At 45.5% G+C, this 105576-nt stretch overlaps 7 protein-coding genes and 1 long non-coding RNA gene across 17 annotated transcripts; 3 read left to right on the top strand and 5 right to left on the bottom strand.

Annotated features, from left to right (window-relative positions):
- Window positions 1-15000: 15000 nt before the first annotated feature.
- On the bottom strand, window positions 15001-19993 carry LOC147268802 (uncharacterized). Its single transcript, XM_086222970.1, has 2 exons — window positions 19874-19993; window positions 15001-19104 (listed from the first exon to the last, which is right to left on the bottom strand). Exons 1-2 carry the CDS (start codon window positions 19880-19882, stop codon window positions 15634-15636), a joined length of 3480 nt encoding a protein of 1159 aa, XP_086079096.1. The 5' UTR covers window positions 19883-19993; the 3' UTR covers window positions 15001-15633.
- Window positions 19994-24820: 4827 nt separating this feature from the next.
- LOC147268801 (cilia- and flagella-associated protein 70-like) lies at window positions 24821-36731 on the bottom strand. The gene is made up of 18 exons (XM_086222981.1): window positions 36581-36731; window positions 36189-36326; window positions 35734-35823; window positions 35494-35585; window positions 34717-34768; window positions 34433-34609; window positions 34226-34357; window positions 33553-33681; window positions 33048-33181; window positions 32114-32229; window positions 31592-31789; window positions 29973-30082; window positions 29491-29643; window positions 28915-29076; window positions 26453-26533; window positions 26225-26326; window positions 25353-25400; window positions 24821-24970 (listed from the first exon to the last, which is right to left on the bottom strand). Exons 1-18 carry the CDS (start codon window positions 36665-36667, stop codon window positions 24845-24847), a joined length of 2127 nt encoding a protein of 708 aa, XP_086079107.1. The 5' UTR covers window positions 36668-36731; the 3' UTR covers window positions 24821-24844.
- Window positions 36732-40103: 3372 nt separating this feature from the next.
- Window positions 40104-47718, bottom strand: LOC147268800 (cilia- and flagella-associated protein 99-like). 3 transcript variants are annotated; one of them, XM_086222945.1, is made up of 10 exons: window positions 47183-47718; window positions 46949-47090; window positions 46778-46872; window positions 46483-46589; window positions 46265-46391; window positions 46070-46150; window positions 45774-45903; window positions 45558-45641; window positions 45384-45472; window positions 40104-45246 (listed from the first exon to the last, which is right to left on the bottom strand). In XM_086222945.1, exons 1-8 carry the CDS (start codon window positions 47294-47296, stop codon window positions 45607-45609), a joined length of 831 nt encoding a protein of 276 aa, XP_086079071.1. In that variant the 5' UTR covers window positions 47297-47718; the 3' UTR covers window positions 40104-45246; window positions 45384-45472; window positions 45558-45606. The 3 variants fall into 3 exon arrangements, with proteins under 3 accessions (XP_086079071.1, XP_086079057.1, XP_086079065.1); XM_086222931.1 differs by having other exon boundaries at window positions 45774-45842; XM_086222939.1 differs by having other exon boundaries at window positions 45774-45842; window positions 46949-47307; window positions 47665-47693.
- A 13212-nt stretch (window positions 47719-60930) lies between these two features.
- On the bottom strand, window positions 60931-67802 carry LOC147268799 (cilia- and flagella-associated protein 99-like). Of its 5 annotated transcripts, none has more exons than XM_086222925.1 (16): window positions 67696-67802; window positions 67016-67140; window positions 66782-66923; window positions 66611-66705; window positions 66316-66422; window positions 66059-66224; window positions 65232-65320; window positions 64875-64977; window positions 64582-64714; window positions 64338-64489; window positions 64050-64252; window positions 63743-63868; window positions 63422-63562; window positions 63174-63246; window positions 62050-62118; window positions 60931-61918 (listed from the first exon to the last, which is right to left on the bottom strand). In XM_086222925.1, the coding sequence occupies exons 2-16, from the start codon at window positions 67127-67129 to the stop codon at window positions 61727-61729; spliced, it is 1905 nt and encodes a 634-aa protein (XP_086079051.1). In that variant the 5' UTR covers window positions 67130-67140; window positions 67696-67802; the 3' UTR covers window positions 60931-61726. The 5 variants fall into 5 exon arrangements, 2 of the variants coding, with proteins under 2 accessions (XP_086079051.1, XP_086079052.1); XR_015119107.1 differs by having other exon boundaries at window positions 61842-61918; window positions 62369-63246; XM_086222926.1 differs by lacking the exon at window positions 63174-63246 and having other exon boundaries at window positions 61728-61918.
- Window positions 67803-68912: 1110 nt separating this feature from the next.
- LOC147268798 (uncharacterized) lies at window positions 68913-70461 on the bottom strand. The gene is made up of 3 exons (XR_015111181.1): window positions 70316-70461; window positions 70065-70157; window positions 68913-69925 (listed from the first exon to the last, which is right to left on the bottom strand). It is a non-coding gene; the product is annotated as an uncharacterized LOC147268798 (long non-coding RNA).
- Window positions 70462-79817: 9356 nt separating this feature from the next.
- LOC147268797 (uncharacterized) lies at window positions 79818-87068 on the top strand. 2 transcript variants are annotated; one of them, XM_086193021.1, is made up of 5 exons: window positions 79818-81180; window positions 84998-85109; window positions 85262-85400; window positions 85536-85652; window positions 85814-87068. In XM_086193021.1, the coding sequence occupies exon 1, from the start codon at window positions 80349-80351 to the stop codon at window positions 81099-81101; it is 753 nt and encodes a 250-aa protein (XP_086049147.1). In that variant the 5' UTR covers window positions 79818-80348; the 3' UTR covers window positions 81102-81180; window positions 84998-85109; window positions 85262-85400; window positions 85536-85652; window positions 85814-87068. The 2 variants fall into 2 exon arrangements, with proteins under 2 accessions (XP_086049147.1, XP_086049157.1); XM_086193031.1 differs by lacking the exons at window positions 84998-85109; window positions 85262-85400; window positions 85536-85652; window positions 85814-87068 and adding an exon at window positions 81913-81977.
- A 700-nt stretch (window positions 87069-87768) lies between these two features.
- On the top strand, window positions 87769-102411 carry LOC147268796 (E3 SUMO-protein ligase ZBED1-like). Of its 3 annotated transcripts, none has more exons than XM_086222893.1 (3): window positions 87769-88947; window positions 93844-94087; window positions 94403-96272. In XM_086222893.1, exons 2-3 carry the CDS (start codon window positions 93863-93865, stop codon window positions 95819-95821), a joined length of 1644 nt encoding a protein of 547 aa, XP_086079019.1. In that variant the 5' UTR covers window positions 87769-88947; window positions 93844-93862; the 3' UTR covers window positions 95822-96272. The 3 variants fall into 3 exon arrangements, with proteins under 3 accessions (XP_086079019.1, XP_086079027.1, XP_086079008.1); XM_086222901.1 differs by lacking the exon at window positions 87769-88947 and adding an exon at window positions 102108-102411 and having other exon boundaries at window positions 91286-94087; window positions 94403-94600; XM_086222882.1 differs by lacking the exon at window positions 87769-88947 and having other exon boundaries at window positions 91286-94087.
- On the top strand, window positions 102246-104092 carry LOC147268795 (uncharacterized). The gene is made up of 6 exons (XM_086222912.1): window positions 102246-102350; window positions 102469-102606; window positions 102868-102937; window positions 103030-103085; window positions 103332-103435; window positions 103658-104092. Exons 2-6 carry the CDS (start codon window positions 102523-102525, stop codon window positions 103956-103958), a joined length of 615 nt encoding a protein of 204 aa, XP_086079038.1. The 5' UTR covers window positions 102246-102350; window positions 102469-102522; the 3' UTR covers window positions 103959-104092.
- The last annotated feature ends 1484 nt before the right edge of the window (window positions 104093-105576 follow it).

Genomic DNA, 105576 nt, shown 5'->3' with positions numbered 1-105576 from the left:
GGAATATCCTTTCCCAGAGTGATGCTGAAAAACTGGTGCATGCATTTATCACTTCTCGGCTGGACCACTGCAACTCTCTCCTGTCAGGATGTCCTAAATACTCCCTAAAGAGTCTCCAGCTGGTCCAGAACGCTGCAGCGAGGGTTTTGACGGGAGTTAAGAAGAGAGAACACATCTCTCCCACTTTAGCTTCTCTCCACTGGCTTCCTGTAGGATCTAGAATCGACTTCAAAGTCCTTCTGCTGACTTATAAGGCTCTCAATGATAAAGCTCCATCCTATTTGAAAGAGCTCATTAGTCCCTACTGTCCGACCAGAGCACTCCGCTCCCAGAATGCAGGTCTTTTAGTGATTCCCAGTATCAATAAAAACAGACTGGGAGGTAGAGCCTTTAGTTACCGGGCTCCTCTACTGTGGAACCAGCATCTCTCCATGGGTCAGAGAGGCAGACACTTTAACTACGTTTAAGTCCAGGCTTAAGATTTTCCTTTATGACAGAGCCTTCAGTTAGGACTGGTTCAGGTAGCTCTGAACCATTGATAGCTATGCTGCTACAGGCTTAGACTGCTGGGGGACACATCAGGTTACATGGAGCCCTTCCCTCCTCCCCTCTCCTCTCCTCTCCTCTCCTCTCCCCCTCTCTCCTCCTCTCCTCCCTGCACATTTTTGGAACTGTCATTACCATTACTTGTTGCACTTTGTAGTTTGGCCTTGGTGTCTCGCATTCTCTCTGTGTTTCCACAGATCCACCAGAGCCCCAACCGCCGCCTGCATCGCCCCCCCCCCCCCTTTATTCCCTACTGTTACACCGGCCTGCGCTCCCCTTCCATGAACCAGTCTGCCATCCAGTCCCCCATCAAGCTGGCTTGCTCTCCCTGCCTCCCCTTCCAGAAGCTTCCTTCTTCAACTGTTAACATTTCCATGTTTCATTTTGTATTGTAAACTGTTTTCTTGTCTGTAACAACATCTACTGCACGTCTGTCCGTCCTGGGTGAGGGATCCCTCCTCTGTTGCTCACCCTGAGGTTTCTCAGATTTTTCCCTGTTAAAAGGGTTTTCTATGGAGTTTTTCCTCAGTCGATGTGAGGGTCTCAGGGCAGAGGATGTTGTTATGATGCCATGTGAAGCCTTTGAGACAAACTGTTTGGGAAAACGGGCTCTACAAATAAAATTGCCTTGCCTTGCCTTGCCTCCTCCTCTCAGCAAATCTGGCATGGACCGTTCATGCATACATGACTAATACAACTCTTAGTATTAACAGCAAAAACACTTTTCAATAGAGATGTGAAAAGACTCTGACCTGACTGGAGCCGCCTTTGCACACTCTTAAACTTCACGGAAGAACGTCATGCATTGCATATTCATGACATGCAATTTGCTGTTCAACTTGATAGTTAGTTGAAGCACACATTGTTGTGATATTACTTTGCACAACGTTCTGCTCATTTCATTTCAGTGTACACTGAAGCGTGCCTTGTCAACTAGCACTGAACTTCTCTGGGAACGGTGGAATGTTACTGCAGTTGTATCGCGGTCAGTGTAAATCCCTCCGTTCCAAAATATTTGGTTCCTATCATCAATCTTTGGTTCAGGTGTTGGTGCAACCGGCCCTGAAGATGTAACCAAGGTCTGAGTGTGCCTACGTAGGAATTAGGAAAGTGTGTGAAACGGGAGATCAAAATGACCTTGTTTGCTCCTTTCCGCCATTTCATCTGAGTGAGCGCGAGAAAAAAATCCATGGCTTCAAATCCATCGCGTATGGAAGACGTGCACTTTTAATTGGTTGTCAGTTCCCTGTGAGTCCTGTGTATCGTAGCAACGAGCACAAGACTGCTGTGGTGAATCCAGTGGGGAAGTAGATCTCCTGTATCCTTATTGGTTATTATTTCCTGTGAGTCTGTGTGTCTCCATGTGATCCAGTTATTATTTGATGCAAATTCTAACCGGCTCAGCCAAAGTTGAAAGGCGGCTCAATTTGGCTTACAAAATTATTGGCTGGCTGCGGCTGAAATTCTTAATGGTGCAAATGGCGGCGCCTGGCGGGGTCTAACTGAAGCTGTCAGGTGAGGCTTGCTATGAGCACCAGCTGCCCGATAATGTTTTGCAGCTTTTTGGCACATCAGCTGCTTTCTCACTTCAGTCAGCTCCCTCAGTTGCTGAACCTGCCATTGACAGCCTTGACCAAAAGGATGATGACCCACTCTTTCTGTGAGCCAGCGCAGCCTGTGTGTGTGTGGATGGAGGTCTGGGAAAACAACAAAACACTGAACCTGCGTGAGGGCAAGACGAACACCACTGTCTCACATTGCCGCTGACAGCTTTTTCTTTTGTCTCTTTTTGGTCCATTTAGATTTCGATTGTACAAAATGTTTAAAATGTTAGAGTTAAAATGGTTTTACTGGGATTTGCTGTTGTTTAAAACCTCACAAAACTTTAAAAAAACAAACAAACAAACAAAACCAACCCCCATGGTTGGTAGGTGGTCAAGTTGAAGAGGTTCTCACTGGCAGTTTGTTTGTGTAAACATTGACAGTGACAAAAATGCAGCACAGGAACAGAATCTTTGGCATGGCACAGAGGTAGAGAGGCCATCTAGCAACTGAAGGGGATCAGACTTCTCATGGAGTATCAGAAAGATCACTCGTTTTACTTTGTGCTTCTTCCAAAGTTGGAAAACTGCAGTTGGAGATGTGACATGGTGGAACTTCTGAGACTCCATACAACAATTTCAGATTTTCTACAACTGACACATTCACGTTGCAGGAATATTTTGCTGGAACATCCTGCAGTTTTGTTGTGTAGCATTGATCTGAACCAGCTTTTAGCTTGGTTACATTTGTCTTTGCATCGGTGCTGGAAAGTCCGTGTCTTTCATCTGCTATGAAAAGTCTTTCTCTTCATTGATCATTCTCTCACTGCAGGTAAAAATAGAATGGCAACTATGTATGGAGCACTTGTCAAAGAGGCCATTAAGGTCTTTGATAAGTTCACCCCAGGCAAACATCAAGTGGAGAACTTCCTGAAAGATGCTTCAGAGGACCTGAAGGTACACCAGAGGGATTAAATAGCTGCTAGCAAGCTCAGATGCTGATCGTCCACCATATCAACTCAGCAATATCACGTTGGTTTTTGTTGTAGAAAAGGGGAACCCAGCAGCAGAAGTTTGTGCTTGATGTCATTTCTGGATGTATTGAGCACAAAACCCTGGTGGACCTGGTGATCGATGACTTCTATGGCCAAAATGGAAAGATACCCAAAAGTCATCGCAGCCAGCTCGCCAGTAAGTAAACGGCACTTTTTCATTTCAGTCAGAAAGAAACAAAATGGCGACTGACGTACTTCTATTGTTTTGTCAGTTATCTGTTACCTGGCCACATTTGCCTTGGATGAGATTGGACTTCGACGCTTTGACATCATTGTCAAGGCATTGGACTGCAAAAACATGCATGCTGTAAGAACATCAATTTGATCAAGAATACATTTTTCCATCAATAAGACTGTACTACTTTAATGTACAAAAACTTGGTCCTTCATCCGATAGTACCAGTGATGGTGCATTTCATGGATGAGGCACTGGAAAGAAGGAACTGTCTCGTGCTCTTTCATGGAGAATGGTTTTGTTCATGTGTTCTGTTCTAGTTCCTGAGTTTCTTTTCCTCATACCTCACCACATGCATCCAAGAGAAGTGGAGCAGTGTGAGTGATGCTGCCCATGTGGAGGAGAAGTTAATTGGTCCCCTGTTGAGGTGAACAAAACTGTCTGTGACCATTTTGAAGAAATCAGTTGTTTTAAAGGCAAGATACAGTATGAGGCAACACGTTTATTTTCTCCTTCAGATGGCGACCTGAGATTAATAAAATTGTAGTCCAGCTTGCAAAGCAGTTTCCCAAAGGGCATCAGGTCAAGAAGGTGCCAAAAAACCCCACTGAGCCCCAGGGGGTCCCTCTCACCCATCCCAAACCAGTAAGACCCATTTATTTCCTTTGAATATTTACAATTAGATGTGTACATGCATTAGATTGCATATTAATAGAGGGTGTATTGGATGTATCACTAAAATGATTGTTGTTTGCTAGATAGCGGATCAAGCAGCAGAACCGTAAAAAGACGGAGGTACGATGTCAGCTAATTATCATCCCCTGACAAAACTGTGATATCTGAAAGGCCTAAATGATCGTCAAGAGATTCTGTGTCACGAAGCAGCTGACACATGTACACATGGACGTGTGCTTTCATTTGGTAGTCATTGTATCAGTCCCTGTGCTTCTACCTCCAGTAGATATTCAATGATTCCTTCTTCCATGGCGCTGTATTGATATCCAATCTGTTCCTCACTAAAGGAGCTGCTGCATCAGGCAAATGTGAAACAAGTCAGATGTGCAAATCCAATCCTGTGGATCGCAAAAAGGTAGAGACGTCTAAAAACATTCCTTTACTGGCAGTTACATCCAACATATTTTCTTATACATCAAATCACCTCCAAACAGGTCACTTTACAGCTTTTATTTACATATCTGCTTCATTGTCTTTCATCCCTCAGAAAGTGGAGTCCCAGATCAAGGAAGAACTGAGTGAAGAGCAGAAATTCAAGAGATTTTATAAAGAACCTCCTCCCAGTGATAAGGTGACGTCTACGATCAGTTCTTTTTCTGTCTCCAGGATGATTTCTTTCCACGTGCATCAGTTAACAGAACTGTTGATTCTTTCAGAGAGACAGCAACACCTTTAAGCCCACCAAAGCAGGCACGCTGAGAAAAGAGGCCATGGAGGTCCGTCAGGATGAAGGGGAACTGCAGAGGTACGGCATGGTGCTTATTTTCAGCCTGTTAGAGGAGGGTTCTCAGTACGACCAGTGTCTGGAACAGGACACTGCTGGATACGACAGAACTGAAAACTGTGATTTCTCAGTGGGAATTCTTCCCGCTGGCTGGTCCAATAATACCTGGAATGGATGTGATGCTCAACACTACTGTGTGTTACTGAATGGTCTGGTTTGGTGAATTCTTTGAACCACATGAAGTGAAGAGTAATTTCTCTGTGTGTTGACCCAGAATTCAGTGCCTGTTGGAGGGGGCAGGTGATCGTAATCGAGGGCACATCACCACCAAGGAGCCAGTTAGGGACCAGAAGGCTCCTCAACTCCAGGAAAAAGAGGTGGGTAAAGACCAGTAGACAGTTGGTGAAAATGAAGGTTACACAACACAAATACAAGGAGGATTAGCCAGAACATTTCTGCTCTCTGAACACCTTTTTCAGGCAATTGAGTTTTGTGTAAAAATGTGCTCCTTGTGTTGAGAAAAGAGGGGGAAGAGGAAGAGGAGAAAAAAGAGCATCTCAGGCAGAAGCTGCTGAAAGAGAAGCAGCAGGAGGAGGAGAGGTTGGAGAGGGAGACCCTAAAGAGGAACATGGCAAAGGCTGCTACGTATGGTGCCACAAGTGGGAGGACTGGCCATGGGGTCGCTGAGCTGTGTGGTGGAACTGGAGAGGGACAGTGTAGGATGGAGGAGGGGCATCTGTTGCGCCTGGGCGTGGTTCTCAAAGGGCAGGGTGGTGGGACTGATGGTTGTCAGCACAGTTTCTTGTGCGTCTAACCAATGTAACTCAAATGCTGATGACTTCTTAAGTGTTGTGGATTCATTTAACTTGGTTCATTTCGTCGATGGCCCAACTCATTGCCGTGTCCACACTTTGGACTTTATTGCCACAACTGGTTTGACTGTCACTTCTCTGGTCAGAGAGAGATGGGAATCTCACTTCACCTCTGTGTCCAAGTTCTTCCACCGACCTACAAACTGCTCCCAAACCTCAGTTATCTGATGAGCCCCCGGACTGATTCATTTTAGAGATGAAAAAAAATGAAGTAGATCAAAATGGCTTTGAACAAGGTAGGCATGGCTTCCATGATGTAAGCATAATTCTAAATATATTGATGGAGGAAAGGGGGGCAGCAGATGACGCATTACTGATGTTAGACACTGAAAAAGCTTGAGCTCTCGATTGTGCACTCCACGAATTCATCAATTGACCGTCAACACCACTTTGTCTGTCCAGGCTCAAGAGGAGTGAGGGTGACATCTGAAACCAGCAGCCTGCACCAGGGGCAGCTGAGGGTGCCCAGCAGCCCCTCATCAGCTGGGAACCAAGGCACCGTGTCACGGTCTACCACAAGGTTTACCGAGCACTGACCTCTCTCTCTCTATGTATATATTGTTTGTATTTATCTTTTGATAATTAAAAAAATGGCCTCCAGTCCTGTTTCATGGTTATTAGGGCCAAAGCTCAAAGTTACTTAGGTTTGCTGGACACACTCAAACACTAAGAACACAAAATTGACAAACAAAACAGTATCCCACACTAAAAATAAAACACATGGGGGGGAGGGGGGTCCAACCATTAAATACAAGGGGAAAAGTGACAAACTGTTTTTGCTTTGTTTTTTTTTACTAGGGCCTGAGCCTGGAGGTACTCTGGGGTGAAGACCCTATTATTGGGGCCTGAGCCTGGAGGTCCTCCAGGGCGAAAACCCTCTTATTGGGGCCTGAGCCTGGAGGTACTCTGGGGCGAAGACCCTATTATTGGGGCCTGAGCCTGGAGGTACTCCGGGGTGAAGACCCTATTATTGGGGCCTGAGCCTGGAGGTACTCTGGGGCGAAGACCCTCTAATTGGGGCCTGAGCCTGGAGGTACTCTGGGGTGAAGACCCTCTTATTGGGGCCTGAGCCTGGAGGTACTCCGGGGTGAAGACCCTATTATTGGGGCCTGAGCCTGGAGGTACTCTGGGGCGAAGACCCTCTTATTGGGGCCTGAGCCTGGAGGTACTCCGAGAACTCTGGCAAATCAGTAAGTGATTCAGATCATTGGAACACATGCATTTTTTTAGAGACGTGCATTTTTATTTTCTAAAGCTTGAAAGTTGAATCATGCTGAGTGTTTTTACAAATCTCTGTATTTTTAAATACACACATTTTGACACGTGAAGCTTGGAACATTGAAAAAAGCTGAATAGAACTCAGACATTTCTGATCTCTGATGAACCTTTTATACTTTTGTCTTGTGCTTCAGGATTCAACCGAATATCCAGAGGTCCCAGTCGAGGGAAACGACTGTCCAGACCCTGATAACCAAAGACAGAGTACAGAAAGGAGGACAGCAGACGCCTCACCAGAGACAGGTCATGAGAGCCAGACGTCCCTCTCATCATCTGGGTCTAGGGAACCACCCAGACCTGTTGAGGAACACCGGCGGCCCAGATTTAGCTGCAAGTACATCTTCAGAGATGTTGATGTTAACCTGCACTGTGGGAGACCTGCCTACTGGAACCTGGACAAGGAGACAGAGTAAAATAATCTTCATTCACATTGTAAGTTGGCAGTTTGGTATCATGACACGGTTCATGATCGCCTGGTACAGTATCAAAGAGATCATCAAGCATTGACCTCTGTCTTTGTCTCTGTCTATTTTTGTATTTTACATTTTGTTTGTATTTATTTTTGATCATTAAAGATGGATCCTGTAAAATGATGGCCTCCAGTCCTGTTTCATGGTTCTGTATCAGAAGTGATTTGGGTCTTGATTGTGTTTTATTTACATTTCTAGGGGAATTATCTAAATGACTTTGGTTTTTATTGTCTTAAATACATTTCCAGGTTAATGATCTTGTTCATATTTTTACTCCATGGAACCCCCAGTCCATGGGGACTTGTTCTTCCCCTCACTAGAAGAGGTCCAGATGTATGAACATGATGATCAACAACACTGGTGATGAAGGGAACTTCAGCCAATCTCAGGTCCCACCACTGTTTTTTCATCTCCGCGGGGGTGCGACATTCTTGCACAGCAAGACATTCTTCTTCGTTGGTCTTCTGCTGAGTCCAGCCCTTCAAGGTCTTCTGGATGGCCTGTTGTTTTTCTTGTTCCCTGATTCCCATGTGATTGTCAGCCTCAGCTGGACGAGGCGAATGCAGCATTCAAAGAAATTGGAACTTTATTGAATCCAGATGTTGGACTTAAAACTGCCACTCTTGACAGTTGAGCTGAGAAAATTGTTGAGTGCTGTAAGGCAGCAGTTGCTTCTTCTAAACTGTGCAGGTACCGGTGCCAATGTACGTATCCGATACCATAATTACATAGGAGACATGTGCTCCTTTTAGTGAATTGATATGTGACTGAACTTTAAGTGGACATTTCATTGTTTTCCTCCGAGATGTGTTTAACCATGCACTCATTGTTCTGATGGTTTTGTTAGTAGTTGTGTGGATCGGACTGAGCAGAAAAAGTGGTTTGAAAACATCTCAAGAATTCTAAATGCACTGAAGCTGGAAATGTAAAGAAGTTCTGTCATATTAAGACCTCAGTGAAGAAGGGTTGAGTAGAAAGTTGTTGAAGTAAACAAAGGCTGTCCCTCCATGACAGTTCTGTTCTGTATGTTTCATGTTTTGGGGAGAAATCAAAGTTGTTCTGAACCCAACTCATGCAAGTGGTGTTGATGAACAAGACAAACATTTCCAGTGTTTTCAGTTGGGAGTCCAAAGTTGTAAGAAAATTCCATCTGGACTTGATCCTAGAAACGGTGGAACAGGAACACAAATACAGGGTGTTGATCCAACATGTTTGTCCCAAGTTGGAAGGACATTCTGCTAATATGCTACATGGAGCCTTCAAAATGGAGCTGGACGTCATCCTGGGAACTGAGGAGCAGCGACACTCATTCATCATGTTAATTCAACAGATTTACATTCAGGTCACTCCACAGAGTTGTTTCTTGTGAAATGAGATCATTTTATTGAGCTGGAAATCATTTCCAGAAGTTTATTCGTTCTGAGAACAAGTTCTTTGTTGAGTGAACAGATACAAAGTACGGTGTGTTGTTGAAGCTTCTGAGATCTCAAGAAAGGATGCCTCTTCTGAAGTCTGGCCTTCAGACGATGTGTCTTGTAGGTTGATGTGGGGAGTCCCTCCCTTTGTCTTCCAGCCTCTTTAAAAAGCAGATTCAGCCTATGAAGTCGTAGCACCTGTGCTCTTCTCAAAAGCCAGGCACCACAACGAGGTGGAGGGGGAGCTGGAGTCTATCCCCGCTACCCTCAGCAAGAGGCGGGGTTCACCCTGGATGGGTCGCCATCAATCAATTTAATTGGCTCGGCTGTTGATGACGCTGCTGTGGTTTTAACTACATCAGCTGTGCACCAATGATTTATCTTTTTTTTTTTAATTAGAATTTTAATTGAGGGCGGCACGGCAACACTGGGGGCCTGAGCCCTCCCTGCCCTCGCACAGCGCGGTGGTGGGCCCTCAGCCCGGATCTCCGGACAGTGCCCCTTGGTGCTCCAATCTGACACCTGGATCAGAGAGGCTAGACTCCCTTTCAGCTGGTTGCAGTGGTGACGGGGTGGTCAGCGGGGCCAGTCTGGAAGTTGGCCCCCTGCATGTCTGGCCCATTCCTCAGCCCCTCTCATTGCCTCTCTGTCCCATCACATCACATCTTATGTGTCACTAGGCCTTGAGGGGCTGGACCCCCTCATTTTAATCACATCGTAGACATTTAGGCTTTGGGGGAGTGCATGAGGATGTACTGGGAGACTCTGCCGTCTGCAACCGGCGGGGCTCCCATGCCCTGGGTGCCTCCGCCAATTTGAACTACATTCTAGTCATCCACATCATCACATCTACATTCCCATGCACGACACGCACCCTGCACACATGTTGGGATGGGGGGTGCAGCTGGGGCAGGGAGTGGGTCCAGTGCTGCCTCCTTTGCTAACTGCACCATTGCAGGCCTGGGGGCCTGGCTGGGGCTCTTTTGGAGGGGGGGGGGGGGGTTGGTCCTCTTCCCGGCGTGGTGGTTGGGCTGGGGTTGGTCACGGGCCCTGCTGTTGTGCAGTGGATCGCTCGCTGGCGGTTTCACTAAGTCTGAGGTGCCCTGGACCGTATCAGTATCTATGGACTACTCAGCCCCTGTATGGAGGAAGATGAGAGTATGATTGTTTTGTCCGGGAATGGCGGTCCTGGGCGTACGTGCCTTCGACTCACCCCGGCGGGTGGGCTGGGCCTCTCAGGGGAGTGGAGGGTCCCAGCTGGGTGGCTGGTGGTGCCCTATAGCCTGAAGCCCGCCTGCTCTGGGGGGAGGGGGAGAGCAGGGGATGAGTAGAGGGGATGGGGATCGTGGGTTGGGGGGGGGGGGTAGCTCTGTTCGGGGGCGGTGGGCCGGGTCGTTGTGGTGGGCTGTGGCTGCCCCGCCTGGGTGTGGGGTGTGGGTGGGTGTAAGACTCGCCGCTGGCGGACCTCTTGGGGGGCTCTGGTCGGATCTCAGGCCAGAGGGGCCCTGTGCCCCTGGGCTCTGCTCATGCTGTGAGCATGCTGCTTTGTCTCCCCCCTCCCCCTTGTCTTCCCTATCCTGTCCTTGTTCTCTCTTCCTATCCACTCCTGAGCCTCAGTCCGGTCGCTTCATCAATGAACCAGTACCATTCCTAATAAAGTTAAACACAAATGGCAATAGGAGGAGTTTATCAGATTCCTCCTATGCAGAATAAAACTGCTTCAGTACAACAAGGCACCAGGAACATTGATGCTGCTTGCCCCAGCTGCTGAACAGGACAGGTTTAAAAAAATAAATAAATCAATAAATAATTCTGCACTAAGGAGGGGTAGATTGTTCATGTTTGTTTCAATCCAATTAAAGACCGTCTGCCAATCACTGAAATGTCTTTTGTTGTTTACCTGGATTGCTCTGACACCTGCAACCTTGACTCTTCCCTCTGCTGCCTGTGCGTTGAAGAATCCTGACTCTATGCTGCATCACATTGTCCCACATTCACCATTGAATGCTTTTATTCTTTTTGCCACAGGATTCAGGCATTTTGTGATTAGAAAACTCTTTAATGCTTGTTTTTAATATCTGCTTCCTGCTTTTTCTCTGTACTATATAGCAAGAATGTCCTCATTTCTTTTTCCTAGATACAGCAAGGTTAACACCATCTTTTTCTGGTGTTTGTTTTTGAAGGGAGGCACCACTACGTTATTTGCCAATGCCGTTCGTATGGTTTCTTTCTTCTTCTCTTATTTTGAAAGTGTTTCTCCTGCTGTCAGAAGCAGATTCGTCTCTAAGGCGCTAACTCCTCTCCAGCTAAGATGTGTTTCTGCTGGGTGTTTGGTGATCTGATGCCTCACCTTGACATTATTCACATGGTTTACACCTTAAAGCAATGATTAACAACGGTTTCATTATTAAACGCACGGCTACAAAAACAACCTTCTCACTTCCATCCATTGTCTTCCGCTCATTCTTGTTAAGGGTCGCGGGGGGTGGAGCCTATCCCAGCGGCAACGGGTGAGAGGAAGGGTTCACCCTGGACAGGTCACCAGTCCATGGCAGGGCCAACACATAGAGACAGACAACCATTCACACCTACGGTCAATTTAGAGAATCAATCAGCCTCGTCCCCTCTTGATGTCTTTGGACTGTGGGAGGAAGCTGGAGTACCAGAGAGAACCCACACAGGAACAGGGAGAACATGGAGACTCACACAGAAAGATCCTGTGCCCAATCGGGGACTCGAACTCAGAACCTTCTTGCTGTGAGGCCACAGTGCTGACCACTGCACCACCGTGCAGCCGATCTTCTAACTTGAGAGGGAAAAATAGCTTCTCACCTTTGTCCAGGTAGTTCAAGTCAACTCTGTAAGCTAATAGTGATTCCCGCCGAGCGCAGCGATGTGCAAGAAGATGAGGCAGAACGTCTCACCAGGCACCCTGGAACCTCCTGTACTGATGGAGAAAAAAACGGGACCTTTGTAGTCGTTCAGAAGATGAGGAGATCCTGGTTCATGGAGTTGCATTGAGGTTTTAAACCTTTGGCTGCAAGAGGATGAATCAAGGATGAAGCCACCCTCATGGGTGGTGGTTTAAAATGACATTAAACTGCTCAGATAATGTTGGACATCAGTTCTGTGGTCCACATGGAAAATCCTGTGAGCCTCAAGTGTTTCTGTGTTCAGAACAAAATACCAGCCTAACACAGCAGTGGAGAGTTCAGAGAACAAATGGACTGCATTCACACTGCAGAGCTGAAAACGTATTCACTGCCAAGCATCAATGCGGTGGCAGCATTCACCCATGCAGTCACTGAATCACAAAGGTTTCTCTCTGTTTTGATCATTTAGAAATCGTCATTGTTGACGCTCCAGTTTTTGCTTCTCTAAAAGAAAAACCAGCGTCACAAATGGGATTCATGTTGTAGCCTGACTGTTGCTGTTTGCCTGAAGGTTTTCTTCTCTGCTTCCTCTTCATCAACTGTTCCTGTTTGCACATCCGTTCATTTTTCTACAAAAGGGAAACTCACCATGAAGTTCCATCCTCCTACAGGCTGCTAGCATGGATGCTGTCCACAGGAACGTCACATTTTTGCCAACAATCAGTGTTTAGTTCGTTTTGTTGTCATTAGTACATTTCTTTTCAACTGAATATACAAAACTGTGTCATTGCAGCTCCAGAAACTCCATGCTGTTGGCTACAAACCAATACGTCTTCTTGGAAAGAAGAAGAAGGAGCAAACCAAGTGTGAGATCCTGACCCCTCGCTGCAGACGTGCTGCCTTTGCCAAGACTGCCTGCAAAAAATAGGCTCATTTTATGAGTACCTTAGTGTGTATAGATGTGGTTGTGTGTGTGTGTGTGTGTGTGTATCCACAATATCCACCCATGTATGTCAGTCCCAGTTTAATAATCTCATGTCTGTGGCACCATTCACATGTAAATGATGTCTAGAATCCATTGGAGTGTCCAGTTAAAGGACTCAGCTCAGGCTTTCAGGGCAAATGTCCATTCACTCACATCAGAGACACCAGGACATGAAAGCGTCCATCACAAACCTGGGGGTAAAGATGGACCCTGACCTCAACTTGGCAGCCAGATCGCTTCTGTCATTAAATCCAGTTTCTACCACTGGAGGCAGCTAAAATAAAACCGGTTCTCTCTAGGCAGCATTTGGAGAGAACGGAAGCTCAGAGGGGATCGTGCCTTTGCTGTTGCAGCCCCAAACTCTGGAATAAGCTGACTCAGCATATCAGACAGGCCTGTTCTCTGTCTGTTCTTCAATCCCATCTAAAGACCCACCTCTTCTCCTTGGCTTTTAACACTCAGGAGGAGGTTGACTTCCTTTTAGTTTATGGATTCTATTTGCTTTTATTTGATTGTACAGTGTTTTCTCTCTCTTTATTTTTATCTCATCGATTTGACTTTTTGTTTGATCTTATTTCATTCTGTTTCATCCTACTGACTTCATTGTTTTATTGTGCTTCCGTTGTGTTACTTCATGTATTTTTATCTGGCTGTACTGCACTTTGGAACCCTTGTGTTTGTTTCAGTCGTGCTGCTTCAATCAAATGGATTGGATTTGAACAGGGAAGACAACTGATTAGATGAGGAATTTCCAGCTGCTCATCATAATATGAGCCCAGCTGATGTCACATCCCATCAGCTTCCCATCTTTGCTGTCACAGCTGCTGATGTTGTCCTACATGACAACAACATTTATTACCTGGTGCTTGTTGTGAGCCCCAATTATTCCATCATTTCCTTGAACTTTGAGACGATGGAGTCCAACCCTCCTGATAAAGTCTGCTGAATATTTCATCAGGTCTTTCTCACCATCACACGTAGCATCAGAGAATGGGATTCACCAGGATGGCTGCTTGTGGATGTGGCACCTTGAGAGTTTCATCACTGGAACGACTGGTTAAGATGTAGAAATTGTTAGTTCTCACTGATCAAGTTGGAACCTGATCAAATGTGTAGATTTTGCTAAGAGTAGAAACATTAGTCAGTAACACAGGCGCGTAGCTTTCACTTGAGTATGAGGGGGAACTCAAAATGAGGCGGGGAAAATTTTGAGTTTCATACATTTAATTTCCTGCATTCTGGTGGATTCTTAGACACCCGTTTTCCCTTTTATCAGGCGCGCCGCCAGGATTCAATCCTGCCACTCCCGGTATGCGCACACAAATCTACCGTATCGTACGTGCACACTCACTGTTACCATTTGGAGGTCAATTGAAAAAAAGACAAATTGCCAGTAGGAACAGTAGCTAGACGTTAGAAGATAGCCGTCGGTGGTAAACTCAGGCAGTTACCACCAACGGCTTGTGACAAGGTAGCCCAGGCAATGCACTGACAGGGCTACCCAAAACCGGGCTAAGCTAGTTAATGTTAGTCTAGCTAGCTAACTTAGCTATGTTACTCCAACACAGAGGGGACCCAAGTCTGATCACTTTGAAGCAAAAATCCTTCCGATTTATTACATCGGATTTTGTAAACACTCAAATAAGTACCGGTGACTTTACTGTAGCAGGCTAACGTTCGGTCCATCTGTTTCAGTGAGTCAGTGAGTGTTTACAGAATTGCCATTATTAAAATTGGGTTATAACAAAAAAATGGAAGGTCTAATCCTTCCATGGATGGTTGCAAATGATTCCTGGTGCAATTTTATACAAAGGAGAGTTGGATTTATGGACTTTTTGAAGGATTTCTGAGGGAATTCAGAACTTACATCATCAGATGGGGAGCTCTGGCTCCTACTCCATAGTAGCCAGACGTGACTGCTAGCGAAAGCGAAGTGCAGGGGGAGATTGGAAAAGGCGGGCCAAGCGACAAAAATGGTTTGTTCCAAAAGAGGGGTGTATGAATTTTCTGAAAACCACTTAAGCTATATCTAACGCATAATATGACTGTTCAGAGCCTTTGTGCTATTATAAAAGCCTATTTTGGTGAAGTAGTTATCATTCATGGTATTTTGGGGGAGGGGGGGGCAAATTCACCTTTTGTAAATATTGTGGGGGACTTGTACCCTGTAACCCCCCCTGAATCTACGCCCTTGCAGTAACAGTTGGTACAATGATGAAGGAGAACTGTGCTCTTTCATGTCAATGCCAAACAGCCAGCAGGACACTGTAGGGAATCGAACCCCATCCCAGTAAACCAGGAGCACCATGACCAGTGTCTGTTTTTGCTTTTTGACACCACATGGAAGGGAAAGCAAAACCTGCAGTCGCAACAGCATCTGAGTGGTAGTGTGTTCTATTATGATGGAGGTGGAAGAAATGTTGGTCAGTGAGGATCATCTTAGAATCAGAGTTGGAGGTTGGAGTTTGGGGAGAGCAACATGTTTGATTGAAATGCTGTTGGACTGCAGGAAACGAAACCTAGAGAACAGAAATAGAGAGAGGAAAGGGAGAAGCTGCAGGAGGAGAGAGAAGGAGAAGCTGGAAGAGGGGGAGTGGGAAGAGGTGGATGAGAAGGAAGAATGGGAGGAGGAGGAGAAAGGAGATGATGAACAGGAGGAGGAGGAAGAATGGGAGGATTCGGAGCTGCAGGAGGAAGAAGGGGAAAAGGAAGATGGGGCGTAGTGAGGAGATGAGAGAAGGAGAGGAGCTGAAAGTGATGAAGAGGGAGGGGAAAAGGGGGGCTGAGTTGAGCAGGAGGAGGAAGAGTCAGAGGAAAGGGAGAAGGAGGAGGAAGGGGAGGAAAGAGGATGAGTTGAGCAGTGGGGAGGACAGAGGAGAATATTAGTGGAGCAGAAGAGGTAGAGAAGGAGGTCAGAGGAGGAGGAGGAAATAGGAAGCAGGGGAAGTGGGATGGGGAGGAAGATTAGGAGGAGAAAAAAGTGGAGGACAATTGGAGGAGGTGGAAGAATGGGAGGAGGATAAAATAGATGAAGAGTGTAAGGAGTTGGAGGGACATAATGAGGAAGAATGGGTGGAGGAGAAAGAAGGATGATAAACTGGAAGAGGGGGTGGAAGAAGGGAAGGAGGGAGAGGATGAGGAGACAGAAGAATGGGGAGGAGGAGAAATAGAATGAAAAGTGGGAGGAGGGGGAAGTGGAAGGAGAGCAGTGGACAGGTATTGAGCAGGAGGGTGGGAAGAAGAGAGAGAGGGAAGAGGAGGAGATGAGAGGAGCAGAAGAGTCGGGAAAGGGAAAGATGGGAGGAGGTGGAAGAAAGGAAGCAGGGGGAATGGGATGAGGAGGAAGATTGGGAGGAGAACAAGGAGGATAAGTGGGTAGGTGGTGGAAGAATGGGAGGAGGAAAAAAATAGATGAAGAGTAGGAGGAGGTGGAGGGGTAGGACGAGGGAGAACAGGTGATGGAGAAAGGATAATGAATGGGAGGTGGGGATGGAAGAATGGTAGGACGGAGATGAAGTGGATGAGTGGGAGGAGTGGAAAATAGACAAGGAGTGGGAGGAAGAATGAGTGGAGGAAAAAGAGGATGATGAATGAGAGGAGGGGGAGGAAGAAGAGGAGGATGCATGAGGGGAGAAGAAATAGTAGGATGAAGAGTGGGAGGAAGGGGAGGAGAAAGAGTGTTGAACAGGTGTTGAACAGGACGGAGATAAGAAATGAGGGGGAAGGAGGGAGGGGAGAGAAGTAGATGAGTGGAGCAGCAGAGACGGGAAAGGGAAAGGTTGGAGGAGGAGGAGGAAAGGAAGCAGGGGGATGAAGGGATGAAGAAGACTGGGAGGAGAAGGAGAAAGATAAGTAGGAGCAAGAGGATGATGAATGGGGGGAGGAGAAAAAAGATGAAGAGTGGGAGGAGGTGGAGGGGTAGAAGGAGGAAGAATGGGTGGAGGAGAAAGAGGACAATGAATGGGAGGAGGTGGAAGAATCATAGGGGGGTGAGGAAGAGGAGGAGTAAGAATGGGAGGAGGAGAAAATAGGTGAAGAGTGGGAGGACGTGGAAGAATGGGAGGAGGAGAAAATAGATGAGGAGTGGGAGGACGTGGAGGGGTAGAACGAGGAAGAATGGATGGAGGAGAAAGAGGACGATGAGGAGGTGGAAGAATTAAACAGTTGTGAGAAAGAGGAGGAGGAAGAATGGGAGGAGGAGACAATAGGTGAGAAGTGGGAGGACGTGGAAGAATGAGAGGAGGAGAAAACAAAAGATGAGTTGGAGGGGTAGAACGAGGAAGAATGGATGGAGAAGACAGAGGATGATAAATTGGACAAGGGGGTGGAAGAATGGAAGCAGGGGGAGGAGGAAGAAAAATTAGAGGAGAAGGACAAATAGGAGTGAACGGGAGGAGTGGAGCAGGAGTGATGGGAGTAACAGTGAGGGGAGGAGGGAGGGGAGAGGACGAGAGGAGTGGAGCAGAACTGAGGGGAGAAATGGCGAGGGGAGGAGGGAGGGGAGAGGACGAGAGGTGTGGAGCAGAAAGGAGGGGAGAAACGGCGAGGGGAGGAGGGAGGGGAGAGGACCAGAGGAGTGGAGCAGAACTGAGGGGAGAAATGGCGAGGGGAGGAGGGAGGGGAGAGGACGAGAGGTGTGGAGCAGAAAGGAGGGGAGAAACGGCGAGGGGAGGAGGGAGGGGAGAGGACGAGAGGTGTGGAGCAGAAAGGAGGGGAGAAACGGCGAGGGGAGGAGGGAGGGGAGAAGACGAGAGGTGTGGAGTGGCAGAGACGGGAAAGGGAAAGGTCGGAGGAGGAGGAGGAGGAGGAGGAGGAAGAAAGGAAGCAGGGGGAATGGGATGAAGAAGACTGGGAGGAGAAGGAGGAGGAGAAGTAGGAGCAGGAGGATGATGAATGGGAGGTGGAGAAAAAAGATGAAGAGTGGGAGGAGGTGGAGGGGTAGAAGGAGGAAGAATGGGTGGAGGTGGAAGAATTGAACAGTTGTGAGAAAGAGGAGGAGGAAGAATGGGAGGAGGAGACAATAGGTGAGGAGTGGGAGGACGTGGAAGAATGAGAGGAGGAGAAAACAAAAGATGAGTTGGAGGGGTAGAAGGAGCAAGAATGGATGGAGAAGACAGAGGATGATAAATTGGACAAGGGGGTGGAAGAATGGAAGCAGGGGGAGGAGGAAGAAAAATTAGAGAAGGACAAATAGGAGTGAATGGGAGGAGTGGAGCAGGAGTGATGGGAGTAACAGTGAGGGGAGGAGGGAGGGGAGAGGACGAGAGGTGTGGAGCAGACTGGAGGGGAGAAATGGCGAGGGGAGGAGGGAGGGGAGAGGACGAGAGGAGTGGAGCAGAACTGAGGGGAGAAATGGCGAGGGGAGGAGGGAGGGGAGAGGACGAGAGGTGTGGAACAGAACTGGGGGGAGAAATGGCAAGGGGAGGAGGGAGGGGAGAGGACGAGAGGTGTGGAGCAGAAAGGAGGGGAGAAACGGCGAGGGGAGGAGGGAGGGGAGAGGACGAGAGGTGTGGAGCAGAACGGAGGGGAGAAACGGCGAGGGGAGGAGGGAGGGGAGAAGACGAGAGGTGTGGAGTGGCAGAGACGGGAAAGGGAAAGGTCGGAGGAGGAGGAAGAAAGGAAGCAGGGGGAATGGGATGAAGAAGACTGGGAGGAGAAGGAGGAGGAGAAGTAGGAGCAGGAGGATGATGAATGGGAGGTGGAGAAAAAAGATGAAGAGTGGGAGGAGGTGGAAGAATAATAGGGGGGTGAGGAAGAGGAGGAGGAAGAATGGGAGGAGGAGAAAATAGGTGAAGAGTGGGAGGACGTGGAAGAATGGGAGGAGGAGAAAATAGATGAGGAGTGGGAGGACGTGGAGGGGTAGAACGAGGAAGAATGGATGGAGGAGAAAGAGGATGATGAATTGGACAAGGGGGTGAAAGAATGGAAGCAGGGGGAGGAGGGGGAAGAATGAGAGGAGGAGGAGAAATGAGAGTGAATGGTAGGAGTGGAGCAGGAGTGATGGGTGTAACAGAGAGGGGAGGAGGGAGGGGAGAGAACGAGAGGTGTGGAGCAGAATGGAGGGGAGAAACGGCGAGGGGAGGACGGAGGGGAGAGGACGAGAGGTGTGGAGCAGAAAGGAGGGGAGAAACGGCGAGGGGAGGAGGGAGGGGAGAGGACGAGAGGAGTGGAGCAGAACGGAGGGGAGAAACGGCGAGGGGAGGAGGGAGGGGAGAGGACGAGAGGTGTGGAGCAGAACGGAGGGGAGAAACGGCGAGGGGAGGAGGGAGGGGAGAGGACGAGAGGAGTGGAGCAGAACTGAGGGGAGAAACGGCGAGGGGAGGAGGGAGGGGAGAGGACGAGAGGTGTGGAGCAGGCTGGAGGGTCAAAGGAAGGACAGGAAGGGGGCGATCTCACCTGGGATCCTTCAGGTGCCGCCCTCCTGAGCCTCCGACGCTGTGAAGATGGAAACAAAGTGAACATCAGACTACAGCTGAACATCCAGGACACATGAAGACTATGGAGACATTTAGAGCAACAAGAGGAAGTCTGATGATGACATGAAGAACAATAATAATAAAAATAACAATCATAATCCTAATCATCATAATAATGATAAGCCGTTTCAATAAAAGTTTTAAGTTGCTGGAGTTCCTTCATTGGAGGCATTCAAAGTGGAGGTTTTGAAGATTCCAGGTTTTGTTTCTGTCCTGCGTCTGCTTGGTTTATAGATGGAGTTGAAATGACAACAGACTGAGAGCTTCTGCTCCTGTAGGTAGCAGCTGCTGAGGTTCATTGGTTTAATTTAGGCCTTTTAATGATTAGGAAGGGTTTTCAATGCAGCATCAAATATTATCAGACAAACAAATCCTAAACCTTCTCAAACTGAAGCTGATTTTCTGACCAATATCAAGCCTGAGCGGATTCACTTGGACTGGTCTACCAACAAGTGAGCTGCTAGCTTGAATGAAGCACTTCAACGGTAGGTTCCACTCATTCAGCAGAAACTGAACTCCTTATTTCGACAATAACTTTCACATTCAAGAATTTCATGTTTTATCAGAAAACTTGAGTTTCAAACAAAAAAAGCCTTCATATTCCAAGGAAAGCGCATCGGCGAATATGAACAATTTCGAAGCCTCGACAGTGGAACAGAGAAACAAACCACAGAAACAACGAATCAACATAAAAACACAGAATTTCATCAAAACATGATCAAGCTCACCGGTGCCATGTTGGAAGCCACGAAATTCCTCTCAAAGTCGTTCTGTTCGCTTGAAAAAGTGAGGTTTGTGTAAAGATGTCTGTCAGCAGCTGAGAGCGAACTGACGCACCTGCGACTTTGCTCACGTGACGACGTTTGTTAACGGTCGTGTCGTATCGCGAATGACGCGCTTGGAGACCGAACATAGCAACCAGAGTTCGTCATCCTCTTCTTCTTCTTCTACGCATGTAAAAGTTGTAGTCTCGCGTTGACTGCGTCTGATAGGCAAATAAAGCTCAACAAATACCTGAGAATCACGGAAGAATATCTGACGTTCCTCAAGTGTTACATTTAGGATTCACTCGCTTTTCCAGTCACCAGATGCTTTAAATAGCTATTTTATTGAATCACATGGAAAGTAGGAAGCTTTTTTGAGAAAGAAGCAAACACAACTTAACCTATCGTAAAGGCTCACTTTAAAATGAGATGTTGTGAATTTGTGGTGCAAGTGGCAGCACCTGAAACAAAGTGGCTGTGCAGGGGGAGTTGTTAGGAGGAGTCAGACTGTAAGGCTCTATTTGTTTGGTGAGTGATGATGGAAATAAGAAGACAAGATTTTCAGGCTTGTTTTTAGACCCAAACTCCTTGATAACACAAAATAAATTGCTTTTATCTTCCATATTAGGAGCTGTGTTTTTACAGTGACCTTGTGACCTTTAGTGTGTCTGTTACTGGGCTCCATGTGCAGAGAGTCACTGCACTGAACTTGTGCTGGAGGTCTGAGTCCCTTTAAGTCAGGATCATAATTTCTATCTGGCCTCACAAAGTCCCTGTTACTAATGAAAACCCTTGGGTGGGAATCTTTCATCAGTTGAGGTCAATAATCTCAGCTGAACCACATCTTCCACCATCTCTCACTGTCTGTCTGATTGTGAGAGTCTGAGTGTCACGTACCACGGTTGGTGAAGCCTCCAGATATCAACCTACTGGAGTTCATTCTCTGTGTCTGGATTCCTCCACATGTATGACTTGATATTCAAAGCTAGCATGATCCCATGTCAATGAGCTCTGACTCAATGGAAAGGTGAAGTCTGACCTTTCCAGAGACACCAAGCTTGGTAATGTTGGACTTTCTGGGCCCAAACAGCCCTGGGAGAGTTGCCTCAGCTTTCAGCTGAATTCAGGGAGCAAAACGCAGCAAAAACCTTCCTAAATCTGAACCTGGAGCAAACACAAGTCTCTGGTGCTTTCTCCCTGGACCAAGAGCAGAGAGGAAGTTCACAACTGAGAGATAAAACTGGAATAAATAGTAGGAGAAACTGAATGAACAATTAAGAGGGATAAAAAGGGGAGAATACGTCGTTAAATGAAGAACATTTATTTAAAGAAACATTTTGTATAAAAAACATTGATATTAAAAACATACATTAAACCATTACACTACAAATTCAACATTTTATTACCAATTAGCACTGAAAATGTTTTTATTATTTAAAACCAACAACAAAAAGCACTTTGGAATGAAAGGATAAAAAGTCAACTAATAAAACAAACAAACAACTGAAGGAACTTTCAAAATAAAAAAAGGAAAAAAAAACTAAATCTCAGTGAGATTCAATAAAAAAAAAACAACCAAAGAAAGTGTGTCAACTTTTCCCTTCCAGTTTGTTTTGAAATAAAGTTCATCTTAATTCTGTCTCCTCTCTTCTAATGGGGAACAAAAGGAGAACTTCAGAAAATAGACCTCTGGTTGTGGACCCTCCAGGGGCAGACCACATAGGGACAGCAGGCCAACAGAGCCACACATCAACAGTTCAAATAAGCAACTGGACTGAAAATGACATCAGACACATTAAACCACTGAATATAGAAAGCTCAGCCTAGACAGTCAGCGTGTGGTGGTCTTTAACCTCCCGGTTCAAAACCCTTGATCCTGCGTGACCATCATACACAGCTAAGAAGGACCAGTCGGTCCCACCAGGACCAGGTAGTCCCAGCACAGCTGTGTGTGCATCTTCATCTCTACCCACCATCCCTGCACAGAGCTCAGTCCATGGGGGGGTCAGGTTTAGGGTGAGGGTCCATCCTGGGGTCCCGGTCCACCACCTGAAGGTCAACTTAACCCTCCATGATCCTCTGGACCTCCCCTCCTGGGGTTGAACTGGCCCAGCTGGCTCATGTCACTGTGTATCCTGGAGAGCCGATCACACTGGCCATTCACGCCACCTTGGCCACTGGAGCAAGAGACAGGCAGCTGGGTGAGATGGGGAGGAAGTGGCTCAAACTGCCTTCTGGCCAGTTCCTGCTTGTCAGGCGTCACCATGTGGTCGCCAGCCAAGTCCACATCAAGACCTCCCCTGCAGATGATTGAGAGATCCAGATGTCATCATGGGGTAGGGTTAGGATGTTAGGAGTCCAGGGTTACAACATGGGACCCCTGCCATCTCCTCCAGTGTCCACAGCAATGTCCCTGCTCTCAGGAGAGAAAAGGCTGCATGGTCCTTCCAGCCCTGGAGCCCCAAATCCTCCCAGTCCCAAAGAGGCTGGTGAGTGTGACAGCACCTTTGTGGCTCCACAGTCCAACCATGATTCTCCACTGAAGCTTCATATTTGCTGGTCTTTTCATTTCTTTTTTAATATTTGAAGCAAACAAAACAAACTAAGGGCTCTTTCAAATGAAAGGATCAAAATGTGCAACAAAAATAACATCAGAACAAGATTCAACAAGTCAACAAAAGATGGTGCGCCAACTGAACATAAAAAGGAAAAGCAACCTTTCAACCTGAGAGGGCCAAGAAAACCTAGGAGCTGAAGGAACAGTTTATGGAGCAAATGACAACAGATAACAAGACACTGTGTTCTTGACCCAAGGGTCAACAAAGGCGGACCTATTCAAACACAGACCAGGCCTACAGTTCTCAGTGAGAGCCTTCATGCTGGTTTTAATATCCTACCTGCATGTTCCTGTCAAACCAAAAGGCTGAGCCCCATTGACAAAGGCCTGAACAGGGGGGTCTTCTTTTGCATGGAAACTATTTGGAGTTCCAGATTTCAACTTTCTTCCAATTCAAACTTTCTGCTTTCACAAAAGAGTAAAGTTTCCATTCTTCTGTTCTACCAGAGTGCACCGGCCAGCCTGTGGGGCTGTGACAGAGGAATAACCCAGGTTCAAGACTGGAAGCTGAGCTGTGGCTGAATGCATCAGTCGGTCCTGAACACTGCAGTCTGATGAAGACCATTCAGTCAGGAGCACTTCTGAGCTTCTTGGCCCTGCTGGTCCTCACTGGAAGAAAACTCCTATTAAATGTATTGGCTGATGGGTTTTGCCATTTTGACAAACGCTCAAAGGAATGTTTCCTAGCAACAATATGACAATACTATTGGTTGGCAATGCATCCTGGGAAATAGAAGTCTTTCAAACCAAAAGTGCTGAATCCCAACTTCAACCCTGTTTGTACAGGATTCCTATCACCTGGGACCTCTAGGATTGTAGTCATTGCAGGGGAGGCCTGCGATCTTCATCTGGTGCCAATGCGCCGTGTCTGGAATTTGGAAAGTAAAAATTCCAAATTCCTGCCATATTTTGCCAAACACAGACGTCCTGTGCTGATCTGCATCTCAGTGTTTGTTGTTGGAATTGCACGCCTTCTCTCTCTCTTTCCAGATGGAAACTTTGATTTGCAGTTTTGACAGCTTTTTAGGAGCAATTTGTAAATTACCAGATGTCCCCAGGTAGAGAGAGAGAGAGAGAGAGAGAGAGAGAGAGCAGTACTTTACTGAGGCCTGGTTCAGGTTTCAAACACAGTGTTGAAGGAGGAGTTTTGGCCTCTCCTTCTGCCCAGGATGGTTCCACCTCAGTGGACAGGTTAACAAAACACTCATCAACTTAGTGTCCAGGTCGTGATGGCGACTGTCCAAAAATACTTTCAAAGGCTCAGAGCTCAGCACCGATTAATACCATCAACATCGTTCCTGCAGCTTTAAATGAGCCACATCGCTGACGTTCCTGCACTTTGATGTTTTTGAAATCTGCAAACCTCCTGAAATATTTGTTGACAGCTTCTGTGTTGTACTTCTACCTCTACAAGAGGACCTCGGAGTATCTGGGGGACCCTGGCCTCTACGAGGACTCACCGTGGCTGCGGGACATCTTCGCCCAGAGCACACAGTGATGTCACTACCACACAGAAGCACGAGTCCAATATATGCGTAGTACCACAGGCACAACAAGTACATTTGGTGAGTACATCCTAGTTTTATGGTACTGGAGATGTAGAGGGAAGTATCAATTACTACAAATTCATTCATACATTGATGTATTTGATGTTAGAAACACTGTTCGACAGAAGATACTTTCCATGTCTCAGCACGTTACAAATCCTATCAAATCAAACATGAACACAGGAAATAAGGACCCATCAAATCCACAGTAAAATCCTCCTCCCTTCTGGAGAGGATGGTGACAAATTCTGGAGAGACCTTGTCACGTACGGGGTGTTTGGTGGGAAGATGAGACCCAAGTGCAGACAGTAGGGATGGTGCAAAAAGAGGTTTATTAGGAGCCGGAGGCTTGAGGCCGGAGGCTTGACGTGAGGCAGGAGGCTTGACGTGAGGCAGGAGGCTTTGACGTGAGGCAGGAGGCTTTGACGAGACGAGATGAGACGAGACAAAACTGTGACTGTGACGACGACAAATGATGACAAATGAAAACAGCAAACACCGACAAATGCAGACAATGACCCAACCAGGAACTAAGGAGACACACAGGTTAAATACAAGAGGGGAAACGAGACACAGGTGGTGCAATCACCCAGGTGAGACACATGAGGTAATCACAGGAGGGAGGTCAGGAAGACAGGACATGACTACAAAATAAAGCAGGAAGCACGAGACAGGGATCGTGACAGACCTTTTATCACCTCAAAGTTGGAACTTCATGATTGAAGGTTTTAGTTTGGACCCCAGAGGAAACACACCATTGATCTTTTTCAGTTATTTTTTATTCAAGCCCCTGCTGTTCTGAGCCCTGGTTCTGAGCCGAGCCCTGAGGTGACGGCGGTGGACCTGATCCTGCAGCTCTCTCACCTCCTCCACAAGTGAACTGTTCTGCAGGTTGAACTGTAAACCAAGAAAACACATCAAATGTTCCCTTCACACAGGAGCGGATGAAGAACGATGACACCTCAACAATGGGGCTCATCAGAACTCATGTTGTCCAGATGTCAGTTGTGTTTGTGTGGCTGACGAGTTTGTGGTCAGGGACGTTGGAGATGAAGAGCCAGGTAAGGCCAGCAATCTGGATCAGAACAGCTCCAAGTCAGACTGCACCTTCAACATTTCTTGAATGCAGAGCCAATGTGGTTGTTCCTGAACCAAACCTTTTGCTTCTCAAAATAATCTGATGCCTCAAGAACAGAGACACACTCCAATTATCAATGAAGGATAAAATGGTCCCTGAGCATGCAGAGTCTGATGCAGTCATGACGTCAGGCCAACTCACCCTTTTGGCGCGTTTGAAGAACAGGTCTGCTTCTTCCTGTCTGTCAGACTGAAACATAAAAGAGCAAACAGTGTCATCATGAGCTTCTCTCTGCTCTGGGACCACTGCCACTGGACCGCTGCTGCTGGCCTCTGATCTGAGAGTTCCACTGAAGCTGGATTTCATCCAAAAACACAAAAGTCCCTGAAATCAAACGACTGGTGACTGTGGACAGATTCTGTCTCAGGTCAGGGTCCACTGAAGACCACTGACCATGCAGGACCCAGACTGCCACCGTTTAGTCACGCTTGACCTCCACCACTGGGGCCAGAGAACTACATTCAATAACTAGAAGACAACCAGACAGCACAGATTGTCCCTCCAACAAGACCAGCCAGACCCAAAGTAAATCAGGCAGTGTTGAGCAGAGCCTCACGACTCCCGTGTGGTTCCTCTGAGTGACGAGGGGCACGAGTGGGCTTGGTTTTTTCAGTCATTCCATATATTTTTAATATCTCATGCTATATCAGCTGTGACATGCAAAACAACAGGTGGGAGTGACGACTGCAGGACTAATCCTTATTTTCTGGATCACTTCTGTCCATCATTTGACATCAATGTCCTTCTAGAATTGTGGACATGTTTGATGTTGTGTTTGTGTTCAGGAACGCTGGTCATTCTGAGAACTGGAGAGGACGTAGTGGGTGTCAGACATGTGAGTGCCTGCCATGTTTGTGTGACTCTGGCAGCCACAGAGGAGTGAAGACCTGAAGCTCTGTCCCCAGATTTGCTGCAAAACTGACTTTATTTGGAACATTTTGTTCTATTTTTCATTTTTTGCAGTGGAATGTTGAGGAGCTGCTCTACTGGTCTGGAAGCTCATCATCACTCACCCTGAGGCAGAGGAGAGACAAGTGAGCACAGACTTCTGCATTCTGGTTGTTCAAACGGTTGGCCTCCATCAAAGCTTCCTCAGCTACACACAGCTCCCCCAGCTACGCACACACAAACACACACACACACACACACACACACACACCAGGTTTACCAACAAAAATCCTTCATCTCCCTGGGCACTATGGTAATCATTTCCATCGTCATGGTGCAGGAGGGGTGGTTACCCGGTAACAGGTGATGCCCAGGCCCAGCCAGGTCAGAGACTGTTGACAAGCCTGCAGGTAGGTGGCTGTGGCTTGATCAGACTGAAAGTTATCAGAACAGAAAGATCCAAATGATCATATGGTTTCACTTGAAGCCTGCTGTTACACTCATCCACACAGTTACAGTGCTTCATACACACGCACAAACACACAGACACACACAGGCACGCGCACACACACAAACACACACACATATACATACATCCACATATATACATTTTTACATCCATCCATCCATCCATCGTCATCTTCCGCTTATTCCTACACATTAAGGGTCGCGGGGGGGCTGGAGCCTATCCCAGCGTCAATGGGCGAGAGGCGGGGTTCACCCTGGACAGGTCGCCAGTCCATCGCAGGGCCAACATAGAGAGACGAACATACCTACGGTCAATTTAGAGTATCAATCAGCCTAGTCCCCAATTGCATGTTTTTGTACAGTGGGAGGAAGCCGGAGTACCGGAGAGAACCCACACAGACATGGGGAGAACATGGAGACTCCACACAGAAAGATCCCGTGCCTGAGCCGGGACTCGAACCCGGAACCTTCTTCCTGTGAGGCCACAGTGCTAACCACTGCACCACCGTGCAACTACATTTTTACAATTTGTTTTTATTTTTGTATGCTACTGCAAAGTTTCAGATGCTTTTTGGCATGAAAAAGCCAAAAATAACCATCACTGTGACCTGGGAGGCCAGGAAATCCGGCCCCAAGAGGCTTCAAGTTTTCTTAGGCATGAGCAGCCAAAAGCGTCATGGAATGGCATGTTTAACACATGTATATACCAGATTTCTTTCATAAAACCTCACTTTATTGCCTCAAAATGGTGTAACAAAGACAAGGAATGTCATTTACTGTCTATTCTTTCACAAAATTCTAAAATATTCATGAAATTGTTTTTTTTCCCACAAAAACCTCATATTTTCAAGTATTTCAAACCTAATTTGAGAGACCTGAACAAGTTTGTGATCTCTGCTTTGACAACAAGAAGGAACAGGATGCTGGCCAGGTACCATATCAGCAAGGAGTACATGGCAGCCTTTTGTGAGGACCCTCCACAGCATGCTGCTCTTCACTGGGATGGCAAGATGTTACCAGACATCCTGGGCAGTGAGCCTGGGACTACATCAGAGACTTTTGCTGTGCTGGTTTCCGGGCCACCAGATCATATTGAAGGAAAACTACTGGGAGTGCCAATAATAGACAGCTCAAGGGGAACAGCGCAGGCAGAGGACTCCATGGACTTGCTGGAGACGTGGGGACTTACTGGAGTGACTGCTGCCCTCCTATTTGACACCACGTCCAGGAACAGTGGAGGACACCGTCGTGCTGCCAAGCTTCTGGAGCAACAACTGGACAGACAGGTGTTCTACCTGGCATGTAGGCACCACATCCTGGAAGTGCTGGTTGGTGCTGTCTGGGAGAAGCTGTTTGGTCAGGTCAAGAGCCCAGAAAACCCCTGGTTTAAGCTATTCAGGGAGGCATGGACTGGCCTGAGCACCGATTCCCCTAAAATCCTGACCATCAGAGGGAAATGGCTCAGTGACAAGAGAGTGTACTGTTTGGAGCTACAGGAGATGCTGAGATGGGAGAGGCCACCCAGAGCTGATTACCGGGAGATGGCTGAGCTGACAGTGGTAGTTCTTGGGGACACACCTCCTCCTGGGATCCATGGGAGTCGGCCAGGAGCCATCCACCAGGCCAGGTGGATGGCCAGAAACATCTACTCTATGAAAATGGTGATGTTTTCTGGGCAGCTAGCATGTGATAAAGAGACTGGGACAAAGTTAGAACAGCTCATCAAATTTCTGTCATTGTTCTACACACCAATGTGGATGAACTCAACATTCACCCCTGATGCTCCGGTAGAGGATCTGCAGTTCTTCAAGGACATGCTGCACTTCAAGAAAACTGATCCTGACATTGCTCAAGCAGTCCTGGTGAAACTAGACAACCACAGGTGGTGCCTTCCTCAGGAAGAAGGTCAGCATGTTTTATTTGACCTACAACTGGATGTTTGTAAATTATTTGTATTCCTGGTTTGTGGCTCAAGAGTGATTAAAATGCTTCATATTGCTACCAAATATGTTCCTCTGTCTTGTATATCAGCAGTTATCATGAAAAATGGTCTTGAAAAAAGCTGTTTTCATGACGCTTTTGGCTGCTCATGCCTAAGAAAACTTGAAGCCTCTTGGGGCCGGACTGCCTGGCCTCCCGGGTCAAAGTGATGCTTATTTTTGACTTTTTCATGACAAAAGGAATCTGAAACTTTGCAGTCGCATACAAAAATAGAAAAATGTCATTTTTTTGAAGAACCCTAATATACATACATATATACATACACACATATATATATATACATCCAAACACACACACACACACACACACACACACACACACACATATTTATGTACATCTGTCTGACCTTCCCCGCCTGGAGGCAGATGGAGCCAAGACGGAGGAGAACAAGGTGAGAGTCTGACGGCTGCTGCTGGAAGCTCAGGCTCCTCTCGTAACTCTCCCTGGCCTCAGTGAACAGCCCGGCCAGGTAGTGGCAGTGGCCGTTCAGAGCCCACACGTCTGCATCCTGCTCACAGGTCCACACCACATGAGTTTCAGCAGGTTTGGTAGAGCCTGGTTTACCATACGGTTGCATGGCTGCTCACATTCTCAGTACCAGGACCAAAGAAACTAACAGGGTTGTGTCTCATTCATTAACGTCCACCAGGACTCACTGAGAGAACGTTTGCCTTCAAAGACACCACGTCTAAGATACAAGCAAGTTAGCATCAATAGAAACGCTCCTGCTGTCACTCAGGGACCTGGACTAACGACCTTCTTATTTTTTGGAGGGTTGGGTAATTACGTCATCTAATTACAGTAAATGAGCAGGAATTATAAAAGTATGTGTTTGGTGAGCATCATTATCAATAGTCTAACAGTTCAGAGTACAAATACAGGAACAAGGAATCCTGCAGCTTGCAGTCACCACTGGGAGTACCTGGTCTTTGGAAAGCAGCGCCTCTCTGAGGCTGGCAATGGCACTGCAATAGTCAGCTTTCAGCATCTTCAGATGGGCCCGATGAAGCAGGTAGCAAACACTTGGACCACCATCTGAACTCTGCAGCTCATGGGACAAGGCCTTCTCCACCATCTGACAACACAATGGAGCAAGTTCATTACCAACCAAGACACATTGGAACTGTTTTGTTTTTGTTGGAACATGTAGATATTTATCTAAGAATGAAGAAGTTGCTGTGTTTTAAACGGTCTTGCATCTGAGAATCGTCTGTCTGCTCAGTTGGACACCAGACTTCATTGATAGGATTTTTCATTTCCATGATGAATCATTGACTGAAATGGATGTGTTTTCCTCAGTAGAAGCAACTCTTAGTCACTGAGGACTTCTGCCCTCTGGCTCACTTCATATGGGACCAGTGTGAGTCCAGCAGGTTGGTGAGCAGCTGACATGGGTTTGGTTACCTGCAGGGCGTTGTTCTGCAGCAGGAACTGGAGGGTCTCTGCATGAATAGAGGAAGTGTAGCTCTTCTGTGCTTGAGGCTCTGGGGCGTCCAGGTCTCCACCCTCTGGGTCTGGGACACACAGACTGTAACACCAACGGCTCCAGGGACAAATTCACAGGCCTTCAGGTCGACCCTCGCAAATAACAACTTGAACAAGTCAGTTCATGTTCAGTTTGAGGAGAGTTCCCAAGTGAACTTGATGATGACAGCACACTCATTTACACTCATTTATGAGCCTCTAACTTAAACCCATCTTGTGGATGACCTCGTCCCACTTGAAAGAGATGCTTCACTCAAAATCTGTCTTTTGCATTTCATGTATATTTAGATTGAAGCCAATGGTGACTAAAGGCTAACGGCAGCAAGACGGTCCAGAAACATCAGATTACAAACTCTCCAGTGCATCATCCAGTAGAATCCACGTCTTTATCCACCCGTCTGCTCAGTAATCCACTAACAATGAGTTGAGTGACAGTTTTACTGCTGTAGGTGTTGGTAGCAGCCAGCCGCTATCAGTTTGAAGCTAACTATACATGGCTGGCTCTTTCTGGATCCACAATGTAGAAATGCAGCTGGGGAAAAACATCTACGATGACCTCGTAACACCTACAGTATTTGTGTGTGCTTGACCAGCATGGGTCAGCTTTGGGGTGAAGTATTGTTGAAAAAAAAGAATATTTAATACTCCAAATTCCTATAAGGAGTGAATCAGGTCAAAGTTTTAATTTTGTAAATCAAAAGCACTGCGAGCCACTCTGGGTCCCTAAACAGAGCTCTAAACTAGGACCAAAGGGTTCGTTGGTTTGTTTGGTGAGTGAAATTTCCACAGGTTCACATGTAGTACAAGTACACAGTTGTTTGTTCTGGTGTGCCTCTTTGGTTGGTTAGCCATGAAGCTTTCGAGTACTTTTACTTGTCTGACTCAGAAACTGGGCAGCAGCCTTGAGAGAAGTCAGGGGCGACTTACTGACTGATTGAGTGACTGACTGACTGATTGAGTGACTGATTGAGTGACTGATTGAGTGACTGATTGACTGAGTGACTGACTGACTAATTGAGTGACTGAGTGACTGACTGACTGACTGACTGACTGAGTGACTGACTGACTGATTGACTGATTGACTGACTGACTGACTGACTCCGTCACAGGTCAGGGTCCACTGAAGACCACTGACTCCCTGTTGCTGCTAATGCTAACAACACAGCTGGTCCTGTAACACAGCAGCGTGGGAGCAGGAAAGATAAAATGGGAGGGAGGCCAGGACGTCCCATGTAACAGTGGAGACATTTCAACAATGCCTCTTGAATTGAAATGTTACCGAGGTAATTAGCTGATTCTCTACTTATTCCAGCTAATTTCCTCCTAATGAGCGTATGCAGTCATTAGTAGAAGAGGAGCCCTCTCTCTTTCACTGCTGCATGTCCATTGGGACAAAGGAAAACTGGAACCAGAAAGAAAAAGATGTCTGTTTGTTTGAGGTTTTTCTGTTCCCTTGTGACCAGACTAGTAGGAGGAGCCAGAACATGTTTCTACTCTTCTTCCTCCCTTGTTCACTTTGCCTCCAGGTAAATCATCACCTTCTTCATTGGTGGGAGACCGACGTGCTGACGGGGCCAACTCCTCCCGCTCCTCCTGGTCTCTGGTCTTTTTTGTCATCCTCTTCTCCTCCTTTCTTTCCTCCTCCTTCTGTGTTTCTTCTGCCCTTCTTAGGCGTCGGGCCTCGAGGAAAGCCCTCTCAGCCAGGATGGATTCATCCTGGCTCTCATGGAACAAACCTGGAGAGCAGATGCATAAATGTACAATGAGGTATTTCCAGATTGTACTGCACTCATTTGAATGCTCACATGAATTTTTATTCATTTTAGCTTGAAAAACAAATAGAAGTTGAAGTAATTTAGACTCACGAGTTGTAAATTGACAAAAACTCTGCGATTATTACTGTTTTTGAAAGGACATTAAAAGAAAATACATCCTTAACAGTGCATCAATGAAGAAACCCCAGGAAGATGTTCACAACATGGACTGTCTGAAATCAAATTTGGATTGAAATTAAACAAAAAAAGGTGTGTTGGGGTCTGAATGGCAGACTTTCATCTCACCTAGCAATGTCCAGGCCACCACACTGGGCGGCTCTATGCTGGTGGCTCGCTCCAAGAAGGTGGCCGCCTGCTCAGAATGCTGGGACATCGCTGCCACTACCCCACACATCATCAGGCTGAAGAGACACAATCATTCAGGGGCTGAGTCTCACTTCACATTTTGCAAACTAAACATAACAAATTCCAAAGTCTCCATGATGGGTATTTAATATAAATATCCCAGTATTTAGTGGAGACAGGAAGCTGCAGCGACACTTGAGGCGGACGTGCAGCAGCACCAGCATGAAGAAGATGACACTGAAAACTTTCCAGCGTGAAAGAGCATGACTATGAACAACCCATCTGCTTCACTTGAGGGAGCTTTGGAGGAATCCTGCTGCTCCTCTAGATGGTCTGCAGCGACCCCCCACAGCAGGTCTGATCAGCAGCAGCATGACTTTGACGATGACTTCAGTCTCCAAAAGGATCAAAGGGTCAGGAACTTTCCAGTGATTTCTTTATGGTGTCTTTAACAAGGACTTTGAAAGAGTAGATCAGCTGCAGTCAGTAGCTTTCACCAGCTCATGTGCACAGCAGCATCAGCAGATCCAGTAAATACAGAAGGACATTTAACCAGCAACTCTCAAACCTGTTGACATGTGAGAGGACACATGAGGAAGAAGACAGAGAGCTCAACACTGAGCTTGTGACATATTTGAAACCAGACACAAACGTGGAAAGTGGTTCCTCATCAGAGAACTACCTGTCACTCCAAAATGCTGGACACGTCCCTTATATAAGGATACGCCTCCTGGAGGATGGCGCCATGTCTGATCTTCAAATGTCCTTGAAGTGATAACTGTTTGTTCTCAGATCAATAATCCTGATTCACAGCCATAATAATCATCACTTTAGACAAACTCTATTTCTAGTAAATAAACTTGTTGTGACTGACCCGGGCCGGTGCGTCTGCTGGATGGACACGGCCTCATGGAAACACTCTTTAGCCTTCATGTGGTCTCTAGTCAGCATGTAGAGGTTTCCCCTCTCAAACCTGTGGGACGCCTCATTGGGATGCCTCTCTACCAGCTGACGGACAAACATTTGACTTTTTGTTCATTTCACCATTTCTTGCATAGAGAGGATCATCATTTCTGACTTCAGAAGTGAAAAATGGGAATTACTGGTTACTACGGGTTGGTTTTAATTCCACAGACACAACAAAATCAATTTAAAGAGTGCGATTTTAGACCCAGTCTATTGGTGAAGTGTCATGAGTTCACTTGTGTTGCCATTTGACGCTGTATCAATAGCTCAGTTTGCAGAAACTGACAAAACAGAAGGATTCAGAAAACACAGTCTACTTAGGGCTTCGTAAAATAAATGTCAATCTTGTCAGAACATATTCTCTCCTTTCATTTGGAGCACGGAGCAGGAATTGTACCAAGTGAGCGTTGTACCTCCTGGTAGTAGCGAGCGGCCAGCTGATAATCCCCTGTAAACTGAGCCTCTCTTGCAAAATGTCTGAGCTGTTCAGAACTCAGCTGGATCTCCTCAGGGGAATCATCCTCAACCTCATCTGAATAAACCTGAAGAGGTGGAAAAGCTCACAGTGAAAACCTCATTCTGCAGGTGTATTTCATCCATTCAAGTTTTCTTTTATCAGGATGATGTCATTAAATACAGCACCGATACAAGCATGAAACAGCAGGCTTCAAGTTCACACCTCAGATTTTCATGAGGACAAATGTGTGACTGCTGGCAATGTGCAAGCAGGTCTGACACTGGCCGGGTCACATGGGTGGAGCTAGACACTGTACTGTTACCATAACAACAACACTCAGCTGCTTCCACTGCATGAGTGACAACAGCCACAGTGAGTAACTTCCTACAGCAACAGTTGTGGGACTGATAAAACAGAGTACACAGTAAAAACACAGTAAAAAAAGAGGGGAGGAAAACATGCACTATAACACAAGTGTTGTGTAACCAGCCTCTGGAGATTTGACAGGCTGAGTCTCAGGCGGAGCCACCAGTCGGCCTGAGTTGAGCTGCCACTTCCCCTGCGAGGCGTTTAGTCTGGTCTTGAATCTTTGGTGTAAACGGCTCTTTCCATGGACAGTGTGTGCTTACCTTGTTGAGAGCAAGGTGCATCTCATCTACCAGGTAGACATAGAGCTTGCTGACAAAAGCCTGCAGGTCCCGCTGGTCAGTGAACGGCTCTGTCCGCTGCATCTTGTCCCGCACAACCCTCACCACTGCGTGCTATACATCAGAAGCAACCGTCACTGGAGGAGGCATCTAATTTCAGGGTTCTTGAGTGTCAAGAGTCTACCAGACCTTCATCTGTTCCTTGAAGGTAAAATATCTCCCAGAGATGTTGAGCGCTCCCATCAGCTGAGCCAGCATTTGCTCTCCAGTGTCAGGCAGCTGGCCTCCAGAGCCAAACAATTCCTGGTACTGCTCGGAAACATGGCTCACCACGTTACCCACCTGATTGTGGAAGTCCTGCACCGCCTACGAGAAAACACACGGGGGGAGAGAGTTCAATAGCGCGCAGTCCATCGTGATTGTGTGTTTATGTGTGTGTCACTGTTCTCAGATGCCGTTTCAGTGTGTTTTACTCTTTCTGCTCTGCTGGGACCGGCCGGTCTGATGGGGATCAATTCTTTGACCCTGCAGGAAGTAAAGACATTTTCACTCATCCTACCGCCAGGCAAAAGGACTCCCATCATGTTCCACAGTCCCAGTCAGAAACAGAACATAGAACAACAGGGGGTGAAGTACTCTGATCTACAACAGACCAGACAGCTGCGGGGTGTTAGACCTGCACCTCCAGTTGACTCATAAATCCCATCAACAGAGTCCACAAAACATTTTACTTCAGAGGGATTTCTGTTGTCATTCTCATACAGAGCACCCACAGGAATGACTTTGTGCCACAGGAATGACATCGTTTTTGTGGCCCAACCTGGAAGTCAGCGTCACATGGGTTTCTTCCATCAAGAGCCAGTGGGATGTTAGGATTGGATCATTGCTGGAAAGAAAGGCTGTGGTGAGCAAACCTTTCTGAGATGTAAGGTTTGATTTGCAAGGCAGTCTCTGCAAATGAACACCATGTTTAGGATTTTTAAAGCCTCCTGCAAATGCAGTCTTTCATGAAAAATGTACAGCACAGACCCATGACTTCTTTACCCCGTATGACTTCATGATGACTCCGTGTGGGACAGCCTCTGTAGTCTCACAGCCCTCTCTTAGCAACTGGTTTTAAGACACCAAGAAGGCTTTGAAATTCAAATGTGTGTTATTTACCACCAAACCTTGAATATCTTGAGCTCCTGTTAGCCACAGGCCTTATTTCAGCGATTTACCCAGACTCAGAAGACCTGGAAACATTTTACCTCCGCGCCAGCTCCTCTGGAGAGGGTCTGGGCACCAGCGGCTTCTCCAAGGTGATTTCAATCACAATATAAGTTCTGGCGTCTGCGTACATCTGGAATTGAGGGGATACGATTAGAGCCTGCTGGGATCCATAGTGCACTATTCAGTACTGAGCTGCACTGGAGGTTGACACCCATTGTACAGTTCCTAAAGTCTGTGTTTCTTATCAACTTCAACAGGAGCAGATTTACAACACTTACATGTCCATCATTACTGTTGTGAGGCTTAGATTTGTTCACAGTGACGGCCTCACTGCCGGCTGCAGCTGTCCTGTTCTGAACGGCAGGTTGCTGACACAGCAAAGATACATCAACATTTTGAATTCATTATTGTGATTTAATATACAAGATTTTGTGTAAAAGTAGCAGCAGTAGAAAAAAGCAACCACTTCTTTCTGCTATGGCTGGTAAGGAGGTTGAAGCTCTGCTGGAAGGCCCGTCTGAGGATGCCACACAAATGCCTGGATATTTAGCAGTGGCTATCGAGTGGCTCTGAACTCACCTCCCTCTAAAGCTGCCAGACTGAGCACGGGCAACACTAATCCATCACAGAATTTATCACAGTGTTGTCATAGAAACAAAACCCTTATGTAGAGCTTCATCTAAAACTTGCCCAGCACCGTGCAGACGCTTTAAGGACAAGCAGCCTTCCAAACCTTCTTGGCCGGCTTCTTGGCTCCCTTTTTGTCTCCTTTCCAGTTCCCCCCTGCACCTCTGCCACAGCTTGCAGCCGAGACTCCACGAGCTACGATCTGGCTGGCAACAGCCTTTAACACACTGGTGCTTCGCTTGGTCTTTGAGGAGAAGATCAGTGACAAAGACAATTGAAGGAGCACCATGACAGCAACACTCCTCCACTGAGACTCTTCATCAGGTTATCACAACAGAGTTACTGAGACACGTCCAGAGACTTTGCTCCAAAGACAATATTGCTCATCCTAGGCTCTTGGTAAGACAGCTAATAAACACATTTTCAAAACTGTTCCAACATAAATCAACAAGGAAGCATTCGTGCGAGTCCGTCTTTTCAAATGTGTGTTTCTCTTACCTTATTTAATAATTCCATTTCAGAGAAGGGCTGAATGCTGTACGCTCCTCGGATGCGGGTAACTTCAGGAAGCAGCAACCGCCCCATATCCACAAATGCCACACCATGGAAGGGGATATGTGGGTCTTCCTCATCCAGCTGGACACACACACACACACACACACACACACACACACACACACACACACACACACACACACACACAGCTATGTGTGTTTGGTCACCTGAGTGCAGGTCTCCTCAGACCTGCTGGCATCCAGGGGTCTGTGGAAACAGACTGAAACACCTTTCCAAAGAGAATCTTTTATTGCTGTTCCTTCTTGCTGCTCTGCTGCTGCTGGCTGCTGTCATATGGATTGTTGCACTTGGTTGGGCTGCTGGGTCCTCGTCCTCATCGTGTCCTTCCACGTCTCAGAGTTGAAAAGTGACAGTGGTTTGGTGGACGGAATTCTGGAAGTCCCACATATGGAGACCGTTAGTTCTTCTAATGCTGAGGAGCATGAAGCTCTACTCCTGACTCAACCTTGCCTGAAACAAGTGAGTGACAGGCCTGTGGTTTGGATCCTCATGGTTCTGGACACCAAAAACATCTCTGCTCCACCAAGCCTCAGTCATGAGACGCAGCCTGAAGGCTCCACCAGTCAAACCAGTAAACCAGTAAAAGAAGAGTCCCAGCCAAAGTCATCTGCTCCTCCCTCACTGGCTCTTCAGCCAACTGCTGAACTTTTCTCTGCACTTCCAAGATCATATATTCAGGAGCCTGAATAATCAGTAGGGATGAGCGAGTCCAACACTGTCTGTATCTGTACAACCACCAGAATGATCTGTATCCATACCTGCACCTGGAGGGGGCGGGGCTTCACCTGGAAATGGGTGGGAGTTAAACCAGATGTGGGTGCAGCTTAACATGGAGGAATGTGTTATTTGTTGAATTGCTTTCAAGAAATGAAGTCACTGATCAGAAGTTGCTGCATTTATTGTTTCTTTGAAAATTGTTTCAAAACCCTTGGGTTCAGCTTCAGATGTTTTGATCAGAAGACTAAATGAACTTTTTCCATAACAGTGTCAGATTGAGCTTCTAGTGCCACTGACTTGATGCTGGCTGACTGGAACGTAGAGCAGCTGACTGCTGGTTGGAGTCACTGTCACACAAGTTACACTCTGAATCACTCGTTGTCCTGAGTAGAGAAGAGTTCCAGATCAAATGAAACGACAAGAAGAGAGAGAGAGAGAGAGAGAGAGAGAGTGTGTGTGTGTGTGTGTGTGTGTGTGTGTGTGTGTGTGTGTGTGTCTGTGTGCAGGTGACGTCAACAGACAGACGTCTGCATAGGACAGACATTAAGGGGGAGTGTTTGTCACAAGAATTTCTTCTTAAAGACCTTTTAATGATAGAGACTGGATCTGAAGAATTGAAGTTGAATGTATTTTCTTGTAAAGAGGGAGTGTTTTACAATGCAACACACACATGAAGTTCTCAAAGAAAAGGCTGACTTTGAAGCGCTAACAGTTGAGTTTATGTCCCTCACACCTGGGCGTTTCTGCTTCCTCCTGTTTCCTCACACACTCCACAGACATCATCACACATCTTTCCAGTCCTCCCAGTAACGGCCAGCTTCAGGTCTTTGAATCAAGGTGACATCTTCCAGACCGTCTCTAGACCCTTTATTCCCTTATGACCTCCACTAACTGATGCAATGCTGGCCTCCCACCATCACTCTTCACTGCAGCTTGCACATCAGATTAGAATGGACCACACTCACTAACTCAGGGCCGGGGCCATGTGGAGTCACACGGAGGAGCAATTCTGGTCAAATAAATCCAACGTGACACAAAACCTGACCAGTCTGGGGGGTTCATCTCTGACCTGACACAGTTGGTCGGAGGGCTTTGTTTTCTTCAAGAGAGAGAAAAGGCCTTTTTTTCCATTGACCCTGATGCTCTCCTGGGGGAACTGCTCCAATTGCGCTGTGTCCATGATGTCATGTCCACCAGGATGGGTGCAGTCCAGCATCAACTTCAGGACCAGCTTCTTCTTTTTACCACCTTTGCTGGTGTTCTGCTTCTTCTGAGTCGCTTCCATGGGTTTGCCATAAAGGAGGCCATTCGCTGTCTCCAATCGTCGATGTATGACTTGATATTCAAAGCTAGCATGATCCCATGTCAATGAGCTCTGACTCAATGGAAAGGTGAAGTCTGACCTTTCCAGAGACACCAAGCTTGTTAATTTTTGACTTTCTGGGCCCAAACAGCCCTGGGAGAGTTTCTTCAGCTTTCAGCTGAATTCTGGGGAGCAAGAAGCAGCAAAAACCTTCCTCCTGCTGCCTTGTGACTTTCCCTGTCCTTCCTTCAAATTAAACTCATCCCACATCAAATGAAAGCTTCCCCACCCTTTTTTCCATGCATGTTTCCTGGTTGCTGGATGTCTTGGTCACAACCTTCCCAAGCTCCAGACCCAGGTGGTCAGCTATCTTCTGAGTCAGGTCCGGTAGTTCCAGGTCCAGGTCTTCACGCCCATATCAGAACGCACGGATGAGTGTGACAAAGTCTCACTGCACCTGTCCTTTGGATATTCAGGGTCGACAAGGTTCACTCCATTTCCTGGGTCAACCTGGTCCACGAAGTCTGGCTTTCCCAGGTAAAGGTCTCCTTACAGTTAGGACTCGACTTCTTGGAAACTCTGGTGCCCGCCAGGTCCATGAAGACCAGTCCTGGCCTTGCATTTGGGGTCAGAGGTCAAATGTTTGCTGACAGGAGCAACACCTTCACCCGTAGCTTCTTTCCCCCTAAAATAGGTATTTCTATTGCCTCCTCCCAGGCAAGGTGGAAGATGAAGGGAGTTGAATCACAAAGTACAAATCAAAACCACTCTGATGAAGGAAAAAGCCGAAACTACAAAAACTCAAAATCACTTTGCAGAGGAAAACCTGGTTTGACAAAGTAACAAAGAAACTCAAAGTTAAATTAGTTAAGGAGCATGGCATGGACTAAAAACCTGACTAGACAAAGAATCGACAAAAATTCAAACTTGGATGAGGCATGGAATGAGGCCTGGAATGAGGCCTGGAATGAGGCCTGGAATGAGGCTTGGAATGAGGCCTGGAATGAGACCTGGAATGAGGCTTGGAATGAGGCCTGGAATGAGGCTTGGAATGAGGCCTGGAATGAGGCCTGGAATGAGGCTTGGAATGAGGCATGGAATGATGCCTGGAATGAGGCCTGGAATGGCGTAAGTTTTTTGACATGAAGGACAAGACGAACTGATATGACACGAACTGTGACAGAGGAGCAGTGGTCCTCACTGTGGCCCCCCAGCAAGAAGGTTGTGGGTGGAGCCCCGGCTGGAGCACGGGGTCTTTCTGGGTGGAGTCCATATTCATTAGTTTTTCTACGGTAGACATTTCAGGGATGCACAATGTTTGGTTTTGTTGTGTTCCAATGAAATTTTTTTACTGCAGGTATTTAAAAAAGCGATTACCAGGTATGTTACATTTATCAACTTTTTCTTCAAATGTCATCAGCACCTTTTGTGAGTTGTTATGATCTCCAATTTTTTTCCAGGCCCCTCGTAGCCCAGATTTAAAATCCAACGTCTGCTTTTCCTGGAGGGAAGGAGACATTTCTCCATATTGAGCTGAGATACTGTTTGACTTGACGCCACACGACAATCTTTTTTTTTTTTGTCCTTCTTTTAAGGATTGCGCTGCATGCTGAATACAGGTGTGTAGGGAGGGGCAGACTCAGCTGGAGCTCCTCCATTTCCTTCCAGAGAGGTCCATCCCTTCCAGTGCAGCAGAACAGCAATGTTCTTAGCTGTGCTGCCCAGTGATGCCAGAGTGGACTGGGACAGTTCAGCCCCCTCCGTCAAAGGGTCAGTACAGTCTTGAGAGCCGTGTCCAGGAACTTCTAATATCCCAGAGACATCCAACAAACAATGTTTTAAGTTGCATGAACAGGTTATTTGGAGGAGGAAGTGGAAGATTTTGAAACAGGTGCAGTAATTTAGGCAGTATATTCATTTTACGACATTTATTTTGCCTATTAGTGACGCTGGTATCCAGAGATATTTGAATGTGTTCCATTGATGGTGCATAGTCACTGGTTGAAGTATGTTTAAGTTTGAGGACAATTTGGATACCCAGATATGGGAAGCGGTCCACAATTTTCAGAGGAAAGACAAGAAAAGAAATGAAAAGATGAACCTTTATTCGTCCCTCAGAGGGGAAACAGGCACTGTTACAGCAGCAGAAACAGAGAAGTAGCAGCAGAAAAAATACAAAAGCAATAAATAGCAGAAACTCTAATAAACTACAAGAAACAATAATAAACTACAAGAAAGGCTTTTGTAGGAGGTTTGTACTTCCTAATTGGTTTAGGAACATTATTGATGGTTTGTTTAAGTTGTATCCTGAGATTTTTCAAATCTACCAATGAGTTTTCATAATTCAGGAATTGATTTTTCCATCTTTTCCAGAAAGATGATTACATCATCCACAAACAGAGCCAGACGGTGTTCCTGTTGTGCAACTCTTAATATGCCTGTTTGTTTATGTGCTCTTACAGCTGTTGCCAGTGGTTTGATAGCCATTATAAACAGAAAAGGGGATAGGGGATCTGCCTGTTGACATCCTCTTTGTATTTTCATGGTTTTGGATATGTTACGATTAGTCGTGATTTCAGCATGTAGTTCTGCATGAAGTAGTTTTATCCATTTATTAAAGTTTTCTCCAAAAGCAAAACATGTAAGGATTTCAGATAAATATGTCCATTCCACTCTGCTTTTTCAAGCTTTTTCAGCATCTAACATCAGTAATGCTGCATCTGCTGCCCCCCTTTCCTCCATCAATATATTCAGAATTATGCTTACATCATGGAAGCCATGCCTACCTTGTTCAAAGCCATTTTGATCTTTATCTATAATATTTGGGGGGAAAAATCTCACTTTACTTGACTTCAAACCAGTTGTGGCAATAAAGTCCAAAGTGTGGACACGGCAATGAGTAGGCCTTCGACGAAATGAACCAAGTTAAATGAATCCACAACACTTAAGAAGTCATCAGCATTTGAGTTACATTGGTTAGATGCACAAGAAACTGTGCTGACAACCATCAGTCCCACCAACCTGCCCTTTGAGAACCACGCCCAGGCGCTACAGATGCCCCTCCTCCATCCTACACTGTCCATCTCCAGTTCCACCACACAGCTCAGTGACCCCATGGCCAGTCCTCCCACTTGTGGAACCATACGTAGCAGACTCAGGTGGTAGTCACCCCACCCCGGATTCAAAATTTGGTCTGCAGGGAACCAAATATTCTCACTGACCGCAAGGTCAAGGAGCCTTGCTCGTTGGTGTGGCAGTCAGAAAGCATATTTCACAATGCTGATGGTGATCCGTTGCAGCACGTATCAGGTGCAGTGGTATTTCCCATTTTTTTCTTGGGGGTGTAAAAGCTTTATGATCCGTTGCAGCACGTATCAGGTGCAGTGGTTTTTCCCATTTTTTTCTTGGGAGTGTAAAAGCTTTCTGATCCGTTGCAGCATGTATCAGGTGCAGAGGTTTTTCCCATTTGTTTCTTGGGGGTGTAAAAGCTTTCTGGTCCGTTGCAGCACGTATCAGGTGCAGTGGTATTTCCCATTTTTTTCTTGGGGGTGTAAAAGCTTTATAATCCGTTGCAGCACGTATCAGGCGCAGTGGTTTTTCACATTTTTTTCTTGGGAGTGTAAAAGCTTTCTGATCCGTTGCAGCATGTATCAGGTGCAGTGGTTTTTCCCATTTTTTTCTTGGGAGTGGAAAAGCTTTCTGAGCTGTTGCAGCACGTATCAGGTGCAGTGGTTTTTCCCATTTTTTTCTTGGGGGTGTCAAAGCTTTCCGATCCGTTGCAGCACGTATCAGGTGCAGTGGTTTTTCCCATTTTTTTCTTGAGGGTGGAAAAGCTTTCTGATCCGTTGCAGCACGTATCAGGTGCAGTGGTTTTTCCCATTTTTTTCTTGGGGGTGGAAAAGCTTTCTGATCCGTTGCAGCACGTATCAGGTGCAGTGTTTTTTCCCATTTTTTTCTTGGGGGTGGAAAAGCTTTATGATCCGTTGCAGCATGTATCAGATGCAGTGGTTTTTCCCATTTTTTTCTTGGGGGTGGAAAAGCTTTCTGATCTGTTGCAGCACGTATGAGGTGCAATGGTTTTTCCCATTTTTTTCTTGGGGGTGGAAAAGCTTTCTGATCCGTTGCAGCACGTATCAGGTGCAGTGGTTTTTCCCATTTTTTTCTTGGGGGTGGAAAAGCTTTCTGATCCGTTGCAGCACGTACCAGGTGCAGTGGTTTTTCCCATTTTTTTCTTGGGGGTGGAAAAGCTTTCTGATCCATTGCAGCACGTATCAGGTGCAGTGGTTTTTCCCATTTTTTTCTTGGGAGTGGAAAAGCTTTCTGATCCGTTGCAGCACGTATCAGGTGCAGTGGTTTTTCCCATTTGTTTCTTGGGGGTGGAAAAGCTTTCTGATCCGTTGCAGCACGTATCAGGTGCAGTGGTTTTTCCCCTTTTTTTCTCGGGAGTGGAAAAGCTTTCTGATCCGTTGTAGCACGTATCAGGTGCAGTGGTTTTTCCCATTTTTTTCTCGGGAGTGGAAAAGCTTTCTGATCCGTTGCAGCACGTATCAGGTGCAGTGGTTTTTCCCATTTTTTTCTTGGGAGTGGAAAAGCTTTCTGATCCGTTGTAGCACGTATCAGGTGCAGTGGTTTTTCCCATTTTTTTCTTGGGGGTGTAAAAGCTTTATGATCCGTTGCAGCACGTAACAGGTGCAGTGGTTTTTCCCATTTTTTTCTTTGGAGTGTAAAAGCTTTCTGATCCGTTGCAGCACGTATCAGGTGCAGTGGTTTTTCCCATTTTTTTCTTGGGGGTGTAAAAGCTTTCTGATCCGTTGCAGCACGTAACAGGTGCAGTGGTTTTTCCCATTTTTTTCTTGGGAGTGTAAAAGCTTTCTGATCCGTTGCAGCACGTATCAGGTGCAGTGGTTTTTCCCATTTTTTTCTTGGGGATGGAAAAGCTTTCTGATCCGTTGCAGCATGTATCAGGTGCAGTGGTTTTTCCCATTTCTTTCTTGGGAGTGGAAAAGCTTCCTGAGCTGTTGCAGCACGTATCAGGTGTAGTGGTTTTTCCCATTTTTTTCTTGGGAGTGTAAAAGCTTTCTGATCCGTTGCAGCATGTATCAGGTGCAGTGGTTTTTCCCATTTTTTTCTTGGGAGTGGAAAAGCTTTCTGAGCTGTTGCAGCACGTATCAGGTGCAGTGGTTTTTCCCATTTTTTTCTTGGGGGTGTCAAAGCTTTATGATCCGTTGCAGCACGTATCAGGTGCAGTGGTTTTTCCCATTTTTTTCTTGAGGGTGGAAAAGCTTTCTGATCCGTTGCAGCACGTATCAGGTGCAGTGGTTTTTCCCATTTTTTTCTTGAGGATGGAAAAGCTTTCTGATCCGTTGCAGCACGTATCAGGTGCAGTGGTTTTTCCCATTTTTTTCTTGGGGGTGGAAAAGCTTTATGATCCGTTGCAGCATGTATCAGATGCAGTGGTTTTTCCCATTTTTTTCTTGGGGGTGGAAAAGCTTTCTGATCTGTTGCAGCACGTATGAGGTGCAATGGTTTTTCCCATTTTTTTCTTGGGGGTGGAAAAGCTTTCTGATCCGTTGCAGCACGTATCAGGTGCAGTGGTTTTTCCCATTTTTTTCTTGGGGGTGGAAAAGCTTTCTGATCCGTTGCAGCACGTACCAGGTGCAGTGGTTTTTCCCATTTTTTTCTTGGGGGTGGAAAAGCTTTCTGATCCGTTGCAGCATGTATCAGGTGCAGTGGTTTTTCCCATTTTTTTCTTGGGAGTGGAAAAGCTTTCTGATCCGTTGCAGCACGTATCAGGTGCAGTGGTTTTTCCCATTTGTTTCTTGGGGGTGGAAAAGCTTTCTGATCCGTTGCAGCACGTATCAGGTGCAGTGGTTTTTCCCATTTTTTTCTCGGGAGTGGAAAAGCTTTCTGATCCGTTGCAGCACGTATCAGGTGCAGTGGTTTTTCCCATTTTTTTCTTGGGAGTGGAAAAGCTTTCTGATCCGTTGCAGCACGTATCAGGTGCAGTGGTTTTTCCCATTTTTTTCTTGGGAGTGGAAAAGCTTTCTGATCCGTTGTTGCACTTATCAGGTGCAGTGGTTTTTCCCATTTTTTTCTTGGGGGTGTAAAAGCTTTATGATCCGTTGCAGCACGTATCAGGTGCAGTGGTTTTTCCCATTTTTTTCTTGGGAGTGGAAAAGCTTTCTGATCCGTTGTAGCACTTATCAGGTGCAGTGGTTTTTCCCATTTTTTTCTTGGGGGTGTAAAAGCTTTATGATCCGTTGCAGCACGTATCAGGTGCAGTGGTTTTTCCCATTTTTTTCTTGGGAGTGTCAAAGCTTTCTGATCCGTTGCAGCACGTATCAGGTGCAGTGGTTTTTCCCATTTTTTTCTTGGGGATGGAAAAGCTTTCTGATCCGTTGCAGCATGTATCAGGTGCAGTGGTTTTTCCCATTTCTTTCTTGGGAGTGGAAAAGCTTTCTTCACCATCCCTTCTTCCTGCTGCTGCTCTTGCTTTTCTCTTTCTAACTCTTCCATCTCTCTCTGCTGCTGTTGTCTCTTCTCCACTCGGGCCTTGTCTTTCACTTTCCTGCAACATCAAAAACGACCATGACTTTGTGTTGTGGGTCTATCAGAACTCAACCTTTTCATGTAAAACTGCTGATTCATTGCAAAAGTAAATATGCAGCTTCACATGGGTCACTGAAAATAAGCACCATGCCGTACCTCTGCAGTTCCCCTTCATCCTGACGGACCTCCATGGCCTCTTTTCTCAGCGTGCCTGCTTTGGTGGGCTTAAAGGTGTTGCTGTCTCTCTGAAAGAATCAACAGTTCTGTTAACTGATGCACGTGGAAAGAAATCATCCTGGAGACAGAAAAAGAACTGATCGTAGACGTCACCTTATCACTGGGAGGAGGTTCTTTATAAAATCTCTTGAATTTCTGCTCTTCACTCAGTTCTTCCTTGATCTGGGACTCCACTTTCTGAGGGATGAAAGACAATGAAGCAGATATGTAAATAAAAGCTGTAAAGTGACCTGTTTGGAGGTGATTTGATGTATAAGAAAATATGTTGGATGTAACTGCCAGTAAAGGAATGTTTTTAGACGTCTCTACCTTTTTGCGATCCCACAGGATTGGATTTGCACATCTGACTTGTTTCACATTTGCCTGATGCAGCAGCTCCTTTAGTGAGGAACAGATTGGATATCAATACAGCGCCATGGAAGAAGGAATCATTGAATATCTACTGGAGGTAGAAGCACAGGGACTGATACAATGACTACCAAATGAAAGCACACGTCCATGTGTACATGTGTCAGCTGCTTCGTGACACAGAATCTCTTGACGATCATTCAGGCCTTTCAGATATCACATTTTTGTCAGGGGATGATAATTAGCTGACATCGTACCTCCGTCTTTTTACGGTTCTGCTGCTTCATCTGCTGGAGTATCTCAAACTCTTTTGGAGCCTTGTTCGTGCTTTTTGGTATCTAGGAAACCACAATCATTTTAGTGATACATGCAATAAAACCTCTATTAATATGCAATCTAATGCATGTACACATCTAATTGTAAATATTCAAAGGAAAATAAATGGGTCTTACTGGTTTGGGATGGGTGAGAGGGACCCCCTGGGGCTCAGTGGGGTTTTTTGGCACCTTCTTGACCTGATGGCCTTTGGGAAACTGCTTTGCAAGCTGGACTACAATTTTATTAATCTCAGGTCGCCATCTGAAGGGGAAAATAAACGTGTTGCCTCCTACTGTATCTTGCCTTTAAAACAACTGATTTCTTCAAAATGGTCACAGACAGTTTAGTTCACCTCAACAGGGGACCAATTAACTTCTCCTCCACATGGGCAGCATCACTCACACTGTTCCACTTCTCTTGGATGCATGTGGTGAGGTTTGAGGAAAAGAAACTCAGGAACTAGAACAGAACACATGAACAAAACCATTCTCCATGAAAGAGCACGAGACAGTTCCTTCTTTCCAGTGCCTCATCCATGAAATGCACCATCACTGGTACTATCGGATGAAGGACCAAGTTTTTGTACATTAAAGTAGTACAGTCTTATTGATGGAAAAATGTATTCTTGATCAAATTGATGTTCTTACAGCATGCATGTTTTTGCAGTCCAGTGCCTTGACAATGATGTCAAAGCGTCGAAGTCCAATCTCATCCAAGGCAAATGTGGCCAGGTAACAGATAACTGACAAAACAATAGAAGTACATCAGTCGCCATTTTTTTTCTTTCTGACTGAAATGAAAAAGTGCCGTTTACTTACTGGCGAGCTGGCTGCGATGACTTTTGGGTATCTTTCCATTTTGGCCATAGAAGTCATCGATCACCAGGTCCACCAGGGTTTTGTGCTCAATACATCCAGAAATGACATCAAGCACAAACTTCTGCTGCTGGGTTCCCCTTTTCTACAACAAAAACCAACGTGATATTGCTGAGTTGATATGGTGGACGATCAGCATCTGAGCTTGCTAGCAGCTATTTAATCCCTCTGGTGTACCTTCAGGTCCTTTGAAGCATCTTTCAGGAAGTTCTCCACTTGATGTTTGCCTGGGGTGAACTTATCAAAGACCTTAATGGCCTCTTTGACAAGTGCTCCATACATAGTTGCCATTCTATTTTTACCTGCAGTGAGAGAATGATCAATGAAGAGAAAGACTTTTCATAGCAGATGAAAGACACGGACTTTCCAGCACCGATGCAAAGACAAATGTAACCAAGCTAAAAGCTGGTTCAGATCAATGCTACACAACAAAACTGCAGGATGTTCCAGCAAAATATTCCTGCAACGTGAATGTGTCAGTTGTAGAAAATCTGAAATTGTTGTATGGAGTCTCAGAAGTTCCACCAAGTGCAGTTTTAGAAATGTACTGCTTTGCTTGTTGGATGTGTGGCAACATGAGCGCTACATGTCACTTGACTGATTCTTTAGAACAGTGGCAGCTACCGAGAACCTCTGCCAAAAAGTTTTTGTCAACTTACCAAAAAAGACTTGTCTGGTATTCAACGTTCGCTGTTCAGTGTGTGTTTGTCTTTGGGATGAGACGCCTTATAAGTCATTTTCTATTGTGAGTGGCAAAATTACCCAGTGTTGTCCTTGATAAGTTCAGTGATGTCACTGAGATCAACCAATCAAAGCCACTGATGTGTGTGTGTCAGTTAACATGGCTGACTGAGTGAAGGTGACTGATCAGCTGACATCACAGGTTTGATTCTGCCTGGACAGCTTTGATCCTCTGTGACATCATCTGGCTGGTCAGGTCACAGCAGAGGAGCAGATGTTCAGAGCCCCAAGACCAAAGTGATGTCAAGCAGCTGATGGTCTTCCTCCTCAAGCCTTCCTCACCACCATTCCACTCAGACTCTTGCAACACTGACCTGATACGACAACACTTTACTAACACTTTGTAACTTTTCAAGTAATTATTGGCTACCAGGTTTAGTGCTGGAGAATCAGATACCCTCCTCTTCCTCTTGGCCATGATTGATAGCAGCAGGTTCTCTCCCATGGGTGGAAAGTAACTTGGTAATTTCACTCAAGCGCTTCATCTAAGTACAATGTAGAGGTACTCCAATATTTGCATTTTAAGAGACATACTTTTAGGTCATTACCTTTCCCAGGAATACTGTGCTTCTTCCTTCACTACATTTTGCTGATCCCATCCATTACTAGTTACTTAAAGGAAAAATATTTTTGCATCCATCCATTTTCTTCCGCTTCATCTGAATAAGGTTTTTGTGGGGGGTGGAGCCTATGCCAGCGGCTTTTGGGCGAGAGGCGGGGTTCACCCTGGACAGGTCGCCAGTCCATCGCAGCGCCAACACATAGAGACAGACAACCATTAGCACCTATGGTCAATTTAGAGTATTCAATTAACCTCGTCCTCATTTGCATGTCTGTGGACTGTGGGAGGAAGCCGGAGGACCGGAGAGAACCCACACAGGTACAGGGAGAACATGCAGACTCCACACAGAAAGACCCCATGCCCGAGCCGGGACTTGAACCCGGAACCTTCTTGCTGTGAGGCGACAGTGCTGACCACTGCACCACAGTGCCACCTTTTTTCTTTTTTTGCATACAAAACACTGCAAAACCTGATGATGATTGTGTATTCCAATTTTAAAGACTGGCAACTCCAAGAGGACAAAATCAGAGCAGCATAACTGGAACACACAACTTTAACACAACCTTTTAAGGGTAGATGTTTGACAGTGGAACACACAAAAACACTGGAATACACAAATGCCGCTATGTAGAATTTATACCTTTGATTGGCAACCATTGTGTCACAGGATGAGATGTGGTCTTGATGTAAATCATGTCACTGTAACCTATGTGATGCTACGCTCCAGCACAATATTAGTGCTGGGATGAAGACACAAAATTCTGGCTAGTATCAGAAGAGGGATTCGACTCTAGGAGCGGAGGGAAAAAACTGAAACGGACCCCAGGGTGAATGGCACCAAGTTATTTTATGGCAAAATAGTTTAAATAATACAACCTTTAATTATATATATATTTTAAAACAAATCCCTGAATACAAGACAGGGTAAAATTCAGCACATGTATGAGACCCAGTGGCACACAGTTCAGACCCAGAATTTGACTGTCAAAGGGATTCGGGAGTGTTGGGGCGTGAGAGGATGTGCTTAGTTGATACTGGGCAGTGGGTGAATATGATTGAATGAATGTAGAGTTGCGAGGGGAGGGGAAGAGTCAGTTGGCTGCCAAAGGAGCCTCCTACCAGCCCGACCGAGTGGAGGAGGTTCAGTTCCAAACACGAGCTCGGTGAAGTTTAGTTCAGTTCCAGACACAAGCTCGTTGTGATTCAGTTCAGTTCCAGACACACGTTCATCACCTCATTGGGACTAGCTCGCCATCAAACCTGGCCAATTCAGTCTTTGTCTCGCATAACGCTCCGTCCGGCGCACGGCAGCTCGACAGTCGGCTCCTTTGCAGCAGCGTCTCCCCAGCGTGCCCGCTCGCAAACGCTGGCAGCGCGTCACTACCGGATCTTAAATAGCGTGATAGGTTGACCTTAATCACGAGACCATGACGTAACGACGTGACGACGTCAGATGTAGCGAGAGGACCGATTTCCGATTGAATCCCTCAACTGGGTTTCCCCGAGGATGGTAAGGGGTTGTTCGTGTTTTAATAATTCCTGCAAGACGACAAAGCTCTTTGATCAGTTTCGACTCAAAGTCAGGTCCTTGATCTGTGTGAAGGCGTGCCGGTATCCCATAGCAGACGATGAAGTTATCCCACAAGCATTTTGCCACAGTCCTCGCCTTCTGGTTTGCTGTAGGTATAGCTACTGCAAACTTTGTGAAATGATCCGTGAAAACCAGAATGTCTTTGGTATTACTTTGATCAGGTTCGAGCGACAAATAGTCCATGCAGAGCAAATCCAGGGGACGAGTGGTCTTGATGTTAACAAGCGGTGCAGATTTTTCTGGGAGTGCCTTGCGTCTTACACACCGGTTGCAGGTTTTGATCTTTGTCTCGACATCAGCGGCCATACGAGGCCAGAAGAACCGGGAGCGAACAAGGTCCAACGTCCTCTCAATGCCCATGTGTCCCATGTCATCGTGCAAACTCGTGAGAACCGTTGACTTTAACTCCTCCGGTAACACCAGCTGGAATGAGACTTTATCTCCATCATGCCTTCTTCGATACAAAACATCCTCTTTTAACTCGAGGCGATTCAGCTCCCTCAAAAGCAGGACAAGATCCGGGAGCTCCTGCCTTGCCGTCGGGGGAACCTTTTCTCCAGTTTCAATCTGATGAATGACCTCTCTGATCACAGGATCAGCCCGTTGCTTATCTTTGAGGTCTAGGAGTGACAGGGAGGGCACAACATGGAGTCCATGGCAAGCCTCACTGGCGTAACAGTCAGGGATTGCCTTAGCTGACAGACTCAGGGACTCAACTGAGGCAATGGAACTCTCCAATGAACAGCGAAACTGGCTGGTTACAAGACAACGGTGGCAGATGGCAGAAACAACGTCGAGATCAAGTTCCTCCATGTCACCAGGTTCAATCACTCGTTCCTCTGTAAACTTGTTGAGCAGATCCCAGTCTCCCTGTACTGGTTCGTCAGTAGGCTGGCTGTGAGGGCGGCGAGATAGGGCGTCTGCATCGAGATTCTGCTTCCCTGCTCGATACTGTAACTTGAAAGTGTAGGTGGACAGGGCGGCAAGCCACCTGTGACTGGCAGCATCCAACTTTGCCGTTGTTAAGAGGTAAGTGAGTGGGTTGTTGTCCGTCACCACCACAAAGTTGGCCCCATACAGGTAGTCATGAAACTTTTCGCACACACTCCACTTCAGTGCCAGAAATTCAAGCTTATGTGCAGGATATCTCGACTCGCTTGCAGACAGGCCACGGCTGGCTGGCGTAAGCGATCACCCTCAGCTGGCCCTCCTGCTCTTGGTATATTGCTGCTCCAAGCCCAGTAGTACTGGCATCGGTATGCAGAATATAGGGCAGCTTCGGGTCAGCAAAGCCAAGGACTGGGGAAGTTGTCAACTTCTCTATGAGCTTTTCAAATGCTAGCTGACAGGCTGGTGACCATCGCTCTCCGAAGGGCTGCTTTGCATCCCAGATCTTGGCTGGACTGGATTTCTTTTGGGTTTTGGAGGTGGGTGTATAGCCACGCGTCAGATCATTGAGGGGCTTTGCGATGGCAGAGTAACTTTTTATAAACCTCCGGTAGTATCCAGCAAAGCCTAAGAATGACTTGAGCTCCTTCAGGGTTCTCGGAATTGGCCAGGATTTTAAAACAAGGATCTTATCAGGATCTGTCTCAACTCCCTTTTCCGAAACAATGTGTCCCAAATACTTCACAGATGTCTGGAAAAATTTACATTTCTCGAGAGAGAGCTTGAGACCAAATTCCTTCAACCGATGTAAAACCCGCAGCAGCCTCTGCTCATGCTCCTCCAGTGAATCTGAGAAGACAATAAGGTCGTCCAGGAAAACCAGGACTTCTTTTAAATGGAGGTCTCCCATGCTTTTCTCCATTAACCGCTGGAATGTCGCTGGAGCGTTCGTCACGCCTTGGGGCATCCGATTGAATTCCCAAAATCCAATGGGTGTCACAAAAGCCGTCTTAGCCTTACTGGCTTCATCCATTTCGATCTGATAGTATCCGGACTTTAAATCGAGGACGCTAAACCACTTGGACCCCGACAAAGCAGAAAGTGACTCCTCCAGATTGGGTAAAGGATAGGCGTCCTTAACCGTTTGAAGGTTTAACTTCCTGTAGTCAATGCACAGGCGTATATCTCCATTCTTTTTCCGGACCACAACGATGGGAGACGAGAATGGGGACTCTGATTGCCTGATCACACCAGCTTCCAGCAAGTCCCTCAGATGTTGTCGGACTGCTTAAATATCACGAGGGTGAACAGGTCTGGCTCTGTGTTTAAAAGGGGTTTCATCATGCAGCTTTATGTGATGTTTCACCTTACTCGTGCACCCAAAATCCATATCACTGAGTGAGAAGACTTCCGGAATCTGGTTGAGTTTCTCAGTAATTCTTGCCTTCCACTCAGGCGGGATAGGCGACTCTCCAAAATCCAATCTTGGGGCAACAGAGGGTTGGTCTGATGCTGACTGATTGGTTGACACACCGTGTGAAAGGATCTGGGGTGATACTGCAAGTTCTGCAACAATGGAGAGAGATGGGATGGTCACGTCTTGGTCCGTCTCATTACTGAGGATGACTGGAATCCTTTCGTGGGGTTGGCTGGGAAGCATAACCAGTGTATTTCTGACACACAACCCTCCAGGCAGTGGAGAGGCTGGATGCTCCACCAGCGCCCAATGACCAAAAGACTGTAAACTGTTGTGGATGGAGCCATTGATAACAGTGGTGCAACCAGCAGGGATATGAACCGGAGACCGGCTGGCTAGCCTTACAACCCCATCGCCGCCCACCTGTTGTTGCTGGTGATGTATCTGTAATAGATGGAGCACTGCTTTGTAGCCCCGGGCTGATGGCTGGAAATTGAAACAATCACTTTCCACATACTGGCTGTACAGTGGCTCCAAAGTATTCATGCCGATCAGCACTGGTGACTGATTGCCTCATCAGGAACGACAAGTGCTAAGGTAACAACATCAAAGTCGGCTCCCAAGAACTCACTCGGAAATGTGACCAGCATCTCCACATATCCCAGGTAAGGAACGGCTTGTCCTGCAGCTCCTTCAACTTGCAATAGGTCACAGAGGGATTTCACATGTTGGTCTGAAAAATGCTGGTTGTAGACCGAGACTGGAATCGTTGTAACTTGCGACCCAGTGTCTAACAGACAACTAAAACTCTCACCAGAAATCTTAACATTGGCGGTGCAACGAGATCCAACCAAGCCTTCTGGTAACTGAGTGGGGAAAGTAGAAGTAGTCTGGGTAATTTCTTGGCACTTAGTCTTCTTTTTGTTGGGACGGTGTGAGTCCACAAAAGTTCCGGTTTGCCCCACAACTGGAACTGGCATCAGTTTAAAGACTGTCTGATGGAAGTGTTGGGTCTTTGCCATCTCTGTTGCTTATCTGCAAACTGCTTTTTCTTGACTGCGACCAGTGCAGAGTTTGGGGGGTTATCACAGTGAGGCTTAATATGGCCATCTTCACCACACCGATAGCAGTAGCCAGGCTTTGGAACAGAAGACAGGTTCTTTGGTGACTTGCCCGCCCTCTGCCCCTCACCCGACTTACTACTTGGTGTGGCCCTGGAAGCAGTGGACCGGCTGAAGCTTGACTGGGCAGCAGTGAGGGATGCAAGTTGCCTCTGGATATCAGCCAACTGTTGAGCGAGTTGCTGTGTAACGTTAGCAAGAGCAGCAATCTCTCCTTTCTCTGCACTGTCAGTGTAGGCATACTGCATATGAGTTGCAGCTTTGGGTCGCGAGGAGCCAACATGTTGTTTCATGCGAATGGCTTTGGCAGTTTCACGATCTTCCTCTGTTCGCAGTAAAAGCAAAAGTTCAGCAAATGATGGGGGATTCCTTTTCCGCTGTTTCAGTTGTAATTCAATGAGAAGGGAATTATCCCAACAGCCACGGCAAAATTGGGTCAATAACAGGTCATCAAAGTCCTTATTTAGAACACCTCCTCGTTTCATAGCTTGACTGAGCGCCAACTGCAAACGTTGCAAATAATTGGACGGCTTCTCATCCGCATTCTGGAGCATGTCCATGAATTTGGCATATAACTCATCACCATCCTGGACTGTCCCATTTGCTGAATCGAGTGTCTGTAAGTACACTGTTGGAGGACTGTCAGGGTTCAGATGCTTAACCAAATCTGCAGCCGGGGGTAGCAGGCTGTCAAAAATCCTACGTGAACGCCGTAGATCTGACACTGTGGGATCTTTCAGGAGCAACTCTACTCCAGAACGCCAAGTGTCGTAATCAGACACTACTTGGGGTCTGGGCAATCTCCCAGAGAAGGCTCGGAGACGCTGGCTGACTGAGTTCATAGCGTTGTCATCACTCTTAACGACATGCTCCACCACATATCGTTGAATTTCAGGTGGGTTCAGGTTGGCAGGTGAGATAGCTGGTGAGGATGATCTTGCGCGGTGTTGCGCAGAGAAATCTACCGGATGACCAGAGGGAACAGCAGAGGCCAGCGGAGGAGGTGGCGATCTGGCAGATGCAGCAGCAGTTGTTGACTCACTCTCAACGTCCTCTGCCGGAGCATTATCTTCGGTGGTATTAGAGTGGAGCCCGGCAACAGTCTGACCAAGCAGGGACATCACCCCGTTCAGAACGACCACAAAATCCTGACCAGTGAGCTTCGCGACTCTTTCAAGCTCGGACAGATAACTTTTGGTCTGCAACTTTCCTACCTGGTCCGCGCAGACTGAAGAAAGGTCACAAATGTCATATTTACTCGTCCGGTCATCGCACACAAAAACATACGGCAAAAGCGGACGCAATATGTTGAAAGCGGCACCAGATCTGTATTCCACAATCAACGAATGATTAAATGTGGAATCAGGCTCATCACTTATGTCAAATGTGGAAAAAGATCCGTATTGCTTCAGAAAATCGATTACTTCGTCATCCGTTTCTGTTTTAGTTACACCCCGTATGAGTACTGCATTTGGTATCTTAATGCCATACTTCTCAAATATCTCCATTGTGAACAACAAATAAGTGAACAGAAAACAACCAAGGGGGGAAAAAAAAAAAATTCAGTTCTTCACTCCGCTCCTGGCAAGCTTGCCACTTATGTAACCTATGTGATGCTACGCTCCAGCACAATATTAGTGCTGGGATGAAGACACAAAATTCTGGCTGGTATCAGAAGAGGGATTCGACTCTAGGAGCGGAGGGAAAAAACTGAAACGGACCCCAGGGTGAATGGCACCAAGTTATTTTATGGCAAAATAGTTTTGCGCTGGCAGCGCGTCACTACCGGATCTTAAATAGCGCGATAGGTTGACCTTAATCACGAGACCATGACGTAACGACGTGACGACGTCAGATGTAGCGAGAGGACGTTAAGTGACGGAAATTAACAGGGGTTGTTTCACCCGGGTTACATCACTCTTCATGAAATAACAAACCAGCGAGGTGTACAGGCCTGTGGGCAACATCTTTAAAGCAGTTACTGTCTAGCTGTAGATTCAGGCCCACATGACACTGCTCACACTGCCAGGCAGTGCCTCTTTTGTCCAGGATGAATCTGCTTCGTTGTCTACTCTGGATGTTCTCAGAAAATCTAGAAAACAACAACTCCAACACTCAAATCATGGAAGAAAACAACACAAATCCTGTCTACTCCTCTCCTCTACAAAAAAAAAGGTCACTTCATCTGTGTCTCTGATATTAGATCAAAAACATTGGATTTGCAATTCTCCACTCTTGGTTCTAAAATGTGCCCTCCAATAAAATGTCGTGCTATGATGATTGTGGAAACCATCTCCCCATCAGAAGTTTCTTCCAGAGCACCAGGCGTTTCTCAAAGTGGATTTCAGTGGAGTCGCTACTGTCCAAGGTGGTGATGATGGGATGTGCCTCAGTTCACGCCATAGCATTGGGTTAGCCCACCCAGAAGTCCACCACACTTGATTTAACCCCACTACAACATGTACACGGTCCTAAAATCTTGGCATGTATTGTGTGTTGGCCAATATTGTAATGTCGAATCATGTTGTGAAGCTCCCGATACTCAGACACCAACAATATGAGCTCCATTTTTGTTTCCGCCTACAAGGTCTCCTTTGCCCCGCCCCTTGCATTTCATTTGCTGCCTCCACAAACTTTGACACTGAATCTCTGTGTGGCAGAGCTAAATCTGAAGAATCATATGAGCTGCAACTCATCAACAAGCCTCCCTTCTCCATCCTTCTCCAATCCCAGCACGAACCACGGTCCATGAGGCGGAGGCTTTGGAGGCCGTCCTCCCACCTGTTCGTTGGAGAGGTATCGTACATCGATTGGAACAATCCAGCTGAGAACGTAAGCCGGTTACGTTGGTTTCTGTGCTGTTGCAGTAACAAAGATCAGTGCTGCCTCTATTCAGGCCTCAGCCTCTCTAACTGCCAAACTCTGCCTCACTCTGCCTCACAAACTCAGATCACCTGACCGTCCACCTTATTCCTACATATAAAACTGTACTTAAGTCCAGCGAGCCACAACGAAAAACTGTGTTGCAGTGGACGGATGGCAGCCTTGAGACCTTACGTGGATGTTTTGACTGTACTAACTGGAGGATTTTTCATGATTTGGAGCTTTATGAGGCCACAGAGACTATTACTGACGATATCAAATTTTGCGTTGAGACTGTTCCTAAAAAAGAGGTGATTCACTTTCCCAACAACAAACCTTACATCACCAAGGAGGTCAAAGCCTGCATTTACAAAAAGAAACTGGCTTTTAAACAGAAGGACCGTGCAGGTGCAGCTGCGGCACAGAAAGACTTAAATTTGGTCCTACGGAAGGCCAGAGAGAATCATAGAAATGCTATCGAACAGAGCTGTAGCTCTATGGACAATAAAAAACTTTGGGACTCCTTGAAGAAGGTAACAAATATGACATCTTTTAAAAAAGTCATTGCTACCTCAAACGAAGCTGATAAGGCAAATGCACTGAATGACTTCTCTTTAAGATTTGATTCTAAACCTTTTTTATCATTTGAATTGCCTGATCTGAACTATCTTTGCTCCTCCTCTAACTGTGTGATAATCCACCCTTCTGCGATTCAGTCAATATTTAGTAAAGTGTGCAATAAGAAATCTGTAGGACCCTTTTATATAAACACTGCTCTTCTGAATTAACTAAAGCTCGGTGCCCTGTTTTTCAAATGTCCTTAAATAATCACACAGTTCCCTCTCTTTGGAAAAAGTCCACAGTCATTCTTGTGCCAAAAATATCATGTCCCTTAGAAAATAAGGATTATCGACCGATAACTCTAATGTGTGGTAATGAAATGTTTTGAAAAATTCATAGTGAATCTAATTAAACCTGGGCTATCTCCATTCCTCGATCCTCTTCAGTTCGCTTACAGACAGGGCCGTAGCACTGAGGATGCGATTGTAAGTGTTACCCATCTAGTCAGTAAGCTTCTTCAAAAGCCCAAGGCTTATGCACGTATTTTATTTGCTGAATTTATTTCTGCTTTTGACGCTGTCTGTCCAAATCTTCTAATCCAGAAATTTCAACCTACAAGTTAATCCCTTGACTGTTAAATGGTTTTATTTTCTGTTCATTGACAGAACGCAACAAGTTGATGTAAATGGAACACTCTGAAGCAAAAAGTTGCAGTACAGGGATTCCCCAAGGAGCTGTTAGTTCTCCTCTTTTATTTACCCTGTACACAAACGAATGCCGCAGCAGTCAGCCCAACAACTTTACCATCAAATTTTCTGATGACACAATGATTTTAAGTCTCTTGAATGTCGGTGACTGTGCTTCTGTTTATTTTAATGAGATCGCTTCCTTTAAGGTCTGGTGTGAGAGGCACCATCTTATCTTATACACGAATAAAACCAAAGAGATGATCCTGGATCCGAGGGAATGTGAACGTCACAGCTGTGCTGTTATCGGTGACTGTGATATTGAGCAGGTTGATTCATACAAATATCTGGGTGTAATGATGGATAACGCACTGAAATGGAGCGCACATGTTGATCTCTTATGTTCTAAAGTGTCTCAGAGACTGCACTTTCTACGCAGGCTTAGCTTGTTTGGCATCAGCCCCAAAATTATGTTGACTTTTTATAACTTTCTTCTGTTGATGCTTGTTTTTTTTAATGTCACAATACCAACCCTCCTCCTTTATCCAGGGTTGGCACCGGGAAATGTGACCCAATTGAGACAATTTGACAGAGTTACTGAGGTTTTCTTTGTTTTGTTTTAAAGTTTTGTGAGGTTTTAAACAACAACAAATCCCAGTAAAACCATTTTAACTCTAACATTTTAAACATTTTGTACAGTCGAAATCTAAATTGACCAAAAAGAGACAAAAGAAAAAGCTGTCAGCAGCAATGTGAGACAGTGGTGTTTGTCTGGCCCTCACGCAGGTTCAGTGTTTTGTTGTTTTCCCAGACCTCCATCCACACACACACAGGCTGCGCTGGCTCACAGAAAGAGTGGGTCATCACCCCTTTGGTCAAGGCTGTCAATGGCAGGTTCAGCAACTGAGGGAGCTGACTGAAGTGAGAAAGCAGCTGATGTGCCAAAAAGCTGCAAAACATTATCGGGCAGCTGGTGCTCATAGCAAGCCTCACCTGACAGCTTCAGTCCATATCGGATGTACAGGATGGAGTGAAGGGTCTGCAAGGACATCAAAGTCTGAGTTTACTTTTTACCACACTTATCTGGCTAAATACTCTCTCGACTTCAGCATTCGAGTGTGGCAACGACAACACGGACGCAGCAGCCATGGCAAGTTCTTGGAACAGGTTGGTATCAGCTGCATCCCTGAACTTCCAAATCTCACTCCAGAAGCCCAGTGTGTGTTTGTCTCATTCCATTTACAAAGATGGATGACACGCCATTGCTGGACAATCTTGTCTGTCTCTGCAGGGCTCTTATTGTGCTTCAGTGTTTCCTCCACATTGAAAATTGACGTGTACTGCAATGCTTCCATGTTGTCTAGCAGACTCCCCCTCAACTCATTAGTGAGCGAGATGGTGAAAGCAACACACCACTTTCTGACATTGTTCTCATCCTCTGGCGCAAGGTGGAGCTCAGCTGCCTTGGACTCAAAGAGGTAACCAAGGAATGGTTTGGGGCTGATGTGTCCATCCATTGGCCCTTTGAGCACATCAACATTTGCCAGTGGATACAGCACCCTGCTGCTCACACACTTTATCAGGCTCACCAAGCTGTCAAGTAGCTGAAGAGGATCAACCTGCTTTCCCTCAAAAGCCTTGATGGCCAGCTGTACCTCACCCAGCACTGACTTTAAAAATGTTAGAGACAAGATGTTCTGAGGATGCTTGTTCATGTAGCGATGTTCACTGGACTTTGTGACTGAGAAATGCAGCCTTAGCTCCTCCCACTGGTCCAAAATGCCTGAAACCACAGGTTCAGTGGAGAGCCAACATGTGGCACACGCCTTAGTTGTCTGGAAGGGTTTCTCACCACAGTTGATAGTCTCATATATGGCCTTGTAGGCCTCCCTTATCAGCCCTTTGGAGACACTGGAAACCAATTGTAAGTCTCTCATACCAAGTATTCCACACTACGAGGGATGGTGTCATTTGAAGCATGACTAACAGCGAGCTGCTGAGAGTGACACACTCAACCAATAAGCACAAGATCTTTGAGGCCATATTCCACCTTCAGCACTTCATGGACCCCAATGTTAACCCCCATCATAGCAGAGGCATTGTCAGTCCCTATTCCCAGGAGTTTTTCTTTTTTAAGGCTACACTTCTCGAGGAAAGCAACAACAGCACCGGCTATAGATCTGGCATCTCCTCCCTCCAACTCAACAAGCCCCAGAAATGTAGACACAGTTGTGTGCTTGCTGTCGCTAAAGTACCTTATTACAACCCCCAGGTACTTCGAAAAACTGACGTCCATAGATTCATCAAGGAGGAGGCTGACCCACATCTGCAACCAACTTTTTCAGAAAGTGAGGTGCTAGAACACCATTGATCATTCTGTGCACTTTGTCCTGTGCATTTTGAAGTGGGTAGCAGCAGTTGAGTCTGAGAAAGCCACTCTACATGCTTCTCCAAGGTGGTCACATCCCAGCATTGAACAGTGTTTAGCGATAGCTAATGCCATGGTGGCCTCAGCCTTCAGAATCTGTTTTTTTAACCATAAATTTGTGTGGAAGTGGAACGCTTTGCCTTTTGAATGTGTTTTTGTGTTGTCATGTTTTGTTGTTTTTTTTACATCGCACAGTTTGGCATAGAAATCAGCCTTACAGTACATACAGAACGCCCGTGGATCATCACCAATGAATGGCTTCAACCAGGCTTTGAACTCTGGGTTTGATTCCCACTCCTTCCTGTATTTTTGACTGTACAGTTTAGACTGAGACATGTTCAGTTTCACAGAGAGGCACACACACAGTGGACAAGGTGAATAAGTGACTGAGGCTGTGTGAGTGAAATGCAGTGATTTATTTTACTGCAGTGCTTTTTTTTTGACAAAGAAAGTTTTACATTTACTTCCCACCCTGATTCAACCTACGGGTTCAACCAGCCGCGGCGTAGCGCATGCGCGAGTCATTTGTAGTCTTGATGCGGAGGAGTGCACACGTCTCCTCTGACTGCAGCTGGGAGGGACTGCTGTGACACGCCAGGACTGGGCCGCTTGTGAGTGCTGTGGGATGGGGGTGAGGCTCATGGCAGCACACGCTGCTCGTTGAGAAGAGTCACTGATACGTGCTTCAACATCAGAGTCTCCAAAAGTCTCCAATGACACCACAAAAAGTCGCTAGATTTGTCGCTAGTCGCTTTTTTGGAAAATTGGTTGCTAGAGGGGTCTGAAACTCGCGAAATATAGCAACAAAGTAACTTAGTTGGCAACACCTTTTGAATGGAAATTTGTGCGGACATGTTTGTAACATTTAAATTCCAGTGAGCTTGCTGACAAACCATGAAGGATCTCTGAGCCAATAGCATGAATACATTGATATCACATGTTGTTTATGTGTCTTTACTGACCACAGTGTAGCATCCTCAAGTTCACATGGTGTGTGTATTCAGGGACACTGTAGTTGATGACATAGTCCAGTCATGTGTGTTGTTATGGGAAAAATCCAAGATGCCAGAATAAACTACGAGTGAGACCGCAAAAGTTAGTGTCCATTATTTTATTGCTAGAAGGCAAACATAACACACAAGACCTCAGGAGTTCCCAGGTGTTGGATTAACTAGAGAAATCTCTGAGACACATGAGGCTTCATTCTGTTTTCCATGTCAAAGACTGTCGGACCAACAACGGAGCAAGAAAAGGGTTCAGCATTTCTCGGCTGGTCCAAATTCATGCTGAGGGGGCCACTTTTCTGCTTTAGATGTTTGCTAACAATAGCAACTGTGCATGTTAGCAACTTTAGCCTCTGAAGAAGGTTAATGTTGTTATTGTTAGTGTGTGACATCATCATGAAATGTACCACAATAAGACAGGCCACATGTAGTGTCCTCCTTTTTCCTGCTATCGTGAGCGTACCCGGTAGAATCGATAACTCCAGCAGGAATGAGTGAGACACCGACGGACTGGGAGATATAAATGTTGTTGATTGCACCTTGAAAGAAATAAAAATCATAAGACTTAATAAACAAACATCCATTCAAAGGTGTCAAGAAACGAGAGACATCATTAGAAAGTTTCAAAAAGATGCTAAGATGTTAAAACACAAAATAAAATTTGTTAGAAAGAGAAGTGAATGTTTCATAATATGTTGGACACCATGAGGCAGGGGTTGGGGGTCCTGCTGTCTGGGGGGAGGCAAGAGCCTTTGAAACCCAAGTTATTATTTTGAAGGTTTATGTTGGGAAGATATTTCATTCATTTTCACATCTTTATTTAAAAGTGTTTTTGCTGTCAATACTAAGAGTTGTATTAGTCATGTATGCAGGAACGGTCCATGCCAGATTTGCTGAGAGGAGGAGCTTGAGGCCTGTGTGCTGTGTGGAGGAGACTGCATGTTACAGAACCTTATTGTGTTTTTGTTTGTTGTTGTTGATTTGTGGAGACAAATCCACTGTCCTGCCTTCAATAGAGAGCAACCAGTAGCTGGACGTGGTCCGGGTCCTTCCTTCAGTCAGCACAGCATAGACAACAGAGCAGAACATACAAGGGTTAACAGATGTGCATCCATCATGATATGAGACCGTTAAAGACAATGCACGCCTGTCCCACAGAGATGAAGGTCATTTATATCTATACCAGTGGGGGGGCGTGCAGTGGAGCAGGGTTGCTGTCTGGAGTCCTGAACAGGCTGTGGGAAGTCCAATCCTGTCAAGACATGACGGTCATAGTTTGGTGACTAAATGAATTATTCTTACAGGTTTAACGTAACTGTCTGCATCAATACAGAAATGAGCATCCACAAATAATATGAAGACACCAACATAATAGGAGCCCATGAACAGAAATCAACCTGCTGCTTTTTGAGTCAATGTCTCAGAAACGCCAAATTGTCCCCACTAATATAGACTTTGCTGATAAATGTCAGACATTGATTTGTGTCATCACATCATCCTACCTGTGGCTGTTTAGCGTCCTGGTCAGTTGCAGCTGCACCTGCGGCCCCATGGTCCTGTCAGCCTCCCAGGTCCTGACCCTCCTTCTCCTCTCTGTCCTCTGATGTCCTGTCCTCCATATCTTCTTGCTCCATGCTACCACTTATTGGTCTTGTGGACACAAAGGGACTCTACTGTGGACCCTCTCCCCATCTACATGCTCTTGTCCCTGTAAGAGTCCCTGAGCCCCTTCCATTTCTCCTTCATGTGTCCTCTTAGTTGGTAGCCCAGCCCTCACTCCCTGGTAAATTACACACACTTCATAAACCATCCAGGTGGTCCAAGCTCAGCACTGACATCTTGCCAGGCATTCCTTTTGGGTACGGACCTGTGTGACACAAGTTGTGTGATACAATTCTGTGTGCACAGATGGCCATTGATAACCATTCTATGGTAGCAGCCAGTAATAAGGAGGCCACAGGCATTTACACCCAGGGCCTCCAACCTGGAGCCCACAGTGTTTATCTGCTCACAGCAGAGGGAGGGCAATCACAAGCAGCCGTATCAAGGAGGAACACGTCCGGGTAAAAGCACGAGTCCATCAAATGAATGTCTTCTGGAGAATATGGGTCCTGGGTTTGAGTCGGTGATGGAGATTCTGAACTGTAATCCTGGTGACAGACGGTCACCATTTTCCCACGGTGTCAGTTGGAATGAGTCGGCAGCAACGTTGGCCCCTTGGCGCTGTTTTCTAGAATCAGACTGTTGATGCTGCCTGGGGGCTGGCTTGATTTTGTCTCTACCCATTTCCCTTTTCCTTTGACTCACCAGCGATTTCTCCACACATTTCTTCTTCAGATCCTGCTTCATTTTTTCATCTCTGGCTTTCTCCTTCACTTGCCTGCAACATGCAAAACTACCATGACTTTGTGGTGCTGGGTCTCTCAGAGCTTAACCTTTCCCAATCAAAATATCTGTCTGAATGCAACAGGAACAACTCGGCCTCACATGGGTCACTCCCAGGCCACTCGGCCTCTGGCCATGGGTACATTCATATTTGACTGTATCATCCTGACCTGATTGCAGCAGCCTTTGCCTCTTCTCTCTTGCAGGCATCGAGGGCCCTCTTTTTGATGCTCTTCTGCTGCTGCTGCTGCTGCTTCTCTTTCTGCAGCTTCTGCTTCATCGCTTCCTCTCTGGCTTTCTCCTCCACTTTCCTGGAACATGTGAAACAACCATGACTTTGTGGTGCTGGATCTCTCAGAGCTCACCCTCTTCAAATGAAAGCATCTGACACATTGCAATCAGAACAACTCTGCCTCACATGAGTCACTCCCAGCCTAGGAGTTCGGACCTCTAGTAAGGGATACATTCATGTTTGATCGCATTATCCTGACCTGAGTGCAGCAGCCTTTGCCTCCTCTCTCTTGCGGGCTTTGAAGACCATCTTCTTCATCCTCTCCTGCTTCTTCTCTCTCTGCAGCTGCTGCACTTTTTGTTCTTTGGCTTTCTCCTCAGCTTTCCTGAAACATGCAAAACAAATGTGACTTTGTGTTGATGGGTCTCTCAAAGCTCAACCTTTTCACATCAAAACATCTGACTCGTTGCAGTGGGAACAGCTCTTCCTCATATGGGTCCCTCCTAGCCCCCATGGGCTCTGACCCTAGGAATGGCAATATTCATGTTCCATGTTATTATCCTGACCTGGCTGGAGCAGCCTTTGCCACTTCTCTCTTGCGCGTCATATTCTTCAACCTCTCCTGCTCCTGCTGCTTTTCTTTCTTCAGCTTCTGCCTGAGACGCTCGTTTTTCTCTATCTCATCTTTTTTCTGTTGTTCCTTCAGGTGGAACAGCCGCTTCCGCAGCTCCAACAGGGACATCTCTTCCATGAGATCCTGGCCTGCAGGCTGGCATGGGACACAAAGGAAAAACATGACACATGGAAGGAAGTGTGTGAACTGTGAGAAGACACCAATCCTTTCTTTCACTTACCTCAGTGCCATCAAGAGCCTTCAGTCTCTTCTGGGGAAGTGAACTAATAGTGAGGATTTCACCAATTACTCTAAATTTCAGGATGAGCTCTGCTTGTGCCTCCTCCAGTGCTTGACGAAGTAGCTCTTGATTTTTCTTGGTGACTTCTTTCACTGTGGTATTTGCATAGAAATTCTTTGAATGAAAAGGATCTCTTCAACAAATGATCATACTTGTTCATACTACGTGAAGTCTAGCAGCTTACCAATACTTTGCTTTGATTTTGTCAACTTCTCCTCTGCCACTCTGTAGTTCTTTTGGCGCTCTGCCACCTGTCGCACCAAGTCTCTCATTCCTCTTTCCTCCTGCAGCCTCTTCTTTGCGTATTTCTGCATCAACTGAGCAGCCAAAAAGATACAAACACAAGGAGCACATTTTTACATGAAAATCCCTTGTTTTAAAAAGGTGTTCAGAGAGCAGAAATGTTCTGGCTAATCCTCCTTGTATTTGTGTTGTGTAACCTTCATTTTCACCAACTGTCTACTGGTCTTTACCCACCTCTTTTTCCTGGAGTTGAGGAGCCTTCTGGTCCCTAAATGGCTCCTTGGTGGTGATGTGCCCTCGATTATGATCACCTGCCCCCTCCAACAGGCACTGAATTCTGGGTCAACACACAGAGAAATTACTCTTAACACAGAGTGGTTTACAGAAATCTCAAAACCAGACAATTCAGTTCCACATAGCAGCATCCACACTGGCCATCCCATCCATTACTGGTATTATTGGACCAGCCAGCATGTAGAATTCCCTCAGACAAATCACAGGCTTCAGCTCAGTCCAGCAGTGTCCTGTAGAGAACTCTGATCATATTGAGGAGCCTCCTCAAACAGGTTGAAGGTAAACTACATGCCATACCTCTGGAATTCCTCTTCTGCCTGACGGTTCTCGATCACCTCTTTTCTCAGGGTGTCTGCTTTGGTGGTCTTTAAGGTGTTGCTGCCTCTCTAAAGGAATCAGACCTTTTTGGTTAACTGATGCATGGGAACAGTTATCATACTGAGGAAAGAAATTACGTAGTGGGAGCAGGTATGAGGAGAGTCCAAGCCCTGCACAATACAAACCCAGCAACCAGTGGACCTGCAGGCCCACAGGTAGAAATATAACCAATGCCAATATGGTTGCTTGAGGCTCAACCTGTCACCTTTACCTGTCAGACTACAATTTTCTTTTTTTTTTTACTTCTTCCTTCATCTCTTTGAACATTAAATCCATTTTTCACTTTTTCAGAATTACTGGTTTTTGATTTGCTTGAGCTTTGGCAAGGATGTAGTTTTTTTTGCCTGTTCATATATGTACATGTTCTCATTTTGGTGTTTTCAAATATTTTCAAAATAAACTAATTAACCAAAATTAACTAAAAACCCAACTGATATTGACATATTAATAAGGTCTTCATCAGAAAATGCTAAATTACCAAAGAGGTCAAACTCATTCCAACCACAATTTGTCAATTGCATGACTCTGATCTGACCTGTCCAGGGTGAAACCCGCCTCAGCCCTGAAAGATGCTGGGATAGGCTCCAGCCCCCTCCCCCCGTGACCCTTAACAGGATAAGTGGAAGAAAATGGATGGATGGATGGATGAATGACCCTGATGCAGTTCAGAATCTAAGCAAAGAGAGAGACGTACATGTACACATCTAATTGTACGGAAATATTCAAAGGCAATAAATGGGTCTTACTGGTCTGGGATTTTGCCGCAGTGGGATGAGATTTGGCACTGGTTTGGGATGGGTGAGAGGGACCTCCTGGGGCTCAGTGGGGTTTTTTGGCACCTTCTTGACCTGATGGCCTTTGGGAAACTGCTTTGCAAGCTGGACTACAATTTTATTAATCTCAGGTCGCCATCTGAAGGAGAAAATAAACGTGTTGCCTCCTACTGTATCTTGCCTTTAAAACAACTGATTTCTTCAAAATGGTCACAGACAGTTTTGTTCACCTCAACAGGGGACCAATTAACTTCTCCTCTACATGGGCAGCATCACTCACACTGTTCCACTTCTCTTGGATGCATGTGGTGAGGTTTGAGGAAAAGAAACTCAGGAACTAGAACAGAACACATGAACAAAACCATTCTCCATGAAAGAGCACGAGACAGTTCCTTCTTTCCAGTGCCTCATCCATTAAATGCGCCATCACTGGTACTATCGGATGAAGGACCAAGTTTTTGTACATTAAAGTAGTACAGTCTTATTGATGGAAAAATGTATTCTTGATCAAATTGATGTTCTTACAGCATGCATGTTTTTGCAGTCCAGTGCCTTGACAATGATGTCAAAGCGTCGAAGTCCAATCTCATCCAAGGCAAATGTGGCCAGGTAACAGATAACTGACAAAACAATAGAAGTACGTCAGTCGCCATTTTGTTTCTTTCTGACTGAAATGAAAAAGTGCTGTTTACTTACTGGCGAGCTGGCTGCGATGACTTTTGGGTATCTTTCCATTTTGGCCATAGAAGTCATCGATCACCAGGTCCACCAGGGTTTTGTGCTCAATACATCCAGAAATGACATCAAGCACAAACTTCTGCTGCTGGGTTCCCCTTTTCTACAACAAAAACCAACGTGATATTGCTGAGTTGATATGGTGGACGATCAGCATCTGAGCTTGCTAGCAGCTATTTAATCCCTCTGGTGTACCTTCAGGTCCTCTGAAGCATCTTTCAGGAAGTTCTCCACTTGATGTTTGCCTGGGGTGAACTTATCAAAGACCTTAATGGCCTCTTTGACAAGTGCTCCATACATAGTTGCCATTCTATTTTTACCTGCAGTGAGAGAATGATCAATGAAGAGAAAGACTTTTCATAGCAGATGAAAGACACGGACTTTCCAGCACCGATGCAAAGACAAATGTAACCAAGCTAAAAGCTGGTTCAGATCAATGCTACACAACAAAACTGCAGGATGTTCCAGCAAAATATTCCTGCAACGTGAATGCGTCAGTTGTAGAAAATCTGAAATTGTTGTATGGAGTCTCAGAAGTTCCACCATGTCACATCTCCAACTGCAGTTTTCCAACTTTGGAAGACGCACAAAGTAAAACGAGTGATCTTTCTGATTGTTACTCCATGAGAAGTCTGATCCCCTTCAGTTGCTAGATGGCCTCTCTACCTCTGTGCCATGCCAAAGATTCTGTTCCTGTGCTGCATTTTTGTCACTGTCAATGTTTACACAAACAAACTGCCAGTGAGAACCTCTTCAACTTGACCACCTACCAACCATGATCACTCCTCAACTATGATGTCTCTGAATCTACCAACACTCAGACATTTGCATTGGTTTGTACCTGAGGTCTTCCTGAAAAGAATGAGTCAGCTTACCAAATAAAAACTTCAGGTCAGAGATGATTCAAATGTAATGCTCTTCAGCGTACATTTGTCTTCAGGATCGGATGTCTTATATGAGGCCCATTCACCCGTTACTACACAGTCAACAGGTGTTATCATGCAGCTCTTCTGTGATGTTGCTGTGATCAACCGGTGACAAACAGGTGCTGTGTGTGTGTGTCAGTCATCATGACAGGAGCCAGTGTTCAGAGCCCCAAGACCAAAGTGATGTCACAAACTCACGGTCTTCCTCCTGAAGCCTTCCTCACCACCATTCCACTCAGACTCTTACTGTAACTGATATAACAATACTTAATCAACACTTTGGAAAAAAATAAAACACAAGGTGACTATGAAGGTTATTATTGTCCACTGTTTAGTGCTGGAGAATCAGATACCCTCTTCTTCCTCTTGGCCATGATGGGTAGTTTCTCTGCCATAGGTGGAAAGTATTTTTACTCAAGCGCTTTACTTTTGTTCCGTGTTGAGGAATGGGTGTTTCAGTTTTTGCATAGTCAGAAATGTCATTTTATTTTACTACCTTTTGATGGACCCAACATTCATTCATTGTCTTCCGCTTATTCCTTACTAGTAAGGGTCGCGGGGGGGCTGGAGCCGATCCCAGCGTCTACGGGTGAGAGGCGGGGTTCACCCTGGACAGGTCGCCAGTCCATCACAGGGCCAACATACAGAGACGAACAACCATTCACACTCACATTCATACCTACGGTCAATTTAGAGTATCAATCAGCCTAGTCCCCAATTGCATGTCTTTGGACGGTGAGAGGAAGCCGGAGTACCTGGAGAGAACCCACGCAGGTACGGGGAGAACATGCAAACTCCACACAGAAAGATCCCATGCCCAACCCGGGACTCGAACCCGGAACCTTCTTGCCGTGAGGCCACAGTGCTGACCACTGCACCACCGTGCAGTCCCTGGACCCAACAGTTACTTTTAAATTTGAAGAAAAATATTTTTGAAAACAAAATATTGCAGTAATGATGAAAATACTACTACACTCTTAACCTGAATTAGTTGCATTTACTCGCGAATTGCGTGGAAACCTGTTGCCCTATACCACTTTAGTTTTTGCACAAGCTGAAACTAAATATGCTGACTTTTACTAACATGGAACGTTAACTTTTTACGCAAGCTGAAACTGGATATGTTGAGTTGTATTAATTCACTACAACTACTGTTTTTTCCTCTAATTTAATTACCTTTTCTTTTGTTTTTTAATATTGTAGAAAACATTGTTTCAATTAAATTAGATGGAAAAAATAAACACCTTTAAATGCTCCAACGCATTTTATTTTGAAGTAAATGGCAAAACACAGCCAGTGTTGTAATTACAAACTCATCATCAGGTCAACATCAACACATCCAATCTAAAATGATTCGTCTGAAAAAGGTCATTTCAAATCATTGAAACAATTATGTGTGTGGGTGTTGAATGCATCACAAATTTACAAGAAAAAACATGGATGTGCCCTGAGATTATAATGGTAAATCCATAAAAAAAACAAAATTCACAAGAAACCTCTGCTCAAATGTACAAATAACAAATATTCATCTGCCTAAATGGAGGGAGGCCAGCACATGGACCAACAGAGGCTATCAAATCAGAACAACATCCAACTCCATCTCCAGAGATGATGATCTTATGTCTCTCTGCTACAATTCGTCTCAATTCTAATTTCACATAAGTCACATCCTTCAGCCCGCTTCCTACAGCATTTAAGTGTGTGTAGGAGTGTATGTGTCAGTGTCTTTTGTGTGTGGGTGTTGAATGTGTCTGTTGTTTGTGTGCGTCTCTGCGTTTTACGTGTGCCTGTTTGTCGGCCTGTTTTACAGAAAATAAAGAAGGTTTACCCCACGGTTCAGAAAGTGTTTTTACTGGTGTAGCAAAAAGAAGCAGTCAACAGCTTATTACAGTAGAGCCGACATCTCTTTACATTGCGAGCTGATTTTTCAAAGTCTGTAGCTTCGGTTTTAGGTTAGTCTGGCCTGACGAGAGCAATACCTGTTTAGTTAAGATGGAGTGCATATGTGAGTCCAAACAGAATGCACATTGCTTTTGGCAGATCTTGAATGTTTCCCATCACTTCTCCCTAAATGACGCTTTTCAACGAGGCTGGACTGAGATGCTGGGAAGATGTGAGCACGCTCAGTGAGAAGTATCCCGATGTCAAGGTCACGGAAAGAATCGTCATCATCAGATTCCTTAATAAAAAATAACAGAGGAGCACAAGCATTACATTAGACTTCTCATTTGGAAACAACTTCAATCAGTATACTGTAAGAGTGTCCCAGTGAAAAATGAATAATGGTGAAAATGATAAGAAAGCAAGAGCTTACTTACAAAGCCTGCTTTGAAGAAGTTTGTGGGGTTGTCCCCCAGGATGATTGGAAGCCCTCTGAGCACCTGTGTCCAGATCGCAGTTGGCTCGGTAGTCTTTTGGGAATTAAACAGATAACAAGTTAGATAGCTAAAATGAAAAACAAATAAGGATCTATAAGAAATTGAATGACACAACCAATAGAGTGGCACTATGATGTTTTTTACAAAACCTGTAAAGAACAATGCCAAGAACATAATGTGTATGGACCTACGTTGGTCTGTTGGGAAATCTGTGTCAACAACTGTCCAACATTCCCTCTCTTGGAACGAAATATCTCAAGGATTCGAGGACTGTGACGATCGATGCTCTCAAAGAATTCCTGCTTGAGGGTTCTTGCCCACAATCCTGCTGAACTCCATGAACACCTGAAAAATACAGAGAACAAAAAAACCAAACAACCTAAGAACCTAGAACTGAGCTACACAAGGCAAGCCATCTGCAAAGTAGAGCTGAAAAACATCCATGAATGTCCTTTTTGTATGATTTGAAATGTTGATGTAAACAACATGCCCGAAATTAAAAATATCAATGTTTTCCTTTAAGAGGACAAGAGAAATATACATCAGACACATTATATGATAGAAAGACATGAGCTATCTTCTCTTTCATGAACATACCTGATCTTCAGAGAAAAGGGCAGGCCAGCGTTTCACCATTGTGCTTATGGCGGGTTCCGACTCCACGACCTCTTCTCAGAGTAAACGTCTGATCCATCTTCTGTTTCACAAGGGGTCCATTTGGTGTTCTCCTCTGCATTTCATCAACCAAGTCTTTGCAGGCCCCCTCCAGGGCTGCCTGATCAAATCCATCCGGGAAGCTGGGCAAGTAGTTGATTTCTCCTTTCTTTGCCTTTTTGATGCGCTTGTTAGCTGGTTGTCCTTCTGCTGAATGCCTTCCCCGCTTACCGGCATTTATTGCAACATCAAGGCATCCTGATTGCTTACGCTTTGTTCTATAATTAGCCATTTTATGCTTTAGACTATTTTTCCAACCACAACAGCGAGTGGTTGAGCCTCGCTCCTGGAGACAAGGGTGTTTGCTCATCAGTGCTGCTGCAACACTTTCGAACTGGGCAGCAGTTGGGGAAGCTGTGTAGCTATACATGCTCTCTGCCAATCTCTCAAGTATGTCATGTTTTAGTTCTTTTGATACTTTAAGGTATGTTCCCTCACTCACAAACTGCAGATCTGCTTGCCTAAGTCTACACTGTACATCAACAGAAAATGTTGGGATGTCAAAAAATTCTGGCCACTGTTCCTGTTGCTCCTGAGATGAGTGTGAGAGTATCTCTGTATCTGCTGTACTCAGTGTGTCACTGAGGACTTCATCAGGTGGAACAGGTACCAGCTCAAGGACAGGCAAGACTTTAACTGTTGGTTTTTCTGGAAGTTCTTCAGTATCTGTCAGATTACAAAGTTCACTATTGAATTCAGGGTCTTGGTCTTGGAGACTGAAGTTGTATTGAAGTCCCAGTGCCTCTTTAAGCTTGCTTATCAAAGCTTCAACTGTAGAGGGCCTTGTACTTAGGATGACTTTTCTTATATCTGCCTCTGTTAGAATGACCCTCAAAGTCATCTTCTGGTTTGCAGTCTTATTGGGAATAGAAACAATAATTTGATTAGAAATGTTACACATCGATAAGGTCATTCAGTTGCTGAGCCATTGCTATGTGCATCACAAAAATAGCTGATTAATAAGTTGGTTGCTTAAGTTCAGTGCACTTTGTTTTTCCTCCAGAAGAAACATGACTGTAAAGACAGGTGAAATGATGTAAGTGTTTATGTAGACATGCAGTGGACCATTAGAAATAGTTTTACACATCTATGGAATAACAGAGCTGCACCAATGAATAGATTACATGTATGTTGATAATCTCCAACTGTTTTCAGATTTGAGTGATAATTTCAAGTGAGAATATTTGAAACTGTCACACTGGGCTTTGGAAAACACTGATCAAGCTGAACCAACACCAGCACCAACACTGAACCAAGCTCTGAGTACTGTTCTGAGACAAAGAAAGAAAAAGTGGAAATTCTCAAAAATCAAACTTAGCACAATCAACAAGAAAAAAAGAAATTATGGAAGTCTGCGAGATTAAAGTGGTACATCCATTAAAAGCTGAGTGTTGCACGCGTCTGTTGTTTGTGTGGGTGTTGCATGCGTCTGTTGTTTGTGTGGGTGTTGCATGTGTCTGTTGTTTGTGGGACCGTTCTATGTGAGATTTACAAGAGAAAAATGTGATGTCCCCTGAGATTAAAGTGGTAAATCCATTAAAAAAGTCTAATTCAAAAGAAGCCCCCTTCTCAAATGTACAAGAAAAACATTTTCAAAAAGTCACACATTTAGGAAAAAAGAAAAAGAAACTTCTCAGTGTGTAATTATAAATTCCAACATGAGCTCTAAAATAAGCTCCAGAATCTTCCATTACCATCTGGACTGATTGCAGAAATCACACTGTGCCTTCTTAACACAGAATATGACGTCTGAGGGTCACGACTAAATTTGACCACATGTGTATGCTGAAAGAGGGAAAACATCATTCAGCTCTTTCAGCTGCACCACACACAGAGAGGGGTCACTGCTGTCACTGATGAGTTCGAAAGATCTCAGATGCTCGTGGTACCAAGCAGTCATCTCATTGCAAACAAACAGGATCTCGGTGTTGAGTGCCACTATCTGTTTGATCTGCCTAAATGAAGGGAGGCCAGAGCATGAACCAACAGACACTGTCCTGTCAGAACAATATCTAACTCCATCTACATACACTGATGATGCAACAAGAACTGATGTAAGCTGAGGAACTCTCTGGCAGAAAACCTGTAGGACATTCTCAGGATAAGATGTGACTGATGCTGTAGTGACCTTGTCCATTTACACTGAAGGCTTGAAAAATGAACTTGTGTCCAAATAGTAAGCCATCATTTTCTGATGCTTAACAGCCAATGTACTTGCTAGATTTTTGAAGTTGTGTGCATTACGAATCACCCGTTTGAAGAATTTGTGTTTCCCCTCAAATCGCATTGTCCAAACATCTGAAAGGGGACCAAATGCTTTGATCATCTCGGGGTAATGCTCGAGGAAGTGATGTTTCGGCCGTAATCTAAAATCTGGGAATGTTGTTTGCAACAAGTCTCTGTGCTCTGACACTTTGCAGTCAAGGAAATGTACCGACTCTTCAGTGTGCTTTGTTGCGACAGCCAACTCAACAATGTCTTTTAGGAGCAGCAGAATGTTCCATGCATTGTCTCCCTCTGGGACTTTATGGCCAATGAGAAGTGGGAGCAGCCTGAGTAGGGTCAAGTTCTCATGGCCATTGCCACCTATGGTCCCTTTGGTGGAGAAGCCGTGGGCAATTGGCTGAGGCTGGTCAGTTCTGTCATGAAAAGCATATTCAAAAGTTTCATGGCATGGTTCAGTGCTTCTATGGTGAAATATTTCTTAGAAATCCTGTCTGAAATGCAGAGCGATAGCTCAACAGGAACAATCCCTTGCAAAAGGTCATGGAGGATGTCAGGGGGGTACCCACGGACAACATGAAAGTGCTCCAGACCGTCAGTCAAAACACACTCTCCTTTAACACCACACCGTTTTGCCATAGTGGGATCCTGCTTTACCTCCTGCACATGCTGGTTGTGAGAGTCTATAGTGCGGGGTTCAAAAGCGCCTGAATAACTTCCTTGGCTTGCATCTCGCTTCTTGTCGCCATGCAGAACCTGCAGAATCTGTCCACTGTAAAGCTTTGGAAGAATCCTGCCAGAGAATGAGCAGCCAGGTTATCTGTGGCCACATACAAAACTGCACCTTTGACACATTCTCCCAACTTCTCAACATACACACCTGTTGCTCCAAAGAAGCGAGATCCTGTATGAGAGGGTGGAGAATTTTGGCGTAGCCAAATTCTTTTACATCAGAGACTTTATACAAAACGGCAAGCTGAATGGAGTGGAGTGTAGATCTGTATTTGATGGCACATTAGCTATCACCCAATACACTGCACTTATTTTATGTTTCTTTTTAGATGTTCCTAAAGGATTGGACACTTCAAAATCATCTGTGTAAAGTCCCACCGCGATTTTGAATTCCTCCCCTTTAAGGAGGTCGTTGTCATTACAGTACGAACCATCTCTGTATGAACTGTACTCATGTTGCACATGCTTTTGGATGGGAAGAGCTTTATCCAAAATGTCTGCCCTATTTAACATCTTCTGTAGCATTGGATGCAAAGGTACATATACAGCACTACATTTTTTTTCCTCTTTCAATAAAGGGACTCCACTGGTTTAAGTTTTTATTCACTTACGCTGCTCTCCGCTTTGTTGCCATCCCATCCAAGGGGCCATCCTTGCCGCAAAACGTCATGATCACATTGCTCTTTGCAGCAGCCCTGACTAACTCTTCCACAACTGAATCGTCTACATCTGTATGCTGTTTCAGAATATCCTTGACTGTATTATGCAGCAGTGGTTGGGCTAGTTCACACATCTGTAACAGCTGTTGTATAACTTCTTGTACTGTATTTTCTGAAATGTGTAGCACTGTTGGCATCTTTAAAAAGAGAGCTGCTGGGTTGTGCTCCAGCTGTTTCTCTAGATCACGAGGATCTTCACTGGTCCAATCCTCACTGTCATCTGATTCGGAGGTGTCATTTAGAGGCTCATGTTCTTCTTGGGCCACTTCATTAGTTACACTACCAGAGACTATTTCTGGCCTGAACATCCTCCAGTTGTGTGTTCAGTGCTCCTTACTTCTGTGTGCATTAAATGTAGAATACACAATGGCTCAACAATGGTAAATGGACTCAATTTTATATAGCGCTTTTCTACCTTAGCGGTACTCAAAGCGCTTTACAGTGTCATCTCATTCACCCATTCACACACACATTCACACACTGATGGTGGAGCTACCATGCAAGGCGCCAACCTACTCATCAGGAGCAATTATGGGTTCAGTATCTTGCTCAAGGACACTTTGACATGGTCACCAGAGTCGGGGATCGAACCAGCGACCCTTTGGTTGCTAGACGGCCACTCCACCCCTGAGCCAAGCCGCCCACAATGTAACTGTTAAAAAATAAAATGGTAATAGAACCGAAACGACGTCTGTCTGACACATAAAACCGGCATGTAAACAAGCGTGTATGTGCGAGAGGGAGTGAGAAGGGGAAAGAGAGTGGGCACGGAGCGTGTCGAGTGGATCAATGCGTGGCGCGCAGCTCTCAGCGTCCACAACATACACCTCCACAGCAGCAGCTCCTAGACCAGGGGTGGGCAACCATGTGCCATGGAGGGCCGTGTGTACGCAGGTTTTCCTTCCAACCAAACACTTTAACAGGTGATTCCACTGATTGACACTCTTCTGTGGCTGAAGGTTGTAGATAAATTTATTCATATATTTGCTTAAACTGTAGATTAATCCATACAAAATATTTGCTTAAACTGTAGATTAATCCATACATATATATTTGCTTTAACTGTAGATTAATCCATACATAATATTTGCTTAAACTAGATTAATCCATCCATATATATTTGCTTTAACTGTAGATTAATCCATACATAATATTTGCTTAAACTGTAGATTAATCCATCCATATATATTTGCTTTAACTGTAGATTAATCCACACATATATATTTGCTTAAACTGTAGATTAATCCATAAATATATATTTGCTTAAAATAGAGTGCAGGAAACACAAGGCAGTGAAGCACAGACCAGATTGTTTAAGAGTGGACAGGTGAAAAGGTACAACAGGGAATAGCAGGAGTGTAGCTCAGGGCTAGCATCACTTCCTCAAGCTAATCAGAGTCCACAGAATTTCTACGGTAGCATGAAATAGTGGGAGTCAGAAGTAGATAAGAGCAAGGTCATGAATCAGGGGAAAGAGAGAGAGAGATGAGCAAGCATATAGAGACAAAGAAGAAGAATATGGTGGTGGACTACTACAGAGTAATGGTGACAAACCACAGAAGGACAAGACTGACCATGACGCAGCTGACAAACCCGCCCTACGAAAAAGAAAATCAGATCTACAGTAGAACCCAGACTTTTTGTCTCTACTGAGACCTGAGCCCCCTAAAAAGTGGGCAAAGCCCAGGACTGACGAAAGATGGATGTCAGTCAGAAAACTACAGACAAGAAGAGGAGTAGAAGATCACTCGCCTCACTGCAGAGGATGGGATCCCAGAGAGATGCTACCTGACAGACCTCCACTGACGTGATAAAGATCACAAACCTATGCTAGGAAAACGAAAATGTGACATTGTGTTTGAGCGCGAAGACTCTGATGATGACGTGCCAACACGAAAAAGCCGTCCACCCAGTAAAGAACTCAGTAGACCAGGCAGCCGTTCTGCTAGCCCTGTTTCTGATCACACACGCAGTCAATCTACAGGCGGGAGTAGCAAAACAATGACGTTCGCTATGCCGCTGATACAACAACCGGGGGGGGGGGGGGGTGATATACAAACCGTGGCCACTCGCCGACAGAGACACGGTGGTTAGACGCCTCCCCCGCTTATGGGATGAGGGTGCAGGACCCTGGCTGACAAAGTTACACTCCCTGACAGTGGGGACCACACTCTCCCTAGGGGACATGAGAGCCCTGGTAGGAGCGTGTACTTCAGTATCACGTGTACTAGACATCGACACAGAGGCTGACACTAACGGTGCACCTGATAACATGCATTACACACAAATAGCGAGAGTGAGGGGAAATGCGCTGAGAAGGGCGTTTCCGCCCTCACGCACAGCCCCTCACACAGGGTTTTCCAGACAGCCTGGTGAGTCTCCCTCCTCCTTCATAAACCGATGCGAGGATGAGTGGGAGAACAGAACAGGTGAAAGACCAAATCATTCCCGCTAGCAGCCACTCAATTTAAAATGGCTCTGTTAAGAGGAGTGTCACAGGAGGTAAGTAGTGAGATGGAAAATGATCCTCATTGCAGTGGAGATAAGTTGGCACAGTGGTGCAGAGTGTTTCCTCACAGACTCAGACAAGAAGACGGTGACTCAGCTAAATCTAATGAAGAATTAGAGGACTTGAAGATGCAACTGACTAAACTCCAAATAGCACAAGCTAGAGAACAAGCAGCCGGTGCTAAGAAGTCTGCCAAAGCAGAGAAACAGATGGTGCAACAGCACCCGCACCTGCACCACCAGCACCAGTAATGCCTGCACCTGTGGTACCAGCCTTACCGTACTATCTACCGCAGTGCCAGTGGGCTCCACCTGGACCTCAGCCTCATTCTACTATAAATCACAGCCTCCCAGAAGCTCTTATCTCTGACAGAAAAGTGGAACTTGCAGGTTTTAAAGGACAGCCAACTGCCATCCCATTTACCCACCCCCTCCTAATGGCAGTCAGTGAACAAACTTTGCAGCATCAGTTTGTGCACTCTCCATCCTGTCCTATTCCCCTGATGGGAAGAGACTTGTTGACTAAATGCAATGCTTCTATTTTGTGTGGTGAAACAGGACTGGAAATATCTTTCCCTAATGGAATAAAGATGACACCTACCAACTCGGTGCTGGCCTCCTCAGTGACTGGACAATGGTTGATGCATGAACCTGAAGTTACAGAGAATGTTAACGCTACCATCTACTGGGCAGAACTGTGTCTAGATGAACCTGGTCCCCAAAGTCTGATGACTCTTTTCCATCAATGGCGCCCATGGAGTAACTCCATGCACCCCTATGATCCTCCTACTGATCCGTATCATTGTACTCTCCTCTATGATCGATATCAGACTAATGAGGTATATGAAGAGGCGTTTAGTCAAGTGAATGGTTCACACTGGATGCTGCAGTCAGATTGTATATATGTAAATAAAACAGGAGTGGCAGCCCGTGTGGTGTTGACCCCCGAACAAGATGAATGGTTCCAGATGTCAGATACCTCAGTCCCACATATCTCACTGTTGGTGGGAGTTAGAGTGGATGCTCAGGATCTCGGACCAATGACCAAAGCGGCCCATTTAGCGACCGACTGGAAACAGACACAGGTGGCAGGCTTAACATATTCAGCCTCCCTAGAGACTTATCGCATCGCTCATCACACTGTGACCCCATCGGTGTTGCAACAGTGTGAGTTGACGAGACAACATGGACGTGAAATTTCAGATAGTGACATGACTACAGAACTCCTCAGTACCATATCGCCTTCGGTGTGGTCAGAAGGAAAAACAGACGTAGGACACTGTGACCCTGAAACACCAGTAACATTTGAAGCGTCACCTGGACCGCCCGTTTGGATATCGCAATATCCACCTAAGCCCCGTGCTGTCGGGCCCATCACTCAGATTATCAAGGACCTTGAACAAAAAGGTGTTCTGGAGGCTTCCACCTCTACTTGGAACACTCCTATTCTACCTGTAGGGAAACCCAACGGAGATTGGAGAATGGCTCATGACTTGAGAGCTGATAATGCACGTGTAATCACGCCTCCTATCTCGGTTCCAAATCTGCACACTGCCCTGTCTCAACTATCTCCAACACAACACTTTTTCACAGTGATTGATCAAGCAAACACATTCTTTTCAATACCTCAGCCAGTTGACCTGCGCAAGTACTTTGCATTCACGTGGAACGGACACAGATATCAGAACACTGTTCTACCTCCGGGATTCTCTCTCTCACCTGGCCTGTTCAATCGTGCGCTACATGAACATTTATCTAAAACCCTCCACCTCCCACCAGGTTGCATGTTACTACAGTATGTAGACGATCTTCTCATTGCCGCACCCACTGAATCTGAGTGTCTACAAGCCACCCAGGCATGCAGAGGGACCTTCGAGAGCCTGCTGATCAGCTGCATCTCCGTCTGGTCTGGGAGCTGCAGGGCCTCAGACTGGACGTCTCTGCAGAAAGTGGTGAGGACGGCGGAAAAGATCATTGGGACCCCGCTCCCCCTCATCCGGGACATAGCAGACAACCGCTGCCTGTCCAGAGCCCACGGGATCCTCTCCGACCCCACCCACCCGCAGCATGGACTGTTCTCCCGCCTGGCGTCTGGCAGAAGGTTCCGCAGCATCTGCTGCAGAACAGCCAGACTCAGAAACAGTTACTTCCCCCTTGCCATCAGACTGCTAAATGCCAAATAACCCCACCCCCCACCCACCCATGGACAACATCAGAATGGCTTTAGGGACCACTTCTTTCTCAAAGCACATTTCGCATATGGACAACACATTTCTGTGCAATATTTCTTATTTATTAATTACCTCCTATTTGTGCAATACAGATACTGTTTATTCTGTTGTCTCCATTCTGTTTCATCTATTTATCTATTTATTCTCTGTTTGCACTCATTATTATTAGCTCTTGTTGTTTTTAGTTTTAGTTTCTGAGTCTATATTTCATTTTTTAAACTGCCCTATAATTCCATCCCTGTTGCAAATGCGGAAGCCAAGCAACGGCATTTCGTTGCCAAAATTTCGCTGTGGTGTTTTTTTGTGCAATGACAATAAAGGAAGTCTAAGTCTAAGATCCCGAGCCTTAGGAGGCTTTAAAGCGTCAAAATCCAAATTACAATGTGCGCGCTCCCAAGTCACATTTTTGGGAAGGTTAGTCGCCGGTAACGCCACTTCCAATTCTGCAGAGCATCGTAACACCATTCTGAGATATCCCAAGCCTCAAACAGTTCGTGACATGATGTCATTTCCGGGCCTCGCGGGCTACAGCCGTCATCATATTAGCGACTACACCCACAAGACGACCCCGCTTCGCCGGCTAGTTAACGAACAAGGACTGAAGAATAGGTTCAGTCCCTTGGTGTGGACACCAGAAGCAGAGGACCCATTTGTTCGAGTGAAACAAGAACTAGCAACGGCAGCCGCTCTTACAGCACCAAATTACTCTCCGACTTTTTACCTTGATGTTTCTGGAAAAGAACACCATGAATGGTGTTCTTTCCAGAAAACAGGGGAAGGGAGGCGAGCAGTGTTAAAGTATCTGACTGTAGCATTAGACACAGTCGAAACCGGAGACTGAGACAGAGGAGAGAGGAGGAGCATGTCAGAGTGAACGTCACACTTGTGCGTGATTCAACATGGCGGCACACATCTGAAGATTCGAAAACAAGCTAACTCCTTAACGCCAAGTTACACAGTTGGATTAATCGAAAACTCAAACTACGGTAAGAGATTTTCAACTCTCTCATCCACAAACAATCCTCAAAATAAATCTGGAAGAAGAGACAGTGGAAAGTTTGCAGGAGTACGTTGATGAGTGCTACCACCGACTCGTCATGGGTGAGACCGACAACGTGGCGACCCCGCTTCCTGAAAGAAGCAGACCATCCAGCGCACCCTCATCGTCCGATAAGGATTTCGGAGACATCCTGGAGTCAATAGACAAGAAACTGACAAGTTTCGAGGCAAGACTCTCTCTAGTGGAAATCCTCCACAGAGAGTTCCAGGCTCTCCGTGAGTCGCTGGAATTCAGCCAGCAACAGGTGGCTTCACTGGCCACTGACAATCAAGCCCTTAAAGCCTCCATTAAAACACTCACCGAGGGGGCGACGGAGATTACAGCGGAGAACAAACAGATGAAAGAGGCTATCCTCCACATCCAAGCTAGGAGCATGCGGGACAACCTGGTATTCTCCGGCATACCTGAGAGGACGGAGGAAGACCCCGAGATGTCCATCAAAGACTTCCTCCACAAACTGCTAAATCTTCCGATGGAGACCGTGAAGAACATCACCTTCCACCGGGTGCATCGCCTTGGAGGGAAGAGGCCAGAGAACCGGCAGCCCAGACCCATCGTTGCGAAGTTGGAACACTTCAAGCAGAAGGAGCTGGTGAAGAGCCGGGGCAGGGAGCTGAGAGGAACGGACTTCAGCGTGAACGATCACTTCCCTAAGGAGATGCTGGAGCGCCTGTTCCCTGTCAGGAAGAGGTTCATCGACGGTGGATCCCGCGCTGTCATCACGGTGGATAAACTGTATGTTAACGGCCAGTTGTTCCGTGATCCGGAGATCATCCCTTGGCTCTACTGAAGCGCGTCTCCTCTCTCCACCCGGAACTCACCGGATTCAGCCGAGGATGGTATGAGCATGGTTAAGGTCATGGAATAAGGTAACACCAATTTCTCTCATTCGTTGTTGTTTTTTTCTTCTTTCTCTTTCAATACTGTGTTAAACCTAAAACATAAAAACTCACGTGGTAGACTGCTACATGCCGAGTTCACTCATAAGTGTGTATTTACGTGTGTATTTATGTCACCCCTTTGTCTTTCCTGTCGTTGTTCTGTGTTCCATGTCATTTTTAAATGTGATGTTTATATGGTTTGTAGTGCAGGGATATAATATTGTTACATTTGCAACACACATGCACTCTCATCCTCTTTGGCGCCACCACACACGCGTACGCACAAAGACACAGGTACACGTTCCCTTGCTCACTCACCTACTTATTACAATTTACACTCAGTAGATTAGTTTAGACACAAACAAACTATGGTTTGTCACTTGGAATGTGCGTGGAATCGGCTCATGTGAAAAACGGCTAAAAATTTAACACACCTACAAAATTTACAAGCAGACATTGTCCTGTTACAGGAAACCCATCTACCTAAAACAGGTAATCATTTGTAAAGCCCACAGTTCCCGCACACATACACAGCGAGTTCTAACACCAAGCAAAGAGGCGTAGCCATTGTGATTCACAAAAACGTCAGGTTCACTTGTAAAAACACCATTGTAGACCCAGAAGGTAGGTTTGTAATAGTCACCATAACCACACACAACACAGAGGTATGCATGGCCAGTATATATGGTCCAATGTTGATGACCCCTCCTTCTTCCACAGCTTCTTCACTGCACTCTCAGCCCACTCAGACACAGCACTCATAGTAGGAGGGGACTTCAACCTGGTATTGAACCCACAAGTGGACAGAATCAGTAGAGCAGCTCGTCAACGCAACTGCCAATCATCCGATATAATTAAGCAGTATATGAGTGATTTTGGTCTTTGTGATGCCTGGCGCTCACGCCACCCAACGCTTAAGGAATACACCTACTGTATGTATATATATGTGTGTGTATATACATATGTGTGTGTATGTATATGTATGTATGTGTGTGTGTGTGTGTGTGTGTGTGTGTGTGTGTATATATATATGTATATATATATTATATATATATATATTATATATATATATTTTATATATATTATATATATATTATATATATTATATATATTATATATATATATTATATATATATAATGTGTGTGTGTGTATATATTTTTTTTCAATGGTTGTTCTAAGTTTACGCAGCCCCCTGACTTTGTCCAAACTGAACCAAAATGGTGTCGTTAGTTTGTGCAGAAAAACAATTGTTGGTGCTGCTTCACTTTCTTGTCGTTTTTTCCAAACTAGTTTAGTTGAGGCGTCTTTTTCCGCCTTTTTTTGTGATTGGCACTTTCCTGCTTGTTCAACGTCGCCGGTCGTGCTGCCTTTTCTAGTGCCCTTAATGTCTCCTCATTCATCGGCTGACTGTCCGTAATAAGGAGTGTGGCTCATCTGTTTGTGTGTGTGTTACCATGGAAGCATGGATTCACTCCAGTCCATTGAATTGCATCAATGAGCGAGATATTTTCTCTGTTTGTCGTTGGCAGGAAAAATAAATGTGGGTCAATGATGAAATGATTTTCACTCAGTAAATTGGGCTTTTCAACTGCAATTAAAAAAAACTTGAACTGAACAAGAATAAAATTGTCTGATCTCCCACAGATGAGCATGTATGGTTATTCAGGTATTGCTATATACTGTAGTATGTATGCACTGTGAAGAGGAGCTGGCTCTTTGAGTGCTGTTTTGTAACATCATGAAAGCTGTTAAACCCTAACAAGAAACTCAAGCTGGAGAGCAGCTGATTTTACAAAGAACCTCATTGATTTGTTCTGTGGCCCTGCTAATTGTGTGCCAGTTCGTTATCTACCAGGTAGGAGTTATTAAAATGTAGTAGGCTGAGACATTTCCTCCATAGCCACACAGGCCAGTGTCCATGTGTGTATCTAGACTGTCCTTGCACATTCACGAGCTGGAAAAACCTTTAGAGTCACACTTATCGAACACACAGCAAGTTAGAAATAACAGGTGCTCAGTCCACTACGTTCTCATGTCAGACTTGTGGGTGTGAAGAACTGTCAACAGAAAAGGAAAGCTTCAGTCATAGTAATCAACACCTCAGGCAGTATGAAAATGTAACTTGTAAGTTTGAAGGATGTCCATATCAGTCAAGTTGTGTAGCATGTACTGGATTCTTCATAACTTGGGACCTGGCTCTCATTCAGCACTCACCTCTATTGATGTAGCAGTTTTGTGCAAGAGTAATGATGTAAAGACTTGGATATAGTAAAATATTAGAGCCACTATTATCTGATCTTGTGCCATTAGAAGAGCGTGGTGTCTTTGTTTCAACCCTTGGGACTTTCGTCAAGGGTACAGTGCACAGTGTTACTGCTGACAATTTGGGTGCCCATGCTTTGGCTGGTTTTGTAGAAAGCTTCTCTGGGCATTCTATTGGTAGATTTTGTACTGCTCAGAAAGAAGAGATCCAGTCAGCTGATGTTTATTCAGGTGCTTTTTCTCTTCGAACCAAAGAAATACATGAAGCACATCTAAAGACTGCACAGGACACTGGAACGAGTTGCTTTGGAGTGAAGCGAGCTTGCCCTTGAACTGAGCATCTTAACCATTTTCACGTTAGCACAGGTTATCCCCCAGACACAGTGCATGATTTGTTTTTAGGGGATTGTCCCAGTTGAAGTAGCACTGTGTTTGAGCATTCTGATCTCAAAGAAGTGGTTTAGTCTGGAGTCTCTTAACACATGCATCCTCAAGTTTCCTTTCAAGTGGAGTGACAGAAAGAATCGGCCTCACCTTCTTCCACACAAGTGTTCCAGTAGGAAGACAGTAGGTGGCAGTGCACATGAGAATTGGTGCCTGATGCGTTTGCTCCCATTCCTGATAGGAGACCTTCTACTAGAAGATGAGCTTGCTTGGCAAGTAATACTGGACCTGAAGGAAACTGTAGAGTTCGTTGTGGAACCTGTTCACACCCAAGAGACAATGGCCTACCTTGATATCAGAGTGTCTGAGCACAGTCAGAGACTACGTGAGCTTGTCCCAGGGAGACACTGAAACCTCAACACTACCATCTTGAGCACTATCCACACTTGATCACGTGCTCTGGGCCTCTTGTGGGTGTAGGACATTAAGATTTGAGGCAAAACCTAGTTTTTTTCAAACATGTTGCCCGACACACAAATAATTTCAGGAATGTTGCACTCACTCTGGCAACCAAACACCAGCAGTTAATCAGTTGTCACTTGCACTCATCCAGTGTCAGTGCTTCCAATCAGGAAGTGACAAATGTCTCCACAGTCCTTCTTGATGCTTTGAATGAGGAGGTTGTTGTGGCTCTGAGACAGAAATGTCCAGACATTAATCAAGTTCCTCTCACAAAGAATATCAGGATGAGGGGATCAACTCCAGAAATGGAATGATGGTTGTTTGTGATTCAACCGCTGGAATGCCTGAATTTGCAGAGATTCTACAAATGTGTATCATTAGAGATGAGTTGAGCTTCATAGTTGGTTTCTATTTTGCTTGGTATCAGGAGCATTTCAGGGCCTTTCAGTTGCCTTTGTCAGCAGATAGAAAGGTTGCCCTTGTTCAGTTTGAGGAGCTAAGAGATCGCTACGCACTTGTGGCCTACACAGATGGATCCAGATGTATGGTGACCCTGAAGAGACACATCATCATCAAACCCTCCTGGATTGGTCGGCAGACCAAATTCCTACTTGAATGCTCCATGAGTGTGTGACCACGTCAGCTGGAGCAGAACCACCACAACACCACTGATCGCTCTCTCTCTTTGTGCCACAGAGCAACAGCACTGGACGCTGTGCAAGAAATGTGAGGCAATGAGACCTAAAAGGTCCCACCACTGCAGGCGTTGTGGCCACTGTGTACGCAGGATGGACCACCACTGTCCCTGGTGAGGACACACACACACACACACACACACACACACACACACACACACACAGAGGAAAACAGTGTTTAAAAACACAAATACATCAAAAGGTTCCGGTCATGTCAACACAACAGAGGTAGATGATGTGATCTCAAGGGTTCATTGTCCTCCAGGATCAACAACTGTGTAGGAGAGGACAACCACTGGCTCTTCCTGCAGCTCTGCCTCTAAACGCTGGTCCTCAGTCTCCTCACACTAATGCTGGTCTTCTGCCACCACTTCTATTTCCAGCCACTAGCCACGCCAGACCAGGTACATCCAGCAGGAATGACCTCAGGTCAACAGGTTCTGCTGGCAAAATGTGTTCAGAATCTACCGGTGGTGTTTGAGACATGAAATGTGCACATCAGAGTTGGTCTTTCTGACGTTTTCTGTTTTCCAAACCAGGAGACGTTCACAGGGCGGCATGAAGTGGGTCTGCTGAGAGCCTCAGGACTCATGAGCGTCCTCATGTTGACTGGCATCAGCGTCCTGTCCTGCATCCAGATGTCAGGCATCCTCTCTGTGAGTACTGACTCCTGACCTCTAGACTTCTTTTTCTGCTTCAGGTGAACGTTACTGCTCCAGTTTGAGTTGTGTGTTTTCTTCCTAAAGAAACAACTTTGTGGGGGAGTTTATTTTGTAAGATGACGTCTCAGCTTCCACTGTCCTTTACCCCCCAACAGGACACGACCATGATTGAGAGAGCAGTTCAACTCCCAGGTGACGGGTGAGTGTGTTGACCTCTTGAGACTTTTTCAACTGTAGAAATGGTTTAAAGCAGTTTACAACGCTGAGAGACAGGATTCAACTGTGGAACGTTTCTATGATTGTGAGTTAAACTGGACAAATACACTGTGGAATCCATTTAAACAGTCGTAACAGAGTTTATCACTCAGCGTTCCGGCACCTTACGATTTACAAATTAAGCAAAAGTTATCAGCTATTTTTCCCTTGCAAGTTAGAAGGTCGTTTTTGTAGCCGTGTGTTTAATAATGAAACCGTTGTTAATCATTGCTTTAAGGTGTAAACCATGTGAATAATGTCAAGGTGAGGCATCAGATCATCAAACACCCAGCAGAAACACATCTTAGCTGGAGAGGAGTTAGCGCCTAAGAGACGAATCTGCTTCTGACAGCAGGAGGAACACTTTCAAAATAAGAGGAGAAGAAAGAAACCATACGACCGGCATTGGCAAATAACGTAGTGGTGCCTCCCTTCAAAAACAAACACCAGAAAAAGATGGTGTTAACCTTGCTGTATCTAGGAAATAGAAATGAGGACATTCTTGCTATATAGTACAGAGAAAAAGCAGGAAGCAGATATTAAAAACAAGCATTAAAGAGTTTTCTAATCACAAAATGCCTGAATCCTGTGGCAAAAAGAATAAAAGCATTCAATGGTGAATGTGGGACGACGTGATGCAGCATAGAGTCAGGATTCTTCAACGTACAGGCCTACAAACACTGAATAATACCCAGTTAGAAAGAGGACATGATGTTAACATGTTGTCAGGCTTTATCAAGGTTCAGAAATTAAATCAGTCAAACCCCTCTGTGCCCCGTGGCAGATATGACTGTCGTGCTGATACGCACAAAATTAACCTCTAATTGAAATACATAAGTTTGAATTACGTTCTGAGCAGCACGTAGAAAAAAGAGAAAATCATGTTGGCACGCAGGAAACAACAGATTAATTAATATTTAAATATCAAAAACCACTTTTCCAACTCTGCCAATATTTTCTCTGATTATTGGTTGTTATTTCAAGATGTGATCACTGCTATTCTTCAACTGCGTTCTGTGCACTATGGAAGCTCTCTGAGTATGATAATAAAATCTGTTCCTAGAGTGCAATATTTTTATATTATTTAGAGGTCCCTCTCACTAATTCAGTGACTTGAAATACAAAAATGAAATCAAGCTCTCCTTTTTGCTGTCCTGAAGCCTGAAGTGTGCCTGAGAGCACTCTTGTCATCTTTCATCAAAGTCTAGTTGAACTGAGATTTGTCATTTAAAAGCCATGATCTGATGACAGCTCTCAACATTTAAGACAGCAGTCAAGAAACATGACTTGATTTTTAAAACATTTTGTTAAAAAAATCCCATGTGAAAATGTGGGTGTGAGGGAGCAGACTGGGATGCAGGGTTGAAGATGTGATGGGGCTGAAGGAACAAATGCAGCTGGACATGAAGAGTTGCTGTTGTTTCCTCTCAAATTGACTGTGGAGGACTTCCTGTTAGCATTGGACTTCATGATGGAACAAGAAGAAGGACAACAGATACAAACTGCAGTTGAACTGACTTTTATTGACCAACAGCAAAAACAACTACAGCAACATTATATCTGTCAAACATTGAAAAGTGAATTGCTCAGATGTAGCATAATGTGGATTTAGTGTGTGAGAGAGAGAGAGAGAGAGAGAGAGAGAGAGAGAGAGAGAGAGAGAGAGAGAGAGAGAGGAGAGAGAGAGAGAGAGAGAGAGAGAGAGAGAGAGAGAGAGAGAGAGAGAGAGAGAGAGAGAGAGAGAGAGAGAGAGAGAGAGAGAGAGAGAGAGAGAGAGAGAGAGAGAGAGAGAGAGAGAGAGAGAGAGAGAGAGAGAGAGAGAGAAGAGAGAGAGAGAGAGAGAGAGAGAGAGAGAGAGAGAGAGAGTGTCCAGGTATAAGAGCCAATACTTTTAAAGACTTAGAGCCTGTCTGTGTCGGGTACCTCAAAACAGCAAGTTAAAAGATGAAGTTCCTGGGAGTCACAATGGATGAGGGCTTGACATGATCAGACCATATTGATGCTGTTGTAGTAAAAATGGGGCAGGGCCTTGCTGTTCCACTTGTGTGGACCCAAAGCACCTGAGAAAGTACACCTGAAAGAGGCCTGGTTTACAGCAAGCATAAAATGCAATGTTACTGTAGGTGGACAATGAAGACATCATTGGGAAGGTCTTGACCTCAGTAGGAACGTATTTCAGAATTGGACTTGTGGGTGGTTCCTTCTTGTCAGGAATGACCTTTAAACCTTGAAATTGGGACGTTTTTTAAGGCTCATACAGCAGCAACAAAATGTGCTACAGATATGGGGTCAACAGTTCTTGATCTTCACTACTATAACCGAGTGAGTGCCACTAGGGGGCGCCACTGGTGAGGGCCAAAATCGGGGGAAAAAATCACGATTTTACCATTTATCAATAAGAAGCATAGAATTTGACCAATTAAATGTGTTTCCCATCCTCCAAACCTATTAGTAAGCCCACAATATTTCAAGTTATGACTCCACGTAACACAGAAAACACAATGGAACTACAAAACAATATGGCGGAGCACAGGAATGTATGTTGCAACCTCTGTACATTTAACACAGTGTTGTAGTTTTTCAATTGATGTTCAGGCTTGGTTGATATATTAGTGTTCAGAAAACGTATGTCTCATTACTTTCTAACACAAAAAGTTTCAACTTAAGATAAACGGTCATATTGTGGGGAAAAACATAAAAATCTATGTTTATTATTGCTTCCTAGCCTGTAGGCGGCAACCAGGAATTGTTGATCTAATGAGACTTTTCAAAGTAAACAGACTCAGAAATAAAGCTTTCCATCTACAATCTACAAACACTGGTCTGCCCAACAAATGTTTCCCATTGTTGTCCCAAATAGGATTTTCTGTCACACAGCAAAGGTTTTTCAGGTTTGAGCAGATTTTCTGAGTTGAGTGGGGAACCCACGGGAAACCCCACAGATACCTGAGGAGCGCATGCGCACACGTGTCTGAACAGGTCCCGGAGCCGAGCGAAGTCTGCTGCTGGATAATCAGGATGACGGCGCCCTCAGGTACAGTTAAGCTAATTAACTTGAATGTGTGGTCGGGGTGAGGCGCTCGTTTGATATGTTTGAATATCATCCTTGTGTAGAGACATGATGTTGACTCATGGAAGCTAACGCTACGAGGGCTTCCATGGGCGTTGACTTTTGAAGTAGAATCGCGGACATGAGCGCCAATTAGCTTGCATGTTGTTTTATCCGGTGCTGCAGTTCTGTTTCGTCCCTGCTGTGGTTGTGCTCACATTTGGCTGACAGGAGTCTCATTCGCCCCCGTGTGGGCCAAATACTGTCCGTCACGGGCCGACCTGAGTGCTGTCGGCGCTCACCTTCCGCGGAGCACTCCGACCTCTCCTGAGTGGGCGGCGCTGCGCCCCCTCCCTCAGTTGAAGAGTTTTGTTGATGAATGTCATTCGCCACTGTGGATGGTAGTCATTGCTGTGTTGGCTGTGGGGCTCTTCTGCTGGCTGGTGATGGCCATGACCTCTGCCCAATGCAGGGGCGTTGTAAGGAAAATTAAAGTGGGGCAGTCCACTGGGGGGGGGGGGGGGTGAAATAAAAACTTTGCAATTTCCTGCATTCTAGTGCCTTTTACAGGTGGTTTTATAGAGCGATAACAAGAGAGGAAATATCAAATGAAATGGTGTGCTTGGTAAACGACTACATGTCCCAGATGTGATTCTCTTCCCCTTCAATGGCTGTCTTTGTGGCTTTCACCCACAAATCAAAATGGAACAAAGAAGAAAACTTCAGACTTTGGACTTTCAACTTAATCTGTCTTCAGGTATTTTTCAGATATTTTCCCCTCCGAATGGGAATAGGACACAAGGCATGACAACTCAATTGCTTATGGTACTTAAATGAATTTAATAAACATATTCAATCAACATTTACAAATATAAATGACGATCAAACCAGAACAAATATAAAATAACTTAATTCCTCATAATACTGACATTTCTCAGAAATCAATGTATCTCAAGGCTGGGTGACAAACTCCCTCTCTCTCCCTCTCGTTCCCTCTCTCCATTTCTCGTTCCCATTCTCTCTCCTATCTCTCTCTTGTCTTCACCTGATTCTCCCCCTATAGTTGGAGGATTCTCATTCATGTTGGTTGGACTGTTCTGATGGTTTTTTGTTGGATGGTTCTTAGTGTCCAAGTGTTGGTGGGATGGATGATTGTGCTGGTGGTTGGATTGTTGCATAGAGTTTCACTGTCTCTCTGTCTCCCTGTCTCTCTCCGTCTCTTTCTCTTTCTCTCTCTTTCTTCCCCTCTTTCCCTGTCTCTCCCTCTCCCTTTATCGCTCGGTCTCTCTACTTCTCCCTGTCTCTCTCCATTTCTTTCTTTCTTTCTTTCCCCTCTCCCTATCTCTCCCCCTCCCTGTCTCTCTTTCTTCCCCTCTCTCCCCGTCCCTCCCTCCCTCTGGCTCTCCCTGTCTCCTCCATCTCTCTCCCTCTCTCACTAAATGCCCCAAAGATATTCCTTAGTGAAGCCTTTGTAGAGATGAAGATCCTGCAAAGCTCTCTCAGGTTCACCTTATCAAGCTCGTCCTGGTGGATGTGGCAGACAGCAGCACTGTTCAGACGATGCTGAGACATGGTATTGCGGAGCCATGTTGGAAGCCTTCGTAAGGCACTGAAGCTTGGCTCTGCTTCAGCTGAGGAGCGTGGTACCACAAGGAGAAGTCTGACTAACACTCAACCTGGGTGAAGAGAGCAGCTGGCAGCATCATTCTGAGTTGGTTTGCTGCATCGCTGACAGTTCTGGATGGAAACTGAAGCTGGAACATGCTTAGTTGTACCTCAAGTGAACGACGGTTCAATTCTGGATACAAACTAACAACCGCTTCTTCCACCTTTCCATCGACAAGCACCCTTTCTAGTTTCTCCACAGTCTCAAAACTGCTCTGGTCAAAGCGCTTAGTCAGCTGAACATCAACAGCAGCTAATAACTTGTAGTATTGACTCTCTAGTACTCTTCAGCAGATCCTGGCTGATATGCTGTTACATTTCCTGTGTATCTCTGAGGAGGTTTTCAGACGTGGCAACTTGATCTCCTGGAGCTTCATCTCATCTGTCTTCTTCCAGGCAGTTGCGTAAAGCTGGTGGAAGCTTTCCTCCGACCTTTTAGCTTGAACAGTTCCCTTCACACCCTCAACAGCAGCAAGCATCCCTGTGACACTTTCTGTCCTGCTTTGAAGGGAGCGCTTGAGGTGCTCGAGTTCCCTGAGGGCTTCAGCAGCAAGAAGAAGACCAAGGAAGGTCTTGCCCTTCTCCAAGTTCTCCAGGAGTCCTCTTGCTGTCTGGGATGTCTCAGAGGAGCCAGATTTAGCCATTTCATCCAGACTGAGTAAAACCTCTTCATATTGGTCTATGACTGCCTTCACAGCCACCGTCCTCACAAGCCATCATGCAGGCAGAGGGGCTTCAACGTTTTGTAACTCCCAGTTTCAGACTGTGCAATGGCTTTGAAAATAGTCTTGTCCTTGCCGGACTGGTTGTAAAGCGTACCAAGCTTGTGGACCACGTTCAGGGCATCACTCACCACAGGGGATGAGCTGCACGCTGTCTGTGTTACAAGATTGGCACAATGAGGACCACAGTACACATACACGGCAAGAGGTTGCTTCTCTCGGATCACAGCTCAGACTCCTTTCGTATTGCTGGACATGTTAGCCGCTCCATCATAGGTCTGTCCTCGAAGACATGATCAGGGCAAGTTAAGCCGCAGGAGGACATCAAGTGCCGTCTCAGCCAAATCCTTTCCTGTCGTTGAGGACACCTCGTACAGTCCTACAAAGTCTAGCGAGGAATGAGATGGTGATCCACGTAGCGGATGCAGATACATTCCTGCTCAACACCTGCCACATCCTGAGTCCCATCTATAATGAGGGAGAACTGCACGGTGGGCAATTTCTGGATGGTGCTCACAATTCCCCTGAGGATTGAGTTGGACATTAGACCCCAAATCTCATTTTGAATTTCACTACTGGTGAAAGAGTTAGCTGGTTTGCTGAGCCATCGCCTCAGCTCCTCCTCGTCTTCAGCTTTGTTGTGTAAATGCTGTTCAAAGTTTCCTTCATTTTCCTGACCCTGCAGAGCCAGACCTTGGCGGGCGCAGTACCTAACGGACTTCAATATTTTCACAAGGCAAGATCGACCCTCTCTTTGCTGCTGCTCTTTGGCTGTGGATGTCTGTGTGCCTCCACTGTTGCTTTGGTAGATAAAAGTGTGCATTGGGACTTTGTGTGCATTACTCTGCTGTTGGCTTGAGAATTTATCAAGGGCTCTCTTCCAGATTTGGAATCCAGTAGAAACAAAGGCTTGATCCATGTTTTTTGCCAGAGTGTTGCTCTTTTCTTTGAATGCTTGCATGCAATGAAAGCAAAGCTCACCTTTGGCACTGGGGGAGGAATGAAGCCATGAGTAGTCCCTGAAGCACTTCTCCTGAAAACTAAGTGTCTTGGTCGGTAGCTGCTGATGAGGAATGACTCTTAGGATGAGCTGCATGACAAGCCAAACCAGCCTGACCCGGCTCTCAATCTCTCCCCTGTCGAAGCCTGCCTCTTCTTCCTAAGAACAAAAGTGAAAACCAAATAAACCTATCATTTCTTCAAACTGACAAAAATCTGCGCATGTAAGCTAGCCTGTGTAAGATTTGTATTTCTAGGTAAGAATATAAGAGAGCTGAGAAACTTTCATGATTGCAAACAACAGTTTACCTGGGACTCTCTGCCTCCCTGAGTCTGCTCCTGCAGTCATGGTGCTTCACTACTCTGCCCTGCTGCTACCTGAGAACATACCGGTAACAGGTGACATTACAGTACCATGTTCGGTTTACTCGTTTCACATTTCTTGTGAAGATTAATCAAGTATTATTTTGGGCAGAATTCCTCTGAAGGATTCTTACTTTGCGCTTTGGGGCACTAAAAAGCACTCTGATGTCTGACCCCTGTCTCTTTTCGGCTTTTCTTCTTCCCATGGCCTAATAAACAAATCAACACACACACACACACACACACACACACACACACAGGTTAGTATTGTACGACGTTTCCTACAGTAGCCACAGTGTACACTGTGTAAAGGTTCTGCTTCACTCACTATCATTTATTCCATCCAAATACAACTGTTTTTTTTTCTAAAATTGAAAGTTCACCCTGACCTCTTTTACATTTCACCATCCAAATGACAGGCATGTACTTTTAACAGTGAACAAGGAGTGAGGTTTGACTGGAGCAGCAGGTACTATTTTACTGACACAACATCTAGGACCTAGTTTTAGCGTACAGACAACTTCCTCTGCTGAAAACCTCATTTTTTTCAGCTTCACATTATTTTTTATCTTTCACAAAATGCTGAAAATGTGAGTAGGACAAACATAAACAAACACAACTTGTCCTGACCAGGGCTGCAACGATTCGTCGACGTTGTTGACAAAAATCGATAACAGAAATAGTCGACAATTAATTCCATTGTCGGCTATTGTTGCTAGACTTTTTTTTTTTTTTTTTACAGAGTGAGACGTCGCACTTAATTGCAAGCTGTGGAGCGTTAACATACAAAATGGCGGCGTCCAGCGTATCGCGTAGCAAAACTTCGAAAGTTTAGGAGCATTTTAGCCTGGATACGGCGAAGAAGATTATTACTTGCAAGGTTTGCAAAGCAGACCTTGCGTATCACGGCAGCACCTCGGTGATGCACAAACATTTAAAGAGAAAGCACGTTGGGCAGTTGAAGGAAACAGAGTCTGACTCGCCTCGGTAAGATTCAAGTAACATTCAAGCTGATATGTTTTGTTTTTGATGTACATTGTATATTTTATAAGCGTATTTTCGCTTTAAAAGAGAGCTTTAACGTTATTCCTGACTGTGCCTGACAAACGTATTTTCAATTTAATGCATGCAGTCCGAAGAAGATAGCCACCATGGACCCCTTTCTGCAAAAGAAGCAGATGTGCACCCCTCAACAGGCGACTGCCCTCACTGAGTCAGTATTGCACATGCTGATCTATGATATGAGGCTGCTGTCCATGGTCGATGATGCCGGGTTTCAACAGATGATAGCCCAGTTCAAGCCAGACTATGTCCTGCCATCCAGAACCCATTTCACCCTCTTAATGGAGCAGAAATACAGTACTACGTTTCTGAAGGTAATTGTTTGAAAAACACACACACAGTTCACATAAGCAATCACACATTTCATATTAGCAATCACACACACACCATTATTCATAAACAGTCACACATATTTCATAAAAACAATCACAAATTTTGTCTAAGAGCAAATACATACTTCATTCATAAATTATACATTTACATATATATATTAAAATGCATTACTTAATTTTGGTAAAATCATAGAGTAGCTGCAATTATTAAAATTGAAAAACTTGTTGAATGGTTTCTGTTGACATGTAGGTTTTTGCACGTTAAATATTTACAAAAATCAAATTTTGTGTTTCAAGGTAAAGGAGATCCTAAAAGAGGTCAACAGCTCCCTCACACTGACGTGTGATGTTTGGACCAGCCGTGCCACAGAGGCATATCTTGGAGTTTCTTGTCACTTCATCACCAAAGACTGGCAAATGAAGACTTTGAACCTCGCCACTCTACCTCTGGAGGAGAGGCATACTACTGCAAACATGATGATATGGATGGAACAGGTGATAGAGAAATTTGACATCTTGCCAAGCAAAATTAAAGCAATAGTACATGACAACGGGTCTAATATGGTAGCGGCAGCTCGACTCCTGGAAGAAAAACACGGTTGGTCCTCAGGCCGCTGTGCTGGGCACACCCTCCAACTTATTGTCAACAGTGCCCTCAAAGAGCCCAGCATCAACAAAGCTACTGGTGCTGCAAGAAGCTTAGTGGAGCACTTTAGGAGAAGTGAGCTGGCAAATTCAAAACTTAAGAAGAAGCAGCAGCAAATGAACACAGCAGAGCACAAGCTGATCCAGGATGTCAGTACGCGATGGAACAGTACTTATTACATGGTGGAGAGACTCCTGGAGCAGCGCTGGCCAGTCACTGCAACTCTCTCTGACCCTGAGGTAACAACACCAAGAGGCAAGCACTACTTTGATCTGAACCCAGAACAGTGGGTGCTCCTGGAAGAGCTGGTGCAAGGGTTGGGGCCTTTCGAATGTGCGACCGTTTTCCTCAGTGGACAAGAGTATGCTACTGCTTCATGTCTTCCACAGCTGGTGAAAGGGCTGCAACGGTCCATACAGCAGATCCAGTTTGAGACGAGCTCAGGAAAGGCCTTTCAAGCCATTGCAGGAAAAGCAATGAGTGAGAGATGGGAGAATCTTAACGCTGTGTCTGCAGAGAGAGACAACCCAATTGTTCTTGCAGCTGCCATCGATCCAAGGTTCAGAAAGATGAAATTTATCTCACCTGAAGATGGCACAAGGGTGCAAAGTACAGTTGAAGTTCTTGCCATAAAAGAAGCAAAGGCTGAGACTGAGATACATGATGACCCTGAGCTACAGCAGGAGAAGAGGGCTAATGTCCCAGGGCGAAAGTCAGTGCTGGATAACCTGCTTCAGTCTGACACTGACAGTCTGAGTGAGGAAGAGGAGGAAACCCAGGAGGACAAAAAAATCCAAATGGTGAGGAGGGAAGTTCAGATGTTCTTCACAGAGGCACCAATAGCCAAAAAGGATGACCCTCTCAGCTGGTGGAGAGAAAATGAGGGGCGCTTCCCCACACTGTCAAACCTAGCAAGATCTCTTCTGTGCATTCCTGCAACATCCACCCCGGCAGAGCGGATCTTCTCAGCAGCAGGAAATATTTGCTCCCAGAAGAGAGCAAGCTTCACAGGAGACCATGTGGATATGCTGACTTTTCTTAGTATGAATAAACTGAACGACATAGCCTGAGCCTCATGTTGATTTTAAACCTGGTCTGTCCACCATGACAGGTTTGTGTCCAGGTTGTATCACACAGTCCATGTTTACATAAATATGGACTGTTGTCAATTTGTCAGTTGTTAAAACCATTGCTTTAATGTTGATTGAACAGATTGTGCAGTTGACCACTGAATGTACTTCAGAAAAAGCACTTAATATTTGTTTTATTTACCGTTTTACTGCTGCTAATGTGCCTGTCCTTGGTTTACAGGAAAATTGTTTACTTGATTTTAATGTATTTTATTTTTTATAAAACACATTTGGCTGTCCTTAAAAAATGGACAGAGGTTTATTTATTTCTGGATTTATGTCTATACTGACTGAGCACTTTTTAATTTACTTTTATTTACTTGAATCAGCAGCAAAGTTTAATAAAAGGTGCATTTTTCATTGAAGTGCCTATCTTTCTTGTGTTGATTATCATTTGCCACATAATTAAAGCAACTTCATGGTAAATTTAAGAAAAAAAGTCATAATTATCCGATTAGTCGACTAATCGTTTCAATAGTCAGTGACTAGTCAACCATTAAAATAGTCGTTAGTTGCAGCCCTAGTCCTGACTGATTCACGGAGTCATTTATCTGCACTGTGCAGTCATGACAGTGCAGAAGCAGTAACCCCAAAGATCGTATAATAACAGATGGCACACTTCACTTTTTTGAACCTCTTGGTTTGTAAACACCCTTCGCAATGCATGACAAGTAACTAGCTAACAAACTAGTGTTTTTTTAGAGCAGGAACATAACTTTTGACCACAAAACAGCAAAGGTCAGACACATTTTACGATTTTATGATGTTTATTTTCGCTACTGTTTGGTTGCTCGTTCGCCGAGTTTATGTCCCACAGTGAAGGGGGAGAAATCTCTGGAGTCAGCCAAGTCTCTGCTTTCAGGTGATAGGTCATTTGTTTGGTTAGCATCGGGTAGCATGAGGTGGTGGAATATGCAGAAGCAGAAACGCCCTTTTGGTGTTTTTGTTACATGCCGACATACTTGCTTGGGTTGTGAGCTGTGTTTTGTTTGGTTGGCAGTGCTTAGTATGTGGTTTTAGCTGAGTTTCTCTCCATCATTTTGGTATGCTACATGTCAGGATTGGAGCCTACTAGTGTGTTCAAAGATCGTACAGATGAAATTATATTGCAAAATAAATGGTACAGGCTGATAATCAGTTCTCAAAGATCTCAATAATCTAGTACATAGATTGATGTATTGAATTCTGACCAGAAAATGTCCCCAAATTATGGTAAAAGTGGGTGGGTCCAATATTGGGCATCTCACAGCGTTGAGAGGGGACGGAAGAAAGCGAGGAGTCACTTTTGTGTATCTGAGACGTATTTACTCTCGTCTCCAGACCGAATGAGATTTGGGTGAGAGGTCTCCAAAACGCGAGCTGGGGGAGGGAAGGACGCCAGCGTGACGGCATTTGCGTTGCAGGAGGAAAGTTTTGTTATGAGATAAAGTACGCGTGTGCTTGATAAATCATCCGCCTACTCAACTGCCTCCTTCAAACACGGTCTTGCTGCATGGACGCCACTTCCTTCTTTGCAATTCAAATGCACAACTCATGCATTACATTACCGGTTTCAAAGCCAAGTAATCAGAGTACTTTCCACCTGCGTGAGGATGTGCAGCGTGAATGGAGCCCACAAAGCTTTCCACTTCTCTGCATACGTCTGGTTTTTGTTGCCCACAGCAATAAAGATTCTTTCACTCTTCTTCAGGCCGTCCTGGTGGTTGCTCCGCCCCCTCTGCTCCTCGCGGGAGCTCCGTGGACGACCACATGCCTCCTCCATCACACGTGAAGTCAAGGGACGGCCAGTTACACAGACATCTACACACAGGGAATCAAACCAGTGGCTCCTTCGTTGGAAGGAAATGCAACAGACCGCTGCATTCACCAGCTGCCAGTAGTTTCCTGATCGACTTCCTGGAAGTACAAAACAGTTGAATGTATGTTGCTGTAGCAAAAACAGTGGAAACAGGAAACTCTGAGGATGCGGAACGTCAGGGGGTAAAGGAACCCAGCAGCTTTCCAGCGGAACACAAACCTGACTCAACCTCTCACACAGAAAAGTTACACATTAAACGTCATGACTTTGTCCAGTTCAGGGTAACTGACTCAGATAATAATGCAGTTTCTTTATGTCTAAGAGTCGGTGAAGCGTCGATGAGTCGGAGCGTCACGCTTCAACGGAACCCAAATAACATGACAGCAAATGTAAAATCCTCCCCACGTCGGAACGAATCTCCATTTTTCATCATTTTTAAATGATGTGTCAGAGGAACCTACCGCAGACGTTCAGTACTTTACTGAGTCGTTCTCCTCCTCCTCCTGCTCGCTCGGCCTTTCAGGGAGTGATGGACGAGTGATGGATTATTGATGGAGGGATGGGCGGATCAATAAAGGGAGGAGAGAGGCCAAAAGTAGGCCACCCATCTGCTCCGACCCATCCATGAATCTAGAACATTCAACTGGATGGAAAGAAAAGCGAAAGGGAGGAGGACAGAAGGAAATTAGCTGAGGATTAATAATAGAACTCAAATGATGAGAGACGGAGTGAACGGAGGACTGAAAGGAAGGACGTGAGGAATGTTTCCTTCCGAGAAGGTTCGTCATCAGGGAACGTTCCTTCATATGATCGCAACGTGGCGCTCGTTAAAGGTTAGAGGAAGTTATCAGTCAGATTTCAGACAATATTCAAGATGTTCTCCCAGCGTTTGAGGGGAAGCTGCATGTGACGTTCTGGAAATGGGATGTTAGCAGTTGGTCGCCTGAAGGCTCCCGTACAGTCAGGAAGGAAAGACCTCAAAGACAAACGACCATGGGAGTCGTTCGTTCCAACCCTCTGATTCCACGCACTTTATTACCGACCAATGTCAAAAGAAACGTTTTTACAAGTTTTGCTCAAAAAACAAGACTATAACCAGCCAGTTTTCAGCTGGAGGCACATTCATGGTTCTGTCTACACCCGAGAGTGAAGCATTGAAAGGAAGAAAACATGTGGATGGCTGGACAAAATTCTATGGACGGCAGAAATGTCGCGGTACTGATGGAGAACCTTGTTGACGAGCACACAGACGGCTCAGGGAACTTCAGACTTTTTCTTGCCCACATGTTTGCTGTTGGCAGCGGAGCTCAACCAGCTGTTGTGGATGGGAGCAGTGGTAAATACCTGTGACTGAACAGCCCAGGAAGAGACACGGATGCTGGTTAAAGTCCTCCCCCACGGATGCTGGTTAAAGTCCTCCCCCACGGATGCTGGTTAAAGTCCTCCCCCACGGATGCTGGTTAAACTCCTCCCCCACGGATGCTAGTTAAACTCCTCCCTCACAGATGCTGGTTAAACTCCTCCCCCACGGATGCTGGTTAAACTCCTCCCCAGTGCAGATCCAAGCCTGATGTTAGCAAGCAGGTTGATGGACTGAGAACTGCTAGAAATCCCTGGATGTTAGAAGCTCTGAGTTGGAGTGACTGAGATTAGAGTGAATGTCACAGTGACAGCTAGACTGAGTGATAGAGACGGCGGTCAGGACTCTGCCTGTGAAACAGTCCAGAATTCTGTCTCTGAGTTCTGTATTTGTGCTTTGACTTTGATCTGAGAACTGTGGCTTTGATCACTGTGAAGCGCAGAAACCACGACGACGGTTTCCAGCCCACGATGCGTTCACGTTTGATCTCAGAATTGTGTCTTTGAACTATTTCATACTGGCGATTCTGACAGGGTATATAGAGCACGCTCAGCCTCACCACCACACATTGATCTCATCATTCAAGTGGACTGGACTAAACAGTGGAACTCTGCGATTCTAAGATGTCTCGATGGAACAGGAGAAAGAGGAGGAATGGAGGACCAGCCTACTCAACCTACCCTCAGCTGACAGCCACACGTCTGCAGTTCGAGGCGAATGTGGTTGAGAGTGTGGAGCCTCAACCAGAGGAGGAGTTCATCTCCACACCACCACAACCTGAGACTCCCCCTGAGCAGCTGCAGAATCTGGACGAGGTTGTGGTCGAAGAGGTTGTGATCCAGGCCACGGAGGAGGAGTTTCATTGCTTCGTGGAAGAAGCTAAACAGGAGCAGTTGCATCTGTTCTCACTGCAGGTGGCGGCCCTGAACCTGGAGATCGATCAGTTGAATGCACAGATCCGAGAAGTGCAGCGAGAGGCTGACATCAGGCTGGAGAGGGAGCGTGAAGAAGCTGCCCTCAGGCTGGCCCAGGTTCAGCTGGACCTGGAGAACAAGCTGAACCAGGGTGTGCAGGAGAAAATCGCCATCCTGAAGGAAACGAAGAGCGCCAAGGAAACTATGAAGGACATGATGGAAAAGAACAAGGACCTGCTCCTGACTGTGTCCCTGGAAAATGAGGCCTTGCACTGCGAGGTGAACCTGCTGAAGCAGCAGATGGGCGACTACAAAAAGGAGCTGGAGCTCCAGATAGAAAAGACTCTGGAGTTCAAACACGAGTTGTCCCAGAAAATGGAACGGATGCTGGCCCAGTTAGTGGAGGAAAACCACAACATGAAGGCGGAGCTGGAACAGACAAACATGGAGCTGAGACAGGAGAGGGAGACGACGTCCCAGCTGCTGCAGCGTCTCAGTGAGACTGAGAGGCTCCTCCAAGACGCCCAGAAGAAGAAGTTGTCGAAAATCAGACGGTTTTTCTCACGTCTGTTCAGGCCTTTCAGGTCCAGGACCCGGCTCAACGACAGTGAAGACTAGTCAGTCTCTGCAGTTTCAGTGTCACCATTAAAAACACATTAATGATTCTTGTAAATCTGAGCATGTTATTCCATCAGTCTTTTTTTTTTCATTCATTAAAAGTGAAATGTTTGATAATTGACTCACTGTCACTCCTTCAGGAACAACGTGGCATAGCAACAGGAAATTATGTGATTGTTGACTATGAATAACAGCGATTCAGCACCTTTTCCCCTCCCGGATGGTCGACTCTGAGCGCTGAAGCAGGAATGTCGATTCATTTGTACCTGCAGAATCACGGGGATGCGTTCCATTCGGGCCTGAAGGCCAAGAGGACCGACAGTCGTGGCTGTTCTGTCAGAATAAGTTTGACGTTTAGAGGGCGGGGTCTTTTCCAGGGATCCTGGCGATGACGTCGTAGCAATGACGTCAGAGCGATGACAAGTTTACGTGACGAGCCCCTGGCTTGGGTTGGTCTTAACTCTGAAGTTCTGCTGCTGCATTAAAACAAAAACGTCGTGTTGGGGATGAAGAGACGCCGTCCTCCGAACGCTTCCTGTCAGAGCATCAAAGCTGACACTCATCTCCACACACGCCGACGTCGTTAATGACCGCCGACGCCAACAAAGCCAACTTTTGATGCAGATGTTTTGTAAAAGAAGAGCTGTTTCACTGTCCAAAATGTCACTTTTACTATGCTGGTACCACCTGATAATCAGCGCTCAGTCAGCTTACATTTTGGAGGTGGCCTCAAGTTTAGGAACAGATTTTGGTGTCTTGATCAGAAAAGACCTGCTGGAGACAAACTTCATGGACATTTAAACGTCAAAACACAGCCTCTTAAAGACTTGAATTTACTTCCTGAGGTTTTCTTTTTTTGTTGACCTTTCAAAACTCCATGACACTCATTTTAAACTTGTGGTCACTGCGTTCTTGAGTCGTGGTCACGACACACTGGACGTTCCCTCGAGTCAAACAAATGACAGCTGTTGTTTTAATTTGTCCCGTCACGACGGCGTAGCTCGCGTCGCCCGCCGCCGTCAGACCAGCGGATCGCTGGTGCGCTGTCCTGGACCTTCAAGAGTTAAAACTGCCCATAAACTCACTAGATTGGTGTTGTAGAGTCAAATTACAATATCTCTAGTGTGAGCGGCGTGGTGATGTCATCACATCAACAGCACCTGAATGACAACAAGAGCAACAACAGCTGTTTACTGCAGTACAGGTGCTGTATCTGGTACCTGAGTACATGTACTGGAGTGCTGGCTACTGACAGAAAACTAGGAACAGTTTGTGTTCTACTAAAAGTTTCTGTATTAATGTTTGGGCTCGTTCACGATCAGTCCAGAAGTAGAATCGATGCAAAGATGAGCTTCTTCAAGCAACCCAGGCAGGACAGCCCTGCTCTTAGGTTCCTCAACAAGTCTCCACAGTTTGATTATTTACAGGACTCAAGTACAGCATTGTTTCATGTCGGGTTGGAGATCATGAGCCCAGTTCTCCAATCGTGGCTCAATTCCAGGGACAGTTTTCTAACAATGTTCTTGTTGTTCCCAGGTCCAAGCCAGGCATGACAATGAGGTCAGATCTTTAAAGAAGGAGCTGTATCAGACTCGTTCCTGCCGTAACTGTCTGGGACAGGAGCTGCAGGAAAAAGACAAGAGGTTGCTACATGCTGTTGATCGCATACAGCACCTGGAGCAGCTCAACCAGGAGAAGAGCCTGTTGGAGAGGGAGGAGCTCAGCCTCCAACTGGCCAAGGTGACACAGGAACGGGCTGAGATCACCAGGAAGTAGGAGGTATGTTTGTGTTGACTGATGTGGTTCAACGTCAGAAATGTGGATCAGATTATAAACCCAAGGTGGGAACATTAAGATTATAATTCTCTTTTTGTTGGCTTTCTGTCTTTTCTACTAGGACTTACAGAGAGAACAGGATTTGAGTGAGTCTGCATTCAATCGCCAAATAGCCATGGAACAAAGAAAGGCTGCCACAGCCCAAAACACATGTTGTTCTCTACAAGAGCAGATAGAGCAGTTAAACAAGGACCTACAAGTGAGTTGGAGGAGCAGTCAATCTGACCTCACGTCGTCCCAACCTGCGTCCAGTTTCTGGGCGTTTGAGGACATAAATGATCACGTTGAATAATTAGACGTTAGCACAGGTGAGCCTTGCTGGAAGGCTGATATTAATGTTGAGTGAACCCAATATTGGAGACTGATTTTCCTCATCAGCTTTGGGTCAACAGTTGTAATGTGTGTGATGCTGGAATACGGAGGAATCCTTCAGTAACTTCATGTGTTGTTCATCAAACAGGATCGAGACAGAGAGCTGGAACGGAGGAATATTTACTTGCAGAAATTCCCCAAACCTTCCACCAACAGAGGTATCAAACATAATCTCCTGAGTGACTCAGCTGTTCTGGATCTTCTCAGTTGACACTGATGGCTCATTATCTGAGTCCTTTCTCTTTGACAGGGAGAAAAAACAAGGGGCTTCAAACAGAGGAATCTCTCCTTTCACCCACTGAGGCTGTGAGTGTTGTCGACATTCAACATGAGGAGCCTGGCCAGAGATTTCATTTATAGTTTCAGAAGTTGCATGACATTTTCGAGGTCTACCTTGTTGATTATGCTGAGTTTCTAAGTCCTGTTCTTTCCTCTTGATTCCTTTTTCACGTGTTTACTCACGACAACAGGAGCCTTTGGCAAGTGGATATCCTGGATACCCTGGACCAGCTTCCACTGTAACACTCACTCATGGTCGTGTCTGATTCACAGGAACAGAGACCAAGATGGTTCAGACAGAAGAGGAATTCCCTTCAGCCACAGAGGCCGGTAGTCTGGTGCCACTGCTGGAGGAGCAGAGGAGCTCTGGCAAATCAGTAAGTGATTCAGATCATTGGAACACGTGCATTTTTTTAGAGACATGCATTTTTATTTTCTAAAGCTTGAACGTTGAATCATGCTGAGTGTTTTTACAAATCTCTGTGTTTTTAAATACACGCATTTTGACACGTGAAGCTTGGAACATTGAAGAAAGCTGAATAGAACTCAGACATTTCTGATCTCTGATTAACCTTTTATACTTTTGTCTTGTGCTTCAGGATTCAACCGAATATCCAGAGGTCCCAGTCGAGGGAAACGACTGTCCAGACCCTGATAACCAAAGACAGAGTACAGAAAGGAGGACAGCAGACGCCTCACCAGAGACAGGTCATGAGAGCCAGATGTCCCTCTCATCATCTGGGTCTAGGGAACCACCCAGACCTGTTGAGGAACACCGGCAGCCCAGATTTATCCGCAAGTACATCTTCAGAGATGTTGATGTTAACCTGCACTGTGGGAGACCTGCCTACTGGAACCTGGACAAGGAGACAGAGTAAAATAATCTTCATTCACATGTAAGTTGGCAGTTTGGTATCATGACACGGTTCATGATCGCCTGGTACGGTATCAAAGAGATCATCAAGCATTGACCTCTGTCTTTGTCTCTGTCTATTTTTGTATTTTACATTTTGTTTATATTTATTTTTGATCATTAAAGATGGATCCTGTAAAATGATGGCCTCCAGTCCTGTTTCATGGTTCTGTATCAGAAGTGATTTGGGTCTTGATTGTGTTTTATTTACATTTCTAGGGGAATTATCTGAATGACTTTGGTTTTTATTGTCTTAAATACATTTCCAGGTTAATGATCTTGTTCATATTTTTACTCCATGGAACCCCCAGTCCATGGGGACTCGTTCTTCCCCTCACTAGAAGAGGTCCAGATGTATGAACATGATGATCAACAAAACTGGTGATGAAGGGAACTTCACTTGCCTTCAACATGTGTTAAAAGACTCCAGACTAAACCACTTCTTTGAGATCAGAATGCTCAAACACAGTGCTACTTCAACTGGGACAATCCCCTAAAAACAAATCATGCACTGTGTCTGGGGGATAACCTGTGCTAACGTGAAAATGGTTAAGATGCTCAGTTCAAGGGCAAGCTCGCTTCACTCCAAAGCAACTCGTTCCAGTGTCCTGTGCAGTCTTTAGATGTGCTTCATGTATTTCTTTGGTTCGAAGAGAAAAAGCACCTGAATAAACATCAGCTGACTGGATCTCTTCTTTCTGAGCAGTACAAAATCTACCAATAGAATGCCCAGAGAAGCTTTCTACAAAACCAGCCAAAGCATGGGCACCCAAATTGTCAGCAGTAACACTGTGCACTGTACCCTTGACGAAAGTCCCAAGGGTTGAAACAAAGACACCACGCTCTTCTAATGGCACAAGATCAGATAATAGTGGCTCTAATATTTTACTATATCCAAGTCTTTACATCATTACTCTTGCACAAAACTGCTACATCAATAGAGGTGAGTGCTGAATGAGAGCCAGGTCCCAAGTTATGAAGAATCCAGTACATGCTACACAACTTGACTGATATGGACATCCTTCAAACTTACAAGTTACATTTTCATACTGCCTGAGGTGTTGATTACTATGACTGAAGCTTTCCTTTTCTGTTGACAGTTCTTCACACCCACAAGTCTGACATGAGAACGTAGTGGACTGAGCACCTGTTATTTCTAACTTGCTGTGTGTTCGATAAGTGTGACTCTAAAGGTTTTTCCAGCTCGTGAATGTGCAAGGACAGTCTAGATACACACATGGACACTGGCCTGTGTGGCTATGGAGGAAATGTCTCAGCCTACTACGTTTTAATAACTCCTACCTGGTAGATAACGAACTGGCACACAATTAGCAGGGCCACAGAACAAATCAATGAGGTTCTTTGTAAAATCAGCTGCTCTCCAGCTTGAGTTTCTTGTTAGGGTTTAACAGCTTTCATGATGTTACAAAACAGCACTCAAAGAGCCAGCTCCTCTTCACAGTGCATACATACTACAGTATATAGCAATACCTGAATAACCATACATGCTCATCTGTGGGAGATCAGACAATTTTATTCTTGTTCAGTTCAAGTTTTTTTTAATTGCAGTTGAAAAGCCCAATTTACTGAGTGAAAATCATTTCA

Source organism: Aulostomus chinensis, chromosome 2 (assembly GCF_037954235.1).
Source record: "Aulostomus chinensis isolate RoL2024-O1b breed Wild chromosome 2, RoL_Achi_v1.0, whole genome shotgun sequence".
Classification (NCBI taxonomy): domain Eukaryota; kingdom Metazoa; phylum Chordata; class Actinopteri; order Syngnathiformes; family Aulostomidae; genus Aulostomus; species Aulostomus chinensis.
Note: the sequence above shows the minus strand (reverse complement) of the source record. Positions and strands in the feature narration are given on the sequence as shown.

Excerpts from the sequence above, each read along its gene's own strand:
- LOC147268801 (XM_086222981.1), bottom strand. The coding sequence starts at position 36,667 with ATGGGGCGGTTGCTGCTTCCTGAAGTTACCCGCATCCGAGGAGCGTAC. Across the intron at positions 32,230-33,047 it reads CAGCAGACGCACCGGCCCGG|CCTGATGATGTGTGGGGTAG; the intron begins GTCAGTCACAAC and ends GTGTCTCTTCAG. Across the intron at positions 24,971-25,352 it reads TCTTCAAACGCGCCAAAAGG|TTCAACCTGCAGAACAGTTC; the intron begins GTGAGTTGGCCT and ends CTTGGTTTACAG.
- LOC147268800 (XM_086222931.1), bottom strand. The coding sequence starts at position 47,296 with ATGGCAACTATGTATGGAGCACTTGTCAAAGAGGCCATTAAGGTCTTT. Across the intron at positions 46,590-46,777 it reads ACTGCAAAAACATGCATGCT|TTCCTGAGTTTCTTTTCCTC; the intron begins GTAAGAACATCA and ends GTTCTGTTCTAG. Across the intron at positions 45,247-45,383 it reads GATGAAGGGGAACTGCAGAG|GAAAGTGAAAGACAAGGCCC; the intron begins GTACGGCATGGT and ends TTGATGTTGCAG.
- LOC147268799 (XM_086222925.1), bottom strand. The coding sequence starts at position 67,129 with ATGGCAACTATGTATGGAGCACTTGTCAAAGAGGCCATTAAGGTCTTT. Across the intron at positions 65,321-66,058 it reads TGCGGCAAAATCCCAGACCA|AGAGGCAGCAACACCTTAAA; the intron begins GTAAGACCCATT and ends TGATTCCTTTAG. Across the intron at positions 61,919-62,049 it reads CACTGCACGCCCCCCCACTG|GAAGGACCCGGACCACGTCC; the intron begins GTATAGATATAA and ends TGCTGACTGAAG.
- LOC147268797 (XM_086193021.1), top strand. The coding sequence starts at position 80,349 with ATGGGTGAGACCGACAACGTGGCGACCCCGCTTCCTGAAAGAAGCAGA.
- LOC147268796 (XM_086222893.1), top strand. The coding sequence starts at position 93,863 with ATGGACCCCTTTCTGCAAAAGAAGCAGATGTGCACCCCTCAACAGGCG. Across the intron at positions 94,088-94,402 it reads ACAGTACTACGTTTCTGAAG|GTAAAGGAGATCCTAAAAGA; the intron begins GTAATTGTTTGA and ends TTGTGTTTCAAG.
- LOC147268795 (XM_086222912.1), top strand. The coding sequence starts at position 102,523 with ATGGAACAAAGAAAGGCTGCCACAGCCCAAAACACATGTTGTTCTCTA. Across the intron at positions 102,607-102,867 it reads AGTTAAACAAGGACCTACAA|GATCGAGACAGAGAGCTGGA; the intron begins GTGAGTTGGAGG and ends TTCATCAAACAG. Across the intron at positions 103,436-103,657 it reads AGAGGAGCTCTGGCAAATCA|GATTCAACCGAATATCCAGA; the intron begins GTAAGTGATTCA and ends CTTGTGCTTCAG.